This window comes from Aotus nancymaae, unplaced genomic scaffold, assembly GCF_030222135.1.
Source record: "Aotus nancymaae isolate 86718 unplaced genomic scaffold, 86718_ANA_hifiasm-v0.15.2.pri h1tg000064l_1, whole genome shotgun sequence".
Lineage (NCBI taxonomy): Eukaryota > Metazoa > Chordata > Mammalia > Primates > Aotidae > Aotus > Aotus nancymaae.
Genome location: NW_026988479.1, coordinates 2,113,347 through 2,219,266, shown reverse-complemented (window position 1 = coordinate 2,219,266; position 105,920 = coordinate 2,113,347). Strand labels below are relative to the sequence as shown.

Genomic DNA, 105,920 nt, shown 5'->3' with positions numbered 1-105,920 from the left:
ATAGCATTGAGCATGATGTCTGGCTTAAAAATATTAGTTAGTATTATTGCTTTTATTATTGTTATTAATGACAACTGAATACTGAAGACCCCAAAATAGCTTGTTCATCTTCCTCAACTGGCAAAGCCTTAAAAAAAAAAAAGCCAGTTCAAACAAGCCAAATTACATTTTTATCAAAAGCAAAACTGAAACAATACTTTTCTCCCCTCAAAATGTTTTTAAAGGGTTAAAAAGGACAGTAGAGATCAATATTAAAAGAGGTTTTTTATTTGTTAATGTCACATAAGAAATTTAAGCAAGTTACACTATCTTAAAAAACACAATGAATGCATTTTAATAGAGAAACCCTTCCCTCCCTCTGCCTCCCTCCCCCCGCCCCCTCATGAATTAACAATCTAAGAGAAGTAACCATAAAACCAAGTTTTGCGGAATCCATCGTCCAGAGTGCTTACATGATTAGGTTAATATTGCCTTCTTACAAAATTTCTTTTCTATTTTAAAAAAATTGTAAGCTTGATTGCTTATTACAAAAAAATTCAGTACAAAAGTTCAATATATTGAAAAATTTTTCCCCCTCCCTCACAGCACCATTATATATAGCAGAAAATAATGAAGAGCAGATTGCTAGTCTAGATGCAGCAATCTTCAAATTACACCGAGACACACAGTGGTTTATTTACCCTCCCCTCCTCATAAGAACTTTAAAAAAAACACACATACAAAAAAAAAGTCAAAAAATTTGAGGAACCCCTTCCAAACAGTACACAGTTAAGTTCAGTGTCAATAATTCACATCTTGCAACAAAGTGTATGGACATGATTTCTTTTACAAAACTTTCAGCGTCAAAAAGGAAATTAAGGCCATCAGATTTGCAGCTTAAAAATTCACATAAAGGAAATATAAAAATATTCTGTGCTTCTGAGAAGGCTCTGCACTGTATACAGGTTAAGGATTACCATACTTCTTAATTTTGAGGAAGACAGTTGATGAAAATTTTACATAATTGCACAGCTTCTATTGGATGCTCTTGGGGTTCCCTGATGAGGAAAACAGAAGGAAAAATTAATACTAAAGAAAAAAAATCACAATATTCTAAAATAAGACAAAAACTTTTAACTACAGAGATACTACTAAACCGTATTACCTAACTTCAAACGAGTCCTGTATCATCTCTCATCTTTTGTAACCTTTTCTTTTTTTCTCTTTTTTGTTTGTTTAAGACAGAGTCTCACTCTGTTGCCCAGGCTAGAGTGCAGTGGTGTGATCTTGGTTCACTGCAACCTCCACCGTCTGGGTTCATGCGATTCTCACGCCTCAGCCTCCTCAGTAGCTGGGACTACAGGCGTGTATCACACCACACCCAGCTAATTTTTGTATTTTTAGTAGAGGCAGGGTTTCACCATGTTAGCCAGGATGGTCTCAAACTCCTGGCTTCAAGTGATCCACCCACCTTGTCCTCCCCAAAGTGCTGGGATTACAGGCATGAGCCACTGTATCTGGCCTCTAACCTTCTTTTACGGACTTCTTTCTAGACTACCCCCAACAAATTCCAGAACAGTAATTGTCAACTCTGGCTACATATTCAGATCCTGAAGAGTTTAAAAAAAAATTCTGATCTAGGTCCCTTGATCAATCCAAATGAGAATTTCTGACTTTACTGGGAAATGATATCTATCTGTATATAATTTAAACATAATTCTAATATGCAGCTCAATTTGAAAACCATTGTTCAGTAACCTCCTTTGATAACTTAGGAAACAGGAGATCAGTGGATCAGCTTTAACAGCCACATCGGAGAATAAGGCTTGCTAGATCCTGAACGTATACATCCCAAGCCATTTGCACTGGATTTATCCTCCAAGGTGAAGTCAACATGGTTCCTCTATCCATTTCTTTATCACCCATTAATTTTGTAAGATCTCCCAAGATGACTTGTGACTCACCACTGATTGAACTTATAAAACTGGTTTTTTGAAGGTCACCAAAATACTTCTAATCAATTCAAAAGGCTATTGGATTCACCCTCAAATATGAAGTTCAAATACCTGTTCTGCCCTTCCATCTTCCCTTTTATGAACCTTGGTATCATTATTTTCTGTGATAAAAACCTCATACATCTTTATTTTTTTTCCTTCTCTCACCCTCAGGTTTAGTCACTAAGCCTTAATAAATCTCCATTATAAAGCCTTAATAAATCTCCTCAGTGTCTCTGGAATCGCCCCTCTAGAGTTAGACCCTCTGATTCAGCTTGGCTAGTGATATTTTATTTGTTTTATTTTATTTTCTTTTGAGACGGACTTTTGCTCTTGTTGCCCAGGATGGAGTACAATGGTGCGATCTCAGCTCACCACAACCTCCGCCTCCCTCGTTCAAGTGATTCTCCTACCTCAGCCTCCTGAGTAGCTGGGATTACAGGCATGTACCACTATGCACAGCTAATTTTGTATTTTTAGTAGAGACAGGGTTTCTCCATGTTAGTCAGGCTGGTCTCAAACTCCTGACCTCAGGGGATCTGCCCACGTCGGCCTCCCAAAGTGCAGGGATTACAGGCGTGAGCTGCCACACCCCGCATCCAGTGATATTTTAAAATGCAGTCTTAATTTCTCCTTTGTTCCAAATTGTACAGATACATGCCTAAGCATTCCAGACTATGCCAGTTTAATTCCAATCTTTCAGCTTCTTTTATCTCTCACATAAACCCTACAAAATAACTGGATGAATGGATATATTTGGTGCGTTAAGTCTTGATGCATCCTCTGTACTGAGCTAAAGATCACTATGAATTCTTTGTCATTCCTCCCAACAAGTGGAGACTATTTTACCTCGACCTTGAATCTGGGCCGGCCTCATGACTTTGACTAAGAGAATGCTGTAGAAGGGACAAGGGGCCCAATCTTTAAGAAACCTGGTACTCTCCACTTACTCTATTAGACAATCGCCATGTTGTAAAGAAGCTTTGGCTAAACTCTTAAATCATAGAAATCCATACAGAAAGAGACCTAAAGATATTCCAGCCCAGGCCAACCTCTGAGCTGAACACAGCCTGCATGATTGAGTTCAGTCTGCAGCACATGGAACAGAAACACTGCCCAGCTGAGCCCAGTCAGACCACAGAATTATGAGAAGTAAGAAATTGCTGTTTTAAGCTGCTATGCTTTGGGGTGGTCTGTTGGTGAAGCAACAGATGATTGGAACATCCTCAGAACACCATCATCTGCCTTCTCTCCAATACCTAAATAATTAGCCATCCTTCGAATTAGTGGACAAGCATCATCTCCCAGAGTTCTTCTCAACTACTCTGCTGGCCTGGAGTACTTCCTCTAGTGTCTGACATGCTGTAACTCATGCTGAGCCACTTGTCTTGCGCCTTGAGTTATCTCTTACATAATTATTTCACTTCTAAGTAATTACAATGTTTCCCATTTAAGCACGGAAAATGGAACTTGTGCTTGTTTCTTGTAAGCTAAGTGTAATGTATGTGTTTTAAAATATTCCTCCAAAATAAACATTTGAGAAGGCATCCAGGAAAAAATTCATGCTACTTCATGCAACCCACCTCAAGTGGTTCTCAACCCTGGGGGCTAAATACATGAGACAGTGTTTTATTTAGACCAGGACTAGGGTTAAATGAAGCAAAGCAGACTTAAGATCATAAATCTGGAGCCATGGAGACAAAGTTTTATCAGGATAAGGGTAGAGACTTTGATAAATGATTAGACTGTCAAACAGCTTGAGAATATAAACTAAAGGCTCATTAGTTATTAATAATTCAAACTTAATTATAACTAAAACCAAATTTGGAGTTTCTTTATTTCAAGGGTTCTCAAAAGCCCAACCATCAGCTAAAATCTATCTTGCAATTAGATAATGATTAGAAACTTAATATAGCAAGACTTTTGTTTCACTTTGAAGTTGAATAATACTTTGTTTTTTAAAAGTTTATATGCAAGCGCTTGCTCTAATTTAGTGATCTAAACTTTTAGTCACAGAACCCTACAGAGTAAATAAGTTTTGGGGCATAAAATCCAACCCATGGACATGTTTCACTGTAACACATAACACATTAGAAAATAAAAGACAAAACTGAAATCTGGTAAAATGAGAAAAAGTATCAACATATTCTTCCAGTACCCTAAAGTATCACACCCTGAATACCCCTTTGGGGAATACAAACCCCACTTGTTAAATCACTGCTCTGGTTCATCAAGTGATGGCGGAAAAACCCAACCACACTCTTGGTCTTCATGTAATTCTGTTAATAAAATTTAAAATAAATATATTAAATAAATAAAGTAATACCTGCTGGTGGAAAAGTTCTTCCTCAACAACCACTCCAGCTGCCTCTTCCTCCTCCTCCTCTTCTTCAGGTATGGTTGTTTTAAAGACTGTACTTCTTTGAGCAACCTCCTAAAAACAATAGTAGTTTACTTTTAAATTAAAAAACACACTTAAAATCACCAAGTGCATGGGAGAGGGACGTTTTCATTGCTTAAGAGACAGCTTTTCTGCTTATTATTATTACTATTAATTCTTTTTTTTTGGAGACAGAGTCTTGCTCTGTTGCCCAGGCTGGAGTACAGTGGAGTGATCTCGACTCATTGCAACCTTCACTTCCAAGGTTCAAATGATTCCTGTGGCTCAGCCACCCCAATAGCAGGGATTACAGGCATGCGCCACCACATGTGGCTATTTTTTTTGTATTTTTAGTGAAGACGGGGTTTTGCCACGTTGGCCAGGCTGGTCTTGAATGCCTGGCCTCAAGTGATCTACCCACCTCATCCTCCCAAAGTGCTGGGATTACAGGCATGAGCCTCTGCACCTGGCCCCTGTTTATTATTTTTAAAAGGGTGGGGCGGGAGCAGCAGTATATCAGTAACTTTTTTGTTATTGAACTGAAATTTCTGCATAATTAGTAGCAGTTCTTATACCTTCCATATTCCCTGCAGGGGAGGAAGTGCTATCCAATTTGAAATACCTGCTGTGCAGTTTCCACTGCTTTTTATCCTAGTCTGTTACTAAGAATTCTGCAAATTATTTGGCATACTAAATTCTTTATAAAACTCAACATGAATTCAGCTTAAAGATCTTAGCTCCTGGCAAAGAGAAGGTGTTAAATAAATGCTGAATAAAATAAAGCTGGAAGCCAACTGTGATTTCAGGGACCATCGGCAACAGGACTACCTATGAGTGAGAAGAAAGGACAAGCTCCTTTCATTGCCTTTCAGCAACTGATACCTCTTGAACGAAACAAAATCAAGACAGATGAACACGATACACTATTTACCAATAACATACTAGTGAGGTTCCAATGTATTCTGTATAGAAATAAGTCTCCTATCATTTGCTAAAGGTATGACAGAAAGCAACTATTTCCATTTTCTACTAAAAAGCTCAAATAGAGATTACTTTCCTGGGGAAAATGCTGACATGGCACAAATGCAGCAGTGTTTTTGCTTAAGCACAAGGCTAACCTGATGATCTGGCAGCAAGCAAATGAGGGTGTCTGTCCTCGAGAGTGCTGCAGAGCATATAATTTTGTTCTATACCCTGTCCTAAGGTCACTCAAGAAAGAGAATGCTACAGGGGGAGACGCTAATATTACTTCAGTAAAAGCTTATCTAATGTATACCAGCTAGTTTACAAAGGCAGAGAAAGAAAACCAAAGCCCAGTGTCACAGAAACGAGACTTCCATTTGAAATATGCTCAAGCATGTGTTTTGTAAATAAATTAAGGTGGTAGAACAGTATTTTGTGGGACTTTTTATTACTGTTTCTAGACCAAGGAAGATGGACCATTCTGAGTCTCTCAATTAGCCAATAACTTCAATGCTATGAAATTGGTCGATCTTTACAAACAGAAATAGCCATTTCACAAACATCAGTGTTTTAACCAAATTAGTAGCAATAATTAAAAAATGTGATTCCTTAGATCAACCATCATTCAAAATATCAACTAGGAGACAGCAGCATATAAAGCAAAAAATAAATTCTTAAACAACTTTGAGAGTACCCAGTTTTTCTCAACTCATCTTAAAATAAGGAAAGAGTCAAACAAAATATTCTATAACAAAATTACCACATTCCAGCTTCTAGATTTTGTGGCAGGGTATGTATGTATCCCATATGCAAACGCTGGCTCTTAAGGCTCATGATGTGACTTAAGATATTAGCCTCAATGAGAACCTAGGAAAACAGCAACTTGTCCATCTTTATTATTATGAATTACCTTAACATATTTATTTTAAATGTAACCATACTGTTAGGCACTTTTCATTTGAAAACATGTAAAAATCAATTAATCTAATACAGAAAGCCTGTAATGAAAAATGAGTGAGCTAATGTCTAAAACTCTAGGTAGAAAAATAACAAACAATAATTTAGAACCAAAAAGTTGTTGGGAGGCTTAGATCCAGGAAACTGTTATTAGTCAAGATGCTGCTAAACGAATGTGTTTCCCCCTAGTGTCCTGAAAGGTCCACATAAATGGTCTTACATGACAAGCTTTACTCTGTCTATAAAATGTAGTATTGGTCTGCCCCTGCTCAGAGCCTTGGCCACATGATAGTGCACTGATCTGTGCAGTGGTGCCCAGAGCCAGCTGCACCTGCTGATGCTGCTCATCCATTCACAGCTCTGTGCTCAGTTGTATGATGTTGGAAGCCCAACATCGGCCATAGTAGGAGTATTTATACCACAGAAATCGGCAAATGCTACAAAGCAGTGTGATCTTATATGGACAAGAGATGATTGTTTATATTTTATATATTATATCTCTTCCTATATAAGTAACTATTTGCATATATAAAAGTTTCCATTATATCTATATTCTTAAAAGTTTGGAAGTACTGCTTTATTTTTTCTTTCCCTCATAGGAAAACATCTTTTTTTTTTTTTTTGCCATGGTGACATTTGCTGTTTTTAACCACCCAGTGCCCCTTCCCTCCTAAGAGCCCCCAGGTTTGCCTGGGTACCCACCCTCCATGAAGCACAGGAGCCCACCACGATGTGGCTGCTAATTCCACACTCCTGACTCCAGAAACTGGTTTAGAGATGGGCCCTGGTCTAGTGAGCGTGAAGCCCAGATGGGGCCTCAAAGGGAATGAAGTTTAGCTTCCATCCATAATTCAAACACAGAATATTATTTGATGGGCTGGACTGTCCTTTTTTTTTTTTTTTTTTTTTTTTTTGAGACGGAGTTTCGCTCTTGTTACCCAGGCTGGAGTGCAATGGCGCGATCTCGGCTCACCGCAATCTCCGCCTCCTGGGTTCAGGCAATTCTCCTGCCTCAGCCTCCTGAGTAGCTGGGATTACAGGCACGCGCCACCATGCCCAGCTAATTTTTTTTGTATTAGTAGAGACGGGGTTTCACCGTGTTGACCAGGATGGTCGCGATCTCTTGACCTCGTGATCCACCCGCCTCGGCCTCCCAAAGTGCTGGGACCTTTTTTTTTTTAAGACAGAGTTTCATTCTTGTTGCCCAGGCTGGAGTGCAATAGTGTGATCTTGGCTCACGGCAACCTCCACTTCCTGGGTTCAAGTGATTCTCCTACCTCAGCCTCCCTAGTAGCTGGGATTACAATAGGTATGCACCATCACGCCCAGCTAATTTTTTGCATTTTTAGTAGAGACAGGTTTATCCATGTTGATCAGGCTGGTCTCGAATTCCCAACCTCAGGTGATCCACCCGCCCCAGCCTCCCAAAGTCCTGGGATTACAGGTGCGAGCCACCGTGCCCAGCAGACTGTCTATTCTTTTAACAGACTTCTACTGCCTTCTGCTTGGTAGGCTGTTCTGAGAGAGTTCCGCAAGAAATGGGGAGGAAAAGCAGTATGAATACAGGCCTTATTTCATTAGACAATTACTTCTGGCATGTATACATTTAATTCTGTAAGACCATGTTTATTTGTCAGTAGTACAGGATCATATTAGCAAAAAATCTATAAACTCCACCATAAAGACCACTTTTTTGAAAGATCACCTTCTCACAAAAAGCAAATAGAAAAGACGTACCCTCTGGGAGCAGCTGGCAGCTATCCTGTGTCCCCGAGGGAGGTAACCAGAAGAGAGACAACAGACAGATCCCCGGGGACATGCTGTGAGCCACTGGATCAGGTTCACTATTTAAATTTTTTATTATGTGAGCCCCAAAAAATTTCCATTATTTCTAGTCAGTTTAATTGGGTTTTCTGACATTTCTAATGCCCCAGCAAGAAGAAAAAATACATAAAAAAACAAGACTGACTAAGCAGTTACCTACAATCTTACTACGAAGTGATCTTTATGGCAGGTATGGTTTATAGATTCTTGCTTATCTGGTCCCTACTACAAATATGGTCTTACCGAATTAAATGAATAAATGCCAAAAGTAACTGTCTAATGAAATATGAACTGTATTCATAACACTTTCTCTCCTCATTTCTGACAGAACTCATTTAAAACGGAGCCTCGCAAGCAGAAGGTAGTAGAAGTTTGTTAAAAGAATGGATCAACCAACCAATCAAATAATAAATCTGATATTCAATGCTCGAGTTATGAAGTGGAGCTAAGCTTCAGTTAGCTTTACTAATATGTCATCAGTAATACTAGTAACACTGTCTCAACATGCATCCCATGTCATAATATCTTCTACTTTGTTCATGTCACTGTATCTATTGTGTGGACATTTAAACCTATTGCTGCAGTCCAAATAGCCTCCTATAACACTGTTTCTAACTTAGAACACACTTGCACACAGAAAAAGAAAGAGACATTTCTTTTTCAGACATTTCCAATTTCAGATGGCGGGGTGGGCACGGAACTACTAGTATGGGAAGCTTAAGAGTTGCAGTTGGCCAGGCGCGGTGGCTCAAGCCTGTAATCCCAGCACTTTGGGAGGCCGAGGCGGGTGGATCACGAGGTCAAGAGATCGAGACCATCCTGGTCAACATGGTGAAACCCCGTCTCTACTAAAAATACAAAAAATTAGCTGGGTGCGTGCCTGTAATCTCAGCTACTCAGGAGGCTGAGGCAGGAGAATTGCCTGAACCCAGGAGGCGGAGGTTGCGGTGAGCCGAGATCGCGCCATTGCACTCCAGCCTGGGTAACAAGAGCGAAACTCCATCTCAAAAAAAAAAAAAAAAAGAGTTGCAGTTAATTCCAGCACTAGGTGGCAGTGGCAGCACCTACAGCAGCTGGACAGGATTCCAAAGTGCTGAAGGCAAGAAGTGAGCAAGGGCTTCAGCACAGAAAAGCCGGCATTCTGAAGCCTGTGAACTATTGAAGGTACTTGTAAATACCCGCTACTCCGAGAAACTAGAAGGTGTTTGGAGGTAAATCCCCCAGATGCACCCAAAAATCTCACACAACTTTCAGAGGTCGACAGTGACAGAAAACCAAATGCCATTTCATTTTCAGTCTCAGTCTGAGATCAAAGGCACTCATCATTCAGCAATCAATTCCTTAGGGAAAGCATTTTAAACAACAGATGTTTACAGTGAGGGATAGATGGGAAGATGGCCAGAAACAGAACTTTTTATGCAGGCACCTCAGACTCCTATAATGAATGCTGCTATTGTTTTATTTCTCTGAATGTAAGTCATGGTCCATGTGTGACTAAAAAAAAAAAAAAAAAATGCATCCAGTAAATGTTCCTGAATTCCTGTTATGTGCCAGGCATGATGACAGGATCTACCAGAACAGGGCCTTGCCCTCAGTGTGCTTCCTCTAGTGAGCAAGAACAACCTGACAGGCAGGTTAGAGACCTGCCCCTGGCACTACGGGAGCAGATAAGGAACCCCTAAAGGGATGCTGTGATTTGACCCTCTGATCACTCCATCTTTTGCAGACACTTTCCTCCTCTGGCCTTCCTGACACAACACACCATTTTCCCCTGATTTCACTGGCTGCATCTTCTACCTCCTTTGCTCTTATTCCTAATGTCAGTATTTTCTAGGGTTCAATTCTGGATGCTCTTCTGACAAACATTACTCAGGGAGTCCTGTAACTTACTTACTTACTTCATTTATTTAAAAGAGTCTCGCTCTGTCGCCCAGGCTAGAGTGCAGTGATGCAATCTCAGCTCACTGCAACCTGAGCCTCTAGGATTCAAGCCATTCTCCTGCCTCAGCCTCCCAAGTAGCTGGGAATACTGGCACACGCCACCATGTCTGGCCAATTTTTCTGTTTTTAGTAGAGACGGGGTTTCACCATGTTGGCCACGCTGGTCTCAAACTCCTGACCTCGGCCTCCCAAAGTGCTGGAATTATAGGCATCAGCCACCATGCCCAGCCAGTCCTACAACTTTAAATATCACCTAGGTGATAAGGACTCCCAAATATCTCTAGCCTGGCAGGGTTCAAATAAATATTCCAGTAGGCTTCTAGAAATCTCTACTTGGGTATCTAACTGGCATTGCAAACTTAATATGGCAAGAAGAGGTCTCTTGATTACTTTTCCAACCCTTCTCTCCACAAAGCCTGTTATTCCTCCTGCAGTCTCCTCAGTAAATGGCACCAGGACCATCAGGCTACCCGAACAAACTAGAAGTCAACTTAATTCCCATCTCTCATCCCTCACATTTAACCTGATTAGTACATGCTATCAAATCTACTTCTAAAATATCTCTTCCATTGGTTTTCTTCTCTTCTACCCACGGAACCACCTCAGTCTAAGTTACTCTCCTCAGTTGCTTTATCTCTGCCTGGTTTTGACCCCCTATAATCCATACGGCAGCACAATTTCTTTCTTCACTCTGTTCCTCTTAGCATGTCACTCTCCCTAAAATCCCTCCAGTAGCCTCCCATTTGTGCTCACAATATGATCTATACTTCTCCCCAGAACCTTTGCAATCTCGCCCTGCTAACCGAGTCTCCCTCTCCCTTTCTCAGTGTTTGTTAGTCACAGTGGCCTCCTTTCCTTCAAAACACAGAAGTATTTCCAGCCTTAGGACCTTTGTACTTGCTGTCCCCTCTACCTGGGAATACTTTTTCTGTCCTCTCAATGGCTGGCTCTTTCTCATCTTTCAGGTTAATACTCAGGAGTTGCCTTGTCAAGGCCAACTTCCCTGATGACCCCTACCCTATCCTCTCCTCCTTGGTGACTCTTTATGATATACCACATGGGCTTTTCTCGTTGATTTTTTTTGTTTTGTTTTGTTTTTGAGATGGAGTTTTGCTCTTGTTGCCAAGGCTAAATGGCATGATCTTGGCTCACTGCAACCTCAGTCTCCTGAGTTCAAGTGATTCTCCTGCCTCAGCCTGGGATGTACCTCAGTAGCTGGGATGTACCACCACACCTGGCTAACTTTTGTATTTTTAGTAGAGACGAGGATTCACCATGTTGGCCAGGCTGGTCTCGAAATCCTGACTTCAGGTGATCTACCCACCTTGGCCTCCCAAAGTGCTGAGATTACAGGCGTGAGCCACTGCACCAGGCCTGATATCACAGTTTATCTCTTAGTTACATTTATCAGAAAGTCACTTTATCTTATTCCCTGGCTTGCTTACTCTCTTTAAAATATGGGCTCCGTGATGCCAGAACCCATGTGTGGTTTTTTTACTGCTTATTCCTAACACAAAGTGGCTGGCACATAGCAGATGCTCAGGATTTTCTACATAAATGAATAACCCTGCACTTGTAAATGTGGCTAGCTTCCCTACTAGATTTGCCAGCCTAACATTCCTCCTTATATCTCCTTTCAGCATCACTCAGACTGAAATGCATATCCAGTCATGTTGTAAGGTACAAAACAGCGGACGGAGCCTGCCAGCCTGGAAGCTGGGTGAAATGGTCAGAACCAGTAAGCATGTCAGAACAAGGAATAACCAACAGCTTCCTTGCAAGCCAACTTACAGCTCTCATGGTAGACAAAGGATGGAAAAGCAGTATTACAACTAAAAGGAAAATGAGAAGTACAAACCATTCTGAACTCCCAACACAAGCTCATGCTTGTGGTAATCGCAACAAAGAAGGGACTCAAATTCTAAACAGAGGCTCAGTGATGTTTTGTACAGCACCTGGATAAGGTGATTTGCTAGGGAAAGACAAGGAGGAAGCCATGCTTTACTACCTTCAAAGAATGCTTTAGCTACTTTATTAGGAAGTAGTATTTCTAAGACTACTATTGGTGGGAACATACGCAGTGTCTTTACATGGTAGTGGGGAGGTAAGGTACTTTGACAAGAATTCTAAGACTGACACGCTGAAAACATATACTACAAGCAGATGTACACTCCACAATCTTTAAACTCAGTTTCATGAACATTCTGAGAGCCAATAATGAGGTCAATAATGTAAAAATTTACTAGATAAATGTATTATGCCAGATACTATTCCAAACATTTCCCAAGGATTCTCTCATTCTTTGATTATCCCACTGATACTGTTTCATTAATATCCTTTTCTTTTTTTGAGACTGAGTCTCACTCTGTTGCCAGGTTGGATTGCAGTGGGGCGATCTCGGCTCACTGCAGCCTCAGCTCACTGCAACCTCCGCCTCTCAGGTTCCAGTGATTCTCCTGCCTCAGCCTCCCAAGTAGCTGGGACTACAGGCGTGTGCCATTACGCGTGGCTAATTTTTGTATTTTTAGCAGAGATGGGGTTTCACCATGTTGGTCAGGTTGGTCTCAATCTCTTAACTTCATGATCTGCCTGCCTAGGCCTCCCAAAGTACTGGGATTACAGGCGTGAGCCACCAGGTCCGGAGCATTTTTAAATGAGAAATCTAAGAGAGGTGAAATAACTTGCCCAAAATCACAAAGTTAGTGTGCAGTGAAAATAGAAACTGGACACCATCTGTTCTGAAGCCTGTGCTAATAACCAGTACTCTATAATACACTCCTATTTATTCCTAAAATTTAAAAAAAGCTTCAGTTCAATTTACTTAGAGTTTTGGTCTGTTTAAGCATCAGTTATTGCACATTTCAATCTGATATTGATTATACTTGCAACTTTCAAGTGAAATTAACATTGTGGTGGTGGTCCTGATAAACTAGCCATACCTCTCCCTGAGAATTTTTCAATATAACCTTCACATCTTCACCAGTGCCCCAGGAGTTCTGGTTCTTCCAGATGAGGTCAGTGGGGGGGCTAGCTGTAACACCAGCGTTTGCAGCCCAAATCTGTAAAAAACAAAGGACATCAGTACACTCAGAACCCAGCTCTCCCACAAGCCAATAACAGCAATACAATGAAACTCAAACATTTGATTCTAAAAGTCTGAGAAATATGCCCAGCTACAGAGTTCTATACATAGCTGTGTGGCCAGGAGAACTCACAGAGCTTCTCACAGCCCCAGTTTCCCTATCTGATAAGTGAAGATGATGATACATAAAGTCCTGAAGTGAAACTGCCTACACTCACATCCTAGATCCTTTACACACCAGCTGACCCTGAGCAAGTTACCTTCAGTCATCCATAAAACAGCATAGAAATGACACCTGTAACAGGTGGGATTGTTGAAAACAGCAAGTGATTACCCACATACAGTGGCTGCCTAACTCAGTGAATGGTAGCCTCAGCATTCCATTATTCTACGGGTTTTATGGGCCATCCTTCCATGTTAGAGCCTTCTGTGACCCCCCTCTAATAATGTCCTCCAGCTGCCTACAGATAGGACTAAAGAGACCTTCTGCAGCAGACAGCCTATCTAGAATAATCTTATAAAAACTGGTATGTCTCCAAACAGAGAAAGTGTCACAATACTCTAGAGTATCTGAGACTGCATTCCAAAAAACAATGCTGGAAATGGATAAATCTCACTGTTCAAGAGAAAATATAACTGCTATTGAAATAGGCCAAACAAAGAAATAATATATTTTCCTTTTCATGGGCACGAAAATTCTTTTTATATATCTACTGGCAAAAGAGAATGAGCAGAGTGAAGAAAAGTTTGCAGTCAGAAAGCCTAGGTTTGAATTCTGGACAAATCACTACACCTCTAGGAACCTCAATGCCTTTAGCTACAGGGATACTACTGGCCCTGATTTTTTTTTTAGAAAGATCATTTAAAAGCAAATAGAAAGAGAAAAGTTTGTAATCCATAAATTGTTATACAAATAAAAGATTTTATGGCCAGGCATGGTGGCTCACGCATGTAATCCCAGCACTCTGGGCGGCCGAGGCAGGCAGATCATCTGAAGTCACGAGTTTGTTCAAGACCAGCCTGACCAACATGGTGAAACCCTGTCTCTACTAAAAATACAAAATTAGCTGGGCATGGCGGTATATGCCTGTAATCCCAGCTACTCAGGAGGCTGAGGCCGGAGAATCACTTGAACCCTTGAACCTGGGAGGCGGAGGTTGCAGTGAGCGGAGATCATGTCACTGCACACCAGCATAGGCAACAAAAGCGAAACTCTGTCTCAAAAAAAAAAGAAAAAACAACAAAAAACAAAACCTTTATGACTACAAAAGGAAAGCTAAAGATGGCAAAGATAAGTATATTTGTTTTGTTTGTTTGTTTGTTTTTATTGAGACAGAGTTTTGCTCTTGTTGCCCAGGCTGGAGTGCAATGGTGTGATCTTGGCTCACTGCAACCTCTGCCTCCAAGTTCAAGCAATTCTCCTGCCTCAGCCTCCTGAGTAGTTGAGATTACAGGCATCCACCACCACACCTGGCTAATTTTGTATTTTTAGTAGAGATGAAGTTTCTCCATGTTGGTCAGGCTGGTGGTCTTGAACTCTCGATCTCAGGTGATGCACCCACCTCAGCCTCCCAAAGTGCTGGGCCTACAGGCGTGAGCCACCACATACAGCCAACAAGCATATTTCAAAATGGGGGCCAGGTGTAGTGGCTCCAGCCTGTAATCCTAGCACTTTGGGAGGTCAAGGTGGGTGGATCACTTGAGCTAGGGAATTTAAAACCAGCCTAGGGAATATGGTGAAACCCCAACTCCATTTAAAAAAAAAAGCGGCGGTGGGGGTGAGTGAGAAAAATCTATGAATTACTGATTTGGAGAGAGCTTTTGCTTTTTAGATGTTCACCTGGAGCATTCAGATCTTTCATCAGCATTACAAATGGAAAGGAGCACAAGGTATTAATTGGGATGAAACTTAAAAAAAGAACTGGATCTGGTCCAACATTTAGATTATGTGGAACATTAGTGTTTTCCTAATTTTAAGCACTATTTCTCACTAGCCTATATGTAATCATATAGCTGATTTAGTGTTAATAATAATCATCATAAAATGTCAGTATCCTTGCTGGCTAATTTAACCTAAAATGAGTAAGTCCTACAGCCATGTCATTCAATATGGCAGCAAAATGTGGCTTCTGAGCACTTAAAATGTGGCTAGTCTGAAATAAATGTACTGTGAGGATAAAATATACATTAGATTTTGAAGACTTAGCTAAAAGAAAGAATGTAAAACTAACTTTTTAGACTAATTACATGCTAAAGCAAGCAATAATATTTTGGATATACTGGGTTTAATAAAATATAGTTCTAAAATTCATGTCTTTCTCTTTTACTTCATTTTAATGTGGCTATTAGAAAATTTACAATTACACATGTGGTTCTCATATTTCTAGAGTTTTAAATTGATCTTTGCTTTTGCCTCTGCAATTTTACAGAAAGATCACTTATCATTACCATGTTCCAAAGAGCTGCTTATCACATTTAATGCCAGTTACTGAAGAAAAAAAAAATCACATTATTTTATATGATAACTGAGTTCTCCACTAGACCTCTAGAATTCATCTATTTAGTCCCTGAGGTAGTATACCCAGTAGAGAAAAGCAGACGATTGGCATAAGGCTTCCATATTACTTTAGAGAGAGAGAGCATACTCAATTCTGAATCCTTTGAACTAAAATGTCAGATTCTTTTTACCATATTATACAGCTTCCATAAGACATATAATAGGATTGAGCAATTTTCTCTCACTATAGTAATTACTAAAGCGAAGAAAGGATATTGTAGTTAGGATAGTTGATCCATTCCTACCCATTATTACCAAATTAGCATCTGATATTTTCACAAAGTGGCATCATGCTCTCTAAATATACCTTTTTAAAGAGAAGTTTGAGCCTTTGATCTCCAACAATAAGGTTTGTATCAACATAAAATTATAAACACATTTAAAAGACATGTTTAATATTTTTTAAAGAAGAATCTATAAAAGGAAAGAGACAGTCACCTCTATATTCTTTTAGGATGAAAAAGAGTGACTTCTTTAACATCTATATCGAAGTTAGCATATTCTACTGTTTGCTAAATCTACCTACTAAGTAAAAGCAAAAGAATCTTTTGTTTACTCAATGAAACATATTTCTCTAAAAAGTAAGCTAGTAATATTTCAGTAACTATTAAAGATGTAGTATTTCAGAACACACCAATAGAGAGCCATTTAGAAATCAAGACTCAGAATGTCACTTAGTCTTTCTCTGAATCTAGAACCTTAGCTATTATGCAAAAACTGCACAAAGATATTCTTGCTAAAATGTGACATTTCAAAGCAGTGATAATTTACGAGGGTACCTATAATCCAAAGACTTTTGTTCAAAACCTAAGTTCTTACCCCAACCCCAAAGATAGCGAAGGGTGAAGTGGGGCCTGGATACCCAAATACTACCCAGATGATTCTGAAGCTCACCCAAGGCTGGAGATTGCTGTTTTAGGCATATGTTAATGCACATATATTAATGCTATATTCTTAACAGATTTTTATGCCAAGCAGTGTCTCCTGAATGACATTGGGCTATAAGTATCAGTCAGGTTATAGCTTTTATATCTACTGGAATAGACTAGATAAAAATAATTCAAAGGTCAATTCTTCACTACTCTCAATAAGCCAGAATTTTAAAAATCTTTTATAGCCCTTGTAATATCCTAATAATACAAAAAGTGCTTTAATGGCAATTTCTAAAATGCTTCTCTTTTAGCCAAAAAACTTTTTGAGTTACTTTGTTAGTTAACAAAATGAAGTTAAATTAAATGATGACTAGATTAACTTACTGTAACAGTTTGGCCTGCCTTCAGCACGTATCTTGAGGTATATTTGTAACTGACTGATGTGTCTCCAATTTTTCTGATCATCTCCCAGCCTCCCATTGGTTGGTCCTATACACAGAAGAAGGGGGTAGTATTACTTCAAAGATACAGAAAGTTGTGGAATAATCAAATAAATTAATCCATACAGACAGTTAAAACTAAGACTGCTTTATGGCCATCTTCCCATGTTTCAGGTTTTCCTACTATAAAAAGAAAACATGATTTTGTCATTCAGTAAAACAGTAACTTCAACAATGAGTTAATTTAGTAAGGTACTTAACTTTAAAGAGTACAGAACTGGAAGGAAAGGGTATAAACCAAATTAAATGGTCAAATTCACTGCTAGATAAGGTGGGTCTTTTAAATTTACAATATTATCTAGCTGTCATAATCACAATTTTAAACATCAAGTATTGGATTACTTCAAGCTTTTAAAATATAGATACATAAGCTTAGAAACAGAAGAAAATCTGTCATTTTCCTTCTGCATCTGTCCCACTTCTGCCCACATTCAACTCTCTTACATGGAGATCAAGATCATCCTGGCTAACATGCTGAAACCCTGTGTCTACTAAAAATACAAAAAATTAGCTGGGCATGGTGGTGGGTGCCTGTATTCCCAGCTTGCACACACCTGTAATCCCAGTTACTCAAGAGGCTGAGGCAGGAGAATCACTTACGCCCGGAAGGTAGAGGTTGCAGAGCCAAGATTAAGCCACTGCACACCAATCTGGAGTCATTAAGTTAAAGAATGAAACAATATCCACCATTTTCATCCAATTGTTCTAACTTCTTCACAAATCTGGCTACGGCAGAGAATAATAATAATAATTTATCCTCAGAAAAACCGCTATAATTAAAGGAACATGCTTTTCAAAAAAGCCCTGGCTCTCTAGAGAAGAGGAGTTAATGTTTAAACTACTAAGGGCACCACCTCTTCCTCCTCCTAATTTTATTTTATGAATTTAAATAAAAAGAATATAAATCCTTATTCCATGAAGATTTAATGAATCCAAACAAAAACTAAGGAGCTTTCACAATTGCAAGATAGCCTGGAAATCTGCAAAGCCTTGCTAGAAAAAAATGGGTCTATTTTTTTTACCTGTTCTGAAGTGTTCTTCAAGCGGATAAATTTCCCATCAACATCAATTTCTTCAATGCAAACATTCCCAGTGGCTGAGGCAGAATGAGAGATGCTAACACTGCTACTCGCCTCTGATTCTTCCACATCAACCCTCTTCCGCTTTCCTCTAGTCGTACGTACACTGCGACTTGAGGATGCTCGGGATACTGTCACACGGGAAGAAGGGCTTGGAGAGAGCTTCAACCTATATAGGAAAAATAAAACAATTTATTTTTAAAACACATATGCCCTTCTTGCTTTTATAAAAAAAAGGGGGAGAGGGCTGGACATGGTGGCTCATGCCTGTAATCCCACAGCACTTTGGGAGGCCAAGGCAGGCAGACTGCTTGAGGTCAGTAATTCAAGACCAGTCTGACCAACATGGTGAAACCCCAACTCTACTAAAAATAAAAAAATTAGCTGGGCATGGTAGCAGGCACCTGTAATACCAGTTACTTGGAAGGCTGAGGCAGGAGAATTGCTTGAACCTCAGAGGCAGAGGTTGCAGTAAGCCAAGATCACATTACTACACTCTAATCTGGGTGACTCTATCTCAAAAAAACAGAATAAAACAAAAAAACGGCCGGGCGCAGTGGCTCAAGCCTGTAATCCTAGCACTTTGGGAGGCCGAGGTGGGTGGATCACAAGGTCAAGAGATCGAGACCATCCTGGTCAACATGGTGAAACCCCGTCTCTACTAATATAAAAAATTAGCTGGGCATGGTGGCACGTGCCTATAATCCCAGCTACTCAGGAGGCTGAGGCAGGAGAATTGCCTGAACCCAGGAGGTGGAGGTTGCGGTGAGCCGAGATCGCGCCATTGCACTCCAGCCTGGGTAACAAGAGCGAAACTCCGTCTCAAAAAAAAAAACAAGGCCAGGCACAATGGCTCACAACTGTAATACCAACACTTTGGGAGGCTGAGACAGGCGGATCACTTGATCAAGACCAGCCTGGGCAATACAACAAAATCTTGTCTCTACAAAAAATACAAAAATTAGCCAGGCATGGTGGCTCATACCTGTGGTCGCAGCTACTCGGGAAGCTGAAATAGAAAGATTGCTTGAGCCCAGGAGGCTAAAGTTGCAGTGAGCCAAGATTGTGCCAGTGCCCTCCAGCCTGGGTGACAGAGCAAGGCCCTGTCTCAAATAATACTAATAATAATATCCCAATGAATTTCTAAAGCAAAATATTAATTACAATCTGTTAGCCAAAGCCAAAGTTTACCCTAAATAAGGTAAACTTTTTTATAAGACACCCATCATCAATTTTCTTAAAAAAAAAAAAAAAAAAAAAAAAAAATCTGAACATCTTCTCTAGGGATAGAAGTAATATAACCATAACACAGGAAGTTTAATAAACAGGGGTAGAAGAAGGTCATCTGATCTACCACCACCCACCACAGCCACTGTTATAGTTAGTGTACTGTTTTCTCTTTGCATACCTGTATTTTCTTGTGATCGCAATGGACATAATATTGCCTGATTTTTTATCCTAAATCAGGCACTTTCCTTTTGGAACTCTTTTTGTTTTTTTGAAATAGAGTTTCACTCTTGTTGTCCATGCCAGAGTGCAGTGGCAATCTCGGCTCACTGCAACCTCTGCTTCCCAGTTTCAAGCAATTCTCCTACCTCAGCCTCCCAAGTAGCTGGGATTACAGGCATGCATGGCCACACCTGGCTAATTTCGTATTTTTAGTAGAGAGGGTTTCTCCATGTTGGTCAGGCTGGTCTTGAACTCTCGACCTCAGGTGATCCACTCACCTTGGCCTCCCAACGTACTGGGATTCCAGGCATGAACCACTCACTGTGCCTGGCCCTTTTGGAACTCTTTTCTGAAAACAGGTATCGAAAAGATTTATACATTGACCAGATTTAAAATACTTGTAAAGCCAGCCGGGTGTGGTAGCTCACGTCTGTCATCCCAACACTTTGGGTGGCCGAGGGGGTGAATCATTTGAAGTCAGGAGTTCGAGACCAGCCTGGCCAACATGGTAAAACCTCATCTCTACTAAAAATGCAAAATTAGCCTGTGTGGTGGCACGCACCTGTAATCCCAGATACCTGGGAGGCTGAGGCAGGAAAATTGCTTGAACCCAGGAGGCAGAGGCTGCAGTGAGCCAAGATCACACCACTGCATCTAGCCTGGGCAACAGGGTAAGACCCTGTCTCAAAAAAATAAAAATAAAAAATAAAATATATGTAGAATCTCTTTCAGCCAATTTGGTATTTCCAAATCACAAAAACATTTAAAATCTCAAAGGAACTATTCTATCCTGATGCAGTTCAGCATTTAAAGTAATAATAAAAAACTAAGAGTACTTGAGCAACACTTTGTCTGTTAAGGTAAAAATATTATCTATGACTACTTCTATACCTAGGTGTTAGAAGAAATGACCGAGAAAATAATTAAAGTTATTTTTAAAATGCTATTTATTTTTCTTTAAATAAAAAGGGTGAGGGGCAAAAAGTAGACCATAAGATAGGGTGAGGCTTAAGTTCCTTACCTCTCTTCTTCGCCTTCTAAGAGTTTCCTGTAAGCACTGATTTCCATGTCCAGGGCTAACTTTACATCAAGAAGCTGTTCATAGTCATTCAGCTGTTGCTGCATCTGATCTCTTATTTCTGCCATCTCTCTCTCTTTGTCTGACAGCATGCGACGAGAGTTGTCTTTTTCTTTAGCAAGCAAGTCCTCTAATTCTTGAATCCTTTCCAAACATGCTCTAGACTTAAGATACAAGGAAACACATTTACTTTCTAGGAACATTCCAACATTAGCACCAGGCAGCTATTTTAAACCATTTCCTAGACTGGAAAACAAGTACAACCCTATGGAATCTCTAACTCACTAGAACTGAAGAGATTTTAAGAAATTAAAGCCCAAAATTCCTCAAATACAAAATACAGAACTCAGGAAAGTTTTGGCTAATAAAAGAATCAAAGATATATTCCCCAAATGTAAGTTCTGTAAATATACATATATTGTTTTCTGTACTTAGCCAAAACAATTTTAAGCTGTGGTTTTGGTAAAAGTCAAGTCTGGCTCCCTTACAAAGCCTTTACTTCCAAAAGTATAAAAAAAATAAAGAACTTAAAAAGGTATAAACACTGACTGACAAAATAAACCTGAGAGTGGGTAAAAGTGTGTTTTAGCAGACTGCTGAGGAATATTCAGAAACCAAGGCAAAGGGACTCTGGTTATCATGTGGAAGGTACTACCTAATGTTCCTTTAGGATTGGTGGGCTATCTCATGTTCAGTTAGCACACAAAGGCCATACAATATAGGGCTGGGTGATTTGTAAAGTATCACTGTAAACATAGAAGCTGTATATTTGGCATTAAAAAACTTAAAAATCACACATCCTACACCAGAAAGTTCATCTTAGAAACCTTGTGGCTTACTGGGTAATTATTCTTCTGTGTTTCTCCATGACAGAATTCATCTCAGTAGCCTCAGAAAGTGACAATCAACTCAAAAAGACTGATGGATAGCTTAGGCCTCAGAATCACAAGTACCCGCAACAGAGCAGGAGAGGAAGGGCATCTAATGTGCAAAAACTAAATCTAGAAGGCTAGAGATAAAAAGGAACAACCCAATACATAAAAACTATACTCTTGCTGGTTAAATTTACTTCTCACAGTAGCATAGGTTCAAAATTTTGAAACTGCTTTAACATATACTTGGGCTGAACAGATAAGTAAATGGATGATAAAAACTAGGTTTCTTACTCTCAGAGAGAAAAGTTATAGATATGTCAGAGAGGACACCAAAAATGAATCCTGTGGTACTAAATTCAAGTCAGAGACATCTGTATGAATTCATGTTTACCTTAATATAAACACAAATGATTAGACAGAAAAACAGTTATAAATATGTGTGTACACTTGGGTTAGCATACATAAAATATTACCTACTTTTATTGGTGAGAAGGCTGAGAAGCAGTGACAACCCAGGACCAATGAGCACACTCAGTGACCAGATCTTAATTTCTATATACCATTCTCCAATAACAAGAACCAGGGCTCCTTGGAGAAATGGATAATTCTAGGACTGGGGCAGGGAAAACGCAAGATGGGCCTACAGCATGTTATAGTACCAGAAAGCAACGAAGTGCTCAAAAAGCAATGGGACACAGTGGCCAGCCTGACAGAACTCCCAATGGTCAAAGGTGAAACGATCCAAGCCAAAAAAGTAAATATTGCAGTATTAACTTATAACCCAAAGCATAAAGTAAATGCCCATGAGTCCATACTGACACAAACAACCAAATAAACAAACAAGGAATGGACAAATCTTTACAAAAGAATACCATTTAATAAATGTAGATCTCCCCCCAGAATGTGGTGCTTAAGTCCTGCCCTTCACCCTTGAGGGTGGGCTGAACTTAGTCACCTGCTTCCCATGAACAGTATATGAAAAGGGAAAACTAGTGCTGTTGACAGTGGAGAAACATGGCAAACACTATCTTAAACCAAGCACCACCAGGGATGTCATATGGCTACCACCTATGTGCAATCCCAGATATGATGTGACAAAATGGGCATCTAAAACCCCAAACCCCAGTCTAATCATGTGAAAAGCACCAGAGAAATCCAAATTGGGGGACAGTCTATAGGATACCTGAATAATCCTACTCAAGACTCAAGCTCATAAAAAACAAGGAAAGCCCAAGAAAATGTCACAGACCAGGGGAGGCATGTGGCACCTGGAACAGAAAGAGGATAATAGAAAAACTGGTGAAATTCAAAGTCTGGAGTCTAGTTCACAGTAATATATCCATGTCAGTTTCTTAGTTTTGAAAAATACACTATGGTAACATAAGGATGCTAACAACGGGGGAAACTGGGTGAGGGAAAAACAGAACTGTCTATACTACTTTGCCAATTTTTCTGTAAATCTAAAATTATGCCAAAATAACAAGGTTATTTAAAAAATAATGAACAGACACTTTACAAAAGAAGACATATATGAGGCCAATAAGCATATGAAAAAATGCTCATCATCACTGGTCATCAGAGAAATGCAAATCAAAACTACGTTGAGATACCATCTCACACCAGTTAGAATGGCGATCATTAAAAAATCTGGAGACAACAGATGCTGGAGAGGATGTGGAGAAACAGGAACACTTTTACTCTATTGGTGGGAGTGTAAATTAGTTCAACCATTGTGGAAGACAGTGTGGCGATTCCTCAAGGACCTAGAAATAGAAATTCCATTTGACCCAGCAATCCCATTATTGGGTATATATCCAAAGGATTATAAATCGTTCTATTATGAGGACACATGCACACGAATGTTCACTGCAGCACAGTTTACAATAGCAAAGACCTGGAACCAACCCAAATGCCCATCAATGATAGACTGGACAGGGAAAATGTGGAACATATACACCACGGAATATTATGCAGCCATAAAAAACGATGAGTTGGTGTCCTTTGTAGGGACATGGATGAACCTGGAAACCATCATTCTCAGCAAACTGACACAAGAACAGAAAATCAAACACCACATGTTCTCACTCATAGGTGGGTGTTGAACGATGAGAACACATGGACACAGGGAGGGGAGCACCACGCACTGGGGTCTGTTGGGGGGAAATGGGGAGGGACAGCAGGGGGTGGGGAGTTGGGGAGAGAGAGCATGGGGAGAAATGCCAGATATAGGTGAAGGGGAGGAAGGCAGCAAATCACACTGCCATGTGTGTACCTATGCAACAATCTTGCATGTTCTCCACATGTACCCCAAAACCTAAAATGCAATAAATATATATATATTTAAAAAATAAAAATAAAAAAATAATCAAGAGTCACTCTGAACCTATTCGGGGGTAGAGGGGGTGCCTGGTTCACATGCAAACAAAAAAATATATTTTTAAAGAAAAAAAAAGACAATCAATTAATTAAATTAAAGAGTAGTATATGACTTGACATTCTATTTAGACAGGCACTCCTCTTAAGATGGGTATTATGAAGGTAATCCCTGAACCTCAGAGAACTTGCATTTAACTGCATTTGCAAATATCATGCTATAAATGGAGAAATCCATTTCCCCCCTACCATATTCTTTGTATTTTCTTTCCTCCAAAAGAAAAAAAAAAAAGTCATGTAAGTTCAAAATGCCTCCCTTCAATCTCTTTGTTTTATTTCATATATCAGAGGTAGCAGACAGAATGAGCAAAAAGAAGAGTTGACGAGAGATACAAACTACCCAAGATTCACAGATAACCTAAGCCCAGATTTATAAACCCAATAATGTCTCTGACTGCCTTTGATTTTGCAGAGCTGTTTAAGAGGGAGAAGTCAAAATCTAGGTATAGAAGTTTTAAAGTTACTCTGAATCATTCTGTATTTTAAATAGAAATATTTAAATTCTATTTTCAGTCACTGCACTTACACTTGGTGTAGTGAAATATAAGGAACACAGTATGAGAAGTTAGACCTAGATTCTCCTTTCTAATTCTGCCATTAACTACCTATGAGACTATAAGCAAGCTGTAATTAACCTCACTAAACCAGTTTCAACATAAGGAAAATGAAGAGATCTAACTAACTAGATTATCTCTCAGATATTGCCTCTAACCCTAAATTTTAGGACTTCTGATGATCTTGGGGTTTTTTATTTTTTTATAGTATGTAATGTAATTGTACTGGTTTATTAAGGTCTAGCTGCAACAAAAATCTCCAGAATCTGGGTGTCAGAAAAACAAAAGTTAGAGGTGTTTTTAAGTACCATGCTATACTCTAAGGCAAGCAAGCGCTAACCAACCAATTCATTTGGCCCCAAGTCAAAAATCTAGAAATGCTATAAACAGTGCAAAATCTCTAATTCCAAAACGTAACACTGCTACCATCTATATATTATTTAAATATATCTTCTAAAATCAGTATTTTAAAAGCCATGTCAATTTTAAGTGAAATTTAAGAAGTATTTCACCAACCTGAGTTATTTAACCAAAAGGAAATTCTTACGGCCCAATAGGCAGCATGATGAAACTGATATGACTCAGCAACAAACACTATTAAGATATACAATAGGGAAATATTCAAAGAAGTAACATTTTTCTTTTTGATGATTTTTCTAAGGCTAAAATTTATCAACTAATAAAAATATTCCTCAAAATATACTGTACCATAAAGTCTGTTACCAATAATGAATGGAGGAAAAGATTCACCCCCAGACAGAGAAATTAAAAACTATTTTGGCTAAAGGGGAATGCTCTTCTTCTATTTACTAATGAGTTAGCTCCTGGAAACCCCCAGTTCCCTGCCTAACATTACTTAAAAACCACTAAGTTAAGGTCAACAAAAAAAATTGCAGCCAGGCGCAGTGGCTCACAGCTGTAATCCCAGCACTTTGGGAGGTCGAGGAGGTCAGGAGTTCCAGACCAGCCTGGCTAACATGGTAAAACCTGTTTCTAATAAAAATAAGAAAAATTAGCCGGGCATGGTGGTGCACACCTGTAATCCCAACTACTCAGGAGGCTGAGGCAGGAGAATCATTTGAACCCAGGAGGCAAAGGTTGCATGCCCCTGCACTCCAGCTTGGGCAACAAGAGCAAAATTCTATCTTAAAAAAAAAAAAAGAAAGAAAATTTGCAAAAATGGGAATGCAATTAACAGGCAAACAGGGAAAAGGCTTGGATCTGGGTCAATAAGTTTCAGAGCCCATTGCTACTTATTAATAATACTAGACTACTCTCAGTTTCCTCATCCAAAGTACAATGAAGATCCACCCCAAGAGAAGATCTGTACTAAGTAAATCAAACGGATTAAGCAGCAGCCAAAAAAATAATAATAAGAGTAGGAAAAAATAAAATTGAGAGATAGTAACTAGTATGCAATTTACTATTAGTAAATAGAAAAGAGTAGTAAATGCCAACTCAGCATAAGAACAGAGAGGCCCATTTTTAGAAAAGCACCTGTTAAGACAGTGATATAATCTGAATGTTTGTGTTCCCATAAAGTTCATGTCTAAATCCTAACTCTGAAGGTGATGACATTAAGAGGTGGGGCTTTTGTGTGGTGATTAGATCATGAGAGGAAAGCCCTAGTGATTGGGATTCATGCCCTTATAAATTAGGGCCAAGGGAGCTGATTCACCTTCAACCATGTGAGGACACAGCAAGAAGGCCCAATCTATAAATCAGGGAACAGCCCTCACCAGGCAGATACCCAATCTGCCAGTGTCTTGATCTTGCATTTCTCAGCCTCCAAAACAGAAATAATTTCCAACGTTTCTGTTGTTTATAAGCTAGCAAGTCAATAGCAGTTTGTTATAGCAGCCCAAAAGGACTAAGACAGATGGTGCAATGGAAAAAAGATTATCTCTTAAATTTCTAAAAGTAAATCTTCTTTGAAGAGAATGAGGTATAAAAGAAAAAACTGGGAACCAGTAGATAAACCCATTTATCAGTCTGCAGCCTCTGGGCAAGTCATCAAACTCACCTAGATCTGTGGTTATACAGAATGAATTCAGAGGTGCTTCCAGCTCTACTGCTACATGAAAATCTTCAAAACATTATCAGCACAAAATAGATTTAAAATAATTTAAAAATTTGTGCTGTAAGTAACAAAGCAGATGATAGGCAATATAAGAGCTCCTATGTTAACTAAATTCTTTTGTATCACCCCATTTTATGTGACTCATTTTCTGCTTTACTTCTAAGTTCCTGCACTAAATGTTATCAGTTTTATAATTAGAAACATTTTACTAAAAACGGTAAAAAGAAAAAGGAAGGAAGAAAAGCCTCATCAAGAGTAAAGTAAAGTTTATTCTTATGTGGAAAATTCAAAACAAGATTTCCTCCCTTGAGGAAAACAGAAGTTGAAGTTATTTCCACAATAATTAAGGTGACATGTAAATTGCTGAATCACTCTGAACGCAATATATGAAGTATATGTACTTTGTGTCCACACTGACATCACCCTAGGCTGAAAATGATCTGAAGCAGTGCAGCACCTGAAGCACACCATCACGCCCTGGTAGGTAGCCAGTCAACACAGCCAGCAATAATGCCATTTGTCACTTAGGCATACCAACAAATTAATCAGTCACTAAATTCTTATTGGAATATGCAAATTAAAGCTACTTCCCTGGATCCTAATTATTATGTACTTTAAGCACTAAAGAACTTGTCTAGAAACACAAAGCATTCACCACCCGCAAAGAATTTTTGCATGTTTTTCTTCATTTTGGTTTTCAAATGATATAAAAAAGGAATGTGTTGAGAATAACTCTGTAGAGATGAAGCTGTTAGAGAAGTCAAAAGACGTAGATCCTAGGGTAAGTCCAGTGAATAAACTAGCAGGCTGCTTCTCCAAGGGCAAGTCCCTTAGCTCTGTGTAATCTACTAATTAGGAATAATAGTATTTGCTCAAAGAATGTTTATGCAATGCAAAATGAACTAATCTAGAAAAGTACTGTGCAGACCAAAGCACAGGATAACATCATCCTCTGTGACAAACAGAGGGAAGAGGGACATCAGGCAGAGCAAAGCAGGTAGGTGCCCATGGTGAAGGTGACCTTCAAGTCTAACTTCTTACAGAAAGATGCTTACTTACCTCTTTCTGTAGATTAGAAAGCTGAGATGAAAGGCTCTCAATTCTCATGCGGCTTTCCATCAGTTCTTCCCTGGCACTGTTGACAGTAGAAGTATTCATCTCTGATGACAGCCTGGCATTCTCAAGCTAAAAGAAGAAGCAAACCAGTCAGTCTTATCTAGAGAACTGCAACAAACAAGGAAGCATGATTCACCTCAAGGTATTTCAAACCTAAGTCCTGCTGGTAACTGGTTGATGAAACACAGGAAAAGCATCATGAAGTTTGCTGACATGCTGTGAATGACCATAATTCTGTGTGACTTTTAGAGTCATTTCCTAAATAATGAGTTTTGAGAATGGTAATATACCTAGACCTTTACCCAAAGTTTATTACTTCAATATTTCATCTATTAAACCTTTAATGTCTAAGAGAACACTGATAAGGAGATTGGGCAGTAGCAACTTGACTTGAAGATGTTTGTAAGAAAGCAAACATCATATATCCCTAACCCACAAAATCCAATACAGAATATAAAGCAACAAGCAGAAAATACCAGTTTATAGATTAGTTCAAACCAGATAGAAATAATTCCTTTCAGAGGCAAAAAAAAAATAGCACGAGTAAAATACAAATCCCATAACACTACTGTGTATGTGTGTCTCAGGCACATGGTCCTGTGACTCCTCCCTGGCTCCCTGTGAGGCCAGAGTGTAACTCATCCTTACTTTAGTTCATTCACTGTCCAGCTCAATGCATAATATTGGATAAATGTTATACAACTGAAGTTACTGTTTATAGTAAGAGATCTTTCACTAATTACCACTTCATAGAATAGATAAGAAGCAACATGAACAGTTTAAGGCCATGCAATGAAAATTTTTAATAACTCTGACTCTAATATTCTAAGTCGGTCTCAAAAAAATCTTTTTAATCAAATCATATAACATTTAAAACGAGGTAAAATCATTTACCAGGAAAGCCTGTATTAGTTGGTGATTTTTATGAATTCTTGCGTGGTCTGCTAATGTAAGTGGGAAGTTTCTACAATTTTTTTTAAGTGAATAATAGTGACAGAAGAAGAAATACTTCTTTTTTTTTAAGTGAATAATAGTGACAGAAGAAGAAATGAAAAGAGACTTTTCATTTGGCCCTTATGCAAAAAACCCCAATGTGTAGCAGTTGCAATCTGTGCACAGTGATGATGTGAAAGTGAGATCTAATGCAGCTGGACATTCATTTACTACTAAACAGATGTAGATGTCGCCAGCATGATCAGTACTTGTTATTGGAAGAAAGGTATTTCACATGGCTTGGGTTCAGCTCTGGCGTAATACGAATGATCAATAGGACAAAAAGACAAATCCTTGCCTCTAATAAAATTGGAACAACCCTACATTTTTCCAGTAATTTTTAGTAACATTTAGTTTATAGAAAACTGCACTTTTTAAAAAAAAAAATCAGTTTTTCTATATATTTCATGGAGGCTAGTGGAATCGTTTTTAAAAAGAACAAGATAAACATCAAGTCACGTTCTTCATGGGATCTGTGAAGTAATGATTTTAAGAGTTCAAAAGAATCTTCTGAAGAGAGAGCTCACTTTGGTATGGTAAGTCTGCTCCAGCTCTTCCTTATACAGCCTCACTTGGGCGTCATGTTGCTCTCTCATCTCATGAAGGGCTTGAGCCAGCTTGTACTCGTACTCAATCTGACGCCCAGAATCCACCTCTACCAAGCGTGTTTCATGTTTCCTTCTGGTCTCATTAATCTCCTGGGGAAAAAAGAAATAAAAAACATAAAGCCAAGTTACTTACTGTGGCTGCACTGGTACAGATCTGAGTGACATCACAGTCATCTGAAGTTTCACACACAAACCTCCTCCTGTTTGTCCTAAAGCAGTCATGTGAATAAACACTTTTTTGCCTCTTAGTTTTCAGTTGAGAAGATTTTTGAAATGAAACTAAGGACAGAAGTCTCAAGCCCTAGGAATTTCCTATTCCTTTTCAGGAGCATAGCTATTTATTTTTCTGGAGCCAAGTAAACTACCATGCAATCAGGGATTTATAGACAGTAAACTATACTAAACACTAAGCAAAAATTATTTTTCTAAATTGTTTCACTGATAATCCCTCTTTTAAAAAAAAAACAAAGCACATGGAAAGGTAAACTTACCAGTCATGATAAATTTAAGTAAAAATGTATGTGTAATGAAACTATTTCCTTTTTCTTTCTTTGAGATGGAGTCTCACTCTGTCACTTGCCCAGGCTGGAGTGCAGTGGTGTGATCTCAGCTAACTGCAACCTCCACCTCCCCGGTTCAAGCAATTCTCCAGTCTCAGCCTCTCTAGTAGCTGGGATTATAAGCGCACACCACCATGCCTGGCTAATTTTTGTATTTTTAGTAGAGATGGGATTTCCCCATGTTGGCCAGACTGGTCTCAAACTCCTGACTGCAGGTGATCCACCTGCCTCGGCCTCCCAAAGTGCTGGGATTACAAGTGTGAGCCACCACACCCGGCCATAAAACTATTTTCTTAGACATAACAGGCAGAACAAGCTAATTTATATGATTTCGTTTAAAAGCTGGTATTAAACTATCAAGTATATGGTATCAAGTGATACAGGATCTTATTAACGATATAAGTTGACTAACTCAAATATATATATGAAAAATTTTCTACTAAAGAATAAAAGTATTCCATAGTTTTGGGGTTTCATTTTCTTTTTAAACCAGTTTTTAGCAAAACTGGTGTTCATGAAGAATAGTGAGTACCTAGAACTGTGCCACTAATTAAAGGAAATCCTAAGAAGGTGCATTTCATTACAGAGCTGTGTCATGCCATCCTTTGCGCCCTCTGCTAGAAAAGTAGAATCAGGACTCCCTTCCTCTCTGCGGGCCCTGCCCAGGCGGCTGCCCGTGACCTGCCTGGGCACAGGGAACGGAAAGCCGGAAGGAGCAAGACGAGTTCAGCCCCCTCCATGGGGCTGTTTGGAAAAACCCAGGAGAAGCCACCCAAAGAACTGGTCAATGAATGGTCACTGAAGGTAAGAAAGGAAATGAGAGTTGTTGACAGGCAAATAAGGGATATCCAAAGAGAAGAAGAAAAAGTGAAACGATCTGTGAAAGATACAGCCAAGAAGGGCCAGAAGGATGTCTGTGTAGTTCTGGCCAAGGAGATAATCAGGTCAAGGCAGGCTGTGAGCAAGCTATATGCATCCAAAGCACACATGAACTCGGTGCTCATGGGGATGAAGAACCAGTTCGTGGTCTTGCGAGTGGCTGGTTCCCTGCAGAAGAGCACAGAAGTGATGAAGGCCATGCAAAGTCCTGTGAAGATTCCAGAAATTCAGGCCACCATAAGGGAGCTGTCCAAAGAAATGATGAAGGCTGGGATCATAGAGAAGATGTTAGAGGACACTTTTGAAAGCATGGACGATCAGGAAGAAATGGAGGAAGCAGCAGAAATGGAAATTGACAAAATTCTATTTGAAATTACAGCAGGGGCCTTGGGCAAAGCACCCAGTAAAGTGACTGATGCCCTTCTAGAGCCAGAACCTTCAAGAGCGATGGCTGCCTCAGAGGATGAGGAGGAGGAAGAAGCTTTGGAGGCCATGCAGTCCCAGCTAGCCACACTCCAAAGCTAGGGGCTGCCTACCCGCTGTGTGTGCACACACTCCTCTGAAGAGCTGCCATTTTATGTGTCTCTTGAACTACACCTGTGTTGTGAGGACTACCATTTTGGAGAAGGTTCTGTTTGTCTCTTTTCACTCTCTGCCCAGGTTTTGGGATCGCAAAGGGATTGTTCTTATAAAGGTTGTATAAATAAATGCATCATTTTTACGAGTATTAAAAAAAAAAAAGTAGAATCAAGTCTCAAATAATGCCTTTTTAATTGTATATTCTAGAATTGTAGATACAGGACCGTACTGTATCATACTTGTGTGAATGTAAAATATCTTGTACCTGCTTTATGATACGTAGTAGTGACTGTGCTTTATCAGAGCTGTTTTCAATGATGTTATTCTAGAAAGTTTTCTTTCTAGATGATGATTCAGAAGCTAATTTAAAAAAATGGTGCCAGATACCACAACAGTAACAGAACTTTGCAATTTTCTGGGGTTTTATTTTTTACCTTTTTATTCCCCTTTTTTTAAATGGAGTGTGCTGGATGTCTCTCTAATTTTGTTCAGATGACTGCAGAACCTGGAAAAGCTGTTGCTGCTATTGATGCATAACATACTGCTATTATTGTTTTTTTATATAAATATATTGTGTGTATATATTTAATTTGAATTTTTGGAAACCTTAGGTGTGCTATCAACTTTGGAAAAAGTATCCCAGTTTACTGTATTGAGTTGGCATTGTACAAAAATTAACAGCCATATTGGTCTAGAAACATTAAACTTAATTTTTTTCCATTTGTACAGGGGTAACACACTGTATTAAATATGTAAGGTCTTATCTACATGGGTTTGATTACAGAAACTAATAAAGTATTCTCTAAATTAAAAAAAAAAAAAACAGAAGTAGTTGTCATGATCCCTTACTCTGTTTTAAGGAACTGTCTAAATACAATTAGAAAGGAAGGCCGAGTACAGTGGCTCACATCTATAATGCTAGCACTTTGGGAGGCTGAAATGGGCGGATCACCTGAGGTCAGGAGTTAAAGACCAGCCTGGCCAACATGGTGAAACCCCCATCTCCACTAAAATACAAAAATTAGTTGGGCATGATGGCAGTTGTCTGCAATCCCAGCTACTGAGAAGGCTGAGACAGGAGAATCGCTTGAACCTGGGATGCAGTGAGCCAAGATCATGCCACTGCACTCCAGCCTGGACAGCTGAGTGACACTCAATCACAAAAAAAAAAGAAAAGAAAAAAAAAATTAGAATGGCAATATCTAAAGAAGCCACAAGAGGGAAGTATAACCCACCAAAGTCGCTGTTTGTGTATGTCAGTGCATGTATTGTCCTGTGCATTTCTTCATCTTCCTCTTAGCCACTGCACAGGAGCATGCACTTGACAAAAATCAGAAAACCGAGTTCAAATTACAGTTCTGCTATCACCCTCCCAGAAATCACATCTATTTCATGAAGCAAATAATACCTAAATCATAAAAACATTGAAAAGAGCAACTACTAACAGTTTGCCCTTCTTTTATCTACCTCCTCCTTCCTCTTTTTTCTCCTTCCTTTTTCTTCCCAACTGTTCATAATAAGGAAGTTAGATATTATTACTGAACATATACCATCAATGCAAAAAAAAAATTACAGCGTAGTGGTTCACACCTGTAATCCCAGCACTTTGGGAGGCTGAGGCGGATAGATCACTTGAGGCCAGGAGTTTGAGACCAGCCTGGCCAACATGGTGAGACTTAGGAAAAAAAATACCAAAATATATATATATATTAGCCAGTTGTGAGGGTGTATACCTGTAGTCCCAGCTACTCAAGAGGCTGAGGCACAAGAATCGCTTGAACCCAGGAGGCACAGGTTGCAGTGAGCCAAGATCATAAAACTGTACTCCAGCCTGGGCAACAGAGTGAGATTGTCTCTTAAAAAAAAAAATAAATAATAATAATAATAATTAATTTTTTTTTTTTAAGTAAAAAAGGCTGGGCATGGTGGTTCACGCCTAAATCCCAGCACTCTGGGAGGCCGAGGCAAAAGGATCACTTGAGTTCAGAAATTTATGAACAGGCTGGCCAAAATGGTGAAACCCTGTCTCTACCAAAAATACAAAACTAAGCCGGGTGTGGTGATGCATGCCTACAGTTCCAGCTACCCCAGAGGCTGAGGCAGGAGAATCGATTGAACCCAGGAGGTGAAGGTTGCAGTGAGCCAAGATCACACCACTACACTCCAGTCTGGGCAACAGAGTAGGACTCTGCCTCCAAAAACAATTAAAAAAACAAAATTAAGAGGAATAACTTAAAATCCATTCTAAAAAAGGCAAAAGCCAAAAATTCAAAGATGTGACATAAACACTCTAAATACATATATATACATACATACATACATACACACACACATACACGTATATATATGTATACATATATATATAGTTTTTTTGAGACGGAGTCTCACTCTGTCACCAGACTGGAGTGCGGTGGCGAGATCTCGGCTCATTGCAACCTCCACCTCCCGGGTTCAAGTGATTCTCCTGCCTCAGCCTCCCGAGTAGTGGGGACTACAGGCTGTGCACCATCATGCCCAGCTAATTTCTGTATTTTTAGTAGAGACAGGGTTTCACCATGTTGGCCAGGATCTCTTGACCTTATGATCCACCCGCCTCAGCCTCCCAAAGTGCTGGGATTACAGGCATAAGCCACCACGCCCGGCCTCTAAAAATATTAAATTAAATGACTTTTTACTAATGTCATTTTTTATGTAGAACCAGTGACCTGGCTGGGCGCAGTGGCTCACGCCTGTAATCCCAGCACTTTGGGAGGCCGAGGCGGGTGGATCACGAGGTCAGGAGTTTGAGACTAGACTGACCAACATGGTGAAACCTTGTCTCTACTAAAAATATAAAAATTAGCTGGGCGTGGTGGCACATGCCTGTAATCCCAGCTACTCAGGAGGCTGAGGCAGGAGAATTGCCTGAACCTGGGAAGTGGAGGTTGCAGTGAGCCAAGACCGTGCCACTGCACTCCAGCCTGGGCCACAGAGTGAGACTTCGTCTCAAAAAAAAAAAAAAAGAATCAGTGACCTTACAAAGGAAAAAATGCCCTACTTCTGGTTGTCTACACACATCAGAAATAAGTCATGATAAATCACAATTTTTACAAAACAATACAAAAACGTAAGTCAATGTCATATAAAACTATCTGCTTTGGCCTGGGCATGGTGGCTCACACCTGTAATCCCAGCACTTTGGGAGGCCAAGGTGGGCAGATAACCTGAGGTCAACAGTTCGAGACCAGCCTGTCCAGCAGAGTGAAACACCATCTCTACTAAAAATACAAAAATTGGCCAGCATGGTGGCAGCCGCCTATAATCCTAGCTACTTGAGAAGGTGAGGCAGGAGAATCTCTTGAACCTGGGAGGTGGAGATTGCAGTGAGCCAAGATCCTGCCATTGCACTCCAGCCTGTGCAACAGAGTGAGACTTTGTTTCAAAAAAAAAAAAAATCTGCTTTAACAAAGCAGCACTTAGTAACAATTATATGACAGTTTGCAAAAAAAAAAAAAAAAAAAAGTCTGCTTTAACAAAGCAACACTTAGTAACAATTATGACAGTTTGCAAAAAAAAAACTGTTTTAACAAAGCAACACTTAGTAACAATTATATACAGTTTGCAAAGAGCCTTCACACACAGTATTTCACTTTGATATTCACCACTCCTTGAAGAAAAAAACAGCAGTATCAGTATCTCATTTTAAATAAGAAACTGACACTAAGAGTTGTCCAAGGTCTAACTGCTTGTCTGGTGCACCTTGCACTAATACCTATTTTGTTTAGACTGTCATTAAAAAAATCAGATTTCTACTGTTTTTCCTCCAACTAAAATATTAATTTTCTAACTGCTACAATGAATTCCTATTTTTAAATTATTGTTAGTCACTGTTTTCAAAATTACACTACTTCTAAAAACATTAAGCCTAGCACATTAACAGCATGTTCTCCCCCATGGGTTGATTCCAACCCTCTCCAATTTTCATGAAATATACATTCCCTTTTCTTCAATTTTATTACTTCCTTGTTCGACAACAGTTTTGCCCCTACCCCTTGACCACAGCAGTTAAGGCCTGTAAGTGATATTTTAAGATTTACAGGAGTGAGCCGGGCACAGTAGCTCACACCTACAATCCCAGCACTTAGGGAGGCAAAGGCAGGCGGATCACGAGGTCAGGAGATCGAGATCATCCTGGCTAACATGGTAAAACCCCGTCTCTACTAAAACTACAAAAAAAATTAGCCAGACATGGTGGCATGCACCTGTAGTCCCAGCTACTCGGGAGGTTGAGGCAAGAGAATCACTTGAACCCAGGAGGGGGAGGTTGAGGTGAACTGAGATTGTGCCACTGTACTCCAGCCTGGGCAACAGAGAGAGACTCCATCTCAAGGAAAAAAAAAAAAAAAGACTTACACATATACTTATAAATGCTGTGAGTAGCCAGATATCCAGATGTGAGCCATAGGAGAAGGCAAAAGTGATGGTATATAACTTCTGTGATTAGGTTATAGAAGACAATGTGGCTTCTGCCTTGGTAGCTGGTACTGTATGTTCTCATTCATTCTCTCTCTCTCTTTCTCTCTCTCTCTCTCATCACTGACTCTTAGGGGGGCCCTATCATGAGCAGCCCTATGGAGAAGACCATGAGGTGAGGAACTGACACTTCCAGCCCTACGAATGAGCTCAGATGCCATTTCTCCAGCCCAGGTTAAAAGCTATACTGCAACCTCATGGGACCCAGAAACAGAACCACCCAGTTCAGCAGCTCTGATTCCTGACCTTCAGGAACTGAGAAATTAATACAAGTCTGTGGTTTCAGGTTGATGAACTTTGGAAGGAATTTGTTAGGCAGGAATAGATAAATAATGCCTAAACATATTGACAGTAATTAGCTGCTGTGACCAAGCCTTTATAAGTAAGATGAAGTGAAATCATATCTGCTTACAATAACAGCTTGAGTTCTCAAATGCAGTCCCTTAGCAGCAGTAGCTTGAATAATCTACCTGCAAAATTTCTCCCCATCCCCAAACCTTATTATTTATTTAATATAATTTTGTGGTAAAGAAATCATAAATAAAATATAATTACATGTATAGTTATGACAAAGTCATTCTAGAACCCCTCCATTCCTTTACAAAGTAAAATTATATATAGTTACCTCTTCATACATGTTTTTGCGAAACTCCAAGTCCTCAGTAAGGCTCTGACAACGATTCTCCAAATCCACTTTAAGTAAAGTTTCATCTGCTAACTGTTTTTTGGCAGCAGCTAAGGAGGCTTCCAACTATTACAAGGAAAAAGAATTGTGATAAAAATTACACAGCAACAATTTAATAATGAATTTAAGATACCTATGAATGAAATCAACTGTTACAATTCCTATACATTTATCAATGTATAATTACTTCATTTTAACATTTATCACAGAACTGGGTGTTCATTTGCTGGTCTCACCCACAGAGTATCATACCAAATCAGCCATCAAACTGGAACTGGCAACAGGGAATAGAACAGAGATGTTATGACTCACTCATGTTTCAAAAATCAAACTAGTTATTTTAGCTAACCACTTCATTTTTTCCTGTGTGCAGAGCAGCATTATGACATCGCTTTTCTTACTTATTTCCTAACAAAATAGACTTTGAGAGCAGAGACAGAATGAGTGTGCGTACAACAGGGAAGAAGGGGAGCCACGAGATCTGTACGATCCAGATAGAATACCTGGGAGGTGATGATGTTTTGCATGTTACCTACCTCAATGCTTTTCTTCAAGTGAGTAACCAAAAAAGAAATTTTTAAAATTTCAAAAATAAAATAAATTTTAAAATAAATAAAGAAATCAAACTATAGCTTAAGGCAGATGAGGCAATTAATCTAACCACATATGGCTCAAGAGTAGGATTGACCTTACCTGGGCAATCTGATCCTTCAGATCCTCCAAATCTCCCTCTAAACTCTTTTTGTCACCAAGTGCAGTAGCAAGAGCTGCATCTTTAGAATTCAGTGCTGCTTCATATTCTCGAAGCTTAATCTGGGCGCCATTAAGATCAGATTCTTTCTTAGCATAGCTGGAAAAGATTTAAGAAGCATAAGACATCAAATCATACTCCTGACTTGAGGCCTTCTCCCTCTCTGCTGAAGGGACAAACAGAAGAAGTAGTTTAAATAAAGGCTGCCATCACCTATCAAAATTAAAGAAGAAATTCACAAGCATTGGATCTAGAGTTTTTGTTGGCTAACATTCTCTTTCAATGTCACATGACTACTAATGACTATGGGTCAAAGACGTCCATATAAAGACCAATGTACCAGAATCCTACTTGTCCCTAAGGGGGAACACATGTCCCCTTTGTTCTATAAAGAGGCACACTAATACAGGATTTTTTGAAGAAATGAAAATTCATTATTTTCTAAATACAATGCGTATTATAAGCCAAAATGTACAGGGAACTGTAAGTCAGGATATCATGCTAGGTGCAGTGGCTTACATCTGTAATCACAACATTTTGGGAGGCAGACAGGGGAGGATCGCTTTAGACCAGAAATTCAAGACCAGCCTAAGCAACATAGCAAGACGCCATCTCTACCAAAGAAAGAAAAAAAGAAAAAGAAGAAAAGAAAGAAAGAAGGAAAGAAAGAAAGAAAGAAAGAAAAGAAAAGAAAAGAAAAGAAAGAGAGAGAAAGAAGAGAGAGAAAAAGGAAGGAAGGAAGGAAGGGAGGGAGGGAGGGAGGGAAAAGAAGAGGAAAGAAAGGAAAGGAAAGGAAAGGGAAAGGGAAAAGGAAAAGGAAAGGAAAAGGAAAAGGAAAGTAAAGGAGAAAAGAAAAGAGAAAAGAAAAGAAAAGAAAAAAGGGCCCAGCATGGTGGCACACACCTGTAGTCCAAGCTACTCAGGAGGCTCAGGCGGGGGCATTACTTGAGCCCAGGAGGTGGAGGCTGCAGTGAGCCATGATTGCACAACTGTACTGCAGCCTGGGAAGAAAGAAAGAAAGAAAAGAAAAGAAGAGGGGAGGGGAGGGGAGGAGACGGGAGGGGAGGGGAGGGGAGGGGAGAGGAGAGGAAATTAAATTACACTAAATGAGAATAAGACGTTATTCAAAAAAGCATTTTTTAAAAATGTGGAGTAGCATCTAAAAAGTAATTTTATAACTCAATGCATGATACTGAAACTCCCATGATATTAGTAAGAACTAACTGACCACAACTTTGCAAGTACCTCCCATTTTGTTACACAGAGGTAACTTTAGATTTCTCTAACAATAAGTAACTGCCTCTCTAATACTTTGCATAAAAATTATTTCAGTTTATACAGCTAACTACCAAAAAACTGAGGTTCAGGGCCCGGTGCAGTGGCTCATGCCTGTAATCCCAGCACTTTGGAAGGCCAAGGCAGGCAGATCACTTGAGGTCAGGAGTTCAAGACCAGCCTTGCCAATATGGTGAAACCTTGTCTCTGCCAAAAAATACAAAAACTTAAGTCAGGCATTGGTGGCACATGCCTGTAGTCCCAGCTACTCGGGAGACTCAGGAAGGGGAATTGCTTGAACCCAGGAGGCGGAGGAGGCAGTGAGCCGAGATCGTACCACTGCACTCCATCCAGCCTGGAAGCCTGGGTGACAGAGTGAGATCTTGTCTCAAAAAAAAAAAAAAACAAGACAAAAAAACACAAGCTGATGTTCAAACTGAAGTTTCTTTTTCTCTAAATATCACCTATATTTTATTTTTTGAGACAGCATCTCATTCTGTCACCCAGGCTGGAGTAGAGTGGGGTTATCGTGGCTCACTGCAACCTCCACCTCCTGGGTTCAAGTGATTCACATGCCTCAGCTTCCAGAGGAACTGGGATTACAGGTGTGCATTACTAGGCCCAGCTAAATTTCTGTATTTGTAGTAGAGATGGTGTTTGCCTATGTTGGCCAGGCTGGTCTTGAACCCCTGGCCTCAAATGATCTGCCCGCCTCGGCTTCCCAAAGTGCTGGGATTACAGGCATGAGCCACCACACCCAGCCTCTAAATATCACTTTTTATTAAATGGAGTTCTACACTATAAAATTAAAGTTCTTTTGGATGTATTTTATCCAATAATTATATTTTAATGGGCAGTATTTTTCTCACCCAAATAATTATTAACATGAGTTACACAAAACAAATGCCTTAATAACATCAAAATTATTGCCAGGTGTGGTGGCTCAAGCCTGTAATCCCAATACTTTGAGAGGCCATAGCAAGCGGATCTCCTGAGGTCAGCAGTTTGAAACCAGCCTGGCCAAAATGGTGAAACCCCATCTCTACAAAAAATACAAAAATTAGCCAGGCATGGTCGCATGCATCTGTAATCCCAGCTACCTGGGAGGCTGAGGCAAAAAAAAATCACTTGAACCTGGGAGGTGGAGGTTGCAGTAAGCCAAGATCAGGCCACTGCAATCCATCCTGAGTGACAGAATGAGAATCTGTCTCAAAAAAATAATATCAAAATTATCAATACCTGTTCTTAAAACTGCTATTGTATTTTTCTTGGAGAAATAGGATTTTAAAAATAAACTAAAAAACTGCTACTGTAGAAGAGTACTTCTACTGATGTTTGAGGACCAGCTAAAGGAGGAATCTTTAGTTAAAAGTTCCAAAATAATCTTGTAATATTAAAATAAAGTGAAGAAATAAACTGGCCAAATGATGATCACATATGAAAAGATTTAATAGTGTTCACTTTTTACTCATCAGAAAAGCTCAGCAGTCATGTCACCTGCTTAAATCTCATGCTTTAAAACATCACGAGATGGCAGGCTTTAACTGAAGTCTTGTCCAGAAGAGGAAAACATTAACTGTTTAAAAAAAAAAAAAAAAAAGAATCCCATACCAATATAATTTACAACCAAAATGCCTAGTTCACACAAGTGCTGGGTCTCCACAGGAACAGAACTGACACTTGTGAAGAAACCTATTTTATCCCACTATAAAATGACCAGAAGGGTTAGGATACATATCATAATACACTGACTGAAAATAAAACCATCTTTATTTTCATTTATTTATTAATAAATTTGGTTTGAGATGGAGTTTCGCTCTTGTTGCTCGGGCTGGAGTGCAATGGCTCGAACTCAGCTCACCGTAACCTCCGCCTCCTGGGTTCAAGTGATTCTCCTGCCTCAGCCTCCTGGTAATTGGGACTATAGGCATGTGCCACCACACCTGGCTAATTTTGAATTTTTAGTAGAGATGGGGTTTCTCCATGTTGGTCAGGCTGGCCTTGAACTCCTGGCCTCGAACTCCTGGCCTCGAACTCCTGACCTCGAACTCCTGACCTCAGGTGATCCACCTGCCTCAGCCTCCCAAAGTGCTAGGATTACAGGTGTGAGCCACCACACCCAGCCTAAAACCATATTTTAAATGCAGTATTACACAGTACTTACAAAAGCTACTGATACAAAATTAATTACTTAACAATTAAAAACATTAATTTTTAAAGCTCAGGTCATAATGTGGTAGTTTTCAGTGTAATGCTGCCTCATGGCAGGAGAAAGATCTGTGCTTTCCAGGGACCAAAATGGTCCAGCGAGAATGATACCTCATAAAACAGCATGTCGATTTTGTAAGTTATTGTATGTAGCAATCTGTAAAATTGGCATATTTTATGCAGTATTGTTCTTGTTTATTTGACGTCACAGATGTAATAGGTAATACATGCAATTAGCTCAAAACTCAGAATGTCATGCTACCAAGTGAAAGATACTGTGAAATATCTTGTGGAGTGTAGAAAATACAAGAAGCCAAAAAATTAATCTAAGGTAGTACACTTAAATGACTAGAATATGGTGATTTCTTCCATAAAAATAAAAACCAAAGAAGATAAGGAGGATGGGGGATGAAGAGAGTATTTATTTGTGGTACCCTGAGGGCCACCCAATGATACCAGTGGAAATTTTATAGGAACTTTAATTTCAATCACAACTAATGCTTCTACTGTTCATTTTATGTCAAGTTCTTAGTTACATAAAACAGTTGTTCTATGAAAATATAAATTGTTCTGTTATAAATATTTCTTGGCCAGGTGCAGTGGCTCATGTCTATAATCCCAGCACTTTGGGAGGGAGACCAGCCTGGGCAACATGGTGAGACCCCATCTGTACCAAAAACACAAAAAATTAGCCAGATGTGGTAGTGCATGCCTATAGTCCCAGCTACTAGAGGGGCTGAGGCAGGAGAATCACTTGACCCCAGGAGGTCAAGGCTGCAGTGAGCCCTGATCGTGCCACTGCACTCCATCCTGGTTGACAGAGTGAGACCCTATCTCCAAATACAAATATATATATATATACACACACACACACACATATATATATGACATATATAATATATATATAAAGTGAGTACCTATCTCCAAATATATATATATATATATTTATATATATTAAGAAATATATATACGCCAGGCACAGTGGCTCACGCCGGTAATCCTAGCACTTTGGGAAGCCGAGGTGGGTAGATCACCTGAGGTCAGAAGTATCAAGACCAGCCTGGCCATCATGGTGAAACCCTATCTTTAAAAAAAAAAAGAAAGAAAGAAAGAAATATATATACATATATTTCTTAAAGCTGTAACTTTGACATTATTGGAAAAATTAGGCAGATACAAATAAGAAGTTAAAAATGTACTTAAAATTGCAAAGAAATGCTAACCTTTCACATTCACATTCAAAAGAAAATAAAAAACTCTTATTTGCTTACTTTAAAAAATGTATTTGGCTTTTTCCCTTCTACTCAGAGAAGTATATAAATAGGCTCCCAGAGAGCCTTATCAACAGGTTTTAAAGACACATGTAAGTGGTCAGAAAGTTCTAATAATCCAGAAAAATGAAAAGACACTCTCTCCAAAAGAAATAATAATCATTTCTTGGGCTTATTGTTTCTTTTTTTCCCAGCCGGGCACCTGAAATCCCAGCACTTTGGGAGGCTGAGGCGGATGGATCACAATGTCAGGATATCTAGACCATCTTGGCCAACATAGTGAAACCACGTCTCTATTAAACATACAAAAAGTAGCCAGGCATGGTGGCTTATGCCTGTAATCCCAGAACTTTGGGAGGCCAAAGTGGGCGGATCACAAGGTCAGGAGTTCGAGACCAGCCTGGCCAACGTAGTGAAACCTCATCTTTACCAAAAATACAAAAATTCGCTGGGCATGGTGGCAGGCACCTGTAGTCCCAGCTCAGGAGGCCATAAGGGAAGAGAATCACTTGAACCCAGGAGGCTGAGGTTGTAGTGAGCTGAGATCACGCCGCTGCGCTGCAGCCTGGGTGACAGAGCAAGACTCCGCCTCAGAAAAAAAAAAGTAGCTGGACGTGGTAGTATGCACCTGTAGTCCCAGTTACTCAGGAGGCTGAGGCAGGATAATCACTTGAACCCAGGTGGCAGTAGTGCAGTGGCAGGATCACGGCTCACAGTCCACCTCCTGGACTCAGGCAATCCTCCTATCTCAGTCTCTCAAGTAGCTGGGAGTATACACATGTGCCAACACGCCAGGCTAATTTTTGTATTTTGGGGGTGGGGGGCAAGTGGGAAGATGGGGTTTTGCTATGTTGCCCAGGCTGGTCTCAAACTCCTGGGCTCGAGTGATCTGTCCACATCGGCCTCTGAAAGTACTAAGATTACCAGCGTGAGCCACTGCACTCAGTGAAATCAATGAGTCTTATATGTCACATGAGTTGTCAAGGATACATGGGAGCTATGCAGTGAGTTAACACTCAACATAATTTTGTCATAATTTTCTAACCATATTACTATTTTTCATTCGTCAATATTATACAGAAAATCCAAGTGTAATTATCAGTACACGGTCAAAGTGTAGAAATCTGTAGAACTGATATCCTAAAACATACATATGAATTTGCTGCAATCACCTAAGCAGAGTGACATCTGACAATGCCTCCAAACAGTAGAGCGATTTAGATAGGAATCCTAAATTCGTAGAAGCTATCTACCACTTAAGGTATTAGTATACATTTACTTCTAGTACATTTCCTGACTGGATTTGTTGTATTATCCACCTGTCTGATTAAACTATTTCTAGTCCAGATAAGGAGATCTTCCTATGTTAAATTCAACATGGGAATCTAATACTAAAAATATTCATGCTCCTGAAAATAAGTCACAAAACATACCCATTTGCTTTAGATGTTTTACAGAAGAACCAAACCCTAACTGCAACCATAAGATAAACGTTTATAAATGTAACTGGCATTCTATGCTAATTAAGAATTTCTTCCCTTAATAAACAAAATTAGCTCTCATTTCAAGTAAGCTTGAATTTTGTCAGTCATAACAAGTAACCAGGTCTAATCGAGTATCTGACCATTAAAAAGAAAATTAGTACGGCTGGGTGCAGTGGCTCACACCTGTAACCGTAGCACTTTGCGAGACCGAGGTGGGTGGATCACCTGAGGCCAGGAGTTCAAGACCACCCTGGCCAACATGGCGAAACCCCATCTCTAATAAAAATACAAACATTAGCTGGGCATGGCGGCTCATGCCTGTAATCCCAACTACTCAGGAGACTCAGGCAGGAGAACTGCTTGAACCCAGGGGGCGGAGGCTGCACTGAGTCAAGATTGTGCCACTGCACTCCACTGGGCTAAAGAGCAAGATTCCATATTTTAAAAAGGAAAGAAAAAAGAAAAAGAAGAGAAGAAGAGAAGAGAAGAGAAGAGAAGAGAAGGGAAGGGAAGAGAAGAAGAGACAAAAAGGAAATTAGCTAGAAAGGATATATTTATAGTCTTGCTAATTCTACAGCATTGATTTAAGACTAACATACACAGCTTTACTATGGTCATAGTTTCCCAATAAAACCTAGTACCATGTATCTGGGACACATCCCTTTCCTCTCCTGAGGCCTATAGGACTAACCTAAATCCAACTGGTTAACACTTTCTGAATTTCTCCTGAGCACCCCCACCACCATCAATACTACATACTCTGCTGCTTTTATCATACTGGTTTTACACCATACCACCAGTTAGACCCTGACTTGTTTTAAGATCATTTCCAGCCCTCTATTCTGCACTGAACTTGGCTCTGGAACTCAGTGTCTGAACTTTGCTTGGCCTCTGCATTAGTTCTTCTGTGTTGGATGTCCTTCATTTGTCTAGGTATACCCTACTCTAGACTAGCCCTACCAATCAGAAAGTGGAGATTAGTCAGCACGATAAGAAGACAGGGCAAGGGGTAAAAAAAGGAGATTTAAAAAATGCATCCAGCTGGGTGCAGTGGCTCACACCTGTAAATCCCTGCATTTTGGGAGGCCAAGGCAGGCAGATCACAAAGTCAGGAGTTCGAGACCAGCCTGACCAACATGTTGAAATCCCATCTCTACTAAAACTACAAAAATTAGCAGGGTGTGGTGGTGGGGGCCTGTAATCCCATCTACTCAGCAGGCTGAGGCAGGAGAATGAATCACTTGAACCCGGAAGGTTGCAGTGAGCCAAGATGGCACCATTGCACTCCAACCTGGGCAACAAGAATGTATCTCCTTCTCAAAAAACAAACAAAAAATCAAAAACCGCATCCAATCACAAAATCACTGGAAAACAAATACTCAATGGAGCTCTTAGAGAAATACATCATTACTAGGTGAAAACTGTAGAGTATATTCTTCCAAAAGTCATACCACATACATAACATGCAGAAAGTCATTCAAGGCCTGCAAAAACAATGACTACTTGAAAATGAATTAGGGGGCCAGGCCCAGTGGCTCATGTCTGTAATCCCAGCACTTTGGGAGGCCAAGATAGGCAGATTGCTTGAGCCCAGGAGTTCAAAACTAGCCTGGCCAATATGGTGAAGCCCCATTACTACAAAGAATACAAAAATTAGCTAGGTGTGCTGGCCTGTGCCTATAGTACCAGCTACTAGAGAGACTGAGGTGGGAGGATTGCTTGGGCCAGGGAGGTTAAGGCTGCCGCGAGCTGTGGTTGGGCCACCGTCATTCTGGACAACAAAGTGAGAGACTCTTATTGTAAAAAAAAAAAATTTTTTTTTTTTTTTTTGAGATGAAGTCTCATTCTGTCGCCCAGGCTGGAGTGCAATGGCACAATCTTGGCTCACTGCAACCTCCGCCTCCCAGGTTCAGGCAATTCTCCTGCCTCAGCCTCCTGAGTAGCTGGGATTACAGGCATGTGCCACCACGCCCAGCTAATTTTTGTATTTTAGTAGAGACGGGGTTCCACCATGTTGGTCAGGCTGGTCTCAAACTACTGTCCTCGTGATCCATCCGCCTCAGCCTCCCAAAGTGCTGGGATTACAGGTGTGAGCCATGGCGCCTGGCCTGTAAAAAAATTAACTAATTAATTAATTAAAAAAGAAAAGAAAGAGGAATTAGTAAGCATATTCCAACCATACATACTTGAAAAAATAAGATTGCCCACTTAAACAAGAAACAAAGAGTTAGTGTAAAACAAATCAATAAGTAAAATTACAGGGACAAATACAACATAATCTGAAGCTCACACAGAAGAGTTTTAATTAGTTAGGGTAATGGCAAATTATTGCCCACCTATTAACATTTTCTTGGTCAGTTTGTGGCAGTTCCTATCCCTAACATTTTATACTTCAGGCCCATTCTTATTTAGAAATATAAATATATTACAGGAGATGAAAGAGAAAGCCATTTAGTTTTTCACCTGTAATCAGCTAACAAACAGAAATCATTCTATACAAAATTGTTATTTCTAATCAAAGCGACAAAACAAGGATTTTTAAATCCCTCAAAACAGACCCACTGTACAGACAGTCAAGCCAGTTAGGTCCAGCTGGCTAAGCTCTGTTGATGCTTTCATATACTGTAAGGTTCTTCTAAACAGTTGTCTCTGGTAGCAGCTGAACACCACTCAACACTAGTGCAGTATTCAAGTGATTATCACATAAATCCATGTCTGGGGATCTCTTCACACCCAGAGCTCAGCATCAGTATGCCATGTCTTTTATTATCTAGCCATGTTCCAGATCTTTAGAGGAAAAAATAAACCTTATTTTCAATTTAAAGTAAAGTATGCCCACATAAAAACCTTGTCCTAAAACTAGATAATTTTATTTTATAACAGGCTCAAACTGCACATCAAACATGCATTTGCTCCAACAGCCACTCATCAGCTTCAACACTATCCTCACGTTATCCTCCCTTCCAAAGGCAAAAAAGATGTGATCCATAGTATTTTTCTCCTAAGGAAAATGAATGAACTGAAACTAAAACAAATATAACTTAATACACAAAAATTCAGCCAGACAAAATGGCTCACTCTTTAAATCCCAGCAGTTTGGGAGGCTGAGGCGGGCAGATCACCTGAGGTCAGGAGTTAAGAGACCAGCCTGGTCAACATGATGAAACCCCATCTCTACTAAAAATACAAAAATTAGGCAGGGAGTGGTGGCTCACGCCTGTAATCCAAGCACTTTGGAGGCCAAGGCGGGCGTATCACCTGAGGTCGGGAGTTCAAGATCAGCCTGACCAACATGGTGAAACCCCATCTTTATTAAAAAAAAAAAAAAAAAAAAAATATATATATATATATATATATATATATACACACACACACACACACAAAAATTAGCTGGGCGTGGTGGGGAATGCCTGTAATCCTCAGCTGCTCAGGAGGCTGAGGCAGGAGAATCGACTGAACCTGGGAGGCTGAGGTGGCAGTAAGCCAAGATCACACTGCTGCACTCTAGCCTGGGCAACAAAGCGAGACTCTATCTCAAAAAAAAAAAAAAAAAAATTACACAAAAACTCCAGAATATCTTGTGATCACAATTTCTATTAACAAGGGTCTCCTGTGGCACATGCAAAAAGACTAAGAATATGCTTCTGCATAACTCAAAAGCTGCAAAGGATAGTTTCCAGTGCTAATAAGATTCTGCTACTCACTGAATAAACTAATCTGTCAACGAATTAGCAACAACCTAATCAGACTCAAGCAAGCTCTAGCTGAAACTCAGGAAAAAAATTAGGAAAAATACTAAATGTGAATCAAACTGGACTACAAAACCAATTCTTTGAAACAAACGAACAAAAATTCACTGTAATATAAACAGGCACAGGAGTGTGGAGAAGACACTTACAGATTAAGTCTTAATAAAAATGACTGATTCACTTAAAAACAAAAACCAATAACCACTACTTTGTAACCTATCTACAATGTGCCAGGCACTGATCTAGGTGTAAAATATTTTGGAAACAGTGTTTCAATATCCATTCTCCAGTTTGTTGGGTGTCATGAGGCAGCTGTTCCTAAAGCAATCGCAGTGGCATCTTACTGGTCCTGAATAGTAGCTATACACTGTTTTTAAAACAGTTCACTAGTTTCATTGGTGACCTCATACATAAAAGCTCCCAAAGACGGTCAGTTCTACAACAATATTCTAGGGATCATTACTGCTCCTCTAGCTCCTCTAAAAATCATTTCTGAGCACCTACATCTCATATTCTTTCCCTTTCTGCTTAAAATCCCTAGTAGTTTCTGTTCCCTTCACTGAGTGACGATACAAAGACCTAAACAGAAAAAGAAAGTAACTAAGCAAAGAGGGGCTATGAAGGACAATGAAGACTTCTGCAAAGATAAGAGAAAGTACCAAATGCACCAGGCGCAGTGGCTCACGCCTGTAATCCCAGCACATTGGGAGCGGGCGGATCACCTGAAGTCAGGAGTTCAAGATCTGCCTGGCCAACATGGCAAAACCCCATCTCTACTAAAAAAACAAGTTAGCCGGGCATGGTGGCACGCATCTGTAATCCCAGCTACTAGGGAGGCTGAGGCAGGAGAATCACTTGAACCCAGGAGGCGGAGGTTGCAATGAGCTGATATTTTGCCACTGCGCTCCAGTCAGGGCAACAGAGCAAGACTCCATCTCAAAAAAATAAAAAAGAAAGTACCAAATCTATCAAATTTAGACAAAAACAATGCTATAGAGATATCAAGAGAATAGGCCAGGTGCAATGGCTCACATCTGTAAACGCAGCACTGTGGGAGGCAGAGAAAGGAAGATCACTTGAAGTCAAGAGTTCAAGACCAGCCTGACCAACATGGTGAAACCCCGTCTCTACTAAAAATACAAAAATTAGCCCAGTGTCATAGTAGGCACTTATAATCCCAGCTGCTCAGGAGGCTGAGGCATGAGAATTACTTGAACATGGAGGCAGAGGTTGAAGTGAGCTGAGATTGTGCCACTGCACTCCAGCCTGGGCAACAAAGCGAGACCCTGTCTCAAAAAGGAAACAAAAAAGAGATACCAAGAGAATAAAAAAGGTCAGGTATGCCCGGCGCGGTGGCGCGTGCCTGTAGTCCCAGCTACTCGGGAGGCTGAGGTGGGAGGATCGCTTGAGCCCAAGTTCTGGGCTGTAGTGTGCTATGCCAATCGGGTGTCCGCACTAAGTTCGGCATCAATATGGTGACCTCCCGGGAGCGGGGGACCACCAGGTTGCCTAAGGAGGGGTGAACCGGCCCAGGTTGGAAACAGAGCAGGTCAAAACTCCCATGCTGATCCACAGTGGGATCACGCCTGTGAATAGCCACTGCACTCCAGCCTGGGCAACACAGCAAGACCCTGTCTCTGAAAAAAAAGAGGAAAAAAAAAGGCCAGGTGTGGTGGTTCACACCTGTAATCCCAACACTTTGGGAGGCTGCGGCAGGAGGACCACTTGAGCTCAGGAGTTTGAGACCAGTCTGGGCAACACGGTAAGAACTTGTCTCTATGAAAAAATCAAAAAGTTAGCTGGGTGTAGTGGTACACACCTACAGTCCCAACTACTCCAGAGGCTGAGGCGAGAGGATCACTTGAGCCTAGAAGGTTGAGGCTGTATATAATGGTGAGCCAAGATCATGCCACTGCATTCCAGCCTGGAGACCCTATCTTTAAAAAAAAAAAAAAGGTCAGGCTCGGTGGCTCACGCCTGTAATCCCAGCACTTTGGGAGGCCAAGGCGGATGGATCACCTGAGGTCCGGAGTTCAAGACCAGCCTGATAACATGAAGAAACCCCATCTCTACTAAAAATATAAAAAATTAGCCAGGCATGATGATGGCACAAGCCTGGCTACTTGGGAGGCTGAGGCAGGAGAATCACTTGAACCCGGTAGGCGGAGGTTACGGTGAGCCGAGATCCTGCCACTTCACTCTAGTCTGGACAACAAGAGCAAACACTGTCTCAAAGAGAGCGAGAGCGAGAGAGAATAAAACGAAGCGATTAGAAATTTAAAATACAGTTTCTTCCTTTTCGATCCACAATCTGCACCTCAGGTGGGGCCGCCACCAAAATGCAGATTTTCATGAAAACCCTCACAGGGAAGACCATCACCCTCAAGGCTGAACCCTCGGATATGACAGAAAATGTAAAGGCCAAGATCCAGGATAAGGAAGGAATTCCTCCTAATCAGCAAAGACTAATCTTTGCTGGCAAGCAACTGGAAGATGGACGTACTTTGTCTGACTACAACATTCAGAAGGATTCTACTCTTCATCTTGTGTTGAGACTTCGTGGTGGTGCTAAGAAAAGGAAGTCTTACACCACTCCCAAGAAGAATAAGCACAAGAGAAAGAAGGTAAGCTGGCTGTCCTGAAATATTATAAGGTGGACGAGAATGGCAAAATTAGTCGCCTTCATCGAGAGTGCCCTTCTGATGAATGTGGTGCTGGAGTGTTTATGGCAAGCCACTTTGACAGACATTATTATGGCAAATGTTGTCTGACTTACTACTTCAACAAACCAGAAGACAAGTAACTGAGTTAATAAAAGACGTGAACAAAAAAAAAAAAAAAGGAAGAAATTTAAAATACAATAGCAAAAACTTTCGGAAAGGAAAATTGGGAACATGTCTTAGTAAAGAATATACTTTTTAAAAAGGTAAGAAAACCAAAGGATTGGTGTAAGAGGTCCAACATTTGAATAACAGGAGTCTCATATGGTAATAAAAGAGGAGAAAATATCAATAAAATAATTCAACAAAATTTCCAAGAACTAAAGAATATAAATTTCCAGACCCCTTCCCAAAAAAAAAAAAAACAATAACACAATGGATGAAAAGAGATTTACAACAAGGAATATCCTTGTGAAATTTTAGAACTGGACCAAAAGAAGATCCTACAAGCCTTTTTTGTTTGAGACAAAGTCTCACTCTTGTACCCCAGGCGGGAGTGCAATGGCACGATCTTGGCTCACTGCTACCTCCACCTTCCTGGTTCAAGCCATTCTCCTTTAAACTTTTTACTCATCATTACTTCTGCAGCAAATGAGAGCTAGAAAACAAGAACATGCCTTCAAAAGTCTAAGAAAATCGCCTTTACAACCTAGAATTCTATACTCAAACTGTCAATGCTTATGCTATACAACTAGAATGGAGAAAACACAAGGTACCCAAAGCTAATTCCTTATTTAATGAGATAAAATTAATTAAAAAAGATCCTAAACGATTTGATGTTTTAACAACTGGCATAGACTGTCTCTATATAATTATACAAAAAAGTAAGTAAGTGGGGAAAAACACTATTTTTATAGGTGATCAAAAGGCGTGATAGGGAAAAAAACTACTCAGTACATTACTGAGTTCTGCTGGGGACTATGTTTATAAGTATTTCTGCTGTAACTTATGTGTTTTTGACAACTCTTGCATTCTGCACAGATTAAAAATAACATAGCGGACCAGACGAGGTGGCTCCCGTCTGTAATCCCAGCACTTTGAGAGGCTGAGGCAGCCAAATCATCTGAGGTCAGGAGTTCCAAGAGCAGCCTTTCCATCACGGCAAAACCTGGTCTCTACTAAAAATACAAAAATTAGCGGGGCGTGGTGGCGCATGCCTGTAATCCCAGCTACTGGTGGCGCTGAAAGCACAAGAATCACTTGAACCCAGGAGGTGGAGGTTGTAGTGAGCAGAGATCATACCAGTACGCTCCAGCCTGGGCAAAAGAGCAAGACAGTCTCAAAAAGAGTAACAGAGTATAGAAAAAATCATGTTGGAATAAATAGACCACTCAAAACCTACATACTCTGGGCCAGGCGCGGTGGCTCATGCCTATAATCCCAGCACTTTGGGAGGCCGAGGTGGGCAGATCACGAGGTCAGGAGTTCAAGACCAGCCTTGCTAACATGAAGTCCCGTCTCTACTAAAAAAATATAACATTTAGCTGGGCATGGTCACACACACCTGTAATCCCTGCTACTAGGGAGGCTGAGCAGGAGAATTGTTTAACCCAGACCCGGGAGGTGGAGGTTTCAGTGAGCCAAGATCACGATACTGCATATCAACCTGGGCAACAGAGCAAGACTCTGTCTCAAAAAAAAAAAAAAAAAAAAAAAAAGAATGGCCAGGAGAGGTGGCTCACACCTATAATCCCAGCACTTTTGGGAGGCCGAGACAGTGGATCACTTACTTGAGGTCAGGAGTTCAAGACCAGCTTGGCCAACATGGTGAAACCCCATCTCTACTAAAAATACAAAAATTAGTGGGATGTGGGAATGCATGCCTGTAGTCCCAGCTATTTGGGAGGCTGAGGCAGGAAAATCACTTGAAACTGAGAGGTAGGAAGAGTGGAGGTTGCAGTGAGCCGAGATTGTGCCACTGCACTCCAGCCTGGCGAAACTCCATCTCAAAAAAAAAAAAAAAAAACCCTCTCCCCACAAAAAATTGGCCATGCGTGGTGGCATGTGTCTGTAGTCCCAGCTACTCCAGAGGCTGAGGTGGGAGGATCACTTGAGCCTGGGAGGTCCAGGTTATAATGAACCATGCATCACTGCACTCCAGCCTGAGCAACAGAGTGAGACTGTCTTAAAAAACAAGTCTACTTCCCTTCACTGCCAACATTCTTAAATAAGTGTTCTAAACTCATAATCTTTTTCCTCTCGTTCTCCCCTTAATTATGGCCAATGGTTTCCTCTATTACCCAAACGCTCTCCTCACAGTCAACAATCACCTAAGGACCAAAGAAACCGATGACAACAGATACTTCTTAAACTTCATCAAACAAAAAACCCTTGTTCCGTAACTCAACCCTCTTTTCTCACCTATTTTTTTTCTGGGTGGGGGGGCCTCCAGGCCCGCTGCCAGCGAGGGCCAGACATACCGCACTGAGCCTGCCTGCCAGCCTCGGCCTGCCCTATTTCCTTATTTTTTTTTAGACATAGTGTCTCTCTGTCACCTAGGCTAAAGTGCGGAGGTGCTATCTCAGCTCACTGCAACCTCCGCCTCCCAGGCTCAAGTGATTCTCCTGCCTCAGCCTCCACAGTTGTTGAGATTACAGGCGCACACCACCACACCTGGCTAATTTTTGTATTTTTAGTAGAGACGGGGTTTCACCATGTTGCCCAGGATGGTCTCAAACTCCTGGCCTCAAGTGATCCAACTGCTCAGCCTCCCAAAGTGCTGGTATTACAAACATTAGCCACTGTACCCAGCCTCGCCTCTCTATTACTTATCATCCCCATTGTGGTTTTCCTTCCTCTACCCAGTCCTCATATGCACATGTTTTCCATGTCTCTTGAGTACTTCAAATTGCCAACTGACATCACTACCTGAAAGTCTGGCAAACACCACTAATTCACTGACTTAAGGTCCTCCAAACCTGTTCCTTATCCACCAATTTTGGTTAAGAACAATACTGTCTGCCCAGGCACCCAAGCATGGAAGCAGTCAACCTAGACTCTTATTCTCCCTAGTCTCTTATGCTCAGTATCTCTTTAATCCACCTTCTCTCCTTTCTTCCACCTGCCTCAATTCAAGGGCTGCCTTATTACTCCCCCAGTGTTCTTACTAGTGTTTGTACCTCTCCTCTTTTCTTCCCTCCACAGCATAGCCAGACTGATCATGTCACAATTTTGCCTGAAAATCTTGGGTTTACTTATTACTTAAAATGCAATCCCCTTCCCCACCCCATATTAAATATATATATGGCTCCAGTAGGCTGGGCGCAGTGGCTCACACCTGTAATTCCAGCACTTTGGGAGCCTGAGGTGGGTGTATCACCTGAGGTCAGGAGTTCACAACCAGCCTGGCCAACATAGGGAAACCCCATATCTACTAAAAATAGCCAGGCGTAGTGGTGGGCACCTGTAATCCCAGCTACTTGGGAGGCTAAGGCAAGAGAATCATTTGAACCCGGGATGCGGAGGTTGCAGTGAGCTGAGACCACACTATTGCACTCCAGCCGGGCCAACAAGAGGGAAACTCTGTCTCAAAAAAAAAAAAATTATATATATATATACATGTCCAGTTATATGAATTGACTTTCGGGATAACTCACCCTCCTAAGATTTTCAGTTTAGAAGCAAACCCCTACTTACCTCCCAACACTTAGCTCAGAGATCACCACCTCCCCAATTCCCCTGGGATTCTTTCAAAATTTCACAAGGCTCCTAGCCTGCCTTAGGTAGCAGTCCTTGTTTCTCCACAGCAACACCTGAATACTGGTATCATAGCACTTAATATATTTTATTAGTATATTGCACTTATAGTATCACAATCCTGTAGTGTTGGTTTTCTGTCTTCCCCACTAGACTATAAGTAACTTGATAATGGGGACTGAGTATCCCATCTCTCTATTCCCAGCATCTGGTTCAAGACCTGGTATATAGTACCTGTTCCAGAAAAATGTATCTTGAATAAAAAATGAAAGAACGCTCTATCATGAGTATTAAAGATTTGTTTAGAGGTTTTAATTTCTTTTAAATTATTAAGTCATGGAATCAAGTGGGAAAGTAGCTTTTTAAGAAGAGAAAAAAAGAGGCCAGCGAGTGGCTTACACCTGTAACCCCAGTACTTTGGGAGGCCGCGGTGGGCAGATTGCCTGAGGTCAGGAGCTCAAAGCCAGCTCAAAGCTCAAATCCATGGTGAAACCCCATCTCTACTAAAAATACAAAAAAAATTAGCCAGGCATGGTGGTGTGCGCCTGCAATCCCAGCTACTCGGGAGGCTGAGGCAAGGGTATTGTTTGAACCAAGGAGGTGGAGGTTGCAGTGAGCCAAGATCACACCACTGTACTCCAGCCTGGGCAACAGGGTGAGAGTCCATTTCAAAAAAAAAAAAAAGGAAGAGAAGGCTAGGCGCAGTGGCTAACACCTGTGATCCCAGCACTTTGGGAGGCCGAGGCGGGCAGATCACCTGAGGTCGGGAGATCGAGACCAGCCTGACCAACATGGAGAAACTTCATCTCTACTAAAAATACAAAATTTGCCAAGCGTGGTGGCACATGCCTGTAATCTCAGCTACTCGGGAGGCTGAGGCAGGAGAATTACTTGAACCCCAGAGGCAGAGGTTGTGGTGAGCTGAGCTCGCACCACTGCACTCCAGCCTGGGCAACAAGAGCAAAACTCTATCTCAAAGAAAAAAAAAGAAGAGAGAAAAGAAAAAAGATAAGAGATCTTTTTCAGTAATTCATCTTTACCTTTTTTTAGCAAATAAAGTTCTCAGTATTTCAAATAGGTGTTCCAACTAGTGCACCCTACTGACAAATCCAAAATTACCTCCATGAGGGCTACAAACTATCAACATGAAAAATGCATCTAGTAGCATTTCCAAAAGTAGCACCCAAAGGAATCTGAAAATCAACTATCCTGTGTGAGACTTCAAGTATTAACCACAAATAATGATGCTCTGTGAGCATGCTTCATGTCAGTAAACCAGAGTAATGCATGCAGAACACTGTTGGATGGATAAATAAGGCTATGTATGTGAAAACCCTATCACAATGCTAGAAGTCAGGGCTACCATCCTTTCTAGCTCTTTCATTTGCTCTCTGCTAAGTAATCCCAGGCAAAATACCTAACCTCTCTAAGCCTCAAGTTTCCTCACTCATCAGCAGTTACCCTAAACTTAAAAGACAATGTCTATAAAGCATCTAGTATAATGCCTGGCAAACAGAATAGGCACAAAATAAATGTCAGCTCTTTTTTTCCTGCATCTTCCCCCCTCCACCCTCACCCCCACCCCCACCCCCACCCCACAAAGTCTTGCTCTGTCACTCAGGCTGGAGCGCAGTGGTGTGATCTTGGCTCACTGCAACCTCTGCCTCCTGGGTTCAAGTAGTTCTCCTGCCTCAGCCTCCTGAGTACCTGGGATTACAGGTGCCCGCCACCACACCCAGCTAATTTTTGTATTTTTAGTAGAGACGGGGTTTCATCATGTTGGCCAGGCTGGTCTTGAACTCCTGACCTTGTGATCCACCTGCCTCAGCCTCCCAAAGTGCTGGGATTACAAGCATAAGCCACCTCGCCTGGCCTTTTCCTGCATCTTGTACAAATCTTTTAAGCTCTCTAGGTCAGTCACACTTCCTATATCTCAAAATACGTTGGGGATCCCAGACCCCATCTAGCAGTAAAAGTGATAAAATTCTATCATCAATAAATCCAAATGAAGTGAAGGTAAAAAAATAAAAAAGGACCAAGTAAGTGGAGTAACTATAAGGCCTAACTTATCACCCAGGTATATGCCGAAATATCAGCAGAAACCTAAGTTTATGACCCAAGTGTAGAATCTTGGTACTATTTTTCCTTAATGAGCAGAACAATAAAAATAATCAAGAACTAGAAAGAACCTCCAGAAATTAACACTAAAGACCTTCAAGCAGGAAATGGACATTCCTCTACAGCTGGTGGTACCAAAAACTGTAATTTTACCAATTTTTCAGTGGTTAATATTTAATGAGCAAATTAGAAGACATTTAACCCACAATTTAACCAAAAGAAAAAACTTGATATTGTCAGCAAGAGAGAAGGCTCCTAGATAATCACCACTGTAAGGTTTGTTCTCTCCGAGCTTAAAACGGAAGAAACTGAGGCCAGCACAAGAAGATCCAATGCAAAGGAATTTATTCAGGCTCCCGGGTGAGGTTCTGCGGTCCGACAGGAGGGGCCGGAGAAGTCGCACAGACTCCTCTCAGACGTGGGGTTTTATAGGGAGTGAAGGAGCTCGATTGGTTGTGGGAGAGCAAGACTATCACTGGGTAGAATTACAAGCCTTCAGCTAGGACTTGGCTTGCCGTTGGTTAGAATTACTCGGCTGCCATTGGCTAGAAAGGCTCAGCTGCTATTGGCCAGAAAGACTTGGCGGCTATTGGTTAGAAAGACTTGGCTGCTATTGGCTAGAAAGAGGCTAGGGTTGCAGCACCGTGTTTGCATACTGAGCTTTTTAAGGGAAGGTCAGGCTGTGCGAGCATGGGAGAAGGGAACATGCCTGAGCATGTTTGAGCTTGCTTGAGCTTGTCCGAGCTTTGGAATAAAGGGGGTGGGGGGGTCTGCGTCCATGCTCCCGGCGAGGCTACTGGCCTTACAACCACCATCTATGGCCTCTGAGAAATAGGTTAGATTCAGTCCGTGCAAAGCATATTTCCTTGGTCAGAAGCAAATAAGTGGCCGATAAAGCACATCTTGATGTATGTTTAAAATGTGCTAAATGATGGTATAGTACACATTTACTGACATGTAAATATGTTCACAAAGTAGTGTTGCATGAGAAAATGTTAACTACTAATATTTATCATGAATCTTTTTTGTTAATAAAATATGAAGGCTGGGCACGGTGGCTCATGCCTATAATCCCAGCACTTTGGGAGGCTGAGGCAGGCGGATGACCTGAGGTCAGGAGTTTGAGACCAGCCTGGCCAACATGGTAAAACCATGTCTCTACTGGGGAAAAAAAAAAAGTGGCTCACACCTCTAATCCCAGCACTTTGGGAGGCCGAGGCAGGCAGACCGTCTGAGGTTGGGAGTTCGAGACCAGCCTGACCAACATGGGGAAAGCCCGTCTCTACTAAAAATACAAAATTAGCTGGGTGTGGTGGCTCGTGCCTGTAATCCCAGCTACTCGGGAGGCTGAGGCAGGAGAATCGATTAAACCTGGGAGACGGAGATTGTGGTGAGCCAAGATCGTGCCATTGCATTCCAGCCTGCGCAAAAAACAGCAAAACTCTGTCTCAGAAAAAATATAAAAACAAAAACAAAAACACTGACTTTAAAAACTTTCCTGGTCGGATATAGTGGCTCACACCTGTAATGCCAACACTTTTGGGGGGCTGAGGCGGGCAGATAACCAGGTCAGGTGCTGGAGACCAGTCTGGCCAACATAGTGAAACACCATCTCTGCTAAAAACACAAAAAATTAGCCGGGTGTGGTGGTGTGTGCCTGTAATCCCAGCTACTCGGGAGTCTTGAGGGAGGAGGATCGAGTGAACTCAGAAGGCAGAGGTTGCTGTGAGCCAAGATGACGCCATTGGACTCCAGTGCTGGCAATAGCGCGAGACTCCGCCTCAAAACAAAAACAGAACTAAAGAAAACTTCCCTGATCCCAAAAATAATTGGGAACTTCAGCTATACAGGGTCAACCCAACCGATACCTGAGGCTCATTCTCACCATTTGTATATGAAAGAGACTTATGCTGATGGGAAAAAAATTAGCTGGGCATGGTGGTGTATGCCTGTAATCCCAGCTACTCAGGAGGCCGACACAGTAGAAACTCTTAAACCAGGGAGTCGGAGGTTGCAGTAAGCCGAGATCACGCCACTGCATTCCAGCAAGGCAACAACGCTAGACTCCGTCTCAAAAAAAAGTCTAAAAGTTTCTAACTCAGACATATCAGAAGTGACACGATCTATACAAATGAAAGAATAAATATAACTAGCGGCTGTGTAAAGAGAAGGGAAAAAAAAAACTCACCATATTTTAATAGTGCTTTATGTTTCATTCTGGGTGTTTACTTCCTTGAATCTGGGTATACCAAATATTACCTAGTCTCATACCTAAGTTAAATAACTCCAAAAGATCTTGCTTTACCAAACATCTTTTGAAAGCATGAGAAGGAAATGTCATGATAGTTTAATTACTTGGAACCTGCTTCCTATACATCAATTTTAGGGGTTTGGTCCTTCCAAGTCTTCCACTGCAAATTAAAGTAATTTAGCATAACTCTTTTATAAAAGAACTGTAACTAGGAGTTTAACTACTTTTATAACTCTTATAAAGAAAACTAGTTTTGGCCAGGTGCAGTCACCCATGCCTGTAATCCCTGTACTTTGGAAGCCCGAGACAGGCAGATCACCCGAGGTCTGGAGTTCGAGTCCAGCCTGACCAACATGAAGAAACCCTGTCTCTACTAAAAAAACAAAATGAGCCGGGTGTGGTAGCAGGTGCCTGTAATCCCGGCACTAGGGAGGCTGAGACAGGAGAATCACTTGAACTCAGGAGGCGGAGGTTGCAGTGAGCCGAGACTGTGCCATTGCACTCCAGAAATGTTCATGATAGAGTGCTACCCCAAACCCCACTGAGGGGTGTCATATACAGTATGTGCATCATATTACTGTCTTAAATTGGAATTGCTTTTACTTCCAAAGTATATCTGGTCTCCAGGGTTTTACATAACAGATAGGGGACCTGTATCACTGAAGGAAAACAAATGTCTGAATCCACAAAATCAGTTACTGAAGATTGATGTAAACACTTAACTTTCTGTTATATCTAGTTTTGCCATATAGTTAACAGTGAAATTCTGAAGTCAATTTTTCTGTACTTTTTGTTTAAAGTATTGAGTGATGGCATTCATCATCATTCTTGGAAACTGATCCCCCAAAAAGTTTCCAGCAAAATGTAGTTAGGCTTGGACTGAATCAGAGTAACAGTACCTTACATATGAGATCTGTTTTCCTATGGATTCAGAGACCGCCTGCATGGAAACTTCCCAAATTCTCTCTAGACCAAGCATTTCCATGGTCTGTCTTTAAAAAATCTTATATGCTAGCTGGGCATGGTGGCGCGTGCCTGTAATCCCAGCTACTCAGGAGGCTGAGGCAGGAGAATTGCCTGAACCCAGGAGGCGGAGGTTGCGGTGAGCAGAGATCGCGCCATTGCACTCCAGCCTGGGTAACAAGACGAAACTCCGTCTCAAAAAAAAATAAAAATAAAAAATAAATAAAAAATAAAAAATCTTATATGCTGAGGAATCAAAAAGAAACTAAGTAACTTGGAATCTACAATTCTCAACACTGTTTTTGTTTTGTTTTGTTTTGTTTTTGAACCCGAGTCTGGCTCTGTTGCCCAGGCTATAGCGCAGCGGCACGATCTTGGCTCACTGCAACCTCCGCCTCCCATGTTCAAGCGATTCTACTGCCTCTGCCTCCCAAGTAGCTGGGATTACAAACACTCACCACCACATCCAGCTCATCTTTTTATTTTTTATTATTATTTTTTTTTGAGACGGAGTTTCGCTCTTGTTACCCAGGCTGGAGTGCAATGGCGCGATCTCGGCTCACCGCAACCTCCGCCTCCTGGGTTCAGGCAATTCTCCTGCCTCAGCCTCCTGAGTAGCTGGGATTACAGGCACGCGCCACCGTGCCCAGCTAATTTTTTGTATTTTTAGTAGAGACGGGGTTTCACCATGTTGACCAGGATGGTCTCGATCTCTTGACCTCGTGCTCCACCCGCCTCGGCCTCCCAAAGTGCTGGGATTACAGGAGTGAGCCACCGCGCCCGGCCGCTCATTTTTGTATTTTTAGTAGAGACAGGGTTTCACTGTGTTGGCCAGGCTGGTCTTGAACTCCTGACCTCGTGATCTGCCCACCTCAGCCTCCCAAAGTGCTGGGATTACAAGCCTGAGCTACCAGGCCTGACCCTGTTGTCTTAATCTAAATCCACCTACATAAGGATTATACTTAATTACAAACACTCTGGTTCAAAATAAAAAAATTAAATATATTGCCAGGCACAGTGGCTCATGCCTGTTCCCAGCACTTTGGGAGGCCAAGGAGGGTAGATCACCTGAGGTTAGGAGTTCAAAACCAGCCTGAGCAACATGGCTTTTGTATTTTTAGTCTCTACTAAAAATACAAAAAATGGCCGGGCGCGGTGGCTCACACCTGTAATCCCAGCACTTTGGGAGGCCGAAGCGGGTGGATCATGAGGTCAAGAGATCGAGACCATCCTGGTCAACACGGTGAAACCCCGTCTCTACTAAAAATATAAAAAAATTAGCTGGGCACGGTGGCGCGTGCCTGTAATCCCAGCTACTCAGGAGGCTGAGGCAGGAGAATTGCCTGAACCCAGGAGGCGGAGGTTGCGGTGAGCCGAGATTGCGCCATTGCACTCCAGCCTGGGTAACAAGAGCAAAACTCCGTCTCAAAAAAAAAAAAAACGAAAGAAAAAGAAAAAATACAAAAAATTAGCCAGATGTGGTGGTGGGTGCCTGTAATCCCAGCTACTCAGGAGGCTAAGGCAGGAGAACTGCTTGAACCGAGAAGGCAGAGGTTGCAGTGAGCCGAGATCGTGCCATTGCGTTCCAGCCTGGACAACAAAAGCAAAACTCCATCTTAAAAAAAAAAAAAAAAAAAAAATTAAAGAGAGACCAGACATGGTAGCTCAAACCTGTAATCCCAGCACCTTGGGAGGCTAAGGCAGGTGGATCACTTGAGGTCAGGCATCAAGACCAGCCTGACCAACATAGTGAAACCCCATCTCTACTAAAAATACAAAATTAGCCGGGTGTGATAGCACATGCCTGTAATCCCCGCTACTTGGGAGGCTGTGGCAGGAGAACCACTTAAATCCGGGAGGCAGAGGTTGCAGTGAGCCAAGATTGTCCCACTGCACTCCAACCTAGGCAACAAAAGTGAAACCCCATCTCAAAAAAAAAAAAAGACATTAACAACCCTGGATGCCAGAAGACAATGGAGCAAAATAATACTTTCCAAGTTCCGGAGAAGTGTTAACCTAGTATTCTATACCTAGACCAACAGCCAATCAAGCATGAGACTAAATAAAGCTATTTTCAGACATACAGGACTCAGAAAGTTTACCTCCTGCCACCCCTTTTGAATAAATTACTTAAGGATGTTCTTCAATAAAATATGAAGAAACCAAGGGAAAAGAAAATACGCTCAGGGTGGAGTACAGTGGAGTGACCTTAGCTCACTGCAACCTCCGCCTCCCCGGTTCAAGCTATTCTCCTGCCTCAGCCTCCCGAGTAACTTAGATTATAGGCATCCACCACCATATCCAGTTAATTTGTGTATTTTTAGTAGAGATGGGTTTTGCCATGTTGGCCAGGCTGGTCTCAAACTCCTGACTTCAGGTGATACCCACCCCACCCGACCCCCTGCCCCACCTAGGCCTCTCGAAGTGTTTTACAGGCATAAGCCACCGTGCCCGGCCAGGAAACTGTCTTTAATAAGTTATAGGACATCAGTACACGGCATACCTTCAGCAAAGAGAACTCTAGGGAGGAAAGAAGATTCATGTGATAGATATTATGATTTGATATCTTCAAGAAGTCTGCGAACACACTGAGGGCAAATTGTTCTTAATCAACAAGAAAAATGAAAGGCTATTGAAGAATAAATCCATATAAGAAAAGTGATAAAATGTTGCATGTTTTGAGCAATTAATGGTATGTTAGGGGGAAAAAATACTACATCTAATCCTGACAGTAGGAATATACATACAGCAGCACAGACCTAACGAAAATATAATCCCAAACACTACTTACCCTCAGAGAATATAGGTACTGTCAACCCCTCAGACAGGCCTTCCTTAATCACACTAACCCTTCACTCTGCTTTATTTGTATTCCCCTAGCATTTGCTATTACCTAAGCTGTATCACAAACATTACTTTATTGATTCTAATACACATTCTTCTCATATTTTAACCCCGCTAAAACCAGTAGGCATTTTAGAATCCGTACATTTACAACTACTGTCAGCCAGGTGGCAGCCTTGTTACTGTGTGAAAAACCTTCTGTGGATAACTCCTAGAAATATTATAAAAGCCCCGGCATCATATCAGACAAAAGACAATCTTTATTTCCTTGCTGGGATATAGCTCCCTCACTACACTCTCAGCAACATAGAACAGTAATCCATTTTAAAAATATATATATATTCGTATTCTCTAACATAGAACGGTGACTGCTACACAATAGATACTTGATCTGTGAAACTTTTTTTTAAGACAGTCTCACTCTGTCACCCAGGCTGGAGTGCCATGGGCCATGCGGTTCACAGCAGCCTCTGTCTCCCGGGTTTCAAGCGATTATCCCGCCTCAGCCTCCCAAGTAGCTGGGATTACAGGCGCCTGCCACCAAGTCCAGCTAATTTTTGTATTTTTAGTAGAGACAGGGTTTTACCATGTTGGTCAGGCTGGTCTCGAACTCCTGACCTCAAGTGATCTGCTTGTCTAAGCCTCCCAATGTGCTGGGATTACAGGCGTAAGCCAACGTGCCTGGCCCTGTGTGACATTTTGACACTTAAGAAATCATGATGGGTCGGTCCAACAGGATGTATCCTACATAGTTGGTCCTGATGTTTTTATCTTCTTAGTGGTATACATAATAATAGCAAGTCTTATAAGCAACGATATCTAAGATTTGAAGGAATTCAGTGGCAAAAAAAATGGAGAAACACGGAAATAATAGCGTGAGTGAACTGACAGCTCATTTCAAAAGATGAACGCAAGGCTTAGTAAATCCAAGAAACAGAAATAAAAGCTTAGTATTATTTTCGAGTCGTAGAACTAAATATCCAAACAATTTTTTTTTAAGAAGGGATAAATGTGATTGCCTCCGGAAAGGGGTAGTGCAGTTATCATTTTTCACTATAACCAGTCTATACTATTTTATTCTTACCACGTGCACATGCTTTTTTATAAACCGGAAATATGATAGGAGGGATAAGTAAAAATACACAAAATCACAGAGCCTTCGGACAGGGACATTCACGGGCAACGGGTGTCAAAGTGAGAATAAGGTACCTCCAGATATTTTAATTGGCAGTGCTAATGGCAACCATGAATTCCAGACCCACATTTTGCAAATCTCTAAAGCATGGCATCAACACTTGTTGCCTACTGATGACAGTTACGTTTTGCTCATCAGAAAGTCAAAGGCCAAAAAAGGTCTGCAAGTGTATCCCTGTGCACTGGAATGAAAACTCACACTCGCTTAGGTGGAATAAATAATTACAAGCTCTCCTTCGCTCAAACACTCAGCATTTACACAGCACCCTGTTACCTGCCATGGTCTACTATGTGCACAATGGCAGACTAAGGGGTACTAAGCACGGTCCCTACCGGAGAAGCCGACTACACTATGAGGCAAAAGCTGGGGAGATGGGGCCGCTGCCTGAGGGGTAAGGGAACCGCAACTCGAAGAACAGTGGCTGTAACATGCACAAACCCAGGTTTCCTTCCCTGCGCAGAACCATCCGAGGGCCTGCGCCATCCCCTCTGAGACAGGACACCTTTCCCTAGAGAAAGCTAACCAGCTAGCAAACGTAACTTGCCGGGGGCGGGCTGGAGGCGCGTGGATCAAGTTCGGCCTCTCCCTCCCGCCCAAAGCAGGCGCAGAACCACCGCAAAATGTCACAGGGCGAAGACAGAGCGCGCCAAAGTGGGATCCACCCCCAGGAGACGCGGATGCTCCGGGCAGGTCCCTCCCCTTCCTCCCTTAGCCCGCGCGAAGCTCATTCATTCTAGAGGCGGGCTGCCCGTCCTCCCCGGCCGGCCATCCCAGCACTGTAAATTCGCTAGACGCTTTGTCTCGCGCCGGCCGGAAACCCGGGCGCGCACTCGAGCGCGCACTCGCGCTCCAGCTCCCCGCACCTGGGGCCGGCGCGGCCGCCTCTCCGCGCGGGATCCCTGGGTTCAAGGTGCGAAAGCGGACGCTCCTTCTCGGCAGCCCCAAGTGTGCACTTCGCACGTTCCAGAGGGTATCCAAAGCCTAGAAATGGACATCACGGCCCCTCATCGCTACAGCTCGAGCCCCCTCCTCGACCCCTGCCCCGCTATGAACTCTAGATTCTTTCTCCTTTCCGGTAACCGAGACCCTGTCCCTTCTGAAGGATGCGCGCATCCTGGCCTCCACACTCCCTCCCCAGAGCAGAACCCGGAGAGCTGGTCGCCCCGGCTGCGCCCCCACCCCTCCTTGCGGGCGCTAACGCGGCCGACAGCTAGGACTCACTTGAGGAGCAGCTGGTCGTGCTCGGCCTTGAACTTGCCCAGCTCGATCTGCAGCTTGGCGCGCTCGCGGGCCGTGTCGTCGAGCGCGCGTCGCGCGTCGGCCAGCTCGGTCTCGTAGAGCGCCTTGAGGCCGGTGAGCTCGCGGCCGCGCACCTCCTCGCGCTCCGTCACCTGCAGCTGCAGCGCGCTGTTCTCTGTCTCCAGGCTGCGCACCTTGTCGATGTACACAGCCAGCCGGTCATTGAGCTCGCGCAGCTCCTCCTTCTCCTGGAGCCGTGACAGTCGCGTGGGGCTCAGCGGCGTGGTGGGGCCGCCAGTGCGGCTGCCGGTCCGCGGCGGCACGGGGGTCGCGGTCGCCATGGCGGGCGGCGGAGAGAGCGGGGCGGTGAGGCCGCGGGAGGGAGCGTGACAAGGAGGGGACGGCAGGGGGCGAAGCGGGAACCGAAGGCACAAATCGGCGACCTGCACTCGCGTCCAGATGCCGGCGTTTGGAGGAACAGAGCACCTGGGGTGGCTGGAGCTCGGTTACAGCACAAAGGGCAAAGGCGGGGGGGAACTATGAATCAATCGACCGATAGCGAAATGCCCTTTGTAAGAAAACACGTACACACTCACACGCACGCGGGAAGATGCAAGGCGAGGGTGACTGGAGGCCAAGCAGGGTCTGCGCCGCCACAGTCTCCTGCTCGCAGCACTTTGTTTCCTCTCAGGCTGCACGGAGCGGCGGGCGCGGGGATGGGGGGAAAGGAGGGGCGGGCTGGAGGCGAGCCGCTGGGGGCGGAGGTGGCGCTGGTCGCGGCGCCGCACTCCCCAACATGGCCGGCGCGCCCTGGCGCCTCCACGTGACCGCCACCGGCCAATGGGGAGCGGGCAGCGCGCTTCGGCGGTTTGGGGGCCGAGCCTGTAAATTTAAAATCTGGCCCTCGGGCAACCGTCCGCTCGGCACGCCCGGCTGGGCGGGGCCGGGACGGGACTCTGGGTGGCCATGAAGGACGCCCGGGACTGCTCATCCGCGCAGCCCTGGGCCTAGCGCCCTGAGGGCCTTCCCGCCGCCCCGCGGGGTCCCCTGGAGGGGCCGGGCCTGCGAATGGCGGGAAGGAGCCGGGAGGTTTCCGGGGCGGATCTGCGCCGCCGCCCACACTCGGCGGTTCAGGGAAATTCAAATATAAACGTCCCTAAAAGCCACACACGAAACTCTTAAGAGGCCCGAGTGACTGCGGGCGTGGTAGGTAACCTTATCCCCCGCCTCGCTGGAGGGCTTGGGAAACGGCCTGGAGGCCGGGCCACTGTGAAATTACGTAATAGGCGCCTGAGTCCGAGGTTCAAAATGCACGGCTTGAAGGTTCCGAGTACCAGCCTTTTTTTTCTGTCCGATGGAAAAGTGTATCATGCACCTTCTTCCCATGAAATTGAGATCTGTGTGTCGTGAAGCTGACAGATTATCACAGAAAAACCAGCAACCCTGATTTTAAGTCATTTGCTACCGGTCTTGATGGGCGGTTCCTGATCCGTTGGTTTCTTAGTAATTTAAGGATTTGTAAAATCAAAAACAGCTCAGAAATGATACGATTAACATATGACGGTGAGTAGCTAGGAGCGCAAGCTGTTTCATACTCCGTTAAAATCGGATGCATAAAAATCTGAACTTGTGAAAATTTAAGATGAATTTTTTTTTTTTTTTTTTTTTTTTTTTTTTGCTTTTGAAAAGAGGCTCCCAAGATATCACTAGCAGTTAGTTCTAACAGCACATTCATCTCTTTGAAAAATTTCTAATTTTTAGGCTAATGTTTATTGGGACTGAGTGCCAGCACTAGGCTTTTCATTACCTATCCACACAACCGCTCTGTGATGTGGGAAACTGGATTGTTCCTATTTGAAAATTCATCCGGGCGGAGGCAGTGGCTCACGCCTGTAATCCCAGCACTTTTGGGAAGCCGAGGCGGGCAGATCACCTGAGATCAGGAGTTCCAGACCAGCCTGGCCAATATGGTGAACTCCGGCTCTACAAAAATACAAAAATTAGCAGGGCATGATGGAGTGTGCTTTTAATCCCAGCTACTTGGGAGGCTGAGGTGGAAGAATCGCTTGAACCCAGGAGGAGGAGGTTGCAGTGAGCCGAGATGGCACCATTGCACTCCAGCCTGGGTGACAGAGAGACTCCGTATTAAAAAAGTAAAAAAGAAAATTCATCCATAAGAAAAATAAATAAATAAATAAAAGCAAACAAACGAAAATTAATCCATGTCATAGATGCACTTTCTGAATGAAGGCTGCTCAGCAGGCGACAGACATTACTGCGTTTGACAGGTCCAAGGGTTCTAATTGACTCAAGTCTGGCCCTTAACTATACCCTAGATGGCCACCTCACCACCTATTAGGAAAGCTTCTGTAATTAATGGTTACTTACTTTAAAAATGGCAGAAATGGAGACCAGGATATTCTTTAACTATTAATCAAGTCGTGTACATAAGAATTAGTGAAGAGCACCGGGAGCTGCATATTCATCCCAGATGAATTTCTGGCACTCTAAATGATGACATCTCCTTATTAATGATTTTATTTCGTATCCGGTTTTCTGAAATACCTCCTTTCTTAACCTCGTTGAGAATTAAAGAATTGAAAAGCTTCGAATATAAGAATTCAGGTAATCTTAAAAGGATCTTTAAAATCTAAATTACTGATGAGAAAACCAGCCAGGTGTGGTGGCTCATGCCTGTAATCCCAGCACTCTGGGAGGCCGAGGCAGGCAGATCAATTGAGATCAGGAATTCAAGACCAGCCTGGTCAACATGGTGAAACCTGGTCTCTACTAAAAATACAAAAATTAATGGGGCAAAGTGGCACGCGCCTGTAGTCCCACCTACTCCGGAGGCTAAGGCAGGATAATCGCTTGAACCTCAGAGGAAGAGGTTGCAGTGAGCTGAGATCACGCCACTGCACTCTACCATGGGTGACAGCGAGATCCTATCTTTAAAAAAAAAAAAAAAAAAAAAAAAAAAGTTAAATAAAGTAAATTATTAATGAGGAAGTGAGACCTAAGAAGGTGAGTGCTGGGTCCCAGGCTGTGGAACCAGGATTGGAATGTAAATCTGCTTGTTCTCACTTGGTTGTGAGACCCTTTCCATTACAATAGGTGATATATATCATATATCATCAGTCCATGTGGTTTTATGGTTTTCATTCCTTGCTCCCCTTTGCCTGTCTTTTAAAAATATTTGGAAGTTTTCCTTTTTTTTTCTTTTTTTTTTTTTTTTTTAGATGGAGTTTTGCTCTGTCACCAGGCTGGATTGCAGTGGTGCGATCTCAGTTTACTGCAAACTCCAACTCCCTGGGTCAAGCGATTCTCCTGACTCAGCCTCCCAAGTAGCTGGGATTACAGGCACACACCACCAAGCCCAGCTAGCTAATCTTTGTATTTTTTAGTAGAGATGGGTTTTCATGGCCAGGTTAGTCTCAATCTCCTGACCTTGTGATCCGCCTGCCTCAGCCTTCCAAAGTGCTGGGATTACAGGCATGAGCCATTGCACTTGGCCTGGAAATTTTCTTTTAAAATTATTTCCTGTCCATCTAAATTTAAGAGTTTTCTTTGTTTTTGTTGTTGTTGTTTTGTTTTGTTTTGTTTTTGAGACCGGGTCTCACTCTTGTTGCCTAGGCTGGAGTGCAATGGCGAGATCTCAGCTCACTGCAACCTCTGCCTCCTGGGTTCAAGTAATTCTCCTGCCTCAGCCTCCCGAGTAGCTGGGATTACAGGCGTGTGCCACCATGCCCGGCTAATTTTTTGTATTTTTAGTAGAGATGGGATTTCGCTGTGTTAGCCAGGATGGTCTCGATTTCCTGACCTCACCCACCTCAGCCTCCCAGAGTGCTGGGATTACAGGCATGAGCCACCACGCCCAGCTTAAGTTTTAAGACTATATGTGATCCCAGCGATGATCTCTATTGCTCTCAACCCCATGAAGCTTTCTTTTGATACAGTCCCTCAATTTTCAGATTATTTGAAGAGGCTCATATTATATATACCCTATTATCTAAAACAACAACTTTCTTGGAGTCAAAACAGTTGAGGATTTGCTATTGATAGCTGTATAACTTTAAGGAATTGTTTTTTTCTTTGATAGTAGTTCTCAAGGAAACTTTAAGGAAATTATTATGTGATTTCCTTTAAGGAAAATAGGAGTGATTACTAACTTGCACAGAATTTGTAAAGTTTTATATATTTGTAAAATATATGCGGGCCAGACGCGGTGGCTCACGCCTGTAATCCCAGCACTTTGGGAGGCCGAGGCGGGTGGATCACGAGGTCAAGAGATCGAGACCATCCTGGTCAACATGGTGAAACCCCGTCTCTACTAAAAACACAAAAAATTAGCTGGGCATGGTGGCGCGTGCCTGTGATCCCAGCTACTCAGGAGGCTGAGGCAGGAGAATTGCCTGAACCTAGGAGGCGGAGGTTGCGGTGAGCCGAGATCGCGCCATTGCACTCCAGCCTGGGTAACAAGAGCGAAACTCTGTCTCAAAAAAAAAAAAAACAATATATGCATGGTGTCAGACATATAATATGTGAAGGCTAAATAGTAACTCTTACTAATAGCAATCATGTGTCAAAAGCAAAGAAAAAGAATGGAAAATCTTGAAGCCTTAGAATTAGGCAATTGTGCCAAGCGCCGTGACTCACGCCTATAATCCCAGTACTTTGGGAGGCAGGAGGATCACAAGGTCAGGAGTTCAAAACCAGCCCAACAAACATGGTGAAACCCTGTCTCTACTAAAAATACAAAAAGTAGCTGGGTGTGGTAGCAGGCACATGTAATCCCAGCTACTCAAGAGGCTGAGGCAGGAGAATCATTTGAACCTTGAGGCAGAGGTTGCAGTGAGCCAAGATCGTGCCACTGCACTCCAGCCTAGGTGACAGAACAAGACTCCATCTCAAAAAAAAAAAAAAAAAGAATTAGGTAATTGTGGCCAAGCACACCCTTGTAATCCCAGCACTTTTGGAGGACAAGGCAGGTGGATCACTTGAGGCCAGGAGTTTGAGACCAGCCTGGCCAATATGGTGAAACCCTGTCTCTACTAAAAATACAAAAAATTAGCCTGGATGGTGGCGGATGCCTGTAATCCCAGCTACTCTGGAGGCTGAGGCAGAAGAATCTCTTGATTTGAGGAGGTAGAGGTTGCAGTGAGCCGAGATCACGCCATTGCACTCCAGCCAGGGCAACAAGAGTGAAACTCTGTCTCAAAAACAACCACTAAAAAAAACAAAAAATTAGGCAACTGTGCACATTTTTGGTCAGGCATTTTACAAAATATACACTTTCCTTATTCTCTAGGTTTTTCCCATACCTAATGCTGTAACTAAGTTAGTCCAGCTCCCTTTATTCAAATAATTCTTGAAATTTTATCCCTCCAGAATTTTCCCCAATGAATTAGAAGTAACAAATTTGTAAGTTTGGTGACAACATTTCTGCATTTACTAGGATAGTGGTGATTTCAAATATCCTGCCTTTGTTCTTACTATACACGTTCATTTACTTGTTGGGGCACACGTCCTGATTATTGCTTAGACCATATATATCCCCACCAAGCCTTAACATACCATGCCATCATTTCCCTCGTCTATACTCCTCCAACAATACACAACTACCTCACTACATGTAAAGAACTTAATTGACATTTGTGCTACTTTATGTATTTCATTTGGATCCGGGACAGAAAAATATAGGATACGTAAGGCATCTGGGGAGAAGGGGCCACTAGGATGGGGTGAGAAGGAAGGGGGAGGAGACACTGAAAGCTTAGCAGTAACCCAATTTTGTCTCGGGAGAGGGGAATGACAGCCAGCAGATAGTTGAGTATACATTGCAAACAAATAGAATAGCTAGGACTGTGACACAAAATGAAACAAAAATTGCTAAATGGTATCTCTTCAATATATGTTTGCTGAATGGATGAGTGAAGAAATAACTGAATACATGATCTTCTCCTGGAACAGGTTGTTTGACTAAATATATTTTACAAACTTGATAGTTTTTCCAGTTATTGTTAAAGTATAGGCTTCATGTTTTAGAAGGTTGAGTGACTGTCCAGAATGTCTTCCAAGTCTGATTTTGATTTTTGTGTTAAAAAAAAAGCTTTGGAGTTTTAAAGTATATTTACCATCTTTAAGAGGATTGTTCTTATAGCACAGCCACCTGAAGATCATATGCTGCTCAAAATTGTTTTGTTGGATTTTTTGGGTTTTTTTTTGAGATGGAGTCTCGTTCTGTCACCCAGGCTAAAGTGTGATGGCATGATCTCGGCTCACTGCAGCCTCCACTTCCTGGGTTCATGCTATTCTGCCTCAGCTTCCTGAGTAGCTGGGATTACAGGCATGCACAATGACGCCTGGATAATTTTTGTATTCTTAGTAGAGATGGAGTTTTACCATGTTTGCCAGGCTGGTCTTGAACTCCTGACTTCTTGTGATCCACCTGCCTACGCCTCTCAAAGTGCTGGGATTAGAGGTGTGAGCCACCACTCCTACCTACCTCTTTAATAGGTAGGGGTTTTGAATTCTGAGAATAAGAACAAAAATTTTTAAATTTAAAAAAGAAATAGGGGTGAATGGCCGAGTGCAGTGGCTCACACCTGTAATCCCAGTACTTTGAGAGGCTGAGGCAAGCAGATTACCTGAGGTTAGAAGTTCAAGACAGCCTGGCCGATGTGGTGAAACTCTGTCTCTACTAAAAATACAAAAATTAGCCTAGCATAGTGGTGAGCACCTATAATCCCAGCTACTCGGGAGACTGAGGCAGGAAAATCACTTGAACCCGGGAGGCAAAGGTTGCAGTGAGCCGAGGTAACACCACTGTACTCCAGCCTGGACGACAAGAGCAAAACTCTGTCTCAAAAAAAAAAAAGTTAAGATATACTTTAAAGGATTAGGATACCTAATTATTTGCTCACTCATTAATCTGTGCATTTATTCAACAAACATTTGTTGAACACTTACTACATGCCAAGCAAGGAATGACTAAGATACATGATTCCTGCTTGGAGAAGCTCAATGGTTCACCTATGTGCAGGCAAACATGTATATAATAAATTAGGCCTCAAAGTATGAAATACTAAACAGACATGAACAAAGTGGTGTAGGCATGTCAAGGATAGGACAGGTTTCTGTGTACAGGAGGAGGGAGCAGACAAGATGCTCTCTGAGTTGGGCTTCTAAAAATGTCAGCCTCCAGGGACTGGCAAATGGAGTCAGAACCTTGTGGAGGGATGTAAATAGCAACCCATAGCCCCGAGGGAGAATCAGAGGGAAACCCCAGACAGAATCTGTAATTCCTTTTGGTGTGCTTTTTATTTCAAACCACACCAAGCAAGAGGTGCTTTAGGAATTTGTAAAGTGATAAAAGAAGTGTATCTTAGTCAATATCTTAACTTAGGCCTGGTTTACATTAGTCAAGAAAAATGGAAAATTGAGAAAATTACCATATAATTTTTTTTTTTTTTTTTTTTTTTTTGAGACGGAGTTTCGCTCGTTACCCAGGCTGGAGTGCAATGGCGCGATCTCGGCTCACCGCAACCTCTGCCTCCCGGATTCAGGCAATTCTCCTGCCTCAGCCTCCTGAGTAGCTGGGATTACAGGCACGTGCCACCATGCCCAGCTAATTTTTTGTATTTTTAGTAGAGACGGGGTTTCACCATGTTGACCAGGATGGTCTCGATCTCTTGACCTCGTGATCCACCTGCCTCGGCCTCCCAAAGTGCTAGGATTACAGGCTTGAGCCACCGCGCCCGGCCACCATATAATTTTTAAAAATTAAATTACTTAAGCCGTCATAACAGTTATGCCTTGCAAGCCAGACACAATGGCTCACATCAGTAATCTCAACACTTTGGGAGGCCAAGGTGGCCAGATCACCCGAGGTCAGGAGTTTGAGACCAGCCTGACCAACATGGGGAAACCCCATCTCTACTAAAAAAAATACAAAATTAGCCAGGCATGGTGGCGCATGCCTGTAATCCCAGCTACTCAGGAGGCTGAGGCAGGAGAATCGCTTGAACCCGGGAGGTGGAGGTTGCAGTGAGCCGTGATCATGCCATTGCACTCCAGCCTGGGCAACAAAAGCAAAACTCTGTCTCAAAACAAACAAACAAACGAAAAATAGTTATGCCTTGTCTAAAGCAAAACAAAAATAGAAAACCAATGAAGCAGGAAATGCTAGAGTACCTCCTATATGCAAGGCACTGCACTGGATGATTGAATTTTTTTTTATTTTCAAATTTAAAAAGAAATGAGGTCTTGCCATGTTGCTTAGGCTGATCTCCAACTCCTGAGCTCGGAGAGTCGTCCCACCTTGGCTTCCAAAGTGCTGGGATTATAGGTGTGAGCCACCATACCTGGCCTAGGAGGGTTTTTGTTGTTATTGTTCATTTTTAAGTATAAGATATTATAAGATGTAGTCCCTTCCGTCAGTGAAGGTGACGTATTAGTTTTTTTGTGTGGAAATAAAATGTGTACATGTGAATAATAGAGTAAGCAGTGATGCCGTAAATTACGAAGACCCAAGGGATTGACATTGATGACAAGTGTCAAATCACTGAAACTGCTAAAATTTAAAGAAGGAATCACTTCAGTTCAGGAAAACATGATAGAAGATCCTGCAAGAGGACAATTTGAACTGGACATGGAAGTAAGGGAAGATTCATTCAGTTAATGATTTGAACTACACAAATTAGCTTTATAAGTTTTTCAGGAATAAAACTATCACATAAAATGAGATGACTATATTTTGCATGAAATATTTGTATTTATATATGTTGAAAATTTATATTGGTAACTGGGCAAGAATTATCCAGGATTTGGTTGCCCACATACTTGGAATTTAATGCTACAAAGTATATTGCGTTAAAGTCTCTAAAAAGAGATGACACTGAAAAGTAAATAGGGACCTCTCCAATTTACATATATATTGAGTACAGGAGCAACTGAAACTTTTATATATTGTTGATGGTAGTGTAAAATAGAACAACCACTTGAGAAATTGTTTGACAGTTCTCCAGCCTGACCAACGTGATGAAACTCCATCTCTACTAAAATACAAAAAAGAAATTGACAGTTTATAAAGTTAAAAATGGGTCCTGCAGTCCAGCAGTTCCACTCCCAAGACAAATGAAAGCATATGTACACTAAAAGACTAGAACAAGAAGTTTATAGTAGCTTTACTCATAAGGGTTCAGAATATGCCACCCCAGAATATGTCACTTTGGCATATTAATTATTTTGAGCTGAAACCAATTGGGAATTATAGCAGATGTAGAAAAGGCTCTCAGCCAGATGCGGTGGCTCACACTTGTAATCCTAGCACTTTGGGAGGCTGAAGCAGCAGATCATGAGGTCAGGGGTTCAAGACCAGCCTGACCAACATGGTGAAACCGCGTCTCTACTAAAAACACAAAAATTAGCCAACCTTGGTGACCGACGTCTGTAATCTCAGCTACTCTGGAGGTTGAGGCAGAGAAATGCTTGAACCTGGGAGGTGGAGGTTGCAGTGATTTCACTCTGAGGTTGCAGTGAGTTCATGCCACAAAGAAATGTCTCAGGTCAGTTTAATTCTCAGGCCTAGCTACAGAAGCTAAGAGTAGAGGAAATTTTTACTCCCTACATAGCCAAAACTGAAAAAGCTCCAAATGTTCATCACAGGAGACTAGAAAAATAGATTGTAGTATAAGTACTATTTATCAATTTAAAAAAAGGAATGGCAGGTACACCAACCACATGGGTGAATCTCATAAATGTTATATGGAGCAATAGAAGCCAGGTAATAAATAATAGATCCTGTAAGATTTATTTGCATAAGTTTCAGAACAAGTAAATCTAATTTATGGTGAAAGAAATCAGAACAGTGATTTCCTACAGGGTCACGAATTGATTAGAAGGGGTCATTAAGCAACTTTCTAAGCCAAACATGGTAGCTCACACCTGTAATTCCAGCACTTTGGGAGGCCAAGGTGGGAGGATGGCTTGAGCTCAGGAGTTCAAGACCAGCCTGGGCAATCTGGTGAGACCCCCAACTCTATTAAAAAAAAAAAAAAAAAGGCCAGGAGTGGTGACTCACACCTGTAATCCCAGGATTTTGGAAGGCCAAGGTGGGTGGATCACCTGAGGTCAGGGGTTCGAGACCAGCCTGGCCAACATGGTGAAACCCCGTCTCTACTAAAAATACAAAAATTAGCCAGGCATGGTAGTGGGCACTTATAATCCCAGCTACTCAGGAGGTTGAGGCTAGAGAATCGCTTGACCCCAAGAGGTAGAGGTTGCAGTGAGCCAAGATCATGCCATTGCACTCCAGCTTAGCCAACAAGAGCAAAACTCTGTCTCAAAAAAAATAATAAAATCAAAAAATAGGGCTAGGAGCAGTGACTCACACCTGTAATCCCAGCACTTTGGGAAGCCAAGGCAAGTGGATCACCTGAGATTGGGAGTTTTCAAGACCAGCCTGACCAACATGAAAAAATACCGTCTCTACTAAAAATACAAAATTAGCTGGACGTAGTGGCACATGTCTGTAATCCCAGCTACTCAGGAGGCTGAGGCTGGAGTATTGCTTGAACTCAGGAGGCAGAGGTTGCAGTGAGCTGAGATCATGCCACTGCATTCTAGCCTGGGCAGAGCAAGACTTGGTCTCAAAAAAAAAAAAAAAAAGGGAAAAGTTTAGTAGTTACTGTGGCATTCATTTGGAAAAATCACCTCTGGTAATCTGAATCAACTTCTTCATAAGGTTTTCAGGAACCTATTGTCGTTCATAAGAAATTGGTTTCATTTCTCCAACCATAACTTCTTAGTTACTTTCATTTACTGTATACTTCCTTTAACAGATTTAAGTTGGGTTGATCTCAAAGTGAAGGATGGAGAAATGAATTCTCTATTGTCACAAGGAAAAGGGAAGTCATGAAGTTACAGGGGTGAGTCCACCATTTTTATTTTTTAAATTACAGTGAATCAAAATATCTGCTTCACTACGGAGAATTAAGATGCCATTCTTCCTATGAACTACCATGGTAGTCATTTGGAACCGAACATGTTGCTTTTTAGTTTATCTTTTCAACTAAATCATGACTCTTTAAGGCAGCAGAATGTCCCTAGGGGACAATGCAATCGTGCTATGATGTCATCTTTCTGTCTGCCAGTGCCCATATGCAAGTAGAAGTAATATAGAACAATGGAAGATCTAAGTACCCTGATCCTTCACCAGTTTCTCATTTCTCATAATGAATCTACCGTATCAAAGAGATACTTGTGCATACTTCCTTTGAGTAAAACACCCTAATGGACATGAATTCAGAGATCCATACTTTTGAAACTTTTCAAAACAATTCTTTATAATAATTACATGTGGAATATATCATTTCCTATTATTTGTCTGAAAATGCAAAATGGATTTATAATATTTATTTTAGTGAACATATATCTATTCATGTTAAGATAGTATCAAATATAGTAAATAACATCAAATGTAAGACTTATTCTCTCTAAATACCACCTGACTATTTCAGTTTCAAGTTTACTGTGTCATGTCAAATGCTTCATCAACTGGTCATGACAACTGATGGAGAAACTGGAGGAAATCAACCACTTAATTAAAATGCATACTTTATAAATACTGTGTTTAGTGTGCTAAGCAATGAGAGAGAGAGCCATGGATGTAGCAGCTGCCTCAAATGGAATCTAGTTTACATTTGACATATTACTAGAGCTAAAAGATGTTCAGCTAAGGCCGAGTGTGATGGCTCACACCTGTAATCCCAACACTTTGGGAGGCCGAGGCGGGTGGTCAGGAGGTCAGGAGTTCAAGACCAGCCTGGCCAAGATGGTGAAACCTGGTCTCTACTAAAAATACAAAAATTAGCCAGGCATGGTGGCAGGTGCCTGTAATCCCAGGTACTCAGAGGCTGAGGCAGGAGAATTGCTTGCATCCAGGAGGCAGAGGTTGCAGTGAACCAAGATCAAGCAACTGCACTCCAGCCTGGGTGACAGCGTGTGACTCTGTCTCAAAAAAAAAAAAAAAAAAAAGATGTTCGGCTAATAAGATACCTGCATCACATATTAACAGGCACAATATGAATGTTACGGTTTGGGAATTTGGTAAAAGGAGGTTACAGAATTGCACATTAGGAACAGAATTATTGCTCTATGCTAGATCAATACATCATTTCACTTCCCTTTGTCTTTCAAAGTCCAAAAATGATCTGAATGTAGGAAAGTGAAGCCATTGAAAATCTGGACGGGGCACGGTGGCTCACACCTGTAATCCCAGCACTTTGGGAGGTTAAGGCAGGTGGATAATGAGGTCAGGAGTTCAAGACCAGCCTAGCCAACATGGTGAAACCCTGTCTCTACTAAAAATAGAAAAATTAGCTGGGCACGGTGGCATGTATCTGTAATCCTAGCTACTCAGGAGCCCAAGGCAGGAGAACTGCTTGAACCCAGGAGGTGGAGGTTGCAGGTTGCAGTGAGCTGAGATCAGCCACTGCACTCCAGCTTGGGGGACAGACCAAAACTCTGTCTCAGAAAAAAAAAAAAAAGTCTAGTTACAGATCTCATTCTACCCTTTGGGCTGGGAGCAAGAAAAAGTGTGGAGAATGCTTTGGAGGTAGAGTGGGCTAATTTGACCAATCACTAGGCAAATAAAACTGGGAGTTTTTGAGGGAATAATGAGGTTTTGGGGATCAGGTAAATAAAAGCAAGACAGCATAGGACAGCAGGACAAGCATACCCAAGTGCAAATCCTGCTCAGTCACTCCCTTTGTGACCCCTAGCAAGTTACTTAACACCTGCAAAACTTCATTTTTTCATCTATAAAAAGCAGAGAAAGAGCTACCTTAGAGGGAGTTGAAATAATTGAAGATATTAATGTATGCCAAGGGTATCTGATACATGGGTAGTACTCAGTAAATATTTACTCCTTTGTCTCCCTCTACAAAAATAGTTATTAGGGCCGGGCACGGTGGCTCACGCCTGTAATCCCAGCACTTTGGGAGGCCGAGGCGGGTGGATCACGAGGTCAAGAGATCGAGACCATCCTGGTCAACATGGTGAAACCCTGTCTCTACTAAAAGTACAAAAAATTAGCTGGGCATGGTGGCATGTGCCTGTAATCCCAGCTACTCAGGAGGCTGAGGCAGGAGAATTGCCTGAACCCAGGAGGCAGAGGTTGCGGTGAGCCGAGATTGCGCCATTGCACTCCAGCCTGGGTAACAAGAGCGAAACTCCGTCTCAAAAAAAAAAAAATAGATATTAGGATCCTTTCTTTCCAATTTTGAAAGCAACTATTTAATTTAGCCCATAAAGTTTTATATTAATACTGAAAAAATCAGTGCCTATTACACATTGCATTTTCAAAAGGTTAACTGTTTTACTTTGCCATGCTCACTAATGTTTATCTTGGCATGAAGTCAATATTTACATAAATATTGAATAGTATATGTAGTGATTGGCTTACTATAGCTTGATTCAATTTAACAATCTTTCAGTTACTGTTATTATAGTCAGCTCCAGAGAAATTATTAAATGAACAAGCCACAGAAACTAAAAAAAAAAAAGATTAAAAAAAAAAAAAGACACAGAAACTAACAGGGTATGCAAGGAAAGGCCTGTGTTGTTAGTAACCCAACCTCTCTCCAAACACAAGAAGCTATGGCTTGAGTTTGGATTTCATAGCCAGTTGTATTGTTTTAGTGATTATTTCTTACATATCCAGAAACAGTTTGATTAATTTGAATTGACTTTTGTAATAGAAAGAATAAATCACTTTCAGTTGATGTTGTGAAACTATTAACAGGCACCTAGTTATTGCAGAAAATGGAAGGAGGTAAGTTCTATTTTTCTTAGATACACATAATATTTTAATCTAGATCTTCCCTTTGTATGTCCCTGCACCACATCCACATTTTGAAGAGGAAGAAAAAAACGTGCTTTCTACATGACCACAAGATCAACCACTGCTGCCTGCTAGACAGAAAAAGGGTGGCATTAAGTGTGCAGCCATCTGCTTGTCACTGGCTCCTGGTGAGGCAAGAATAGCTAATTAGCACCCTCAGCCCACCCCACTCTTGTCTCCTTGCCCCACCATCTGGCTGGTCTCCCCTTGCCGCCAACGCCAGCTTCTTCCTGCACCCTCTGGCTTGAGCAGGCTGGAGACATTTGCCTTCTTAGGAGGCAGCAAAAACAGCCTTCAGCAGCACCTTAAGCTATGAATTTCTGAAACTGAAAGGAGATTATACAAATTACCTCCTCTCTCCACCAGCAATGCTCTCTCCTTCACTTATCCCTGTTATCTTACCTAAAACAACTTCTCCTCTATCCAGGAAAATAGGTCTGGAATCCAGTCTATTTTGTAATTGACAGTTGTCTAATGATCAAAAGGTACCTAATTCCTATACTGAGTCTCTCTCATCAATTTTATTTAAGGATTTTGGGGCAGAAATGGGATGCAAAATTATTCAGTAAATGTAGTATACTTCACCATAAAGCCACAGGAAATGGTGAGAGGGGACATTTAATTGGAAACAGTGACAGCTCAAATCTCTTACTCATTAAAGACATGTAGAATAAATAGGACATCAGCAAAGTAGACTAAGGTTTTGAGATTTCACAGGATAAACTGTGAACTTTCTAATGAGTAAACAAATACAGAGTAGCTATCACCAGACAAGAAATATGATTCTTCTATTTGCCTGAGAAATAATGCCATCTGGATAAACTGATGTTTGTTTCACTAAAAAAAATTTCTTGCTAACCTAGGATTCAGTTAAACACACACACACACATTTTTCCCTATATTTCTTTCTTGTTCTGACTTCTTCTCTTTTTCTGTCTTGTAGTGATACAAGCTATATACTTTTAAAAAGCTTAACAGTGCCAGCTTAAAAGAGGAAAGGCAATAGGAAAATAGAAAATAAATTTTGAAAATTTCAAAACTGTAAATATTAGCTTAGCATATGAATCCGATTAGAATCTTGGAGATAAGCTGTAGCTAAGCTTACTATGAAAAGACTTGCCCCATAGTTATATTTCAAAAGCAATAATGTAAACTTGGAAAAGAAAACAAACTATAAAAAACTATGGGGTTTTAATGTCAGAATTTTTACCTAACTAAAATAACTTGGTAGAAGAAATTGTCCAAGTGTCTCTTTTGTATTTTAACAACAGAAAGAAAGAGAGGCCAACCAACTCTAGTTTAGAATATTTTTCTAAGTTACGCAAAATAAAGCTGTGACCCAGATCTGAACAAAACACCAGATGCTTCCTACCTAGAGGAGACATTTGTGATTTTTTTGGCTGCTCACCCTCCCATGTTTAAGGAATTCCTCACCATTTGAGTCTCAATAAGAAACAGGGTCCCCCTCCCACTCTAGATGCTAAAAAGCCATCCACCATATCAACCACCTATTTCTTTTGCAGGCCTAGGTTTGGCCGATCAGGTGCACCAACTCCAGATTCTTTTTTTTTCTGTTTTTTTTTTGAGGCATGATCTTCCTCTGTCATCCCGGCAGGACAGTGCAGTGGCACGATCTTGGCTTACTACAACCTCCACACCATCAGGACCAGCTATTTTTTCGTATTTTTTTGCAGAGACAAGTGTCTCATCACGTTACCCAGGCTGGCCTTGAACTGCTCAGCTCAAGGAATCCAGTCGCCTCGGCCGCCCAGTGCTGGGATTACAGGTATGAGCCACCACTCCTAGCTCCAGATTTTGACTCTGGAGACAGTCACTCTAAGCAATGGAAGAGAGGTGCATCCATTCTGGTAGCCACATCCAGTTTCAAAAGGCAGTCGGGACTGGGGGCGGTGGCTCATACCTGTAATCTCAGCCCTTTGGGAGGCTGAGGTGGGTGGGTCACTTGAGGCCAGGAGTTTGAGACCAGCCTGACCAACATGGTGAAACCCTGTCTCTACTAAAAATATAAAAATTTAAAATAAAATTAAAAAAAAATATATATATATATATATAAATTAGCCGAGTGTGGTGGTGCGCACCTGTAATCCCAGCTACTTGGAAGGCTGAGGCAGGAGAATTGCTTGAACCTGGGAGGCAGAAGTTGCAGGGAGCAGAGATCACACCACTGTAGTCCAGCCTGGATGACAGAGCAAGCCTCTGTTTCTGGAAAAGAAAAAAAAAGGCAGCGGGGACGACAGCTCTGTCCTATGTGCTGGTGAGGGTGGCAGCTGGAGAGTCTCCTTCTCCTTGGCAGCAGGAATGACCTGCTTAGACACATTCTTAGACCCCAGTATGTAGCCTCCTTTGACCTTGGACTTTTTCCCTCCTGTGATTCTGTGAGCTACCCAAAATGTTTTCAGGACTGTCCTTTTCTGTTTATGCCAGAATCAGCTTCTGTTACTGATTCTGAAGAATAAGGGACACAGAGTCTCTGGAATAGTGACTTAGAATTAAAACGAGAGAGGAAACAGGGGATGAAGTATAGTTTCTTATAAGCTGTATACTACTCACAAAAGACATCTAGTTGAAAATAAGATCATTAATTTATGTGTGTATTTTTCCTTAATGTAAGTCAGGGAGGTGTATCCAGGAGGATACATGGGAGAGCAGGGAGGCTACGGAGGACAGGTGGGATAGCAGCAGGAAAAGGAGGCCACGTGGGAGAGGTGACTTTCACTGACAGTTGGGAAATAGTGAAGGGAAACCTCATCCTTTTCTTGAGGTCTAGGCCCCAAAACTCTTTTGAAAAATGCAGGGCTTTTATCTGAAGGCCTCTGGCCCATGTGTCTGCTGCCATTTCCTCTGCCCCTGAGATCTCCAGAAGAGAAAGGAGCTCCAGCTACGCATTCTTTGGGCTTGGAGAGGAGCAGAGCAGGATGGAGCTTGCAGGTCATGCCAGGAGTCACCACAAGGCTGTGGCTGTCAGCTCAGGTACCAAGCTCAGGCAGCGGGGGGTTGTAAGATTATTACAATGGTATGCTCTCAGCTCACCTGAGGTGGAAAGCCATGTGCAGAGAATGATGATATTAAACAACCTCTTTTACAAACAAAACTCTTTTAGTCTAAGCCTAATTATAGTGCTCCCTTTGGCTGTACATATACTAAAATTGGAATGATACAGAGAAGATTAGCGTGATCCCTTGCAGGTATAATGTGAATGTGTGAAGCTTCCATTAAAAAAAAAAAAAAAAGAAAAACCGAAAAAAAAAAAAAAGAAGGCCGGGTGTGGTAGCTCAACTCCTGTAATCCAAGCACTTTGGATGGCTGAGGCAGGGGAATCACGAAGTCAAGAGACTGAGATTATCCTGGCCAACATGGTGAAACCCCATCTCTACCAAAAATACAAAAATTAGCTGGGCATGATGGCACTTACCTGTAGTCCCAGCTACTTGGGAGGCTGAGACAGGAGAATTGCTTGAATCCGGGAGGCAGAGGTTGCAGTGAGCCAAGATGGTGCCACTGCACTCCAGCCTGGTGACAGAGCAAGATTCCATCTCAAAAAAAAAAAAAAAAAAGCTGGGCGCGGTGGCTCACACCTATAATCCCAGCACTTTGGGAGGCCAAGGTGGATGGATCATGAGGTCAAAAGATCGAGACCATCCTGGTCAACATGGTGAAACCCTGTCTCTACTAAAAATACAAAAATTAGCTGGGCGTGGTGGCACACGCCTGTAGTCCCAGCTACTTGGGAGGCTGAGGAAGGAGAATTGCTTGAACCCAGAAGGCAGAGGTTGCCCTGAGCCGAAATTGCGCCATTGCACTCCAGCCTGGGTAACAAGAGCGAAACTCCGTCTCAAAAAAAGAAAAAAGAAAGAAAGAAAAAATACAGCCTGGACGTATATTGAGGCCCTCTCGGAAAAAAAAAAAAAAAAATTAAAACTTAGACAGGAGTGGTGGCGTGCACCTGTGGTCCCAGCTGAGGCTGAGGTAGGGTGGAGGATCGCTTGACCCTGGAAGGTCCAGGCTGCAGCAAGCCTTGAAGCCATGATTGCGCCATTGCACTGAGTGATACGGCAAGATCCTATCTCAAAAAAACAAAAAAAGAAAAAGCCTAGTTAGAGCAATATTCTAAGTGTTTTATTTGGGGTGATGAAAAAGTTTGGAAATAGTGCTAATGGTTGCACAACATCATAAATGTAAGTAATGGCACCGAACTGTACACTTAAAACCAGTGAAGATGGCAAGTTTGGTTTACCGTAATTTTTATTTTTCACAATTTAAAAAAATTAATAATTTCATATATCAAACCCATTGAACTGTATACTTTAAGTAGGTAAATTTTATAATATGTGAGTTATGTCTCAACAAAGCTGTTTTTCCTTTTCTTTTTTTTTGAGACAGAGTTTGGCTCTGTTTCCCAGCCTTGAGTGCAGTGGCTTGATCTTGGGTCACTGCAACCTCTGCCTCCCAGGTTCAAGCAATTCTCCTGCCTCAGCTTCCCGAGTAGACATAGGATAACAAGTGGCATGCACCACCATGACTAGCTAATTTTTTTTTTTTTTTTTTTTTTTTTTTTGAGATGGAATTTTGCTCTTGTTGCCCAGGCTGGAGGGCAACAGTACAATCTGGGCTCACTGCAACCTCTGCCTCACAGGTTCAGGAGAATCTCCTGTCTCAGCCTCCCAAGGAGCTGGGATTACAGGCATGTGCCACCATGCCTGGCTAATTTTGTATTTTTAGTAGAGACAGGGTTTCTCCATGTTGGTCAGGCTGGTCTCAAACTCCCAACCTCAGGTGATCTGCCCGCCTTGGCCTCCCAAAGTGCTGGGATTAGAGGTGTGAGCCACCACACCCAGTCCTTAATTTTTTTTAAAAAAAAAGCCTGGATAATAGAATGTTAGTAAAGAGCATATCATTTAATGTGATGATCACTGTAGTATAGAAAATAAGCAAAACTTGCCTTTAGCTGTAACACATGATTATAACATTAAAGTCTATGTGTGGTCAGCAATGGACTGCCCCCAGTTCTCTCTGAGAATTTCCCAATGTGTCCTCAGGAGTGGATGCTTCTCAGCCTTGTTCCTGCTGTGTGGTTCTACCCTATCATCATGGCTCACTGGTCCAGAGATGGCCCCTAAGCAAGGAGGGAACTAACTAGCTTCTCTTTTCCAGGAAGTAGACATTTTGACCAAGAAGTGCTTGAGGCAGCACTCTAACGAGAAGGTCTCTGCATGTGTACATGCTCACAGAGCTTTTCAGAGGTGCCCTGGCTTCTGTCCCCTTGAGCCTGGTCTCCCACTCTTCCCTGGATTCAGAGTTGCTCTGGTATTATAGTAATACCTCTACCCCTTGTTTTTTTGTGTGTGTTTTGCTTAAGCTGTTTTTGATTTTAGTCCCTTGTGACCAGAGAATATTTAATTTAATATAATACAGCACAAATGTTTGATATGATATTCTTTCAGTGTTAACACAGAATTTCTGGCTTATGGTAAAAGAAAGATGATATAGTCATCTTCCACTTCCCACTGTCCTTTCTGAAGTACAAGAACTCCAAACAGCTACAGCTGATATGTTTCAAATTATTTGAAGATAAGTTAACACAATGGTGTAGAAAATAATTTAAGGACTCTGGGGTGAAATAGGAGGTCTGTTAAATGCGTTTTTTTAGTTCTGGGTAGTTTTTGTGTGTTCTCTTTTTTTAAAGTAAAAATATGTTATACTTCCTTTCAGAATTCCATCACCACTTGGGAGATTATTTGTGAATCATCACTAAAGCCATTTAATTTCTTTTTTTTCTTTTTTTTTTTTAATCCCTGGAAAATTAAAGCAATTAATTCAAAGCCATTTAATTTCTTACAACCAAATGAGAATCTTCTTCTGGGGTTAAGCATCAAATACGAATGTTCTCACTGACCTCCTCAGGAAGCAAAAGTCCTAAATCATTATATGGCAATGAAGGTGCAAAAAAAAATTAATTAATTAAACAGCAGGAATTAAAGCAGAACTGTTGCCAACACATACAGGCTGCAGTAGCAGCCACAAAATGTGTAGTGTCTGTTCTGCCACATTCGTTGGACTGGATTGCATTGTCTCATAGACTCAGTTAACTCTGGAAGACCATAATAGGTGTTTATTGTTTAGTGTGGGGGCGGAAAACATTTTTAAATGTATAGTCTCTAATTCTTCTCAAGTTCAAATGAAACCAACAATTTTGGTTTTGTCTAACATTCAGGGTGTGTTTCTAATTAAACAGAAATCACAGTAAACACCTCCACTTTCTCTATCATGAAAATTAATTGGATGATTTTGCCCCTCCCACCCAAACCCTCTTCTTCTGGAAGCAGCAATACTTATACTTGCTGTACCTGAAAATCCCCATTCAGGGCAGAGGCAGGTATTATGGCATTTGTCCGATCTCCTGTGTGCCCAAAAAGAAATGGCCTGAAACTGGGGGCATATTGAGTAAGTTTGCAAGTGGTGATTTGGGTTAGAGTTCCTACCTGTAACTAACTAGAACTTCCTTTCATTGACTTCTACTCCTTCCCACCAATTAATTAGTGGTGGTTTTTGTTATTGTGGTTATTTTTGTTGTTGTTGTTTGTTTGTTTGTTTGAGACAGAGGGAGTCTTGCTCTGTTGCCCAGGCTAGAGTGCAGTGGTGTGATCTTGGCTCACTGTAACCTCTGCCTCCTGGGTTCAAGTGATTCCCCCGCCTTAGCCTCCCAGGTACCTGGGATTACAGGCTCCCGCTACCATGCCTGGCCAATTTTTGTATTTTTAGTAGAGATGGAGTTTCACCATGTTGGCCAGGCTGGTCTTGAACTCCTCACCTTGTGATCGACCCACCTTAGCCTCCCAAAGTGCTGGGATTACAGGCATAAGCCAGCGGCCTGGCCTGAAATGTCTTAGAAGACCACACCTTTCCTGGTATAAATGCAAATTTCAAACATTTCTTAGAGGTTTCTTGGTTAAGTTCAGTGAATGAGTCTTATTACAGGTAGTTAGGCTGGAGCCAGACAGGAGAGGGCTGTCCCCGATCCACTATGCATATTAGCAATTATGGAATTGCCTCTCTAAGAGTGGTAATTTGGCAGCGCCACAGGGAAAAGCCGCTTTTGATGGTCCACACCTGTTAACATCAAAATGTTGGCCAGGAGAGGTGACTCACTGCCTGTAATCCCAGCACTTTGGGAGGCTGAGGCGGGCAGATCACCTGAGATCAGGAGTTCAAGACCAGCCTGAGGAACACAGAGAAACCCCATCTCTACTAAGAAAACAAAATTAGTGGGGCCTGGTGGCGGGGGACTGTAATCCCAGCTACTCAGGAGGCTAAGGCAGGAGAATTGCTTGAACCCGGGAGATAGAGGTTGCAGTGAGCCAAGATCGCACCACTGCACTCCAGCCTGGGCAACAAAAGCAAAACCCCGTCTCTAAAAAAAAAAAAAAAAAAAAAAAAAAAAACCAAATTTTAATTGAATGCAAGCCCCAGGGAGGAGAAACTTCCTGGGAATGCATATTAAGAGGCAAAAATGGCAAAATATGATCTTTCAGGTACATGCCACTGGAAAAAGGAAGAAAGCCTCAGATGGGCATATGCTTATAGCTCGCTGCGTGAGCTCAATTACGAAGGGCAAGGAGGGCACTACGCATGCGGGCAGCCCACCCAAAGGGAAGAATCACTGGAAAGAGGTGAGCTTATAAAAGTCCTAGTATCGCAAGGAGCTGCAACCCACGCCTGTAATCCCAGCACTTTAAGAGGCCCAGGCGGGCGGATCACCTGAGGTCGGGAGTTTGAGACCAGCCTGACCAACATGGAGAAATGCTGTCTCTACTAAAAATGCAAAATTAGCCGGGTGTAGTGGCATATGCCTGTAATCCCAGCTACTCGGGAGGCTAAGGCAGGAGAATCTCTTGAATCCGGGAGTTGGAGGTTGCGGTGAGCCGAGATCGCGCCGTTGCACTCCAGCCTGGGCGACAAGACAACACTCCATCTCAAGAAAAAAAGAAAAAAAAAAAAAGCACAACCCACTAAAATCCCTGGATTTTGTTCTTGGAGCCAAAGAAGTGGACTTCAGAGCAAGCGCCACTGAAGGGAAATCCCGGTGGGCTGGGGATCTGGGGGCGGGCCTCAAGTGAGAGGTAGAACCTACTCTGACTGTGAAGCCTCAGCCAGAGTCAGACACAACGACAAACCCAACCGCTTCCACCTACACAGGGTTCCTAAATAGTCACCACCCCCACTCTTTTCATTTGGATGATGAGTCAACCCAAAACTCTCATCAAAGCTGCCAGGCTTTTCTCCTCCTGCTGTTTTTACACCCAAGACAACATCCTCAAGGCACTGAAGGAGATCAGAATCTGCCACCCCCAGATATGCCACTTCCCCATAAAGATTATTTTCAGCTAAAGGCAATTAGGAAGCAGCATATGCAGGAAGAATTCCGTGTCCTCCCCCTTTCGGCCTAAACGCAGGGCATAAATTCCTCCTTGTAAAGTTGTTTTTCTCAGCCATACCAGAGAGGGGAAAATGATTCTTATTTGCATAACAAGGGTTATTAAACAACACTTACCCACTATACATTTCCTGGTCACCTTCCTGCCATTTTCCTTTTTCCTCTGTCTGGTCACTTCTCCACTTATTGCTTTTCATTAAAATGATATATGTAAGCCCTTGGGTCTAACTACTTCTTTGGGTTTCCACTTCATTTCTGTGACATCCCATGCACATAAAAATATTAACATTAATAAATGCTATGATTTGAATATTTGTCCCCTCCCAAATTCATGTTGAAATTTAATTTTCAGGCCGGGTATGGTGGCTCTTGCCTGTAATCCCAGTACTTTGGGAGGCTGAGGCAGGTGAACCACAAGGTCAGGAGATTGAGACCATCCTGGGCAACGTGGTGAAACCCCATCTCTACTAAAAATACAAAAATTAGCCGGACATGGTCGTGGGCTCCTGTAATCCCAGTTACTCAGGACGCTGAGGTAGGAGAATTGCCTGAACCTGGGAAGTGGAGGTTGCAGTGAGCTGAGATCATACCACTGCATTCCAGGCTGGGAAAAAGAGTGAGACTCCATCTCAAAAACAAATGAACAAACAAAAAGAAATATTTTTTGTCTATATATTATCCAGTTTCCAGTATTCTGCTCTAAGCAACAGAAAACAAAGACAATAAAGTAACATACACCTTTACTGCTGTTAATGTCTTTTGTCAGTTTCATTTGCAGGCTTCAGTTACTAAACCTAAGAGGAAAGGTGGTTTTTTCCCCCGCTTTCTTACAGCCTAATAGAAAAAAATTTTTAAAAAACAACAAAAACTTCGGCAATAAATGTGTGCTTGAAGAAGGAGTACTGTTTTTGGCAAGTGTTGGCTAAAGGGTTAACTCAGCATCTCCCCGTCCCAGGAGTCTGTGTGGGAGGAGAGAGGAGAGGGCTGATTACATTCTTTCTCCACACAAGCTTTCACCCATCCTACTTCTGAAAAAGACTCTTTATCTAGAACTTAAATGGGACAGGGTCTAATGGAATTTCACATGTGAAATTTTTATTTTTTTAATATGAGAACAAGAAACAACAAGTGCGCCAAATGCCACTGAATTGTACACTTAAAAACGGTGATGGTTCATTTCATTTCTGTGAATTTTACCTCAATAAAAAAAAAATGATGAAACTACCTTAATTTGATATCTCTGAAAATCTTTCCTGGTCATGGAATTTGTCCATCCTGTTTTGGGTTTGTAAAGGGCTGGATCAAAACTGAAAAGAATTTAGCCCTGTGAAGATGCCTTGGACACAAAATTTGAGGTGTGGTCCCAGCTCTGCTTCATCTTGGGGATCCTTTACTCTCTCTACACCTCAATTTCTATTATGAAATAGCAGATTTGAATATCGGATCTCTTCCAGATGTAAATTGTTTGATTTAGAATCAAAAAGTGATTTACATCTTTATTGTTATCTTTCAGTAGGGCTCCTTTTACATTGTATTATTGCATAAGTCTAGAGACTGTGATCTGATATAAGCATTGAAACCCAAACAAATCATTTTCACTGGGTGTCTCCTTACCTAGGTACTCATTCATCCAGAAAAACCAACCAAACAAACAAAAAACAGAAAGGTCAGGCACTGTGGCTTACACCTATAATTCCAGCACTTTCAGAGGCAGAAGTGGGTAGGTGGATCACCTGAGCTCCAGACCAACCTGGGCAACATGCAAAACCCTACAGGCTGGTTGCCTCGCTGGAAGCTTGGACGCACACCCCACCCCCCGCTTTTGTCCAAAAGCTCGGACATGCTCGGGCATGTTCCCTTCTCCCCTTCTCGCACAGCCTGGCTTTCCCTTAAAGAACCCAGTATGTTAGCGGGGTCTTGTGATTCTAGCCAATAGCAGCCAAGTCTTTCTAGCCAATAATAGCCAAGTCTTTCTAGCCAATAGCAGCTGAGTCTTTCTAGCCAATAGCAGCCAAGTATTTCTAACCAATAGTGGCCAAGTCCTGTATGCAAACAGAGGCTTGTAACCTTACCCAATAGTAGTCCTGCTCTCCCACAACCAATCGAGCTCCTTCACTCCCTATAAAACCCCTATAAAACTCTGAGAGGAGTCCGTGCGACTTCTCCGGCCCCTCCTGTCAGACCACAGAACCTCGCCCGGGAGCCTGAATAAACCCTTCAAATTGGATCTTCTTGTGTTGACCTCAGTTTCTTCCTTTTAAACTCGGCAAGAACAAACCTTACATACACAATAAACAAAAATTAGTCGAATATGGTGGTGCATGCCTGTAGTCCCAGATACTGGAAAGGCTGAAGAGGAAGGATCCCTTGTAACTCCTGCAGCCCAGGAGTTACAGGCTGTGGTGAGCTACGATTGCACCACTGCATTCCAGCCTAGGTGACAGAGTGAGACCCTGTCTCAAAAACAAACACAACACAAAATGAAAACAGTAACAATTTAACATATTCCAAGACACAAAACTAAATAAAACCCAACTCTATCCCCAAGGAGTTTGCAGTCTACTGATCATGATGTAACTACAGTTGGCCCTCCCTCTCTGTGAGTTCAGCATTCGTAAATTCAATCAACTAGGGATTGACGACAGTATTTGGAAAATGCTTTGGTATGGTGGGTCACAGCTGTAATCTCAGCATTTTGGGAGGCTAAGGTGGGTGGATGACTTGAGCCCAGGAGTTCAAGACCAGCCTGGGCAACATGGCAAAACTCCATGTCTACCAAAAATACAATAATTAGCCCAAAATGGTGGTACATGCCTGTAGTTCCAGCTACTCAGCTACTCCGAGGCTGAAGTGAATCCCTTGAGCCTGGGAGGTTGAGGCTGCAGTGAGCCGAGATCGTGTTACTGCACTCCAGCCCAACAGAGCCATTCTGTTTAAAAAAAAAAAAAAAATTGAAAACAATACTTGTCTGTTTTGAACATGTACAGATTTTTTCTTATTATTCTGTAAACAATGCAGCATAACAACCATTTATATAGTATTTCCATTGTATTAGGTATTATATGTAATCCAGAGGTGATTTAAAGTATATGGGAAGATATGCATAGGTTATAAATATTTCATCATTTTGTATCAGGGACTTCAGCAGCCTTGGATTTTGGTATCTCCGGGACTCCTAGAACCAGACCCCCGGAAATGCCAAGGGACAACTGTATTTACATAAACACAAATCACCACACAGTCCAGGAAGGGCCTGGTTAGCAGTCAGGGCAAAGCACTATAGGTCTCCAATAGCTCATGTAAATCAACTTAGCCCAGGGAGCTGGGAAACGAGATGACTCTGAGGATGGAGAAGCTGGGGAAGCACTGGCCAGGCAGAGAACACAAGTAAAGGTGGGGTTAGGGCAGATAAGAAGGTGAGCTGGAGTCACAGCCTGAACAGCCTCATAAACATTCTCATTATTCCTATCACAAAGCTGAGGAACTCAGGCCTGGGATCTGAAACATGTGGCTCCCCACAATCATACTTAAAAAGAGAAAAATAGAATTATCTTACACTGGAGAAAACTGGCAGATGCATCCTTATCCAGAGGTCAAAGTTAAAAATGACCAGATAAGAACAAATTGATGTCATGTGCTTACTGGATATAATGCACTGAGAATTGTGTGAAGTTTCTGCCAAAAATACCTCATCTGAATTTAATCATAAGGCTCCAGGCAAACCCAAACTTGAAGGACACACTATAAAATAAATGACCAGTATTTTTAAAAAATATTAATGTCAGCCAGGTGCACTGGCTCATGCCTGTAATCACAGCACTTTGGGAAGCCAAGATGGGAGAATTGCTTAAGGCCAGGTGTTGGAGACCAGCCTGGGCAACATAGCAAGACCCCGTCTCTACTAAAAAAAGAAATTAGCCAGGCGCGGTGGCTCACGCCTATAATCCCAGCACTTTGGGAGGCCGAGACGGGTGGATCATGAGGTCGAGAGATCGAGACCATCCTGGTCAACATGGTGAAACCGTGTCTCCACTAAAAATACAAAAATTAGCTGGGCATGGGGGCGCATGCCTGTAGTCCCAGCTACTCGGGAGGCTGAGGCAGGAGAATTGCTTGAACCCAGGAGACGGAGGTTGTGGTGAGCCGAGATTGCGCCATTGCACTCCAGCCTGGGTAACAAGAGCGAAACTCCATCTCAAAAAAAAAAAAAAAGAAAAAAGAAAAAAAAGAAATTAATGTCATGAAAGGAAAAAAAAAAAGGAATTGCTTGTTTCCAATTAAAGACAACTAAAAAGACATATTCAGCCAGGTGCAGTGGCTCATGCCTGTAATCCCAGAACTTTGGGAGGCTGAGGCAGGTGGACCACAAGGTCAGGGGTTTGAGACCAGCCTGACCAACATGGTGAAACCCCGGTCTCTACTTAAAAACACAAAAATTAGCCGGGCGTGGTGGTGCACACCTGTAATCCCAGCTACTTAGGACACTGAGGCAGAATTGCTTGAACTCAGGAAGCGGAGGTTGCGCTAAGCCGAGAGTGCGCCATTGCACTCCAGCCTGGGTGGCAGAGCGAGACTCCATCTCAAAGAAAAAAAAGACATATTCGCTGAACACAATACATGATGTAGAATTTTCTTTTGACATAAAGAACATTATTTAATGATATTTTATCAATGATAATTTCCTGACTTTCTGATTATGTAAGAGAATGTCCTTATCTTTAGGAATAGTAACTAAACTATTAACAAGTAAAACATAAAAAAATTAAAAAGGCTGGACATGGTGGCTCACACCTATATTTGAGCAGTTTGGGAGGCCAAGGCGAGAGGATTGCTTGAGGCCAGGAGTTCAAGATGAGCCGAGTCAATATAGCGAGATCCTGACTCTGAAAACAAAAGAAAACAAAATAATTTTTTTTAAAGGGTAAAGGGACATCATATCTGCAACTTACTCTCAAACAGTTAGAAAACATGTGTGTGCATATGTATACATGGAGGAAGAGAAAAAGGGATAAAACAAATATGATAGGTCAGGCATGGTGGCTCATGTCTGTAATCCCAGCACTTTGGGAGGCTGAGGCAGGCGGATCACCTGAGGTCAGAAGTTGGAGACCAGCCTGGCCAACACATTGAAACTCTGTCTCTACCAAAAACACGAAAATTAACTGGGCATGGTGGCGGGCACCTGTAATCCTAGCTACTCCGGAGGCTGAGGCATGAGAATCACTTGAACCCAGGAGGCAGAGGTTGCAGTGAGCTGAGATTGTGTCATTGCACTCCTGCCTGGGTGACAAGAACAAAACTCCATCTAAAAAAAAAAATATATATATATATATATATATATATATGAGATAAAATGTTAACATTTGGGGAATCTGAGTGAAGAATATTTGAGAATTCTTTGTACATTTGGTGCAATTTATTTCTAAGTCTGATATGATACCCAAATAAAAATTATTTAAATAATTAGACCGGGTACAATGGCTCACGCCTGTAATCCCAGCACTTTGGGAGGCCAAGGCAGGTGGATTGCCTGAGCTCAGGAGTTCATTACCAGCCTGGGCAACACGGTGAAACCCCGTCTCTACTAAAAATACAAAAATTAGCTGGGCATGATGGCACTCACCTGTAGTCCCAGCTACTCAGCATGTTGAGGCAGGAGAATCCCTTGAACTGGGGAGGCGGAGGTTGCAGTGAGCTGAGATCACGCCATTGCACTCCAGCCTCGGCAACAAGAGCAAAACTCTGTCTCAAAAAAAAAGAAAGAAGAAAAAGGAAAAAGAAAAGAAAAATGAAGCTGGTCTGTATAGGGAAACGGGAAAGACTGGAACTTTGAAGATGACCACAAAAACCAGGGAAGAAATCTAAGGTCTAATTGCTGTAGTAAATAAAGCTGTGCTAGTACTATCGCTGTCCCATCCACCTTGACATTCTAGAAGACAAGTAGTGAGAAAAGTAGAAATATGCAACATATCATGGTGGATATTCTAAGGAAGCAGAGAAGCCTGGAGAAGAGTGTAGAATGCCTGGGGTCTAGGTGTCTACTTGTGACAAACAGCATCTATTTGTGTCTCTGGGCCATTATATCTGTGATTTGGTAAATTTGTGTGTCTGTGTCTAGGGTTGTCCACCTCTATGTACAGTGACAAAGTATACGTAATTTTATATATTTGGCAGGGCAGGTGGAGAGGCTGTGTGTTTATGGTTTTTTTTTTTTTGTTTGTTTTTTTTTTTTGAGACAGAATCTTGCTCTGTCACCCAGGCTGGAGTGCACTGGCACGATCTCGCCTCACTGCAATCTCCGCCTCCCACATTCAAGCAATTTTCCTGCCTCAGCCTCCTGAGTAGCTGGGATTACAGGCATACGCCACCATGCCCGGCTAATTTTTGTATTTTTTTTAGTAGAGATGGGGTTTCATTATTTGGTCAGCCTGGTCTGGAACTCCTGACCTCATGATCCACCTGCCTTGGCCTCCCAAATTGCTGGGATTACAGGCGTGAGCCACCACACACAGCAGTGTGTATGTATTTTTAACCCTGGAATGCTTTCAGTTTATTTTCTTGTCTGATTTCCCAGAAGCACATCCCTTAACACTTTAAATGAAACAGATAAAAGCAGACATTCTTATTTTGTTTCTGATCCTCAATATTAAAAATCCAATTTTTCTTCATCCAAAAAAGAAAATATTCCACTGTATTGATAAGCCACATTTTATTTGTTAGTGGACATTTGGACATTTTGGATGTTGGTTATTGTAAATAATACTGCTACATACATTCATGTACACATTTTCATGTGGTCATTTGTTTTTGGTTCTCTTGGGTATACATCTAAGAGTGAAATTGCTGGGTCATGTGGTATATTCATTTATAAGAGCTGCCATAACAAAATACCAAGACTAGGTGGCTTTAACAAGAGAAATGTATTTTCTCACCATTCTGGAGGCTAGAAGTTTGAGACTAAAGTGTCAACAGATTTGGTTTCTTCTAAGGCCATTCCCCTTGGCTTGCAGATGGCCACCTTCTTGCTCTGTCCTCACATCCATATGCACATGTCTGATGTCTCTCTCTGTATCCTAATCTCTTCATGTAAGGACATAAATCATATTGGATTAGAGTGAACTTATATAATCTCATTTTGCCTTAATCACTTATTTAAAGTACATATTTCCAAATACGGTCACATACAGAGGTGCTGGTGGTTGGAACTTCAACATATGAATTTGGTGGCTGTGCTATAATTCAGCCCATAATACATAATAACCCTATGGTTTTTTTGTTTTTATTTTTTTGAGACGGAGTTTCACTCTTGTTGCCCAGGCTGGAGTGCAATGGCGCAATCTCAGCTCACTACAACCTCCTCCTCTGAGGTTCAAGTGATTCTCCTGCCTCAGCCTCCCAAGTAGCTGAGATTACAGGCATGCACCACCACGCCTGGCTAATTTTGTATTTTTAGTAGAGATGGGGTTTCTCCCTGTTGGTCTGGCTGGTCTTGAAATCCCGACCTCAGGTGATCCAGCCGCCTTGGCCTCCCAAAGTGCTGGGATTACAGGCGTGAGACACCAAGCCCGGCAACCCTATGTTTAAATTGTTGAGAAACTGCTAAATTATTTTCCAACACAGCTGTGCCACATTACATTCCCACTCACAGTTTATGAAGGATCCCATTTATCCACATCTTCAACAACTTGTTATTGTCTGTCTTTCCATTATCACTGTCCTAGTGGCATGAGAAGTGGTGTCTCTGGTTTTTGTCTTGCATTTCCCTAGTGAATAATGACATTGAACATCTTTTCATGTGCTTATTGACCATTTGTATGCCTTCATTGGAGAAATATCTATTAATATCTTCTGCCCAGTTTTTAATTGGGTTGTCTTTTTGTTGGTGCATTGTAAGGGCTCTCTATATGTTCTGTGTGCTAGATCCTTATCAGATGAAGGATTTGCAAATATTTTCTTTTATTCTGTGGGTGGTCTTTTCACTTTCTTGATAGTGTCTATTTTTTTTTTTTTTTTTGAGACAGAGTCTCACTCTGTCCCCAGGCACCAGGCTGGAGTGCAGTGGTGCAATCTCAGCTCACTGCAACCTCCGCATCCCGGGTTCAAGCAATTCTCCTGCCTCAGCCTCCTGAGTAGCTGGGACTACAGGTGCACGCCACCACACCCAGTTAATTTTTGTATTTTTAGTAGAGACGGGGTTTCACCATGTTGGCCAGGATGGTCTCGATCTCTTGACCTGGTGATCCGCCCGCCTAGGCCTCCCAAAGTGCTGGGATTACAGGCTTGAGCCACCGAGCCCGGCCGATAGTGTCTATTATAGTACAAAAGCTTATCATACTGATGATGTACAATTGATCTATTTTTGCTATCTGTGTTTTGGGTGTCATACCTAAGAAATCATTACTTAAGCCAAGGAAGGTCATAAAAATTTGACCCATGTTTTCTTCTAAAACTGTTATAGTTTTAGCTTTTCCCCTTAAATTTTGATTAATTTCAAGTTATTTTTTAAATATGATGTGAGTCAGGGATCCAATTTTTTTTTTCTTTTTTTAGACAGTCTCACTGTCACCCAGGCTGGAGTACAGTGGCACAATCTCATCTTACAACCTTGACCTCCTGGGTTCAAGCAATTCTCCTGCCTCAGCTTCCTGAGTAGCTGGAACTACAGGCATGTGCCATGACACGGGCTAATTTTTGTACTTTTACCAGAGACAGGGGTTTCGCCATGTTGGCCAGGCTAGTTTCCAACTCCTGACCTCAAGTGATCCACCCACCTTAGCCTCCCAAAGTGCTGTGATTACAGGCGTGAGCCATGGCGCCCAGCCGCTTATTTTTTATTTTCATTTTTGAGATGGAGTTTCACTTTTGTTGCCCAGGCTGGAGTGCAATGGCATAATCTTGGCTCACTACAGTTTCCGCTGGGTTCAAGCAATTCTTGTGCTTCAGCCTCCCAAGAAGCTTGGGTTACAGGTACACACCACCACGCCCAGCTAATTTTTTGTATTTTTAGTACAGACAGGGTTTAACCATGTTGCCCAGGCTGGTCTTGAACTTCTGAGCTCAATCTGCCCGCCTTGGCCTCCCAGAGTGCTGGGATTACACAGGCATGAGCCACTGTACCTGGCCCAGAACAGCACTTTAAATTCTAAGGGCTCCACTCTTAGCAACCTTGAATTCTTTCCGTTTTTGTTTTGCTTTGTTTTGTTTTTGAGATGGAGTCTCAGTCTGTCCAACAGGCTATATAGCACAGTGTTGTGATCTCAGCAGTGGCAGGCACGATCTTAGCTCACTAGAACCTCTGCCTTGTGTGTTCAAGTGATTCTCCCACCTCAGCCTCCTGAGTAGCTGGGATTACAGGCATGTGCCATGATGTCTGGCTAATTTTTTGTCTTTTTAGTAGTGACAGGGTTTTGCCATGTTGGCCAGGCTGGTCTCAAACTCCTGACCTCAGGTGATCTGCCCACCTTGGCCTCCCAAAGTGTGCCTTGCCTCTTTTTTTTTCCTTTTCTCTCTCTCTCTCTCTCTTTTTTTTTAGACAGTCTTGCTGTGTTCCCAGGCTGGAATGCAGTGGCGCGATCTCAGCTCACTGCAACCTCCACCTCCTAGGTTCAAGTGATTGTCCTGCCTCAGCCTTCCAAGTAGCTGGGATTACAGGTGCCTGCCACCACGCCTGGCTAATTTTTTTTTTTTTTTTTTTTTTTTTTGAGAGAGTCTCACTCCATTGCCAGGCACCAGGCTGGAGTGCAGTGGCATGATCTCGGCTCACTGCAACCTCCGCCTCCCGGGTTCAAGCAATTCTCCTGCCTCAGCTTCCCGAGTAGCTGGGACTACAGGCGCGCACCACCACATCCAGCTAATTTTTGTATTTTTAGTAGAGACGGGGTTTCATCACGTTGGCCAGGATGGTCTCTATCTCTGGACCTCATGATCTGCCAGCCTTGGCCTCCCAAAGTGCTGGGATTACAGACGTGAGCCACCACGCCTGGCCATTCATTTTGTGTGTGTGTGTGTGTGTGTGTGTTTGTGTGTGTGTGTGTGTTTTAGTAAAGATGGGGTTTCACCATGTTGGTCAGGTTGGTCTTCAACTCCAGACCTCAAATGATCCATCTACCTTGGCCTCCCAAAGTGCTGGTATTACAGGCACGAGCCACCGTGCTCAGCCTGATTTTCTTTTCCCCCAGAGGGGGAAAAAAACATTTCCTTCACAACAGAACATTCTATTTTAGAAAATACTCCAGCACTGATTCCATTCCTATGGCTTTTGTGCCTTCTCCCCTGGGTTCCTCCTGCCAGAGCAGACTGGCAGCAGGTATGCACACTCCAGGCCCAAGATGTGGCCAAAGCACAGCTGGGTTTCTCTTGGGAGCAGTTAGGCATGTGGGTTTGTGTGCACCTGTGTGTATGTAAGCCCCTTCATAGTGCCTGACAAATCCAGTGCTGGGAAGAAAAAGGGGCCAGCAATGAGCTGAGGTGTTGGGGCCAGGGGCCAGTCCTCCAGCACTGTCACATTAAGATGCAGGATTCTGGCCTCCCAAGTACTTGGGAGGTATAACTGTTAAGGCAGGAAGACAGGCATATTGTATTTAACAGTTTGTTGGCTTAACTCGTAACTTTTAAATATTTTGACATATGGTATGTGGGATCTCCATTTATCCTTCAGTCCCAAGCCCACTATTGTTATGGGTGGGTGCTTCACAGCCTGTGAAAGAGTGTAATAACAGTTCTCTACTGGAAATCAACCAATCTTGCTGCCTGAACCTGAAAACACTCGTACCATGTAAAATATTTCTTTTCTTTTGCCGTCAGGTTGCCTTTAGTACTCACAGGTATGTCATGAGCGGTCACCGTTTGCCATGAGAGAGACACTCTCCCTGGTCACTTTTCTTTTCCCAGTTTCTATCCATTTGGTCTCCCTTGTAAACCCCAGACTCCAACATGGTCACATGCACCACACAGTAAGGGCCCGTGACACTGTGACCCCTGGGAGGATGTCAGACCGAACATTCAGGTCCATCTGCAGTATCTACAAGCAGAAAATAAAACGTTCTCTTGCTAAAATTGTTTGCCTTTGATGGCATAAATTCTGGGGCCTTATGTTAAAAAATTAGGGGTAGCAGGGGTTACATATGACAGAAAATCCCTATCTTTCTTTTTCTTTTTGTTTTTTTTTAAGACGGGTTTTCACCATGTTGGTCAGGCTGGTCTTGAACTCCCGACCTCAGGTGATCCACCTGCCTTGGCCTCCAAAGTGCTTGGATTACAGGCATGAGCCACCACGCCCGGCCGAAAATCCCTATCTTTCACATTTGGTTATTAAAACTTAAAACTTTTCATTATCTTTATACAATTGATGTTTTATAAATACCTGGTGTCAAAAGAGTGAACATTCAAGACAACCTGCAGATTGGGAGAAAACATTTGCAAGCTATGGATCCAACAGGGGACTGATACCCAGAATTTACAAAGGACTCAAACAACTCAACGACAAAAAATAAAACACCAAAAAAAAAAATTATTTTAAAAATAAATTAAATCTGCAGGGCTCAGTGGCTCACGCCTGTAACCCCAGCACTTTGGGAGGCTGAGGCGGGTAGATCACAAGGTCAGCAGTTTGAGACCAGCCTGGCCAACATAGTGAAACCCCATCTCTACTAAAAATACAAAAATTAGCCAGGCGTGGTGGCACATGCCTGTAGTCCCAGCTACTCGGATGGCTGAAGCAGGAGGATCCTCTGCTTCCTGGGTTCAACCGGTTCTCCTGCCTCAGCCTCCCGAGTAGCTAGGACTATAAGCATGTGCCACCAGGTCTGCTAATTTTTTTGTATTTTTACTAGAGACGGGGTTTCACCACATTGGCCAGGCTGGTATCAAACTCCTGACCTTGAGATCCTCCCGCCTCAGCCTCACAAAGTGCCGGGATTACAGGCGTGAGCCACTGCACCCAGGCCAGTTGTTTCTCACTCTCTTCTCTTCTACTTTTCAAATCTCCTCTCCTAAAAATAAAAAAATGAATCAAAAAGAAATTTCACAGATAATCCCATTTAAAAGTAGGCAAGTGGGCAAGGGACATGAATAGACATTTTCTGAAAAAAAGATATACAAATGGCCAAGAAGCACATGAAAAAATGCTCAACACTAATCATCAGAAAAATAAAACTTCGGCGGGGCGCAGTGGCTCACGCCTGTAATCCCAGCACTTTTTGAGGCTTAGGTGGGTGGATCATCTGAGGTCAGGAGTTCAAGACCAGCCTGGTCAACATGGTGAAACTCTGTCTCTACTAAAAATACAAAATTAGCCAGGTGTGCACACCTATAGTCCCAACTATTTGGGAGGCTAAGGCAGGAGAATTGCCTGAACCCCGGAGGTGGAGGTTGCAGTGAGCGGAGATTGCACTATTGTACTTCAACCTGGGCAACAAGAGTGAGACTCTGTCTCAAAGTAAATAAAATAAAATAAAAAATATAAAATTTAGCTGGGAATGGTGGCACACACCTGTGGTCTCAGCTACTCGGGATGCTGAGGCAGGAGGATCACTTAGCAGAAGAAGTCAGGATACAAGGAAAGTCAAATACCATGTTCTCACTTATAAGTGGGAGCTAACCCCAGCTACTCAGGAGGCTGAGGAAGGACAATCGCTTGAACTCGGGAAGCGGAGATTGCAGTGAGCCGGTATCGCGCCACTGTACTCCAGCCTGGGCAAAAAGTGAGACTCTATCAATCAATAAATAAATAAAGTGGAAGCTAAATAATGTGTATACATGAACATAGAGTGTGGGACACTATACATTGGAGAGTTTGAAGAGTGGGAGGGTGGGAGGGGGAGAAAGGATGAGAAATTACTTAATGGATACAGTTACACTATTCGGGTGATGGTTACATTAAAAGCCCAGACAATAGAGCGATGTAGCAAAACCTCACTTGTATCCCTTGAGTTGGAAAGTTTGAAGAGTGGGAGGGTGGGAGGGGGAGAAAGGATGAGAAATTACTTAATGGATACAGTTACACTATTCGGGTGATAGTTACATTAAAAGCCCAGACAATATAACCATGTAGCAAAACCTCACTTGTATCCATTGAGTTTATACAAAAAAGAAAAGGAAAGGGGTCTCTCTTCGCGGAGCCGCACAAGAGCAGAGTACAAGGCTGCGGCGGAGGGAGTCATGGCGGGACAAAACTTTAGAAAGTTTCTTCCACTCTGATCGAGTATTGGTTGAAAGAAGTGCTGCTGAAACTGTAACCAAAGGACGCATTATGCTTCCAAAAAAATCTCAAGGAAAAGTACTGCAAGCAACGGTAGTCGTTGTTGGATCCGGTTCTAAAGGAAAGGGTGGAGAGATTGAACCAGCTAGCATGAAAGTTGAGGATAAAGTTCTTCTCCCAGAATTTGGAAGCACCAAAGTAGTTCAAGATGACAAGAATTTTTTTTTTCTTTTTTTTTCGAGACAGAGTCTAACTCTGTCGCCCAGGCTGGAGTGCAGTGATGCCCTCTCGACTCACGGCAACCTCCGCCTCCGTGGTTCAAGCGATTTTCCTGCCTCAGCCTCCTGAGTAGCTGGAATCACAGTCACGTGCCACCACACAGGCTAATTTTTTGTGTTTTTAGTAGAGATGGGGTTTCACCAGGTTGGCCAGGCTAGTCTCCTACTCCTGAACTCATGATCCGCCTGCCTCGGCCTCCCAAAGTGCTGGGATTACAGGCGTGAACCACAGCGCCCTACAAACTTCATTTTTTTTTTTTTTTTTTTTTTTGAGACGGAGTTTCGCTCTTGATACCCAGGCTGGAGCGCAATGGCGCGATCTCGGCTCACCGCAACCTCTGCCTCCTGGGTTCAGGCAATTCTCCTGCCTCAGCCTCCTGAGTAGCTGGGATTACAGGCACGCGCCACCGTGCCCAGCTAATTTTTTTTTTTTTTTTGTATTAGTAGAGACGGGGTTTCACCATGTTGACCAGGATGGTCTCGATCTCTTGACCTCGTGCTCCACCCGCCTCGGCCTCCCAAAGTGCTGGGATTACAGGCTTGAGCCACCGCGCCCGGCCTTTTTTTTTTTTTTTTTTTTTTTTTTTTTTTGTAAGAGACGGAGTTTTGCTGTCACCCAGGCTGGAGTGCAGTGGTGATCATGGCTCACTGCAGCCTCGACTTTATGAACTCAAGCAACATCCCACCTCAGCCTCCCAAGTACCTGGGACTACACAGGTGTGCACCATCATGCCCAGCCAACTTACTTTATTTTTTGTAGCGATGGGGGGTGGGGTGGTCTCTCTATGTTGCCCAGGCTGACCTTGGACTCTTGGGCCTTCTCCCACCTCAGCCTCTCAAAGTGCTGGGATTACAGACAGCCACCATGCCCAACTGTAAGCTTTTAAAGTTCATTTCATCTACATATATTAACAACCTGGCCGGGCGCAGTGGCTCACGCCTGTAATCCCAGCACTTTGGGAGGCCGAGGCGGGTGGATCACGAGGTCAAGAAATCGAGACCATCCTAGTCAACATGGTGAAACCCCGTCTCTACTAAAAATACAAAAAATTAGTTGGGCATGATGGCACGTGCCTGTAATCCCAGCTACTCAGGAGGCTGAGGCAGGAGAATTGCCTGAACCCAGGAGGCGGGAGGTTGTGGTGAGCCGAGATCGCGCCATTGCACTCCAGCCTGGGTAACAAGAGCGAAACTCCGTCTCAGAAAAAAAAAAAAAAAAAAAACCTTTCAGAATAGCATTTACCTTATTTTGAAAAAATAAAAGGTTTTTTGTTTGTTTGTTTTTGTTTTTTGAGAGGGAGTCTCCCTCTGTCACCAGGCTAGAGTGCAGTGGTGCCATCTTGGCTCACTGCAACTTTCACCTCCTGGGTTCAAGCAATTCTCCTGCCTCAGTCTCTCCAGTAGCTGGGACTACAGGGGTGCACCACCACACCCAGCTAATTTTTGTATTTTTAGTAGAGACGGGTTTTCACCATGTTGGCCAGGCTGGTCTCGATCTCTTGACCTTGTGATTCACCTGCCTCGGCCTCCCAAAGTGCTGGGATTACAGGTATATATAAGGTATTTTAAAGAAATCTATATTAAATTTCTTATTTTTGTGATTAACTGTAATTTTTTTTTTTTTAAAAGGTGAGGTCTGAGTTAGTCATTCACAGAGAGCCTGAAAAGGTTAATTAGAAACAGCTGGAGGCAGGTAATGCCCTTCAAACCCTAAACAGCACCCACAGTAGAAGTTAAGCACCCTCTGGATCACTCCTGGGGATGCAGCAGGGAATGGTCCTCTGAGCCATCTTGAACTACAGATTCCTTCACTGGTAGCTACAGCTACTGTGTGTGGATCCACACTACCCAAGACAGCAGCATCCCAGAGACGTGTGAGCAAAATGGTCAGAGTGAGTAAGTGGCCCGAGGCAGGTATTAGGAGAAAGTGCAGAGGTGAAGGAGTCAGACCAACAGGGAAGATAAGAATGAGGAATATACAGTTAGGGCAGAAGAAAAGGGTTTTGTATCAATTTCAGAGGTTTTTAGTCATAACCTAAAGGTGAGCTTTACATTCTACTTATAGAATGTTGCTTGGTCAGGCTAGATGCTTTGGAATATTTCAGAATGGAACACATCAGAGAGGATAAAAATGTTTAAAGAGGGTTGATGTCAATGTCACCAAACAAGATAGAACTGAACAGAGACACATGTCTGACCAAGCCCTAGCCCCCCACAAAAAAATTGGATTCAATGATTTGAGAGAACACTTTGAGTCAGTGACACTTAATAAGTCTTAAAAATTGGTGTTTATATAGGTTGTTTTTTTTGTTTTTTTTTTTTTTTGAGACAGAGTCTTGCTCTGTTGCCCAGGCTGGAGTGCAATGGCACGATCTTGGCTCACTGCCACCCCTGCCTTCTGGTTTCAAGCAATTCTCCTGCCTCTACCTCCTACTTAAGTAGCTGGGATTACAGGCATATGCCACCATACCTGGCTAATTTTTTGTATTTTTAGTAGAGACAGGGTTTCACCATGTTGGCCAGCCTGGTCTCAAACTCCTGACCTCAGGTGATCCATCCGCCTTGGCCTCCCAAAGTGCTGGAATTACAGGAGTGAGCCATCACACCTGGCCTCAGTGTTTATATAGTTTAAAATTCCTAAACTCAGCTTGGCAGCTAATATACAGGATCAAAGCAGTGAAGACACTGGATATCTGTTTTTTTTTTTTGAGATGGAGTTTTACTCTGTCGTCCAGGCTGGAGTACAGTGGTGCTGATCTTGGCTCACTGTAACCTCCACCTCCAGGCTCAAAGGATTCTCCTGCCTCACTCTCCCAAGTAGCTGGGATTACAGGCGCCTGCCACCATGCTTGGCTAATTTTTATATTTTTAGTGGAGACAGGGTTTTACCATGTTGGCCAGGCTGGCCTTGAACTAACGTCAGGTGATCTGCCCACCTTGGCCTCCCAAAGTGCTGGGATTACAGGCGTGAGCCAAAGTGCCCAGCCTCTATATCTGCATTTAAAGGTAACTAATATAATGTTTTTTGGCTGGACAAAGTGGCTCACATCTGTAATCCCAGCACTTCGGGAGGCTCTGATGCTGGAGGATTGCTTGAGCTCAGGAGTTGGAGATCAGCCAGAGCAACATAGCAAGGCCTCATCTCTATTAAAAATAAAAATAAAATAAAATAAAAATTTAGCTGAGCATAGTGGCACACACCTGTAGTTCCAGCTACTCAGGATGCTGATGCAGGAGAATCACTTGGACCTGGAAGATGGAGGTTGTAGTGAGCCAAGATTGTTCCACTGTACTCCAGCCTGGGAAACAGAATGGACACCATCTCAAAAAAACAAAAACAAAACAAAACAAAACAAAAAAACTAATATAATATTTTCATTCTTAAAAATATTTTAACTTTTCTTCATCATCATCCTTGATATTATATGACTTCCTTAAATTTTGAAAATTGAGCTAAGAGCCGGTACAGTGGCTCAGGCCTATAATCCCAGCACTTGGGAGGCCAAGGCAAGCAGATCACTAGAGCCTAGGAGTTCCAGACAAGCCTTGGCAACATGGTGAAACCCCATCTCCACAAAAAATTTTAAAATGAGCTGGGTGTGGTGGTATTTGCCTGTAATCCCAGCTACTAGGGAGGCTGAGGCAGGAGAATGCTTGAACATGGGAGGCTGAGTTGCAGTGAGCCAAGATTGCGCCATTGTACTCCAGCCTGGGCAACAAGAGCAAAACTCCATCTCAAATAATAATAATAATCTGCTAGGCCCGGTGGCTCATACCTGTAATCCCAGCACTTTGGTAGGCCGAGGTGGGCGGATCACCTGAGGTCAGCAGTTTGAGACCAGCCTGGCCAACGTGGTGAAACTGTCTCTACTAAAAATGCAAAAATTAGCAGGGCGTGGTGGGAGGAGGCTGTAATTCCAGCTACTCAGGAGGCTGAGGCAGGAGAATCACTTAAACCCAGGAGGCAGAGGTTCCAGTGAGCCGAAATCATGCCATTGCACTCTAGCCTGGGTGACAAGAGCGAAACTCTGTCTCAAAATAATAATAATAAGAGAGCTAATTTACCTTTTGTAATAGTACATATATATTTAAAATACTCTGTAGGAAGAGGTGTACTTTTTGTGTCTTAGTTTACATTCCAAATGCTTTTCACATTCAAATGGCTGTGCTACACTATTCAAAAGAGACACATCTCATTTGGTAAATGCATAGAGAAAGCAAACAGTGTCCAAAACCTCCCGGGTATGTATCAGCCCCATCATTGCTGCGTTGACACTTTATTTTGGCAAATTGGAACTTGTGTGTTTTCATAATAAACAATGTAACTGCTTGTTTCTCAACCACTTAAAGGGAGGTGAAATGGTCTCCTCCCCAAACTCAAAAGTCTAATCTGCAGAAACAAATTTACAGGATTGTCTTTTGTTCTGAAACAAAAGGAACCAACTCAGCAAATAGTGCGGGTCTACTATATAAACTATTACAGTTATGATATCCAGTGAAAAGTCTAGAAGAATATTGGAAAGGTTTCACATTTCTAAACAGTTGGAATCCTTTTAGTTTCTTAATCAAATCCACTTAGCATGAGATCCTTAGGATATTCAAGGGAATTACCCAAAGGAAACAGAACAACAAAAGTAGGCTGTTTAAGGTGTTGACTTAGTGACACTGTCAATTCCTCAAAACCCTTCAAAAATGGATTATTGATTTAAAGCATCAAAGACATATTATTTTCTGTTCTATGAATGTCCAGAATGTCCAGAAAAGATGAGCAAACTATAGCTGGAATAGATAAAAGTTGCTTTTGACAGCAGGTGAACTTGTTAAAAAATAAATAAATAAATAAAAATTGCAGTTTTATAAATTTTTTCAAAAAATTTTTGTTTTTAAATTGAAATGAAGTCTCTCTCTGTCACCCAGGCTGGAATGCAGTGGCTCGATCTTGGCTTACTGCAACCTCTGCCTCCCAGGTTCAAGCAATTCTCCTGCCTCAACCTCCCAAGTAGCTGGGATTACAGGCGCGTGCCATCAGGTTTTATTTTAAGGTATATACTTTTTAGACTCCAGTAGCCAAAAGATACTTTTATCTGATGGTTAAATGAATTTGCTTTAGGAAAAAAAGTGATGAATCTGCCAGGAAACCTATTGTTTTTTTCTTAACAAGGTCAATTTTCAAAAATGCTGGAAACACAGAAAAAACCACAACAATGTGGAGACAATCTTTCAGGTACTGCAAGTGGAACGAATGGCTCTCCCAGAGGTTACTTTTCATTGGGATGTATATCCCATTATGGGTGATACCTCAGTGGAATAATGTTCTTAGCATCACTCAGGCAGGAATCTTACTGGCTGTAAACATTTCAGAAATACACATCTAAGCCAGCTTTGGCCAGGAGCAAAGACAATACACTAATCCACTTGGACAGCTGAAAGGGTGAAGTTGGGTCAGAGATAAGTAGTGCCGGCTGCATTCTCATAGCTCACCTACCACCTGACAAGCCCAGGCACAGCAGCGTGTGGTTGGCACAGGTGTTCTCGTTGAGCTGGCTGAAGGCTTAACAACCCCATGATCCAAACTCTGTTACTGTAACTACACTTGCCCCTGATACTTCCTATTTACCAAAGATAATAAATTTTCTAAATTCATGCATAATGGCAGAAAATAAAATCCTCAGTGATTTAAAATAATGTTAAGTTTCTTCTGGGTTTTCTTTTCATGTATTTATTTATTGCCATGATCTTCATGAACACCTGGGTTTTCTTTTTCCTTTTTCTTTTCTTTTCTTTTTTTTTTTTTTT

General features: G+C 42.1%; 2 protein-coding genes and 1 pseudogene across 2 annotated transcripts; 2 read left to right on the top strand and 1 right to left on the bottom strand.

Annotated features, from left to right (window-relative positions):
• Positions 1 to 245: 245 nt before the first annotated feature.
• On the bottom strand, positions 246 to 65,003 carry LMNB1 (lamin B1). Its single transcript, XM_064366278.1, has 11 exons — positions 64,276 to 65,003; positions 37,223 to 37,379; positions 36,470 to 36,595; positions 29,234 to 29,404; positions 27,657 to 27,782; positions 20,599 to 20,819; positions 18,072 to 18,297; positions 16,934 to 17,038; positions 12,978 to 13,097; positions 4,300 to 4,407; positions 246 to 1,037 (listed from the first exon to the last, which is right to left on the bottom strand). The coding sequence occupies exons 1-11, from the start codon at positions 64,632 to 64,634 to the stop codon at positions 996 to 998; spliced, it is 1,761 nt and encodes a 586-aa protein (XP_064222348.1). The 5' UTR covers positions 64,635 to 65,003; the 3' UTR covers positions 246 to 995.
• Positions 30,613 to 31,506, top strand: LOC105714226 (charged multivesicular body protein 3-like). The gene has a single exon (XM_064366233.1). It carries the CDS (start codon positions 30,613 to 30,615, stop codon positions 31,276 to 31,278), a length of 666 nt encoding a protein of 221 aa, XP_064222303.1. The 3' UTR covers positions 31,279 to 31,506.
• LOC105731023 (ubiquitin-ribosomal protein eS31 fusion protein-like) lies at positions 49,607 to 50,081 on the top strand (annotated as a pseudogene).
• Positions 65,004 to 105,920: the final 40,917 nt, after the last annotated feature.

What these genes read in the sequence shown, in the direction of transcription:
- LMNB1 (XM_064366278.1), bottom strand. Translation starts at nt 64,634, where the DNA reads ATGGCGACCGCGACCCCCGTGCCGCCGCGGACCGGCAGCCGCACTGGC. An exon ending in CACGACCAGCTGCTCCTCAA is followed by an intron (nt 37,380 to 64,275) that starts GTGAGTCCTAGC and finishes AATCTTTTCCAG; the next exon opens with CTATGCTAAGAAAGAATCTG. An exon ending in TTTCTAATCTACAGAAAGAG is followed by an intron (nt 20,820 to 27,656) that starts GTAAGTAAGCAT and finishes TTGTATCTTAAG; the next exon opens with TCTAGAGCATGTTTGGAAAG.
- LOC105714226 (XM_064366233.1), top strand. Translation starts at nt 30,613, where the DNA reads ATGGGGCTGTTTGGAAAAACCCAGGAGAAGCCACCCAAAGAACTGGTC.